The sequence below is a fragment of the Calypte anna genome, chromosome 3 (genome assembly GCF_003957555.1).
Source record: "Calypte anna isolate BGI_N300 chromosome 3, bCalAnn1_v1.p, whole genome shotgun sequence".
NCBI lineage: Eukaryota > Metazoa > Chordata > Aves > Apodiformes > Trochilidae > Calypte > Calypte anna.
The window spans coordinates 95,169,910-95,314,088 of record NC_044246.1 but is presented as its reverse complement, the minus strand read 5'-3'; positions in this window follow the sequence as shown (position 1 = coordinate 95,314,088).

Below are 144,179 nucleotides of genomic sequence, written 5' to 3'. Positions count from 1 at the left end.
ATATCTGCAAACCTCAGTTATTTCAAGGTTTCTCAGACATCACCCAGCATCCATTTACATGCAACCAAATCCTGCCCTAGGCGTGTGTTTCCATCATACCAAGGGGAGCTGTTGGAGAGCTTGTACCTAGCTGTAAGCATTTACTTTGATGGAAACAACTTTGCAAGGTAAACAGATTTAAAACAAACCAATCCTAGAGATTTAAATGCATTTGCATTTGTTATTTGATGTAATAAATGAGCACACATAAAAGTGTTTTCCAGATGTATTTGGAGAATACTGTGCTGGCTGCGTGCAAATGTGAGCTGTCAGCTGCAGAGACTGCAGGTTATTTGTATTTAGTTTTCACAAATTAGCCTACTTCCTGGTGCAATCTAGCCCTCTCAAATATTTGAAAGGTTTTAATTCAGTCATTTGACTTCCAAGTGAACAAGTAAGGTTTGCCACTGAATGCAGACCCGTTTTTTAGGCTTGGTGTACACACCTCATCATGAGCAGAAATTTCAGTTCTAGCATTATGTTTGGGCTGTCATTCTTCAGTTCTTTTCACTGTAGCATTACCCAGGAGTTACATGAATATATTAACTCTTCCAGCAAAATGTGTTTAAATAACTAAGACAACACCTAATTTGAACAGAGTAGGTAGGGACATTTTCAAGTTACAAAGAGCTCAGACTGCCTACAAGACAAGCTGTACCTTTGGCTTCACATGTCATATTTGACTGAATAATCTATGTTCTTATTTCTTGTAATGGAAAGCAGGTCCCACCACATGAACATGGACCTCCCTTCAGGTAGCTGTGCTGGGGAAGAACACATTCAGCACTCCTCTCTTCTGACAAGCGGGACAGATGTAGGGATCATCCTGAACTCAAGCTTCATGTGCTTTTCCATCATTTTTCAAAATTTCCTTTGAATGAGCTGACAAGGCGTGATCTATTTTAAACATTGCTTCAGAAGATTAAATTATTTTTGCTCTAAATGAAATCAATAAGCAGTATTAAATAGAAGAAAAGGTTTAAGCGAGCCAAAAAAAATCCACTGAACCTCAATATTTATCATACATGTCAGGGCTGGTATGACAACTTTTATTAGCTAATTAAAAGCCTCTTTCTGTAAAACAGACAACTTATTAAACCAGCAAAACCTTCTCACCCTGAGGTCCTTCAAAGGCATGAGTACTATCAGGTGCAGGTGTCTCCTCCTTTATTCCAGGCTTCCCTTTCCCCTCTGGGGTCCCTATTCTTCAGAGTCCTTGGTGCTGTTTTCCCTGGCTCCTCCTATGTGTCAGGAAGCCCTCCGAAGCCAGGACTGTATAGCCCTCCAGGTCAGGTGCTGGTAAAACCCCAATTTGGGTCTTTATCAGCTGTGCAGTTACAGGTTCCTTCATGCTGGTACTGTATGGCTGAGCTCCCTGGGGTCTGGGCAGTGTAAATTGATTCTTCTGCCTTCCCTTACAGAGATAACCTTTCCTTTTCTCCTTGTCTTATTGGCAAAGATCTTGGAGTGGACTGGATTTTCCTAACAGGGAAGCATTTTTAAGTTAAAAACTGATGCAGCTCTCCTTTGCCAGCTTTTTTTCCTATAATGTGCTCTTTGCTGTCTCCTTGCCTCACCATTATAATTCTGATGATGTTGGTTCTTTCATTTGCTGTATTGAATATTTTCTGAAGTAAATAAGAACATTGCTTACATCTGTGGATAATGCTGGTCCCATACGTATAGTACTGGGAAGTGTTGCCTAGCAAATTCTGCAAATCTTGATGAAATATGTTAGTTCCTTTTCGTAGCTTATATCTGTTACTTCTCACGGTATTTGATACATTTCACATGCTTTTGTGATCCTGATTTTAAAGGGAACACAAATTGTGGTCAAGTGGACACATGGACTAAGTTCTTTCTTTGGGACTTTTGTTGCTGGACATGGGATTCATCTGATTAAAGGCATAGATCATTGCTGCCTCCATCTCAGCAGTGATGGGTGGTTACTGGTACTACTGGGCTCCCTGTGCAGTGGGAGGAGTGAGGTGGGCAGCCCTAGAGAGGGATGCAGCCTGTCCCAAAAGCAGGCTCCTGACAGATGGACCACACCTGAGAAGTGCTGTAGTTCCAGCTATCTCCACACAGGACCTTGAAATGACTGGCTCAGAGGCTGATTGCTGTCATAAAGGGTGTATAAATTGAGGGGTGAATTCCATCAAGGAAATGTACAGGTAGTCTCTTTTTTAATACCTTTGTCCATATAGTTAAACAGGTCCTGAAGGTATGAATATTTTAGTTGTATTTTCCCATCATTGCTTGAGATGCTTTTAAAATCAACATCTGTGCATAAAGGCATCAGAAATAACTGATTTTTCATTAGTGTAAGTATGCAACTGAGCACACTGTTCTCATATGTCGAATTCTACAGAAGCTGAAAATAGTATCATAACATTGCATTAGCCTTGAGTTGTGTGTCCTGCATGTACACACCTTTTTTTTTTTCTTTTTTGTAGCAGAAAAAATCTTCTTTAGAGTAGTCACACAGAGAAGCAGGATTGGGGTTCATGATTATTTTTTTTTTTAAAAACACAACACAGTAAATACAATTTTGCCTGATTGCCTGAGATGCTTAGTGATTCTCTTCCTTGCTGAGCAACAGAAGATTAAAGCACAGGAAAAAAGCTGGTTTGGAGCTTATTTAGAACATGCCAATAATAGCAGTTGTTGGCAATGATTTTATTCCTTATGAGTACACGACATGCTCCTTCTCTCTTGAGGCAGAAGCTTTAAATGTTAGTAGCCAGGAAGAGTCAGCATTCTAATTGCTGCCTGTAGTTAAGTACATAAAAATATCAGGAGCATAAAATATTTTGGAAAAAAACCCAAACCAAACCCAAACAACAACAACAAAAAACAAAAAACAAAAAAAAACAAAACAAAAAAAGAAAATAGAAGATGGGTAGAGAAATGGGGTGTGGCTAAGAATTAAGGATATAAGGCTGAGACAAAAGTGTCTACTTGGAATATGTGCGGATGCCTTTGCCTCAGGTATTAGTGAGAGAAGTTGAGCAGCCACAGAAGAGACATGTTTGTGTTTCCTTACCAGCTCCATATGAACTGGGGAGTTTGATTCTTACTTGGCCTTTTTAACGTGAAGATTTTTTATTTCTAGATAGCTATGATGCTGGTTTCAAAAGGCTAAAAACTGGAAAACCCTACAGTGACCTGGAAATGCCAGCTCCGTCCTCAGTGCTCTTGGAACATCAGTATCCTCCTGCCTTTTGGCAGCTGATCTGCTGTTGGTTTCAGAAGTGGCAACACAGTACTGTGCTGCTTTTAACCTACTCCAGAGTTAAAATTACAAAACAAATGAAAATTAAGAAGAAGCTTGTTCTTTTAAAATAGCAATTCTTGTACATTTTAATTCTAGCTGAACTTATATTGGCTTTTTTGCTAATTAAATCTGCCATTGACCATTAAAATGTTAAAACTGCCATCGAAACTGCATTAGTCAGTGTTATACTTCCATTATTTTGCTAACATAAAATTGTCAGTATATGTTATACACATACCCATCAAATTTGTCAGTAGCAGACATATCAGAAAATTTTCAAGGTTTTTAAAAATTATTTTAATTAAGTGTATCTCTTATTGTTGGGACTTAAAGCTAGTGATGTTTTATTTTACCAAGCTGCACAAACTTTTTTTTAGAAGCCCTAAAAAGTTTCTCTCAAACTGAATCAGTGTTGGAAGGTTTCAGCTGGGAATGCTTGGAATGACTCAGAGTAAGACTTAATCTTTTTATATCTAAAAGTAAAAGAATATGCAAAACATTCTATATTTGGATACTTGTAATACCTTAAAAAGCTCTACTAGGTACCAGCATTACTCCATATGAAACTTCTCTAAGTCATATAGTCCTGCTGAGTTCCTCAACTGGAACATGTTCACACGTAAATGTAGAGTCTTCTCTGTTGCTCTGTAAGCATGAAATAAACTGAGTTGTTTTTTTTCTCTATTCCAAAGGATTTACAGTAAATCCCTAAATATTTTTCTTATTGAAAGTTCAGCATTTTTTTTTCTTCAGAGAGCCTACATGCTTTGTGTTTAGGCTCCATGGGCAGGTTATATTTTTTGTGTCCAACTGACTTGTGAACTTTTTTTTCTTGCTTTAGATTATTTAATAAGTTAAGCCTAGTTCTGCAAGGCACTAAGGTAAAAGAAGATAACTGTAATACAGATATGACTGCTCTCCCTGCAATCCTCATCAACACCATCATGATCAGTTGTATTCTAATACTGTAGAGACATGTAAACCATTTAAATTTTTTATTCATAAAAGAAGTAGCTTATAGATCAACTATACATAGTTGTTAATTTCTACAAATCAGAATTAAGCATAGATAAATAACCCTTTTTAGAGAAGTTGTACATAAACTTTTTTCTTCTGCCTACCTGTAGTCTGTGGTCATTGTCACCAGGCAGTAAATTCTTCAGCTAAAAACATTTCACTGCATTTTTCAGTAAAGTTCGTGTTCAAGGAGCGTTGGTGTGTTCTGCTAAGCTACCACATGTCACTGTGGAGAGCACCATTGGTTTTGTTTCTGGCAGGCTCCTTTTCACTTCTTTGTGAGCATTAATCATTACTTCTGAAAATTTTGTTCTTCAAGTCTTATTGCTGTAATCAGCTCTACCATGTACCAGCAAATTCCTGGGGTGCCATTTTTATCAGAATCTAAATGATAATCTATTGATATTCAGTTAAGGATTAAGATACCTGAATGTAGTTGTCTGCTCATATATGATCCATCTGCATCAACTCAGAGATCCAATGCCTTTTCAGAAGCCCTGGGTATCCGTGTGCTCTCAGCTACCATACTAAAGGACTCCAGTCCTTCTTAGCTCCTCTGTAATGTCTCCCAGCTTTAGCAGAGCTCTTAAGTAAACTGGCAGCCCCAGACGTCATTAAACACCTTTATTTATACATTAACTCAATTCCTACATGCCTAGGATCCCACTATTGTGCATGCATTTCTACTCAGTACAGTGAAGGCACCCGAGAAATTCAGCCAATTGGCCACTATGTGTGCAGTAAACTTAAGCACCTTGTGGTCTTTAATGTGCTTGAGGTTATCTAAGACATCTGCATTCATGGACTAGGGCATATGTTGACAGACCTACAGAGGGTGTATGTTCTTTAGGAATCGCAGCTGTTCTCTAGGCCTGGTACCTGAGAGCACCCACAGTGCCACCAGGCACTTGGATGTGGGCAACTGAGCCTTAATTTACCATCTATGCACCGTTGTCTGTGATAGAGGTGTAGGCACTTTGGTAACTGTAAACTCCCTCAATTTGAGCATTGTAGATATAAGAACTAAAGTCCACCTTGCTGAGGTCCTGGATATTATTTTCATGTAATTTTCTTGTTTGGTAATTTGCCTGTGGTAACACAAGTCTAAATTATCACATACATATGAGAAACTAGCAGTCCATCAACTGAGCAGTCCCATTCCCATAAACTTACCTTCTCTGCTCTTTGGCTAATAAATCTTATTCAAGATTTTCGCTCGAAATCCAAAGAATACTCTTTTGTATATCTGTGCCTGATTAAATCTTTGAACAAGTATCACAAATTTTAATGAACCAACATTCAAGTACCCAGGACCATGTTTGTCAAGTCATGTGTACAAGTTTTTTATTGGGTCTGTTACTGACCTTCTGCTGAAATGTTGTTTTAATTTAATGAAGTTCAGATTCTTGAAGTGTGGGAATCTGATGTCTATGGCAACCTTTGCATCAGAGTACAGCGAGGCAGCATTAACACAAGTCAGAGCCAAAGTCAAATTATGTAAAAACCACAATAACAATACCAAATAATATTTGTTTTCCAAATATTAATGAACATCACAAGAGAGTTAAGTGTGAATTCCTAGCTTATGCCCATGTCTGTGAGAATGAGAATAAATAAGAATGTATAAACTCTTCCTAAGACCTTGGCAAAACAACGTCTACTCTAGCTAGATAGTAGTTCTGTATTCAGAGGGGAGCTGGGATGCTGTGCTGGCTGAGAGGGTGTTGCTATCTAAAACAGCAAGTGAAGGGGTATTTTTGCAACCAAAAATAATGTAAATAGGAACTCAATGCACACTCCTTATTTGCATTTATCACAATGCATGTAATTCATATAGTGCAGATGTCTCCATCTGACCACATTGCCTTTCCATTTCTTTACAGTCACTGGAGATGTAGTCAGTGTGAAATGCAGTTAATCTCATTCTAACATAGGTGCCTGACCAAACCAGACTGACTGCAAAGGATGCATGGGGGTGACTAGTTCAGATGTAGGAGAACTGCATCTCATCCTACCTGTTCCGTGGGCAAAACTGCTATGATTTTGTCTTTAAAAATACACGTTTAAATTTACTGAGCCACAGTTAGCACACCAGATGTAGAAGTGTCTCAGAATAAGTCTGTTCTAAGCATTTACCACAGACTGTCATATCAGAATTTTAATTTAATTAAAAATACCAAATAATTGTTTCATCATTTTACACAACATGCATACCCATTATGTCTGTGTGGGTCATCTGGAGCAGCAAGCAAGGTGATGAACGAGGTTTTGCAGTGGCAGGTTGAGGAAGGTTTTGGGGACTTCTACATTCTTCCTAAACGTGATATTTTGGAGCTCTGTTCATGTTCCCCACACATCTAATGCGATGCTACATTCTCTTGCATAACCATGCTTATCCCCAGCTTGCACTTCAGGAAGTTATGGTCTTCTGTGGGTTCTGTATCTTACCTGCCACTGTGCAGGTGACTCAGTTACTGGTTCTTGAGTGTCTAGAATGGCACTTGGCATCATATATGGACAGTTGATAAGACATGCATCAAGAATAAGGTCTGGACATTTACTTTTCTCATGTAGGAGGGTGCCAGTATGCTAAGTAATGTTTTCATGGTCAATTAATTTAGTCAGCTAATTATTTAATGTAATAAAACATGCATACTCAGGAGAGGAGGAGGGAGTCGTACACTTTTCACCTTCCTGACTGCCTAGGCATCTAAACTTGGCATCCACAGAGTGAAAAGTTAGGTTTTGTCCCCAAAAGTGTCTCAGACAGCACTGGGCAGCTACATTTGAGCATCTGTATTAATTCCTAGATCTCACCTGGAAAGGGCTTTCTAGCATGTCCGTACACACAAATGTGAAAAAAATATGTCTGGACCTCTCACATGCAAAGTTATCCTCGTCTAAAAGAAAAACATGTTTTAGAAAAAAAATATTCAGTTTGACACTGAGAATTCTGAGCAATCACAGGTCATTTGCACCAGAACTGCACATGGTTCCTGACCTGAGCTCTCATCCTAATTCTCTCGTTTCTTTCACAGTCATGACTGATTTTCCTTCTGGGAAAAAACATCAGTCTTTTAACATAAATTCTATAGCAATAGCTGAATATTGACATTGATCATCACAAATTAATCAAAGAATTATTTTAGTGGATTTTGACAACTTTTAAAAGTCTTGGAGATTGCTTCATGTTGTAAGAAAGCAGATCTTTGGGGGTGATAGCAGTTTTCATCTTTTACTGGCATAGGATGTCTCAGTAATAAGCAATACAGCACAAATCCCTCACTTCCAAACAAATAAACAACAATAATACCCACCCTGCAAAACGAAACAAAGCAAAACAAAACAAAACAAAAACTGTGAAGCAACTTAAAGCACCAAGAAATTTTCTGTAAGATTTTAGTAAATTTCTATGCATGGGACCTGCATCATTGTCACTAAAACCCACGGGTAGCTTGATGGTGAATTTTGTATGGATTAAAAAAAATATTATCCGTATGCTGATCACACTGCTAGGAAATTGTTTAAAATTCAGTATTCAAATGTGAAATGATTTAAATACAAAGAAGAAACAGCATGTTATTAATTCACATTAACGTAGATCATAGAATGCCAGGTTGGAAGGGGCCTCAAGAATCTTCTGGTCCAACCTTTCTAAGTAGGAACTCAGTTTAGCTAAATATTTAAGCCCTATATTTGCTGTGAAACCTCAGCAAATTGTGTTGCTTTGTGGGCTATCCATAACACTTGCAAAAAGTATTAAGTGATTCATGTGTTTTTCCTAAGGAATAGATATTCTAAGTCAGCTAGTGAAGCCACAGAACTGTGACATCCTGAAACCTGCCCAAGTCCTGTAGCTAAAAGGCATGTGTTTAGTATCCTATATTTTAACATTTTAATGCTTAAACTTAGTGAAGGTTCAGTTGTAAGCTCTGTTAATTGGGAAGGACAAGGCCATTTACTACCAATCTGGATTTAGTACCAGCTCCAGAGCCCTTACTCTTGCTATTGAAAATGCCAGGCAAGGAAAAGGGCAGCTGTGCCAGCAGCCTGCCAGTCAGGGACTCCACAGGAAAGGCAAATTCTGAACGGTGGGAGCTACAGAAAGAATAATGTGAGTCATGCTGAGAATCTGTTTGAATCTGAGAGGAGGAGCAGACAAATGTGTATTTGCTTTACCTTGTTCCTAATGCACAGCAGCCTTATATTCACCATCTGTGGCAGGGGCGGCATAAATGGCAAAACTAAATGGCAGGGCAGGAAAGCAAACTATAAGAGAATCTCTCCTCATCCAGAAGCTGTGAGGCTGCATCATGGCAGTGCTCTGCACAGCCCAGTAAGCCCTGCAGTCTCTGAACAAATGTGTTAAACTGCAGGTTTTAAGGATTTTTCTTGCCACTTTTGCTGATGAGCGTAAGAGCTTGTCCATGGTGTATCTAGGGAAAATGGCAACTCGTGCATATTCAGAAATTACACAACTGTCATTTAAGAGATAACTACAAGAAATTAATATTTCAAAATGAGTGTGTAGAAAGAAACTTTCTGTTACACTTAACACCACCCTGAAATTTATTCTAAAACTTTTGTGTCTCATCAAGGAGTTACGTAAACTCATCAAGACTTGTAACAACTGCATATAGACCTATCTTTCTGGAATAATGTATCTTCTGAATTCAGGCATTTGGATTTTCATATGGAGAAATCTTTTGTCACTTTTTTTGTCTTGTATTTGTGAAGAATTTGTTTGATGAGAGAGTGAACAGATTGGAGTGGTGGCATATTCTAATGCTCTTGCTTAGTAAAGATGCAAGTAAATAACTAAACAGAGTTGTCTGGTGTGTGCAATCTGTAGCAGTTCAATAGCTTCTGATGCCATTAGTGTGTTGACACAATGCTGCAGTGGTATTACTCATAAATGCAAAGGGGATTTATGTTCAAAGCCACAATCCTGGTATCAGTTTCAGCAGGAGTCTTAGTCCATATATGAATGTGGTTTGTTATTTCATCTCTTAAAATCTGTCAAGCACTGTTGTCTCTCTTCAATAAACATTTTTAGATCAGTCCTATTAAATGTTCCAGTGTGCCTTTATGTGATTGCTTTTGAATCAAGCTGTTCCAGTCCTAAATGGAAAATGAAAAGCAGGCTCGTAGCGTGACCTCTTAACTTGCTATTCAGATTTTCCATCTAAATTTACATCAGTATAGAAAGAATGTAAAATGCAGATTTTGAAATTCAGAATGGATACAAATGTGGTAAGAAATTGAGAATTGTGAATAGCGATTGTAAAAATCAAGAACTGCTGAAAGAAATCTATATTATATGATAGAGAAGCAGTGTAAGATACGAATGGATGATTAAAAGAGCTTGATGCAACACTAAACTTCTTCAAATGAGAGCTTATATTGTCTAAAAAACCTCTCATTGTATGGCTTGTGGCTCTGTTCCTCCTCCTGCAGTTCTCCAGTTTTCCTTGTTACATTTTATCATACTCTAGTCACACTCAGCCATTTGTATTCCCCTGCTCTTATCTCCATGTCCTTGCTTCTCAGTCCTCATGGCTGAGCCATACCTACTCTTCTGGGAACTTTTCTGTGAGCAATGTTTTTCAAAGAGCCTGTCTATCCTCCCCGAGTCCCTGTGATTGGAAACACAGCTCTCCTAGCCCCTGAGGACTTGTATTTCAGTTGTTTACAACCATCTGTTCTCAGCATAAACTCAGAAGATGGCATGTGAGAAGCTGGCTTGAGAAGAGAGTCAGGAGCCAGAAGAGCAGTGTATATGGCTGCGTTCAGAATAGCTCACCAGGCTGGCCTACACTTTCAAACATGCAAGTGATTTTGTTCATGTAATTGCTTTATTGATTTCTGTGTTTGCTGATCAAAAAAAAAAAAAAAATTACTTTCCTGAACATAAGAGAAAAATGAAATCTTAGCATCTGTTTCACAGGGGGATCAGATGCAACATCTATTCAGGAGGATCTCAAATCACTGATTGTTGAAAGCCAGGAGTTATGTATCCAAAAAAGGGTCATTCTCTTTCTTCTGTGCTCTAAAGTGTCTCCTACTAACCGTGGGTGAAAGCAGGATGCTAGTGTTACATGTGCTGCCGGTGTGAGCCATTCTTAGTATCTTAAGGATGTTGGAATTTGGCCAAATCCTGTGTTGATAAATTCTTTATATTTGCATTTAAGAAATTAAAATACTTGACATAAATTGAGTTTCTCTCCTAGTGTCTGGGATTGCCTTGAAAGATATATAGGGACTTAACGGAAGTTAATTCTGGTCTTTAGGAATGACTTCCATAAAAGAGTATCAGCTTCCCAGCCAATAGCTTTGAAAACAGCTCATCAAGAAGGAAAGCAAATTATCAAATCTGCTTTAATTAACATATCCCATGTAAGCCTTTGGCTATCAGACTTCGGCTGTAAAAATCTGTAATTACATTGTTATCCCTTTACAGATTAAAAGGTTATCCCTGCTTTGAGCTTTTCAGGTTGTTTTATTGGAGTGTAGATTTGATTTCTCTGTTAAATTTTAGAGATTGAAGTAATGTCTTTTTTTCTTTGCCCTTGTGAACAATGAAATATTTCTTGCTTGCAGTTTCAACCCTGTCTTGCATTTTGCACTAAGAATTTCTTGAATCTCTCCTGAATAGTTGTGTATGTGTTGTATTCTCCTGAACAGGGACCTAGATTTTGGATATGTTCCTGTTTCATTTATCTTGTTCTCTGATGTAATTTAATGTTCTCTTGTGTGTATACTTAGTGAAGTATGGCTGCTACTGCCCTTAGCAACACTGAAGTTTCCTTAACATGACTTTACAAGGTGACAAATATTTGTTGCACTGAATGGATGAAACAGGGGTCCTTCTTAGTCAGTCACTGTGTAATTTAAGTTTGTATCCTAATGCATATTTATAAGTGCCCAAATAAAGGCATTTCATGTTCCCTGGCTTTCCAAGACTTCACAACCTAAAATGTTTTATTCTCATTTACTTTTATAGATCCTTTTGGATTAAAAAAAAATATGTTTAATAAACTTTGCATCAGTAGCACACTTATAGCTACCACACGCCTGTCACTCATGTTTATGAATGACTTTTATCTAACAGGAGGAAGAGGCATTTATTCTTGTTAGACCAGCAGTGGGGAGAAGATGGGTAATAACTGGGAATGCTGGCAGGGCCCTCCACAGTATCTGCACACAAGTACTTGGGTGACTGAGAGACAGTGTAGCTACATGACATAGTTTTGCTGTATTTCTCTTGCCCTTATTTATTTATGTTGCATTAGTGAGTATGTTGGAAGGTTCTGACTGCACTTGTTTCTCACCATCTGCATAACACTGTCTAAAACACTTACAGAGAAGTGCAGTGTCTTGTCTGAGGTCATAAACCAAGTGTCTTCTCCACAAGACACCACCAAGGCAGACAAGGTAGTGCAGCTCTGCCCATCATGTGGTTTGGGAAGCACACAGGATTTGGAGGAGCTGCAGCCAGGAATCTGGAAGGGATGGTGCTCTGCTTCCTCATGGCCAGAGGAGCAGCAAATCCACCAGCGACATCCCTGTTAACTGTGTTTAAGCTGTTTAACTGTGGTAGTGACATGCTGGAACAGGCTGCTCAATCAACAGGAATTTAATTAAAAATAACTTAGGAATACAGCAGTAAGTATGCATAGCCACCTCTTACACTTATGTTATAGGACATGGTCTAGAAAGAACATGAATCTGTGGCTTAAGGAGTAGAGCACAGATTAATACAATTTAAGGCTAAAAGTGAATCTCTGAACTTGCCTTCTGAATGTTGTTGGTGAGAGACCAATGATCCTCAACCCAGGTTCATCTCAAGACTGCCTGATGTTGCTCACAGCAGCTTGAAATTGAAAAGTCGACCATTGCACCTGACAGAGCAAAATAAAGTGTTTTCCAGAACTGTTTACCAGTGATTGCTGTTCATCCATCAGCAAAGACCGGGAGCTTCTTCCCCTGAAATTTTGTCCAGTAGTTCCTGCTTCAAGTCATCAACTCTTTGAAAGAAAAAATAAGTTGATGTTCTACAGAGAAAAAAAAAGGGTACAGAAGTCGACAGAAAATGAGGGAAAACAGACAAGAATAAAAAACAAACCAAAATAGAAGATTTGTTTTCCAACAAAAAGATTAAACAAGACAATAGCAAGTAGTCGTACAGAGAAGACAATACTGTTATGAGCAGATAGTCAGATGAATTTCCATTTCTAAGTTGACCATGTGGCTGGTGTTGATTAGGCAGATTCAGTAAATCACCAGTTGGCACAATTTACTCACCTGTTCTACACACCCTTCTTCTTTCCATACATGAACTATCATTACAGGCAGTGCAACAGGTACAGCGGTGTTCTGCTTATCTTTTCTATACATTAACACACATTGAAGAGTGCCCAGAGGACAACTCATGAATGTAATATTTTTAACTGCTTTTAGCTTGTCCTTGTCCTGCAGCCTGAGAAAAGAGATGAGTTTTACAGCACACTTGGAAGGTTAACAAACCTAAGATTTCAAAAACCCTGGGGTTAAGTGAATCCCAAACTGAACCCCCAACACAAAAAAAACCCCCAAACCCTTCTCATTTATAACAGAAAACCATACTCAAGCATCCCTGTGGATCTTGGCTGCAGTAAGATTTCAGATGGATAGAAGCAATTTCTTGGGTAATATTGTCCCAAATCACACAAGGCATTGAAGGTCGCAGCCAGCATTAGGCTCCCACCTGGAAACCTATTGTATTTTTGTTATGGTGTAGAAGAGATTCAGGTGCTTCCTTTTTCTTTATTAGAAATTTTGAATGTAGGACACAAGACTTACTGTAAACTCTTAAATGAAATGTGCCTATTTGCTTGTTTCAGGAGGTGTTTGTGTAAGAGTTTCTTCTCCTGGGGAAGCAGTATATCAGGCAGGGTATTGGGAAGGCATAAAAGATTGCCAGGTCTTCATCATCCTCTTCACTCTGGGATGTCATTTCAACTGATGATTTGCAGTCCCATTTCTACCTTCCCTCTTCTGCCTTTCCTGTTTTATCCCACACCTTTGGCTGTGGATCTCAAAGAGGGACAGATGCTACAGCTTCTCCTGTTTGCTTAGATGAAGGGGTCTCAGTTTAAGGTGATAACCTCAGCTCAGTGACGAAGATATTGAGTAATGCATTTTCTGTTGAATTTGAAATTTCAAGTGTAGCATATTTTGGACACAACCTAAGGTTCTCCAAGGTCAGCAGACAGTATTCCACTGGTTAGGATGTGGTCCAGACCCATCAGCTACAATGGGTGTAGCTATGTTTTATTAAGCAGATAATTACAGGTTAAGTATGCACTATTAAATGAAAACTAAATAGGCTAACTTATTCTCTGGGGTCAATCTGTTGTTTTCAGTGGAGTTATACCAATAACTGATTTGACCCAATATTTTGTTTATAGGAGAGCTTATGAAATGTTAATTACATTGGTCAAATTAATGAAAACCAAACATACCTCATCTTTGTTTGTATGGTTAAGAGATGTAATTATGAATACTGGAACTGACAGCTATGCCTAATGTGGAATACTGAGCTCTAACTAAAAATGTATAAGTGAAACACTTTGTTGGGAGTACATACTGTACAGAAACTGGAACATATTTTTGGACAGCATTCCTGGCTTTGCAAATCAGATGCTAAGATTCAGCAAAGATTACTCTTGAAGCAAGAGAAACACTTTAGCAGAAGAAAATTGTAATAAGGGTGTTAGTAATGTATTACATTGCCCTGTGAATGAAGCTTCTACTGAAATAATTAAAAAATTAACAAAGATATTTAAACCATCTCTAATTAAATTTTTTAAAAGCGATCTACTGGTTGCTTATTTTACTATATCTATGATATAATATATGATATAATATATAAAATTGTCCATGTTGACTTTGGAACTGTAACTATGACTGATTTTCCTTTTTATTGCCCAGGTTGGCTAAAGCCAAATTCTGACACAGTGTCCTGATAAAAACCTATAGAAGAGGAGATCCAACACAGAAACAGAATTTAACATCTTACATAACCAAGCCACATTATCTACATTCCTGTCTCTTTTAAAACTGTTTTGTCAAGACCCAGTGAGAACATGGTATATGATACATTACATGCACAAGCACTATGTGGTAATTTAACAAAATATTTTCAAATAAATAATGATAAGCATTTCAAAGGAATTCTTTCAATAAAGCATTTTTTCAAACTGACAGTGCTTGATTGCAGGTTTAAATTTAGCTGCTTTTGAAATTATTAGAAAATACTAAGCAATAGTTATTTACATGAAGATCTAGATAGAAAACCTGAAGCAGAATGCCAAAAATGAGAATGTTTATTCTCTTTCAGTCCTTCTGTGCTCATGAAAATGTGAGCAATAGCATTTACCAGGAGCAGAGATGCTGCACTAGTTTTTACCATCCAACTGAATAATTGTGGTTTATGCTGCTGTATGGCTTTGCTGTAAAACTCCCTACCACACTCACCAGAACTGCCAGCAAAGATTAATTGTGTGACTGCTCTTCTGGCTAGTGTCCATTACACAGCAACCACACATTTCTCTACATAGATTCTCATACACCCCTGATAGGTAAGCAGTGATTATATTCACCCCCCAAGCCTCCTACTTTCTCATATACACCTTTAGCTCACTGTCAAAAACATCTCTGGAGTTCAAGTGATTTATTTTTGCTCAGGAGGTATTCAGAAACAACTGGGAGTCCTTTGTTTTTATTAACAATTTTTCTTAATAACCAATGTGTGTGTGTAAGATTAAAATATTAAGCCTTTGTCTCTTGTGTGAGCAAGTTACAGTTCTGGAGCATTGTTATCTATAAATAGACTCTTGAAGCATTAATAATATTAACAAAATATTAATAATAATAATAATAGTAGTAATAGTTAATTTTTAATTATTTCAGCTGAAACTTTGACAGGACAATGGAATACATGAATAACACCTATAATATCTTTATTATACTAGTATTACATTATAAGTACCATCCCTATGAAAACTAGTTCAAGGCCTGTATTACCAGAACAGATAATGGTTTGTGATTTTAAAAAAAAGATACAGGCAAACATATATAGACAGAGCAGTAGCAATGAGAGGTTTGCATAGGTTTGTATAGTTTACGTGAATTTTCTGGCCATGAGTCCTTGCTTAAGATTGGTGACACAGTTATGGAATTAATAGTATCACTGTCCCATTTCTGGTCCCCCTGGAATGAGTCCTCCAGGTGTCAGGTCTGCTGCCTGATCCTGTGTCTGAATGTAAGCTCAGCCTTTAGCCTACATTCCCACCAGAATCTAGGTGTCATTCCAGCTCTTACTTGAGTTACTCAGATTTTATTCAAGGTTTCTGTTTGAAGGCTCCTACTTTTTAATTTTGCTGTGTTCTATCTACTCTGTAAGCACTGTTAGCCAGTAAGACAAAATATTAGAGGAAAGTATTTTAAAGCCACAGCTAATGTACCTGTTTTATCTATTTGTACAATATTTTATGCTGCACTGTGCAAACAAGTCAGTGACTTCTTTTGAGGGATAAAGGCAATTCCTTTTAAGGAATGGAATTATTTTTAGTGTATCAGTTCCAAACATTTTAAGGTATTTCTCAGTGATTTTGCTTTCTCCACTTCCCTCTCTGCCCTTTCTGCCTCTTTCCCCAGCCACGGGTCCCTTTGGAGCTAATCAAGGAGCTGGCATTTGTGTTTGCCTCTCAGCTCTTCTACTTTCCTGGCACCTTCCCCATCCCACACCTCTGTCCTTGCCTCCTTACCACCTGTTCCTTCTGGGGCCCAGACTGGGAAACTCCATGTACCACTTTTTTCCTAGCACAGCTGGGCCTAAATTCAGTTAAGTGGGGTTTTTTTCTTGCAAAAGCCCTTGTTCTGTTCCAAACATCTTTGTTCTTAGTTGACTGGTCAGCCCAAGACTGCACTGCTAAGGTGATGGCCCAGTGGTTTGCATTTTGCACCCATTTAGCATCAAAGCCTTTTGGCTGCTGCTTGGTGTCTGTGGGACAGTTATATGGAAGTATTTATGATCCTCAGCCTGACTCAGCAACTTAAGCTGTGCTTTGAGCAGGGGTCAGCATCTACCTTGGACTGTGCCTGCACCTGCCTCTGATGAGTCTCCATCACAACACAGGCCAGGCCTATTTTGTTGGGAATTTTCAATGTTATTTCATTACTGAACCACATGATCCAAAGATAAGTGATAACCAGTTGTTGCACTATTGCAAGAGTCCATTTCCAACTGTTCTGACTCAAAAATTGATTCATTTTAGAATTTCACTATGGGCCACAGGTTCTTTCCACCAGCCCAGGAAGGGTGGATGCAGCATTTTTTGTTTGTTTGTTTCTTTTTTAGTTCTTCTAAATTTGTTAGGCTTTTTCTTAATTTCTACAAGAAACTGATGCAAGCAGAATCTTTCAGTTGTCAAGTCACAGGCCTAGGGTACAACAGAACAAGCTTCAACTGCTCTAGCAAATAAAAGTTATAATGTGATTTCCAAGCAGACTGGCACTGCAGTGCTTAAAATCCCTTTCAGCAATGATATTAAAGTCTCAGGGGTGCCATCACATTGTAAAAGTGCTGGTAAAAGGATAAAATTACTTGGTGTTTTGTTCTCTATTCTTTGTTCCTTGCAGCTCCTGGTAGCTTGTGGAAATTAATAGGCTGGAATTGAGAGTATTGCTCTTTATTCTTTCAGTTCAGAGAGATTCATGTCCTTTCTTTCCCAAATCTCTTTGAAGAAAGAGGAAAGGCAGAAAAAACCCCACACTTTAGTAGGTTGGCCAGATTCAAATGCCAGCCACTGTTGGCCTTTCATTGGTGTTCAGCAGTCATTGCGAGATGGTTTTGGGAGCCCCTCCAACACATGAATTTGCAATCTGCTGATACATATGCCATGAAGTTGAAATTGTTTTTTGTTTATGATGAACCTCTCAGAGCATCATTAGGTTTACTGCACTGATTCAGGCCTCTGGACTGGTCCCCCTTACATTTCATCAGTCTTCAGTAACAGAGATGAGGCAGCACTGCTGTTTACCAAACTGTTTCTACAGATGAACTTGTTGTATGTATATGTGAAATATTTTGTTACCCATGATTACAGTATAAAAAATTACTGTATAGAAGCTTGCCATTCCATCCAAAACAGATTCAAATGTAAATACTACTTGTATATACTCACACTGTAATGTTACTAAAATGAATCATTTCCAAACCATACCCATGGTATGGTCTCCTTAGTGTCCAGAAGATAAAGACTCTAAAATGCTTATTAAAACTCCAATTGCTTTTAGAGTTCTGAAACTCATATTAGTTGGTCCATTTTTTTCTCTGAAAAGAAAAATATTGTAAAGAATTTTGCATTTCAAAAACACCTTCCTCAGCTTTGCTGCTCTTTCATTGAAAATGCGGGGCAGCTTTGTGTTCTTTTATGGAGTCTGTTAAAATTAGGGTGGTTTTAGGGTGGATACCATACCTGTTCAGCCTGAAATCTACACAAGAAAAGGTCTCTCATTTTCCCTTTCTCATTTTTTTGAAGACTTACATGCATTTGCTTTCCTGAATAAAAGGACCCAGGTATGAGCTGGTCCCAGGTATGAGCTGGCAATTGTACTGTATCAGTAATAGGTAATTAAAGGTTTCCTTATAATGATCTACATATAAAACAGCATCTTTAAAATCTTTACAAATAACCATCAAGTAAATTAATAGTGAACCCTAAACAAAACAGGCATTTTAAAGTTTTGTTCCAGACCTGAGACACAGGTGCTGAGACAATAGATACAGATTTATAGCTACAGGCATGAGCATCTTCACTGATCCATAGGTATCTTCCACAGTGAAAGTAAATAGCTGCCCTAATTATCTTGAACATTTGTGCAATTCCAATAAACAAGGAAAACCTCAGCTTGTAAATTCTCATATTCTCCAAGCATCTCATCTATGGATAAGATTGTGTTCAAAAAGAGTAATTATACTAGTGGAAAGGCAAGATTGCCACGACCTGACAATGTAGAAATACACTGTACTTATTTATTATTTTCATTGTTATGGAAATCTGTTCTACAGCAAATAAGTTTGTTGTAGAGAAACATTTTCATATAAAACAATCCAGCTTAATCATCTGCAGCGGTATTGGAAGCTCAAGGGATCTCAATTGTGAGCAATAAAAATGTGCCTTAAAGTTTCCAAGATGCTTACGAGTTCTTTTTCTAAGTTCTTCATCAATAAATCAATTGCAGTGTAAGATGGTTACCTAAGTGAGAAAGTAATGGCTCAGTCTCACTGTATTTCTAAGAAAATTATTGTTTTTTCAACAATTATCAGTTTACAGCATGTTTGTTTTGAACTCCAGAATGCTCTTACTCTCGAATTCAGATTTGCTACCAAATACTTCATTAGCCTTTGGTACATGCACGTGGATAAACAGACAGATTGCTGTATAAAAAGAATTGAAAAATTCTTCTGCTTTCCAGACATGGAGGCATGTATTTCCAGCCCCTGTGTTACCACAAGTTATCAAGCTGAAGAAGAAAACTTTAATTCACAATGGTAAATATTGCTCTTCTCTGTTTATACAGAGATAAATGTCCTTTCTGATACATATTAACAAAAAACACCCAGAAAGGATCTTTGATTTGTAGTTACACTTCTGCTTCCATATACGTCACACTCAGTATAAATTTGAGGGATCGCAAGGGCCAAGCCAGACTTCGTGATTTCCGGATTTCCTGATTTTCCTGCTTCCCTTCACCCGGCATCCTGGAAGGATCCCGTCCATTCATCTGCCTGTGGTCCTGATCCGTGCCAGCCCATATCTGTGTGTTCCTGCCTCCAATTCCCAACTGCTGCCGACTCCAGGATTCCAGCCTGGACTTTCCCAGGGCTGCCCTGCAGCCTCGGTGGTGACGTGAGAGTTATTGGGAGAAAGGGGGAAGGAATGTGGTATCCATTTTCCTGTATATTTGTATATATTTAGTAATTTTTCCTATTTATCATTACTGTTTCATTAAAGTTGTGTAGTTTAGTTTCCAACCCATAAGTCTCTCTCCCTTATTCTCTCTCCTTTCTTTATCAGGGACGAGAGATAGATTAATAGAGAGTGTCTGTTACTCGGTTTAGTTGCCGAGCCAGTGTTAAACCGTGACAAAAGCAAAGCATCTCATCTGCAAATGGGGTTTAACAACTACTAGATGTAATGTGTTAGCTTGAAGTAATATGAGAACATCAAGTTGGTGCATGTTTTGGAGTTCACATCTTAGATGCATTGGTTGTCTTCAAGTTACTATAAGTCCTTTGTCTTCAAGGAAAACTTTAACCAAATAACCAACCAACCTTTATTTTCCTAAATCAGCAAAGGGGTCTAGCACCAAGCAAAGAACATACACAGGACTGAATGATGCAGAAGCTTTGAAACAGCAACTGTTCAGAGGAATTCAGTTACTCTTGGCAGTTTTAAGAAATAAGGAATTTCAAGATTAAGAACTGGCCATGCATATGCCTATGAGAAAGAATTCTTTATAATCCTGTTGAATGTTCCAATTTCTTGATCCAAAGATTAATAAGTTAATAGCTGAGAGAAAATTAGCCTTATTATTTGTTACACAAAGGAACTGTGTGCTATTCAGAGGGCTTAAATTAGTCTGCTCACTTTAAGGAATCTTTACCATTGAATCACTTTGAGAGAAGCATTGGTTTTTGGTCCTGTCTATGGGATGCAGAGTCCTCAGTCCTGAGATGAAGCCCACAGAAACTATATATCACCTGGAGGAAGAGAAGAATGTTTCAGGATTGAATGTTAAGTAGCTAGAATGTTGCACCAGACAGCTCAGTGTGTAGCCATGTAGAACTAGCCAAAAGGGATGCATGGTGTCCTAAATAGATGTGACCTACATTTAAGACCTCTGCAAGATTTAGATACATATGGCAGGGACCTCCCTCTGCTCCGGATTAGAAAATATTAATGCCTGGTAAGCATGTTTGATTACATTCTTTCTTGATTTTATTCTGAGGTTTTATTGAGGGACAACCCCATTGTCCTGCTGTGTTTTTTTCATCCTGTTCTGAATCCTGATGCATTCACAAGAGGCATCATCTTGTCCTTAGTTTCCCTTCCTGAAAAGAATTGGTGATTGGTCTCAGCTACTTTCTGTGCTGAGGGTCAGGTGAGGAGCTGGGGAGTGCTACTAAATAAATTTAACTAAACTAACATAGTTAATGCGATCCTATCCAAATAAATGAAATTTACAATTTAAATAAGTAATAATTTAAACAATATTTATAATAACATTTAGAAATATTAACGAGGAATTACTAATTTTGGTAACATTGATTCTTGTACTGTTTACAATCATGTCTCCAGAGATGAAAGGAAAGACTTTTCCACCAGGACGTGGGGAGCAGGGAAGGTGGTTCTCATCCTGCACCCCCGTTGCTGTAGGAGGCTGCAGGAGGAGGCTGCTGTGGTTTGGAGCTGGAGGTGCCGGGAGCTGGGTTTCCTCACTCCTTTGCACACAAGCAGCGTGGAGAGAGTGTGAAATGCTGGCTGCTAGGCTGAAGGAGTGAGATGCTGCACCCCTGTGGAAGCCAGGTGCCAAAAGAGCTGCCGTGCCTCTGACCTCCTCTCCACCTCCCCCTTCTTCTTGTCAGGCCCTCTTTCTCTGCTCTTAGATTCATTTCCTGCAGCGCTTTGACCTAAAATCCTGTATTTCAGCCCAGCAGAATGGTGGCTGGTGGCCTGGAGCAGGGCCAGGTGAGGGGCTGGTGGCTGCCATCCTGCCAGAGGGGCTGACCCCCCCCCCCGTCCTTGCCTCAGCAATGCAAGTTTAGGGGCAGGCTGTGTTCACCCTACTAATGGTTTCTCCTCAAGTTTCAAGCTGTCTTTGAGTTCGTCTTGTGGGCTTCCTACCCCACCACTTACAGATATGGGTCTGTGAGCAGCACTGCTGGTTAATGCTGTTTTCATTATTATTTGCCCTTTGGGTGGATACACTGCTACCAGACATCAGATCCTATGATATGTGTGTTTGGCATTGTCACTTTGAGGCCAAATTCTGAGAAAGCCTAATCGTGATTTCATCCTGTAATTCTGAACTCTCTTTTGCATGTAAGACCATCCTGGTAGCTGAGGTAAGCTGGTGCCTTTTTTCTGTGAATCGACATAGGGTGAAGCAGTGAGAAAATAAAACACTTAGCAAGAATGCAGACCACACTGGACAGAGTAAAGCTGATGGGAAGCAGGGAAGAGTTCTCCAACATGAGACAAGCTGACATGGTATCTACAGGCAACATTGATAAGGCTGAGTGAAGATGAGCTGTAATTCAGTGTTCATTGCTGACAGGCAAGTCAAACTAACATTTTATTTCTAAAGGCTAAGGGAAAATATTTTACCGGTTTTTGAATAGGAATTAACTTGTTTTCATTTTATTTTATTTTGCTAAAGTAAAAATGTCCTGTTTCTACTGTAAATCAAACCAAAGAGCCTAGTTCAGATTTAAATGACAATATATCTTACACAAGAGTTGTTGGCAGGGTCTGCACTGCTGTGTGCAGCTCTCAGCAGCAGAACAAGACTAACGTTGCTGCACAGCCACAGCACTTGCCTGTAGAAGCATGTCCTGGTACCTGCTCTGATGAAGCCCTGAATTTCTGGGGGGACAGAACTTAGATGCCTCTTTTATTAAGAGGTGAACCCATCCCTCAGGGTGTCCATAGCACAACAGGGAGTTGTTCCAGGTTCTCAGCTGCTGTATCTGCCTTTGGGGTAGTGTGGCTGAACAGATGATTTAGTTTACTTTATTGCAGGGGTTTACTGAGCTTTTCTGTTCTTTCCTGTGGGGATTTCAGGTGATACCTGAGCATTGTCCAGGCCCTGTGGTACCCATCTGCATTATGCACTGTAAGCCAGGGGAATACTGTCCCAAGGAAATTGAGACACAGAAGCCTGGCAAGGGTTTTGGGCTCTCTAAGATTCTGATGGCAATTACATACTAGTGTACCCAGGTTTAGCACTGCAGTGGGTTTGGAGTGTTTTCGGGTACTCCCAGTTAGTAGATTTACAGCTCTATCCATAGTATAGCCCTGTCTTAAAGGATGTATGTAAAGAGCTAAATCTTCAGAGAACTGTAGAGAGAAGATAGGTGTACAAATCTAAAAAAGTGCCAAAAGAGAATTGCTGTTGGTAAGGCTTCACCTCGTCCTAAGTATTGGAGTGGCCATATTTATAGGGAGAACTCTTGGGAATATTATCTGGAACCCATGTCTTGCCACTACCAAGAAGTATCTCTCTGGGCATTTTTGGAAAGAAAGGACATATTTCTGCAGTTTTTAAAAGGAAAAAAATGTATTTCCTAATGCAGCCCCAGGGCTCACACTTAAGAGCTTCAATCCCCAAATAAGTTCCCTCCCACTGTTTACTGGAAAGCTCCTGAACTCCAGAGAAAAATAAGTAGTAAAATTCCACCATCTCAATAATCTCCTGTAGGTTGCTTTAATGCACTTCCTCATATAGGACCCATCCTTAGGTACCTCAGATTTCTTTGGATAAGAAGCCATTGTAGTGAATCTGGGATGTTGTTTATTTAAGATGTCTGAACTTTCACTTGGAGGTAGAGGTACTGCATTGCTTAGCATTGTGGAATAAAGCCAAATCCTGAATTCCTTGAATGCTGTACAAATAATGACAGCTTATATCCAAGCTAGCTTTCTGTGCTGTGTAAGGCTTTGTCTCTGTCATTTCAGGTCCAGGTTATTAGTTTTTTCTTCCTTTCTCCTTTTCTCTCATCTCTTTTCAGACAGTTGAGCAAATAGCTGCCAATCTGTCAACATCCTGTTCCCTGTGGCTGTGTAGGGAACCCCTCCGGGCCACTTCTGTAAAGCTTCTGGAGGGAATAATCAGATTTTGCCATGAAATTCAACCTCTGTTGTTTCATCAGTTAGTATACCAAGGACAGGGTGTGAGTACATAATGCAATGAGCCTGAATTATGGAAGATGAACAAATTCAAGCTGATCAGCTGAGTTGCCATGTTGTTTGAAGTGCCTCTTGGATATGCCCAGCACTTCAACACATTAATTTAACAACAGCACTGTCCTCCAGACATGATCTCTACTCAAGCACAGGTCAGCTCTGTGGAACACACACATATGAGGTCAGCTCTGTCAGTATAATCTCTTTCAGATATCTCAGATATACTGCAAATCCACACAGTTGGTTTCTGTTTCCCAGGTTCTAAACAAAAATTAACCTTCCCAAAAGATATTTCATATGTTTTTTTTATTGCATTTTTAAATTTATTTGACCTGGGAGGTACTGGATATTAGTTAGGACTATTATTTAAACTAACTTTTCTTAGCTGTTGACATTTCCTTTTTTTCCTATAGTAGTTATCACATTTCTTGGCTTGCATAATTAGGGTTCATCAGTCATGGGTTGCATGTTTCAGTCAGTAAACTTCTGATTACCTGTACTGCTATGCTGATTACCCTAAACAAGCTCAGCTCTTTCTTTAATCTAATTGCTTAAATGTTTCCATCCTACTTGGTGAATATATGACTAGGTGATTCAATTACAGATTGCCTGTTTTCCTGAATCTTGCATATGAAGACCAATGTTTATGGCACACTGGCAAAGTTTTCTATAGTATAGTTGTTAAAATGCAGCATGTGTCCATATGCTTGCTTGTTTCACGCTACATTGCTGGCTTAATTAAATTAGAAGCTGCTTAGGACCATGACTTAATTTTTGCTTTACGTGAACACCACAGAACTTAAACCCTGTTCCCATTTTTCCTCTTCTTCTCCTTTTGAAGTGGGGTTTCCTGCATTTTTATTGTATTTTATTGTATTGTATTTATTCCTCTTTTTGAGGAAGCAGGAGGAAACTCGTTCTGAAGCAGGAGGATGTGAACCACAGGTTCAGCCACTGCAGGTCTGTGTCAGGCTCAGGCACGGTGGGGTCAGCTCAGCTCCATCCTCAGCTCCTAGACCAGCAGTCCGAGTTTCTGGAGAAGTCAGTATGCTCCTAGGACTGCATTTTGTGTTTCTGGAATAGTCAGATGGCTGAGGGTACAGTTTGGTGCTTGGGCCTCGGCAGCTGGTGTAGTCCATGAGCGATACCGCTTCTGGGCTGGGAAACCCAGAGGAGGTCCTGCCTCCGGCGCCCTGCTTGTTGCTGCCCTCGCAGTGGCACTCCCGAAGCCTCCCCAAACTCCCTCCTTGCCCCTCTGCCACACAGCGACAGTCAAACCGCTGCAGTCCTGTGCCGTGCGGCCGCCGTGGGCTGGTGCTGTGGTTCGGCTGAGGCGGACAGCACCTCTTCCGCTGCGCATAAGTTGTCAGGCAGCGGGAGGGGACCGGTCCGTGCCGGGCCTCGCTGGCAGGGACCCCGCCCTCAGCGGCCTTTCCAGAAGGTGCTGTGGCTGCTTGACTGCAATGAAGTTTTAATGGCTGACGCTTCGCTTTGTAACTAGCGACGCCGCAGCGCTGCGAAAGCCGGAGGCCATGAGCTGGGGGGCCGGGCGCGGCGCCAGAGCGGGGCAGCCGGAGAGCGGTTGAAGGGCAGCGTGTAAGACGGCGAGGGGAGCAGCGGGGCGGGGAGCAGAGCAGCGGGCGGGCAGCAGCGGGCGGGGAGCGGCGGTGCGAGCGCTGTAGCGGTGCCGCGGTGCCCCCTAGTGCTGGCAGCCTTAGAGGCAGCACCGCCGCGGGGACGCTGCCCGCGGGAGCCCCGGCACCACCAGGGAAGGCACAGAGCGGCTTCTGTCTGTCTCACCCTGCCCTAGTAGGAAACTGCCTAGAAAAGAAGGTATGAGTATGAGTCTGTGCCTGTAGGCTTCGGGGTGTGTGTGTGTGTGTATATATATATATTTTCTTTTTTCTTTTTAATGCAGTGAACAATTACACAGAATGATAATTTTCTACTGTAATTTCCCCCCTCTCCCCCTTGAACTTGCAACTCAAGAAATAAAGATAAAATCTCTAAGCCTTAAATCTATTTTAAGTGTTCATGTGCTTTTGTGATTTGATTTTATTATACTGAAATAATAAACATGTTACTGTAATTCAGAATATGCTTGAATTGAAATGTGTTTGTTTTGTGTGGGTTTTTTTTTTTTCTTTTACTTTGTTGATAATTAATTAAGTAACAATGCTACAAGTAGGAGAGCAGGACCTGAAGTACAAATTTGGGTAATGGTATCTAAAGATAGAGTGAATTACAAACTACATGAGCTGTAAAGAAAGTTAAGTATTATACAGTGTACATACAAAATGCATACTGTACTGGATCTTGTGCAGCTGTATAGTTTCCATTTTCTTTGTGTGGTTGTTCATTGTTGGTTAATATTTTTGCAGTCTTGGAATATTATTAAAGGTATATCTAAAAATGTGGATGAAAAGTTCATCCTTCAATTCTCATCATAATATCATTTACAAATCCTGTTTAAGCTGCCTGCTTTCTAGGCATTCATTTTGGTTTTTAATTATACACAGTAATCATACAATGTTGAAAAATAAACAGTGCAAGTGAAAAGGTGATGGATGCAGTACAAAATGCAATTTAAGGTAGTTACCTCATGCACTTTAATAACACATTCAGCATACTTACCTGCTTTGCAGGTAAACTATTGGCCATTAGAATGAGCAGGTGACTTCTCATTGCAGTGATAGACACAATTACATTACTAGAGAGGCTTCATTCACAGCCTGTGCCCCATAGGGAAGATACATGTCATCAGATATAAAGTAACCCAGTAAGGAATGCATTATGAATGATTCATAAAGAACATTAACTTTTCCAAACCTACCAATTTAAGTATATTTGGCTTAATATAAGATAGCTATAATCTTGAAAGCTATCTTCTTTATTCCACTGTTTTGTTTTCTAGTATTTCTTTTGTAGCCACTCTTGTTGATGTAGATAAAAATTTTCAGTGCTCTTTTCTTAGGTGCTTACCTACTAAGTACCAAGTGCTGTAGTTTCTCTGGAGCAGAGCAGCTGCAAATATGTAACAATCTCTAAAACCACGCACTCAGTTCTCTTTTGGCAGATAGGTGATGTGGCACCAGTGTACAGCAGCCTTTGGACTGCATTTTCTTCTCTTTTACCTTTCAGTTTGGAATTATCTTCATCATCAGATACTTTATAACCATAGCTGTAGCAACATACTTGACAAAATATCTGCACCCACTTATGCTGATGTGCTCACTATTTCCAGAACCCACTGCTGTAGCGGGAGGAGCCATTCTTGCTCCTGAAGCTCAATGAGCTGCTGGTCTCTTCCAGGACTCCAGCCACCACACAGCGCTTCCAGGGTAGAAGTGTAGTGGGAAGAGCCTTTCTTGCTCCAGAGGCTCCACGAGCTGCTGGCCTCTCCATGCCTCGCACCAGAGTGAGCTGAGGTCTTCTCTGTGGGTGTGTGTCCCACCTTTATTGGCCCCCTGGCCTTGCTCATGCCCAATAGGGGCCTGTCCTAATCAGGCACAGGTGGACTCACACCCACTCACTGGCAATTCGAGGCACCTGGTTGACAATGTCTCTCTACACACTGCTAACAAAGATAAGTTATAAACCTCAGTCTTTTGTCAACTTGGGATCCAATCTGTGCTTTCTGAGGGCTTCAGTAGAGCTTAAGCAACTCAAAGGTTTAGCTCTTGCCCTAAAACCATCTTGCACCAAAGCCAGTGATTCTGAAACTTCTGTGTCCATGACTGCATGTACTGGCAGAACAGGCTTTGGGGAATTTCCCCATAAATGTTAGTTCCTTTTCTAGGCTACTGCTAAGGACAAGGAAGGGCAATTGATGTGGGGGAAGGGAAGGATAGATTGCTTTTGGAAAAATTCTACATAAAATAATTTTAAAAAGCAATGAAAAACAGGAAAATACTGTAACATTGTGCTTCTCTAGAAAGACCCAAACTAAAACCTGGACAGGGAACATGTATTATATTTGTGTCTGAGTATGGTACTGAACGATCAAATGGTATTGTATGGTATTGCAATCAAATTAATTTCCTTTGCAAGAATAATCTTTGTGTTGCAGAGGAAGGTTACAGGCACAACAGATTTAGTGGAATCTGTGTTTTCTTTTAAAAAGAAATTAAAAGTGAGCACAAAGTACTGTTTGCAGATCAGTAATTGCCTTGTGTCAGATTGCCAGCCAGGTTGAACTGCTCAACAAACACCAAAGAGGGAGCTGAGAGCTGCCTTCATCTCTGCCCTATGGCTTGACTACAGCATGAAGTTTGGGCTTGAAAAAAGTGTTTTTGCTGGGAGGTAGTTAAATGAGTCCAACCATCCTGAGATGAAGTCAGAGTGGGAAAACAGTATAGGTTTTTCTCTAAGGGAGAAACATCTTGAGGACAGTATCACATCTCTGGTATGGTTAGCCTTGTTGAGGTTTCCTCATGATGCAGCTAAAGTGCTTTTTATTCAGCGTAGATTTGTGCAGGTACAGCTTATGTGTTCGTTACCTTCCAAGGTCAAATCACACCTTTTCTGACAAGGGGAGTAAAAAGTTACAGAAACAGTTCCACAAGAGCTGATACTGTCATTTGAGGTGGAGCATGGGTATGTGTCTCATTTTGGTTAAGCTGCTCAACTGTGATAATCTAAATTGCAGGCAGAAGCAACTGGTTTCCAGGTCTATGGATATGTATATTATATATGCTCATGTCCAATACAACGAGCTTTTTACCTCTAGTGTGCATGCTGTAAACTTCAATGACAAATCTGTTTATTTGCTTCTCCTCTTGTATTCAAATCCAGTAACACAGAAATTCAGCACAGATCCAAATTATAGAGAAAACTAAGCCCATTAGTCACCTGTTCCTTTTGAAAGTAAAAACAAATAGCAATCAAGCTTGGAATTACTCAAACAAAAGCTGCAGCTAATGTAACACTGATAAAAAACCAAGCAGAAATGTTGATATTCCCTAAGCTGGTCATCTGAGAAAGATTTAGCAGAGGTGGGAAAAACACAGCAAAGATGAAAGAGGATAGAGAAAAATCTGGAACAGCTTCTATATAGTTACATAGCCATAGGCTCGGAAATTAACAGCTGGGAGAGGGCTGAAAGTCACAACTGATCCCATGAAGGTGAGGGAGGAAAATCTTTCTTCCTGTGTGCTAACAAGGGATCATCAGCTAAAACTGAGAGCTGGCAGGTTCCCGGCATGAAAAAGGGCAGGGAGGGCTCTGCCTGCAGTGCATGGATATGATGTGATACTCCTTGATGCAGCATCCTCCAGGTGCCAATGGTCAAAACTGGTGGAGGGTGATGTGTTCAGGACTCACTCCAGCTGTCAGCATTTTCTGGCTGCTCTTGAGATGCTCGAGGGAGCCCCTGATACCTGGCTGGGACTGGTATGGGCTCTGCAGTGGAGCTGTGCCTGTCCAGGAAGGGAGCTGGAGGTTCGTGGACTGTCCTTGGGCACCCCACATTGAGAGCCTAGGGATGGCATGGATGCTCCCAGCAAGGGGTGAGCTGAGTATCAGGGCTTGGGTGGCTCTGATGAGATGTGGCAGGTCAGCTTAGCTGCAAAATCGCTCATCAGGAAGGGGCAATGCTTGTTTTGCTTGAACAGGGGTAGCTGATAGAGTGAGAGAATTTAAATGGCCTCAAGATGAAGCAAGACACATACTAAAAGGACACTGCTTGTGACACATACTAAAAGAAAGCTATTGAGTTTTGTGTCAAGTAGTTGCAGTGAAACAAGCAGAAACAGAGAAGCCACAGGTTTTTATTTCTAAAAATCTATTGAATTGCCAGGTTGTGTAAATTCTCTTAAACATTTTATGTAGGATGAGCCAGCTTTGTGGGCTTGGAGAAGATTTTTTTTCATTGTTCATAGCAATTTCAGTACTACTAAGGTCACTTTCTAGGTGGTGGCACCCGTGGTGAAGTTCAACTGGGGGAAAAAAAAACAAAGTTGTGTTGGGGAACTACAGGGAAAGGAAAATACATTATTTCCTAGCAACAAGCTTGGGGCAAGCCAGTGCAGGGATCGAGCCTCTCCACTGGCACAGCAGGACATGAAGCAAGGGGGCTGGAAGGACCTAGGCAAGGTGAGGGAGAGCAGTTCTAGTTCTCTGAAGCCCACTGAAAGTCTCAGGTGTGACCCATGCCAGTGGCAAAAGTAAACAAAGTTGAGTCACATGAACTGATCTGAGGGCCTTCTGACAGTCACAGAAGCTGAACATGCTCTCTGAAGGGCTCCTGTTCCTTGCAAGCTCAGATGTGGGGAACTGGGCTCTAATTTGTGTCCTGGATTTTAATATAGCACATTTTGGCTTGCAGAAGTATTCCCGGAGCTGTATAATCACAGAGTCACACAAAATCAGCCAGGTTGGAAAGGACCTCTGAGACCATCAAATCCAACCCTTCATCCACTTCCACCATGGTTACCAGACCATGGCACTCAGTGCCACATCAGTCTCTTCTTAAAAACCTCAAGGGACGGAGAATCCACCACCTCCCTGGGCAGCCCATTCCAATGCCTGATCACCCTCTCTGTAAAGAATTTTTTCCTAATATCCAACCTACACCTTCTCTGGCAGAGCTTAAGACCATGCCCTCTTGTCTTACTGGTAGCTACCTGGGAGAAGAGACAGACCCCCCCCTGTATATACATATACATATATATCTATATTATATATGTATATTATATATACATATACATATATATAATATATACATATTTATACTATATATAATATATAATATATTATATATTATATATTATATATAATATATATTATATACAAAAATATATAAAAATATATATTATAAATATATAAATATCTATACATATAATATATATAATATATAATATATAATATATTAATCATATATATTATAATTATAATATATAATACATATACTATATATATTATATATATTATTATGGATATACATTATAATATATATAATATTATATATAATAATATATATAGTATATTATATAATTAATATATATAATATATATTATAATATATTATAATATATTAATATACATAATAATATACATAATAATATTATATATAATATATTATATATTATTATATATTATATATTATAATGTATATCCATAATAATATATATTATATATATTATATATTATATATATTATATAGATATAATATATTATATAGATATTATATGTATATATAATATATATAAGGGCTCTTGTTTTCTTTGCTATTATGTCTTTTAGCTGTACCCACAGAGGAGAGTATGGATAGATTCCATGCAATCTCCCTGCATCAGCTGTAGCCCTGTGCCCTGGAAGAGTAAAAGTTAGGGTGGTTGGCACACAAAAGCAATGCCTCTGCATGCTTGCCTTGCTGTTTCTTAACTGTTGCAGTTATAATGTTTTCTGTTTACTCTGGCCAAATCAGAACTTTCCATCAGAAAACCAGAAATGCATTGACCTTTAATGGTTTGCTACAGCTGCTCTTACTCCTTCTGAGCTGCAAATCCTCTCTTATTGCTATTACTTTATATTTACTGTGGATTTCATGAAGTGCTTTTTGAGGGCTGCACAGACTGTGAACTCCTGTGGTTTGACTGTTGCACAACTTTCTGATGTAAAGCCCTGCACAGGCTATAACTAATACATGCTGATGCTAGTATTATTTTAATGCATTTAAAATAGGTTGATGTGAGCAATTCTGGCAATAGGGGAGTTTGAATGACCCTCTGCTTAGTCTAGTTAATGCATTATAAAGCAGTCCATAATTTGGATTATATGTACAATGACCCTGCTTTGCAATCTTTGTTGTGCTCCAGAGTTTGATAAACTGTCTTGTAATAAGCTTAAATTTTCTTTTACGAGTAACCAGTTGGTATACTATGTGAAACTGCTGTGATAGAAATTTTTATTTTTTCTAAATAAACATGAAAGACATGATCTCAAGCAAATGCCAAAGACAAAATAATGCATGAAAGACAAAAGTTTACAAGTGATAGCTTCCTTGTAAACACTTAAAAGAAGTGTAGCCTTTTTTGGGTAAATTTCCAGCCAAGTTTTAATAGCAAAGTGACTTGCTGGATTTGTCATAAATGGTTAGACTGCACCATGTGCTTAAATAATGTAATTATCTCAAATATTGTGATGCTTTCCTGACAGAATTTGATAGCATGTTTCCAGAGCTAGAATCATCGAATCACTTAGGTTGGAAAAGAACTTTAAAGATCATAGAGTCCAACCATTCACATAACACTGTCAACACCAACACTAATCCATGTCCCTGAAGGGTAGCTTTGCCTCATTAAACCCTAGCTTGGTGTCCTGGTTTGGGCCAGGATAAAGGTAATTTTCTGTCTTGTATTTTTGCTTTCAGCTAAGTCTCTTGTAAGTAGCTGCACTTGCTGAAATTAACAGCAAGTTTCTCAGACAGTGTCTGCTTCTAGGACTGATAACCTTAATGTTTATAGCTACTGCTAGAGACTGGTATGCAGAACTGTGACACTTGGTAGCGTGGAATTTTTGCAGCACAGTTTAGTGAGTTCAGCTATCTACAGCTAGTAGGCTGTGTAAGAGTGTACATCTATACAAGATGTAAATGTACATCTACACTTGCTAAGGTACCTGTCGCAGAATTCATCACTACTTCTCATCTAGTTCTGTGTGATCTGTCTTCCCCCCAGCTATTATCCAGTCGATGAATGTATGATATCATGTGGACTGCATGTTATTTTCTTAAGCTTTAAATAAGGAAATCAGTTCTGAGTGGGATTTACCATTGCAGATTTAATCCGAAGTATGTATAAATACACTACTTAGGGTTTTTCTTCTTTCTGTTTTATGTGTGTTACATATATATGGGGCAAGATTTGCAAGTACAGTTTGATCACTATTGGTAAGTGGTGCCATTTACTCTTTTTTTATAGAATACTGCATTATAGCACACTAGAAACGCTAAATAATTTGTTTGTAGACAAAGGCACAGCAGACAATGAGACCAGGCTGTATCATCAGAATCTAGATGAAATCAAGCAAGGAGTGTACTTATCCTAACCACTGAATAAGCAAAAACTCTCATGGAGATTAAAAAAACTCTTCAACAATAATGGAAAAAATCTAACCCACTGAGCAAGTCTAATGGGAATGGAAAAAAAGGTCCTGGCTAGTTTAATTCATTTGCTGAAGGGACACTCAGCCTTGTGTGCTGATGGAGGCAGGCTCTTAGGGGAAGTGAGAACAGCTGCTGCGTCATTTTGATTCCTGGGGCTGCTGGGTTTGATTTCTGCACTACACTTTTCCTTCCTCTGTTTGTATTGTGAGCAGCAATCCCCACAAAATACACTCCAGCTGTGCTTTTCAAAGACAGTTCCTTTCTATCAAAGCTCAAATTGCTCTGTACCTCAAGAAGATGTGATAGAAATAGGAATTTATTTTGCAGCAGCTGAGGTCTCCCACCTAAATCATGGAATTTTTAAAATACACACTCATTTACCTGTGGGGTTCATTCTGAGAAACCATTTTTCAACTAGAACTGCAGAAAAAAAGCACACCAGAGACCAGACCTCATTTTTAGTGATAAAACAGCTGCAGCACCCCCAGTTAGATGGAGCTGTGTTCAGTTCCCTCTCCTGTCTCCTGGGACTTAGCCTCCCATCTTCCAGCAAGGGGTCTGAGTGTTTTAGTCCTTTCTTTTGGAGGAAGTCCTTTGGAATGTTTCCTTTTCTGAAAATAATTAAATCTTAATGGAGCTATATAGAGAAAATAGATTCTAAAGGTTGATATTGGGAATACTTGTCTTAGCAATGGAATGCCTGTGCTGTCTCTGTGATTGTGAGTGCTTAGTGTTCCATGCTCACTGGAACACTCTATACCCACTACGAGGAGAATTAATTTTCAACTATCTCGTTCTATGTAAAACATGCACGCACACAAAACAAAAACCAGACCAAACAAAAAAAAAACAAACCTCCCCCCAAATTGTTTTGAGAAAAAGAATAGTTGGCTGTGCAAAATGGAAGACCTGTAGTAAGGGGGATCAAGCAGTGAATAACAGCATTTGCCTCAATGACAGGAGATGCTCGTTGGTTGAATCTAGTCAGCTATGACAACAACTTAAATCCTGTTTTCTCACCTTATGTCAGAGTCTGAAGCATTCCAGCTTTATTTTGTGGGAAAGAGCTGCCATAGGAAACTATATATGGAAGAAAGTTCCAACTGGCAAAGTATAGCAGCCTGAAATTGAGTGCCTAAGAGAACTAGGCTTCAGGTCACGTTGCTCCCTCAATTATTTCCATTGCTAAGGCAATGCCCCTGTTCACTGCAGCTGTGATTCCCAGTTTTTGCACCCGTTTTCATGTGTTATATAGAGAAGATGCACTCCGAGGTCCCAGGAGTTTACCTGGCTGCAGTAGATAACTGATGGAGTATTGAGACTTATAGCACCAGAGCCCATAAATCACTACCCCATATGACTAAAACATAGCACTCAGTGGGCAGCAAATATACAATATCACAGTTATGCAAAATACAGAGATGCTTATCAGGGAAATTTTTCTAAAACTGTGCATGATCCACATCCACTGAGGGACACTAGAGGCAGAGGCAGCAAAATGGCACAAGCATGGTGGTGGCTCTGACCTGGAATCTGAGGCAAACCAGGGAAGAGAGGAGAGAGAACATCTCTTGTTCCCACAGAGCTGGCACCAAGTGGCTGAGTTTGGCTGTGTTGACCTTAGAGTGGTGCCTTTCTAATGGCCATGATCAAAGCTGATCATAGTTATAGTCTTGCTTTTCAACTTGGACAACTGCATTTCAGTGCAGACTACCTGAGAATTCATATGGCTGTTAGGAAGCAATCTCTGACAGATTCTTTTGCATAAATAATCTGTTTTGCATCTCGCAGGGGTTGCTGGGTACATGTCATTCCTTCTTGTACTCCCACATCAAGTAGACTTGAAAGTATCTTCATTATTCTATACTGTTCATTACAATTTATGCTCTTCTGACCATTGCTTATGTGCTGCAGTTTGTTTTGGACATATTTCCCCCCATAAAATAAACTGAGGACCTTCTGGAAAATATTTAATTAGTTAGAAATTCAGGTTAATTATTAAGAAAGCACAGTTCACGTAGGTGACTTGACACATCTCTCATTCCTGCCTGAGATTTCACATTTCTTGTGTTTGCACACCATTCAACTGTTCTGTCAATAGACAGAATGGTGTTGGGTGTTGGGGTTTTTTTGTTTGATTGGTTTGGTTTTGGGGTTTTTTTGTGATAGTTCCTTTTAAAGATGACCACTAAAACCTTGGACAGGCTTAATGAATATACCTTATATTGTCCATGCTTTCAAAGCAAAATTTTGTCCCAGATGGGAACTGGTGCTTCTATTGGTGCACTATTGGTGCTTCACACTTTGCCCTGCTTCATGGAAGCTCATTTTCTCAGTAGCTTGAAGCAGTCTTTCCATTCCAAATTTATCTAAGACATGTCATGATTTAATGGTGGTAGATCTGTTCAGAGTGAATGAGTGAAAGGTTTTAGAGGCTGGTCTTGAATTACCACATTATCAGATCATGGAATGTCAAGAAAAAGCCCAATTTGACTGCCTGAAATGCCTCATGCTGGAAAAAAAATAATTCCCTTTTCTGAAGGAATTTTATTGGAAATGGAAATGAACTGATTAGGAATCATCTTTTCCTTTGAAAATGGGCTAAGCATTGTAAACCCTGCAAATTTTCCAGCATATTCTGCTATATCTTTTTGAGTTCTGCCAAAACTTGGCAAATGAAGAAAATATAAAGTGTGATATATTATTTTTAGCTTTTATGAAAATAAGAATGAAAATAGGTTTCTTAAAACTTGGAATACCATGATAAAACAGTCTTCATCTTGTACAGAAACATTTTAATGGAATACAGAAACAAGAGTTATTTCCCTATTTTATGTCATAATGGAGATAAATTAAGAAACTGATTAAAGTGTGGCTAACTTGGCCACCATTTGGGAGTTTCTGAGGAACAAAGCCTTTATTCACTCATTTTAAAAAGTGACATAAAATATAGGAGGGTATTTTAAGCAAATGTGTTCTGAGGTAATGAATTGAATCAAATGAGTCTCTTAATTTGCTCCTTTATTTTCATTATAATTCACAATTCATATTCTGGTTCAAGCAGAGATGGCTTTTGCAATTTTTTATTCTCTGAGAATACTGGTAAAACTGACCATAAATTGGAATTTGTACAATGAACTGTCATTGAAATTTAGCTTTCTTCAGAGATGTGGAATAAGAATTATGCTACATGTAAGTCATATTAAGGCCACTGTGGAGAACAAGATTGTACAACTCTAAGATAATGTGTAATTGATTTTATCTTCAAAATGTATACTAGCATTGTTCTTTGTATACGATGAATGGATCTGACACAAAATACTGCATTTAAAATATGAATCATTGTCCTTTGATTTCTTCCTTGTCATTAGGATAAAATCTAAATTGTTTCTATTATTTTTTCCTACCGTGACTCTAGTTAGTTTTCTTCATAATTTTCTCCCATTGCATTTATGGTTATTTAGTAGGTGTAGTAGCAGTTGTATTACCAGCAGCACTTCACACTGAGAAACCTACCTGGAAATGTGCACATTCTGCTTGACCTGGGCAGGCAGGTACCAATGAAGCAGTCACAAATTCTTTGTTATCTTTGAATAATAATTACAATAACTACAGCTGTATTTAGAAGAAAATGGCAAAATGATAACAAATATTGGCATTCTCTGTGGAGGAAAGGTGCACAGGAACAGCAGATATGGGAACAACCTTGATTCTTCAGGGAACTCCCCTGAAGACAGACAGCTTTTATGTGAAAGCTCTGTGCCTTCCTTGGATGATGGAAATCCTCTAAGCTTTTCCAGGTTGTCAGTTCTGAGTAATTTTTCCCCCCAAGTATTATGGAGAAAACAGTTAAGGTGGCTTCTGAACCACTAGTGTGAATCCTGGAGAGTTAACATTTCTTGAAATGAAGTACTTAAAAAAATAAAGTTGTTGGGCAGTTCAAATGTCAAAAAAGAAAAAAATAAAAGGAAAAAAAAAGGGACGTATAAATGCCCCCTTGTGTGAATCTGGATTCCAGTATGAAGCTGGAACACTTGGAAGAGCCAACAGAAAATACAAGTTAACAAATATAAACAATTCCAGTCAGTACGTTTTGATGGCAGGGAAGACTTGTCAAGTGAACCCTTTATCTTTCTTTGACAGAACTATAGATTGGTTGAGAGAAACAACTGTGTGGATACAGAAGCAATTTCATTTCTCCAAAGTATTTGTCTTGGGATCAGAGAGTATTTTGATTAAAATGTACAGGAATAAGCAACTGACTCATTTACAGGTTTGACCATGTCTCTTCCTTGAGAGAATCTGCAGAGCTTGGCTATTGACTGATAGCTGCTCAGTACTATTTTTCACTGAGCTGTATGAAAACACGTCTGGTAATGTGTGAGGGAGGCACATAGATGCTATGCGGTGATGTGAATTGTTCTCTAAATTGCTTCTGTTGAAATTTTGGTTTAGTCAATCTAAGTGAAGATGAGATGAAAGGTTGTCCCAGGCTGGCAGGACCGCGGTCAGAGTGAGTGGCATTTCCCAGGGAATGGTCCTTGATTGGCATTTCACAGCAGACATGGAGGTGGTGGAAGGAGATCCCAGGTGTCCCAGTTTAGGCCCAGCTGGTAACAACCAGACCTCTGATCACTCCTCTTCCCACCGCCATGGAACAGGGGTGAGGAAAGCCACCTAAAGGCTCGTTAATCAAGACAAGGACAGGCAGGTTTTCACTCCCCACTTACGGTAACAAGCAAAACAGACAGCCTCAGGAAGAAAAAAAAAAACTAATTTAATATATCAGGAGAAAGAGAAAACATGAGAAGTTCTTAATACCTTTCCCCCTCCCTCCTTAGTTTCACTCCTGCCCCCTCCTCCTCCTCCTCAGCAGCATGGAGGACAGGATGTGAGGCTTTAGGATCAGTTCCCCACATGGTGTTTCTGCTGCTCCTTCCTCCTCAGGGGGAGGACTCCTCACATTCTTCCCCTGGCTCCAACGTGGTGTCCCTCCAACAGGAACCCCTCTGTCATGATACCCTCCCATGAGGTGCAGTCCCTCAGGAACTACTCCAGCCTGGGCTGCCCACAGAGTCACGTCTGCTTCAGAAACAGTCACCTCCTCTGGCACAGGGTCATCCATGGCTGCAGATCCACATATGCCCCACTCCATGAGCTTGAACAGGCTGTGACTACACATCTTCCCCCGTGTGACACTCCCTGGCACGTCTGCCCACTATGCTCCTTCAGGAGCTACAAAATCCATGTCTGCCACACCTGTGATCCTTGCAGATGGATCCACTGTGCCCCTTCAGGGACCGCACCACTGTGCTTCTCCATGGGTTTCAGGACAGCTGCCGTCTCTCCATAAACTGCAGGGAAATCTCTCCTTGGGCAGTTCCTCTCACTCCTTCCTCACTGACCTTGGTGTCCTTTGCTCTGGCATTGCTGTCACCTCCTCTCCTCTCCTCTCCTCTCCTCTCCTCTCCTCTCCTCTCCTCTCCTCTCCTCTCCTCTCCTCTCCTCTCCTCTCCTCTCCTCTCCTCTCCTCTCCTCTCCTCTCCTCTCCTCTCCTCTCCTCTCCTCTCCTCTCCTCTCCTCTCCTCTCCTCTCCTCTCCTCTCCTCTCCTCTCCTCTCCTCTCCCTCAGAATTAGAACTGGTGGAGCTTCTATCAGCTTCTCACAAGAACCAGCTATGTGACCCCCTTGCTTCCAAAACATCTCTACACTAACCCAAGACAGCAGGGTATCATCTGCAGGAGCAGAGGCACAGAGCTCTGTGAGGGGCATGGAGGGAGCAACATCTGTTCCTGTGGAAGGGGAGGTGGAGAGTCTCCAGATCACTGAACAAAAATTCTTGAGCAGAGGGAAGGGGTCTGACAGGAGCATGGTTTTCTGCCTTGCAGGCAAAGGCACAGCAAGACCTATGTCTGGAGCTTATGTTACATTAACATGAGCTTTGGTGTTGGACTTGGGGATTTAACCACAACTCTTGATGTAGAACTTGCAATGTGAACATCAGCTCAGGTGGAAATGGGTGAAACAACAGGATAAAGAAGATAATAAGGCTAAGGTTAGCCATCACATTCACTGCTCTTCATTTCCGAAGTCACAGTACTGTGACTTTTATGACAATGAGAGAATCAGAATCCTGCCTAGATGTAGCGATACAGCATCTCCGCCAGTGCCTATGTAGGCTCACAATAGCCGGCTGTCTGCCCCTGAGCTGCTCGTGGTCGGGACCGGAGGGGTGGACAGATGCTGCACTGCCTCTGCCCTGTTGTGTACCGCACGATCATGGGGCACCCGGCGTAGACGACCTGATTCTGGGTCAGGGTTTCATACATAGCAGAGCAGCTCCCTCACTGCGATCTATTGAGAATCAGCCCTCGACACAAACTTTTGTTGTTTGGGACCAGATGGGATCCACCCAAGGGTGATAAGGGAGCTGGCAGAAGAGCTCGCCAAGCCTCTCTCTATCATCTACCAACAGTCCTGGGTCACTGGGGACATCCCGGATGACTGGAAGTTGGCGAATGTCACGCCAATCCACAAAAAGGGCCGGATATGGGAAGCTACAGGCCTGTCAGCCTGGCAGGGTTATGGAGCAGATCGTCCTCAGTGCAATCACACAGCACCTACAGGATGGACAAGGGATTAGACCCAGTCAGCATGGGTTTAGGAAGGGTAGGTTCTGTCTGACCAACCTGATCTCCTTTTATGATCAGGTAAGCCGCCTGGTAGATGAGAGGAAGGCTGTGGATGTGGTCTACCTGGACTTAAGCAAGGCCTTTGACACCATCTCCCACAGCATTCTCCTGAAAAAGCTGTCAGCCCACAGCTTGGACAGGGGCACTCTGTGCTGGGTTAGGAACTGGCTGGAGGGCCGGGCCCAGAGAATGGTGCTGAACGGGGCTGCATCCAGTTGGTGGCCGGTCACTAGTGGTGTACCCCAGGGATCAGTGTTGGGCCCAGTTCTGTTTAATATCTTTATTGGTGATCTAGTTGAGGAGATTGAGTCCATCATCAGCAAATTTGCAGATGACACTAAGATGGGGGAGAGTGTCAATCAGCTGGAAGGCAGGAGGGCTCTGCAGAGGGACCTGGACTGACTGGAGAGTTGGGCTGATTCCAACAGGGTGAGGTTCCACACGGCCAAGTGCCGGGTCCTGCACTTTGGCCACAACAACCCCATGCAGCGCTACAGGCTGGGGACAGAGTGGCTGGAGAGCAGCCAGGCAGAAACCTGGGAGTTTGGATTGACAGGAAGCTGAACATGAGCCAGCAGTGTGCCCAGGTGGCCAAGAAAGCCAATGGCATCCTGGCCTGTATCCGGAACAGCGTGGCCAGCAGGTCCAAGGAAGTGATTCTGCCCCTGTACTCAGCTCTGGTGAGGCCACACCTCGAGTACTGTGTCCAGTTCTGGGCCCTTCAATTCAGGAAGGAGACTGACGTGCTGAAGCGGGTCCAAAGGAGGACAACTAGGCTGGTGAAGAGACTCAAGCACAAGTCCTATGAGGTGAGGCTGAGGAAGCTGGGGGTGTTCAGCCTGGAGAAGAGGAGGCTCAGGGGAGACCTCATCACTCTCTACAACTCCCTGAAAGGAGGGTGTAGCCAGGGGGGTTTGGTCTCTTTTCCCAGGCAACTCTCAGCAAGAAAAGAGGGCATGGTCTCAAGTTGTGCCAGGGGAGGTTTAGGTTGGATATTAGAAAGAATTTCTTTACGGAGAGGGTGATCAAGCATTGGAATGGGCTGCCCAGGGAAGTAGTGGATTCTCCGTCCCTGGAGATATTTAAAAAGAGACTGGATGTGGCACTCAGTGCCATGGTCTGGTAACCACAGCAGTAGTGAATCAAGGGTTGGACTTGATGATCTCTGAGGTCCCTTCCAACCCAGCTGATTTTATGATTCTATGATTTCCTTCTAAATGTACATGTTATATCTGTACACATATCTGTCCAAGAGGTGCATTTTTGCCTCTCAGGTGAGATGTGTAGCATTTTCAGTGACAGTGTTACTACTCTAACTCACAACCTAGAGTGAATTTTAAAATAGATGTAAACCTGGCTTTCTCTCTCAATGGAGTAATACAAAGTGCAGTCCAAGCCCCCTGAGATCATTGTAATTTGCTGTTTCAAAGCCTGCAGAAGAGCCCAGGAAAATATAAAACAGATTGTGCTGAAGTCTATTGAAAAAAACCAATAATGAGATGTATACAATTATATGCATTTGAGATACAGCATGTTGAAAGCATACTCTAAATCTCTAGCAGCATTCTTTCAAATGTAAAAATATTCATATGAATGCTTTCTTGAAAAAACAATTAAACCTGACAGTGAAGGGTGGCAATGGAATTCTAAAAAATTCACATTCATGTGTGCATGCGTAGGCTAAATAAATGTGTGTAAATATATTGATAAATGTAAATGTTATAATAAAAAAAATCTTCCATGCCATTCATGATATAGTATAAAAGAAGAAAAATACAAAACTGACTGGCAAGTGACTGGAGTATTTAAACCAGCAGAAATAAGCAATTTGTTTTCAAAATTCAGGATGAAGAGAAGTCTGAAATGAAGGGTATATATAAAAAAATAGAGTTAACCTATCTTCAGTGAAAGAATTTTAATTTATTTTTGCTGCAGAGTACACTGCTGTGGAACCTGCGTAGTCAGCCTTTGCAGTGAATGGAGAGAACAGGCTTTCAGAGATGGCTCATATGTCTGCCATAGAAACCCATCTGGATCTCTCTCTTAGGGTGCCTGCTTCTTTCTGTTGCCTACAGAGAGCAGGCATATGAATCACAGGAGTCCCACCCTCTCCATCCACAGCACCTATATGGTTGTAGTGGTTTGGCCTTTTGCTGCTCCCAGACTCTGTGGCAACTCTCTGAGGCTGTTTGGGGTCTGCCATCTGCCCCAGCAGGCTCTGGCCCACAGCCTGGTCTCACATCGGGTCGATGCTATGAGATGAGCTCACCCATCACAGTCCTTGGCCCTGAGCTCTTGGGTTGTGGCAGTGCTGGTTGTCTGCTTTTAGTTTTTCCTTGGGGGTACAGTCACTTGTTTCTAAAAAATCTGTTGTGCGTCAGGGGATCTAACATCATCGTCACTAGTGGAGGAGTCCAGGGTTATATTCTGGCATTTTGCAGTGAGCAAATGGACTCTGTTGGTACTGTGAGGTGGCTGCCTGTTAGTTCTTTCTGTTGCAAAAGTGCAGATCTGTAAAAGGCTCAAGTATCTTCAGTGAAGGATTCATGAAGGCTTCAGTGGTCATCTGAGAGGCTGCATAATATGCAGAGTTGTGAGCATGGAGTAGTGAAACAAGGAGAAGGTGTTGGTGAACACCAGGTGGCTTTTTGCTGAATGCCATGCAGGCTGAAATACAAGAATTCATGTTCATCCATACCAGTTATTTTATTTTATTGTCATTCTGCATCCACATTTTGCAGTTTTTGAGGTAGGAAGGAATTGGTCTGGTAGAGATACATAGCTACAGTGAGCTACTGATCATAAAGGTGGAGTGTTTACCTGGGAGAGGAGGTTCTGGTATGGTTTCAGAGTATTAGTGGGAGCCTCTCCTCTGCAGGATGACTCCAGTGGTGTTGGACTGCTGTTATTGTAGCAGTGGAATCCACTGCTGTTCTCATCTCCCCTTATCACCATTCCTCTAGAAGATCTTTGTCTTCCAGGACTCCCTGACTTCTGTCCAAACCCATGGATGCCCTGGTCTGACCCTTGGCATCAATGAGGGAAGTGGTTGAGTCACCATCCTTAGAGATATTTAAAAGATGTGTCAATGTGGTGCTTAGGGACATGGTTTAGTGTTGGACTTGGCAGTGCTAGGTTAGTAGTTTCAGCTCAATGATCTGAAGGGTCTCTTCCAGTCTAAGTGATTCTTGATAGATTATTGAAGTGATTATATGATAACTCAAGGACTCCGGAGGATATGAGTACCAAGGCTGAGGGCCAAGTTCCATGATGCCATGTTAAAACTGTGTTCACCCATCAAACAGCTTGTGCAGTTTCATAATTTTTCCCCATACCGCCTATTTTGGACTGACATTTTGTTCTTCAGGGACTGTGACAGTTAGAAACAGGTGGGCTTCTGGAGAAGGCATGATTACATTAATCAGACTTATTTCTTAGGCAAAATACAAGAGGGGAGAACATGCAAACCACCCCTCATATATCAGTATCTCCTTTCCTTGAAACAAAACAAATTATGCAAGGTTGCAATAAAAAACATAAACAAAGACACAAGCTCACTCATGAAATAAAACAGAAATGTATGAGTTCCCTTAGGCAGATCCCCAAACTGTCATATTTAATATCTACTGTTAGGTCAGGGAGAGAAGTGAGATAGGTGGAACAATATTACACAGTATCACATAAACACATCTTAATCGACGTGGATGGTAAGCACAGGTAGAGTATGCAGGATGCGCTGCTCAAAGTCTGTATGCCAAAGCAGGATAATGAAGATTGATTCCACTCTTAATTTTTATATGTTTTGCATCAATATCACTAATAGTTCGTTTCAGTTTTGTCAGTACATTGGCACTATGTTGCATGGTGAGTTGCTCTTTAGAAATATTTACAGCAACTGCTGTGCACTTGATATACCTGTGTCAGAGGTCTCTGGTTTTGCTGAATGAAACATTGCTAGGGCTTTTACTCATTGACTCTTCCCTCATCGCCTCCAACATTCTTTTATTAGTTTTTCTTTCATCTTTGTGCTTGCATGCCTTCCTATAAAAATATTTATATTTTAAAGTAAATCTTGCACTTGGAGTTAATTAAGAAATGGTGTCAGCAGAGGTAAAAGTTGTCACCAGAATCCAGTCTCCTGCAGCTTGACTGCCATAGGTAATGTTGAGGCATTTATGAAAAATAAAAGTAAAGGCAAAATAGGCAGGTTCTGAATGTGAGGTATGTTTCCTGTGACAGTAGTCAAGTTTCAGTGATTCCTACATCTGCTGCACTAAAGGATTAATTATGCTGATATCCCTCTCCCCTTTTTTTTTGTGCATTACTACAGCGTTCATCAAAAAGCGGCATTGTACATGCAGCTCATGAATGAATCTGTGCATTTCAGTCACCCCCTCACTCCCTGCATCAAAATGTGAGCTGCTCTCCATCTGGAGTAAGGAGTAGAATATCTTGATGTTTGGCTGGCAGCTGTGAAATACATCCCTCCATCTTTCCCATTTAGTTTGCAATCTCCCTGTAAATTTTGGTGTTCGCTCCAATTATACGGCACCTTGGACACCAGGGTGAGGGCAGGTTGGTGACAGCTGCTGTAGAAAACCCTAATGTAGATGGATCATTCTGCGCCATTCACTCCAATTTCTTGGGTTTGTTTGCTTTGATTTGACCTTCTTTTTCAAACTGTGTGTGGTTTCTTTCTTCTTTTCCCAGGGATACAGAAACTTCCATACAGGATCAAACCAGAGATCCTGCTAATATGATTTCCTGTCTATATCAGGTTCTTCAAAAGAAAATACAACTCCCACTTATCTGACTTGTAATTAAAGAGGACTTAGTGGAAGAAATTTCTGAGACTAATAACAGCTCCATTTGATTTCAAATAAAGAGAATATAAATTTGATATGAAGAGGACACATACTTGTAGGTCAGTGCCACATATTCTTTATATTTTGCAAGGAAGTAGCTACAAAAAATGTATTCAGATAAATGGGTAGTGTTTCTTTTCAAAATGGTTTTGTTTTCTTCCTTTGCAAGTCAATAAATGTAGTGCCACCATATTTGCTATATTTTTTCAATCCCTCTTCAGCTTCTGAAGCATAGAAATGATCTTTCATTGCCATTTTTATTTTGAGGGAAGTGAGCTGCTTGAGCAGCACCAATACATGTAGATGGTTTATCTTCTATCAGTATCATTTTGCTTTGAGCACAGTTGCAGAAAATAAACCATCTTCTGGTTAGGAAACATTGTGATTGCCAAGCATGTGCTACATACACTTTTTGCTATCTACTTAAAATCAGATAAGATAAAAGATTGGAAAGAGCTCAACTGAGAACTACTGTGCACAAACAAGTGACCTATATGTCTACCTGGACTTCAGCAAGGCCTTGGACACCGTCTCCCACAGCATCCTCCTGAAAAAACTATCAGCCCGTGGCTTGGACATGTGCTGAGTTAAGAACTGTGCTGGGTTAAGAACTGGCTGGAGGGCCGGGCCCAGAGAGCGGTGTTGAATGGGGCTGCATCCAGTTGGCAGCCAGTCACTAGTGGTGTCCCCCAGGGATCAGTGTTGGGCCCAGTTCTGTTCAATGTCTTCATTGATGATTTAGATGAGGGGATTGAGTCCATCATCAGCAAATTCGCAGACGACACTAAGCTGGGGGGAAGTGTCGATCAACTGGAAGGCAGGAGGGCTCTGCAGAGGGACCTGGACAGACTGGAGAGTTGGGCTGATTCCAATGGGATGAGGTTCCACACGGCCAAGTGCCGGGTCCTGCACTTTGGCCACAACAACCCCATGCAGCGCTACAGGCTGGGGACAGAGTGGCTGGAGAGCAGCCAGGCAGAAAGGGACCTGGGAGTCTGGATTGACAGGAAGCTGAACATGAGCCAGCAGTGTGCCCAGGTGGCCAAGAAAGCCAATGGCATCCTGGCCTGTATCCGGAACAGCGTGGCCAGCAGGTCCAGGGAAGGGATTCTGCCCCTGTACTCAGCCCTGGTGAGGCCACACCTTGAGTACTGTGTCCAGTTCTGGGCCCCCCAGTTCAGGAAGGATATCGAGGTCCTGGAGCAGGTCCAAAGGAGGGCAACCAGGCTGGTGAAGGGACTCGAGCACAGACCCTATGAGGAGAGGCTGAGAGAGCTGGGGGTGTTCAGCCTGGAGAAGAGGAGGCTTAGGGAGACCTCATCTCTGTCTACAACTACCTGAAAGGAGGTTGTAATCGGGTGGACATTGGTCTCTTTTGCCAGACTACTTTCAACAAGACAAGAGGGCATGGTCTTAAGTTGTTCCAGGGGAAGTTTAGGTTAGATATTAGAAAGAATTTCTTTACGGAGAGAGTGATCAGGCATTGGAATGGGCTGCCCAGGGAAGTAGTGGATTCTCCGTCCCTGGAGATATTTAAAAAGAGACTGGATGTGGCACTCAGTGCCATGGTCTAGCAACCGCAACGGTGGTTCAAGGGTTGGACTTGATGATCTCTGAGGTCCCTTCCAACCCAGCCAATTCCATGATTCTATGATTCTATTCTATGACCTGATCAGAAAACCTACCAGAGGCCAGGATTCACCACTGTTGCCTCCACCTGTCTTTAGATGACACTTCCTCTGCTGCTTTTAGTCTCTTTGTTCTTTCCCATTGTCATCCTCCTTGGGCTGAACATTGCACCTCCATTAACTCTCTGTGGACAGCTGACCACTTCTCTCTTGATTTTCTTGTGTGCTTCCTTCCTTCCCCCAGGTGTTTTCTTGTCTGGCATGCAGTGTAACTGCAGTCTTCCTTCAGTCAACTTTTACTCTTGCATTTTAGCTGCTTTTTTCCATCCATGCCCCTCTCTTGCTGAAGCACTACCCTGTTACTCATTCTGTCCCATACACTTCCCTCTTCACACTCACTACTGCAGCTGGTAGCATTATTTGATACAAATAAAATAACTGATTGACTGATTAGCTCTTTTCTTGCTATGTGAAGCAGTTATATAAACTGATTCTATTTGTTGTCAATTTATGCAAAAGCCTTTGCTGAGTAGTTGAGATACATATTTTCTAGTCTGTGGGTGCTTCACAAAACTGCTTACTTTGATTATTAGCTTTTCAGTGTGTGATTAGTCATCTAAATCACAGGGTATCAGTATTGCCAGCTTTAAACATTACAAAAGCATGAGTCAGCCTCAAAAAATCATGGGATTGTTTAAAAATTGTGTGGATTTTTTTCCTATTAAAAATACTTTTGCAGTTTGTTTTTTACTTGGCTTCTGAGCCTTCAGGTTTTGTTTGCCTCACATTTTCAGTCTTTTCTTTGCAAGTGTGTGTTAGAACATTTTTAAGTAAAGGAAGTTATGCTTATTTTTCAGTCACATGATTTAATGATCTGGATCCTCAAGAAGAAATTATAGGGAAAGTAAAAAAAAAATACAAGTGTTGTCAGTGCTCTGCTATACTTTCTGTTATCTTGATGAAGGATTGAAAATTTTAACACAAAAAAGAAAAAAATGCAAAAAACAAAAAATAGAGATAGCAACTTTCCCTATATATTTAAATTCAAACAATTTAAACTCTTCACACTAAAAGGTTTTAGGCTCCAGTTTTGTAAGGATGTGCCTGCAGTCTTTGGGGAAAAAATACTGCATATAGGCGGCTAACTAAATATGAGCAATAAATAAGCCACAAAAAAATCTGCCACACTTGAGGAGCTGCCCACCAGCCTTTCATATGAATGCAGCTGTTTGTGTGCAAATAGAATCTTTGCAGCAATGGGCTGCCATCCTTGAACAGTTAAATGTCTCAAACATCTTTGTGCTTTAATGTACCCAAAGAATTCTCCTAGATCAGACAGACCAACCTGTGACCCCTGTGCTACCTGCCTGGGCAGCTCACACCATTATCTCCCCATGGGCTCCTTTCAATAGTGGTCTGGGATTCAGCTGTGTACCAGACACATCCAGCTTGCTCCAAACCACATCTCTTGCACTTGTGATCCTCTAGAAAGAAATTACTTCTGCTGGCACCTGAACCAGCTCTCTGGCTTGTGTCTCACTTTGGTTTGAAGGCACCAGGCAGAATTTTTCTGGATTTTTTGGTCTGAGGGCACCAGAGAGACCTTGTTTAGGTATCAGGTTTTGAAGGCACTGGACAGAGGACTTCTGGATGTGAAGCTGCTTTTTTCCTTTCTTCTGCACCCCAATGTGGAGGCAGGGTTGTGGAGCAAAGAGACGACTCAATATGAGTTAGCAACAATGCTCGATTTTATTAAGCAAAGTGTTACATTTATATGGTCTTGGTGTCTTCGTGGCTCATGTTGACTGGCTGCGTGTTGCTGTCCACACACCTGTTGTCGCGTTGCAAGAGGGTGCTGCTTATCGTCTTTGTCCTGCTTTGCTGATCACAGGCATCCTGTTTACAACTTTTTATCTGCCGTAACTTTCTTCTTCCCAGGGGCTCAGAACTGGTTAAATACAACTGTTTATGTGCTGTCTATGTGATGCTTTCCCATCCTATTATTCTTCTTTTCTGCTGCCAACTCCCTTATCTTTTGCACATAGCTGATCTTTTAATAACCTTGCAGCTGGGCCTCAAGGCCCTTAGCTCACTCTGGCTAAAGCTAAATAGTCAGGATTGCTCACATGTTCGTTTTCTTCCAAAAACTCCCAACACCCCAACACTTCTCTAAACTACTGATGCCACTTTGTTTACCAGCACCCCAGCTGGGTAGTAGTGCAGGAGCATAAAAAGGCAGTCAGCTCCGAGCAAGCCCTTTGAATGTGACTGTGAGGCAGCTGTTAGATCCAAACTCTTGTTAAACTTTTTGTGTTTCTCATTACAAATCACAAGGGTCTCTTGTCTAGGAGAAAGTATGTCTATGCAAAGTCACCATTACACCCAGTAAAAGTAGCAGAAATTTGCCTGAAGGCAATGTAAATGTCATGTTTAACTTGTCTTACATTCCATGTAAGCAATACCAGGTGGAGCTTGAGTAAAGGCACAAAACTCGAGATGAACAGTTTAAATCCCATGAAAGAATTCATCTTCCTTATTGCTTGCTACCCAGAACCTCCTGCTATCAATACAGCTTTCTTTAGAGGATAGACCACTGAAGATTTTTAAAGAATTATTGTCACCTTTGAAATACCTAGTTGCTATGCTTCCTTAAATTTTGCTCCATCCCTCTTAAGCTTTTTTTTTTTCCCCCATCTTTTGTTTAAAACAGGAATTATGAGCAGGTCCTCAGATATTCTCTAAGATATTGCAGCACTGAGTACCCAGCCAGCAGAGAAACCAAAATTAGACAAGAGAGACAAGCCTTCATGATACCTGCATCTAAAAGCATTCCAATACAAATAAAATGATTGAAGTCATATTGTGATGGATGTAAGGAAACATGACAGTAGTATTTTTTGGCATACCGGTGTCACAGAAAATTAAAATTTCAATTTGTTTTGTTTTGTTTGGTTTTTGGGTTTGGGGTTTTTTTGTTAAAAATGAAAATTCCAAGGATTTGTTCCTAACCTGAACAATGATATGTTGTTCAGGTTATGATATCAGGATATCAGGATATGATAGCCAGGGGGGTTAGCAGCAGCTTCTGAGCATTCTCTCTCCTCTGTTCTCCAGCAGATTTTTGCTCTTCATGACATTGGATTTTATTTTGCAGAGACATCAATAGTCCCTGTAGGTAATTCTAGAAAGAACTCACCTCCCAAGACCTCTTTTTAACTGCTGCTACTGCAAGACTCATCTGTATGCCTCCTGTATGCTCATCTGCTCATCTTTTCTAATACTTTTATGTTCTTCTGTTAATGGCATTTGTGTCAGAGCAAGTTGTGGACCTCCCAGTTCTCATCACCACCAAGACATGCAGCCTAACTTTTCCACAAGTTAAGCATTCATTAAGGTGGCTTAAACAAGCTGCTCTGAAGCTTGGGCGAGTTCAAAGTTCAAAGCCACTTTTCTGTTGGGCAGAAGCTGATACTCAAGCATCACAGGCAGGGAGATACCTCCAGGTGGCTCAATTCTTGGTAGCAGTCTTTCAAGGGCAGCAGGTGATGACCTTTCCTTTGTGACTCTTAAGACACCTTTAAGGAAAGATGGAAGCCAGTACCAGGACTTGAGGCTGTGCTTATGTGGCAAAGCCACCACTGTTTTGGAACTGTGGTTTCCTGATAGGCTCCAGAATTTGCCTTCTTTTCCGGCTGTGTCTATACCCTGAGTTTGTCCTCAGATCTTGCTTTGTTGCTTGATCTGCTCATCATCCAGCAACGTCTGTCAATTTTATAGCGCTCCATGGGCAGACCCAACCTGCATTTTCACCTGCCTCTGGATGTGCTCTGTTTTGACAGAGCTCAGTGCCTCTTGGCACCTCTTGCATTGCTTTTTGGTGTGAAAGCCAGGGATTCACCCTGCTGCTTCATGTCTTCTCACCATGTTACAGGGAGAAGGGGCAGGCTGGCTGTCACTGTGCTTCTCTAAAGCTGTCCTCAGGGCTGTGGCTGGAAGCAAAGAGCTGCCCAAGCCCTGTATCCCAAATACTGCTGGCAAAGTGGTGCTTCAGCTGAGCTAGCTATGGATGAGCCACAACAAATAACATAAAGTGGTCTTTCTCCCTCTGTCTGATATCAGCTTTGTTTTTCACTTTGCATCACAATTTATTCCTAACTGCTCTGCCTGGAACTAGATATCTCCTCTGGGCTCCTTGATCGCGGTTGCAAATGCTGTTGTACAGAAGCCTCCCAGCCACCCCATTCATTTCTTCTCTGTTTTATCTCAGCAGCATTTCTGTCTTGCATCATTTTTGTCTGCGTGTGACTTGCATGAGTCACTTTTTGAGTTCAAGCAGCAGCCACTATCACAAACAAGTCATCAAAGTACCCATTTCCAGCCAGTATGCTGGAATGGAAGGGTGAAAGATGTTACACGTGTAAAAGCATAAGGGTCAGTGTGTTTAAAGTGTCAGTGTTGGAAGTGTCAGTACAGATTCATATAATTTACCTTTGAAATCATTGTGAAGTGTGTGTTGGTAGGGACTGCAAAGGATGCTGAAAGTAAATACATAAGAGCCACTTTGGGCACATCTGAACTGGGGGATTTTGGAGCATTTCCTAGTCCCTTCAACTGAGTGCTCAAGCCAGACTGTCACTGTTGGACAGAAACCTAAACACATATTTGGAGAGCCATCATGTGTTCCTTTCTGCTCTCCCATCTGAAGCATGGGATCAGGACTTCTGTAATAGCTTCAGAGCATATTTGAGAAAGAAGAAAAAAAGAAAAAAAAAAGAGTGTAGCAAAGGAGAGGCCTTCTCTGTTCTCTGGATAATGCACATTAATAGTGCAGCTGCCAGCAGCGCTTTGGGTCAGACTAGATCTTAACTACAAAACATTGTTAAAGATGCTTTAAAGAAGTGTTGCTCATTTCCTCTTCCAGGCAACTATCTGACTAATAAAAAAGGAAAAGATTTTTAAAAGTGAGCCTGTGTATTTCTGGATTTAATGATGTATTTTTACTGTCCTTTGCCATCCTACATGGAACGCTGTAGAGAAACCGGCACCACTTACATTATGTTTTTGTAACTACAGCCCTGGGTTTCTGGAAATCAAAGAAGCTTCGAGAAAGAACAGAGATGCTGCAATACATGATTAGACTGAGAATGAAGAGCTTTAATGCTTTTGTTGTGTATGTATATGTAATGGCTTATTTCAAGGCATGAGAGTGTCTTGTAAATCACTGAACATGTGAAAAATAGCACACTGGGGTAAGGTCACAATGATAATCTCTAACAACAGACCAAGAGAACAAGTATATTCATTTTAACATTATAATACTTACAAGTAATGAACAAGAAGATTTCTTGAGGCCAAAGTACAGGCAGCAGAATGTTTCTTCGTTGCCAGAATTTAACATTCTGTGAATTTATCTGCAAATGAGTCCATATGCTACAACATCTAACATTAAAATGAAGAGCAAACTGCCAAAAGAAAAATGATCTTTGTGTGCAGTGTAAGAACAAGAGCAGCTATGGAGCAGATGAATTTAGAAAAATATAAGGTAAGTGCAGCCAGAGCAATGCACTTAAGACCCTTGGGTCCATACCCAATAGGATCTGAAGTCTGGTTCCTGTCTCTGGGAGCTGAACTCACAGGATATATTAAACCCTGGCTTATTCTGGGCTAGCTTCCATCCCTAGCAGCTGAGGAGGTCTAATTTTCAGCTACTGGAGGTATGACCATGAGTCTTAATAAGTCTTGTAACTGCTATGGGTCATTTTAGAGAAGAAAAACTCAGTGCTGTATTTCTTTTGAAATTAATCTCTCCAGGAGAAGGAAGATTCTGCTGTCTGTTTAGAGCCCTCTGCTGGGAGCCAAGGCAGGTGGTTCTAATCCTTGCTTCCAGGACTGCCTTGTGTATTTTATTTAGATAGTTACTGAACAAAAACTGGAAGCCATCCAGGAAATTCACTGCCTCAAATTTCTCTCTGAAGAAGAAGGTAGGGAACTGCTTTACCAAGTCATGCTTGATCCTTCGCCTGACTTTTGCTTCATGACTGTCACACCTGTGTGAGTGTCTTCGATGTGTAATAATTGTTCACTGTCTGGCCTGGGAGATAAATGACAGAAATGCTACCAGAAAAAGCAGATTTCATATACACAAACATTTTCAGTGATACAGCAGTTTTATAATGTCACACATTTTTCATAAACAGCACATGAATTCTATTGGTAGTCTCATAAGATACCCACTTCACCAGACATAATTTCTGATCTTCTTTTATGCTCATGGAGCATAGGAGAGTTTTTCACTTGAAAGAATCATTCACACAGAGTAGATTGACTGTTCTGGGCTGTTGAAAAAATTCAAATATGTTCTAAGGAAAGATTACAGCCTTAGTACTGGGTGAAGATAATTCACTGGATATTTGATCTTTAGCTTGATTTTTTAAAAAATGCTTTTTTATTGGTTATATCAGTACTCTCAGAAATGACCTTTGTACCCATCAAAGTGTAGCTGTGTAAGGACACTGATATAGGTTTCTCCCAGCAGTGTTTGATGATGCCACCTCAGGTTCTTACTTTTTATGGCACTAAGCAAAAAGCTTCAGCTTAAAACTCTCCTGACTCTGCTTATCTCCAGTTCTTGCAAAGTAACTATTTACATCTTCTTGGTTTTAAGTTAAAGCTCTTAAATTTTCTTTCAAGAGAAGTATGGTTGTGATCTGCCGTAACTTGGCTCTGCAAGTGAGTCCCCTCTTGAGCCTCTGCCTGCTTAGTGCCTTCACCTTTCCTCTAGGGCTGTCCTGTCAAAGGACTCACTTTTGCTTAAAGACTGAACAAAAGGGTTTACTCTTGAAATTGGTGCTTGCTTATCCTGGAATGAGGTCAGAGAATAACAACCTCATCCCTCTCAAGCCTGAGATCTGCTCAGCTGCACTTCCCTCATCCTGGCTGTGTTGTCCTGTTCTATGAGGCCAGCAGAAGCTCATTTACTTATCTTTTTAATTTATTTTTGGATTTGTTTTCTTCCAGTTCAGTGAACTGAATGGGCTGAACATCATAGAATCATAGAATCTTTTTTTTTGGAAAAGACCTTTAAGACCATTAAGTCCAACCATTAACCTAGCACTGCCAAGTCCATCACTGTGTTCAGTACTTATACGGCCTGCCAGGCTGGGTAAGCAGCCAAATGGGCGTAAGAGAAGGTGTCTGGGCATCAGGTAGGAGGAGCAGGACAGCCTTTTCTGCCAGCAGCAGCACTGGCTCATTTCATCTCTTTTAGTGACTTCCCAAGTACCCTGTGCTGCAGATTGGAGCAGCTCAGCAGCTACTAGTTGTACTAGTTAGTTGTTGGTGTGGTAGCTGCATCCCCACTGCAGATGCAACTTCTGTGACAAGGAGAGTGCAGGCAGCAAGGGGCAGGAACCACACAGCCCTCTCAATGCAGACCATCCCCAATGCTGTGCCTGGGAACCTGCCTTTGTTTTCTTTTATCCCATATAACCAGTTCACAGGGATGAACAAGTTATTTTTATAGATTTTCCAAAACCAGCATAAACTCCCAATTTTATTTCACCCCAGATGCTATTTTGGATGAAACCAGTTTTGGAGGTGGAGATTGAGCATGTGAAAAAAGAAGTGAAGTTATAATGCAATCAATAAAGTTATTATAGCATTTGCTGCTGTGAAAACTAGAATGCTATCTAATCAGTTAAAAAACATGGGAAGAATAAGGAGTTACTGTTTTGTCTATTTACACTACTATTTTTAGGCTTTATTGAACTACATAGGTAGGATACCATGTAGAATGTAAAACTTTATATGGAAATGCGTAAGATAATTATATGTTTGGGAGAAGCATGAACTGATAATGTCCTTCTAAAGTATCAGAAAGCATGACAAATTCCGACATCTTAAGCTGTGCATTCACATTTTTTGTTCTTGTTTACCTGATAACCCATCCATGAAGCAAGCACTACTAATCTGTTGTAGAACTAGAAGATCAAAAGGTTGTTATTCCTCGCTGTTACTGTAACAATTGTCAGCAGTAATGTGCTAATACTTTGAAAGATTAATGGATAAATTTAAACTATAGCCAGATTATTATTTTTGTGGTCTTGTCATCCTATGATACTTTGGTAATGATTGTTTTACTAATGTCATAGAGTTAAGTTTGACCATTGAGTTATTTGAACCTTACAGATTTTCATGCTTCTTTGTGCTTGTGGTGCTGGGTGAAGTATCAGGGAGCAAAGCTTTACCCAGATCCCAGGTATGATGCTCTACATTTTAGTTTTCATTCTGCAATAGCTCATTAGAGTGTAGGGCTGAATTCTCATCGTATTTGCGTTAGTGGACATCAAAAATCCAGTAAATATAGCTGAGATAAGTTTAGAAATTATAAATAAAAAAAGTATAATCTTTCTGCCCTGCCCTCCCCCCAGTGCATTTAAGGAAAATTTTAGATTTTACTAACATTGTATGAAGTGAAAACTACAAATGTGTACAGAAACATACACTGTATTTTACCCTAGGAAATGCCTCTCCTCTTACTGCAAACCCACCTGCTCCAGTGTAGCTGAGTCAGCAGAACTGATGTTGCTGTTGATACAGCTCTGGAAGTGCAAAGCATCCTCATGGGACTGCTTCTGCTTAAGTGAATATTCACCTCATCCTTTTCTCAAAGAAGCATCTGAAAGATAAATTTTACCCTTAGACTCTAAAATACAAAAATATTGACAAAATCTTTTAGAACTTTCATTTACTTACGTGAGGAAAAAGAAAAGGGTGATCATAATTCATAATAGTGCTGCATATATATGTATATGGCATTAATAATTAGAGATCAAAAGTATATTCTCCTAATTACCTTCTGCAAAGACGTTGAAATTTGTTGAGCCACTGAAGTCGGCTGGCACCTTCAGTGTCATATGTCAAGCATATAAACTGCATATAAACTGGTGAGGGCATCATAGCTATGTGTCTCTGTGGAATGCAAACAATTGTTTATGTTTTGCATTATGTAATTATGTGTTAAATTTTTTACCTGACATACTAATACATTGGTTTTGAAGTTGTCACCCAAAGATGTACATGGCAAATATTGCTAGATCCCCTAAATTAAATATTTATTCATGTAGTATTAGATTTAGGAAAAACATCTGTGCTGAACCCCCCCCAAAATGCTAGAGCATATACTTCATAGTTAAGAGTGTGTTTAACTGTGGACATAGTGTGGAATCAGGGCTTGAATCAGTGACTTGTGAATGGATATTAATCACAGCAATATAATAGACTGTAATGAGCTTCTCCGTGCTGAGTCAGAGAGCAAACACACATGACCCCTGAAATATTTATTGTTTTATTCTGAGGCTAATTAATAGTGTTCTGTTAGATGCTTCCTCCTATCACATGTTAATTTTTGTGTATCTTACTCTGTGGTCCCATTATTGTGCAAATAATGGCAGACTGGGTCAATGGGAGGAAGGTCTTCAAACATATTTTCATCAGTAATACAGTGTAGAAAAAATTAATTGAAAATTAGTGCCTTGCATGATCACAAACATAATTTTGGCATTGCTCCTGCCTTCTTTATTTTAGATATGAAAAAATATGGACAGCAAATAGCAGGTCATCTTTTAAAGGTAGGAAATAATGGTATTTAAAGGAGCATACTTTCTTGAAGCTGTAGTTTATTTAACACTTTTTTCCACATTTGCATTTATATGAATTTCCACATTGCATCACATAACAATAATATATCTGTTCTAGCTCATAGATCACAGTATCTCCTGTTGGTGTTGTAATGAGATAGTTCAACAAAATGAATTGCCATTAGTGCTGTGAGGTACTATAAAATAATCACAGGAAAATGAAAAAGGATTTAAAAATTTCATGGGTGATATTTTGAAACATCCAAAAATTCCTAGCATGTGACTGCAAACTATTTTCTGTGCTATCTGTATTGATTGCAACAAACACTCAGCCTCCTATAAAGCTTACTCCAGGCACTCTAAGCTGCAAATTGGCTGCTTTGTGGCTTTTTGTATGCTTGAATAGTAAGACCTGATCTAAGGCCCTCTGAAATTCAGTCGGCTGTTACACTAGTTCTTTCTTAAACCTCCAGTCCAGGTATGTACCACCCACTTACAACACCGGTGGACAACATTTTGAAAATTTTTATTTCATTATTAGCTGGGAATATAGCAAGATTTTTAGTACTAGTCATGCATTCAGGAAGTGCAAAACCACTTCAATTGCGCAGTAGGATTTCCTTAATTCTTTTTCAGAGTATATGTGTAAATAAACAGACCACTTAGAGACACTTTGGAATTTTGTCTGGTATCAGAATAACATTTTTGGTAGCTTTCTAGCTACCATTTTGGCTAGAGTAAGCAATATGACAAGTGAGTGGCTGAGTCCTTTAATCTTTCCTCAGGACAGTGCAATTGGGACAGGCTCAAACAACTGCATTGCTAATTCTAGATTCTGCTTTGAAGAGGCAGAGCTTAGTCCTTGGAAAAAACAAATTGCTGATGTTTACCAGTGATGAGGTAACATGAGTGCTGACGTGTCTGAAGGAGGGATGACCCCTGAGAATAATTAAAATGCTGAAACAGGAATGGAGATGGCTTGTCTGCTAGTGAGGTGCTCATTCTTTGATATTTTCAGCAGACTAGGCTTGTCAGGCAGACTGATTATATAACTCAGCATCGTGTGACTTAACCTTTTTGTTCTCAGGAGGTGGCATTTCCTTGAAAGCTACATGAAAGAAAGAATTAAAAATAAGCAGGATGAAAACCACCTATTTTCAGCTGGATAGCCAAGGCAGCAAGAAAAACATCCCTCTAAAATGACATTTATTTTAAGTTCGTAGGTAAGAAAGCACATATATAAAAAAATCTGTCATTCCACATCATAGATTTTTTAAAAAATGAAAATATTTCCCTAGGCTTCCACCAATTCTTGTACTTATTAACCTGATGGCAAATGAAGGCTCTAGAAGTGTCACAAAAGAAAAGTAAAATATTTATACAGATAGAAAAACTAAAAAACTCTCTGCAGGCCCATTGCCCCTTTCAAGCCTTATAAAGACCCCCAACATACAGAGCTGAAGAAAAGGGTAATTGTTTCTTTTTAGGGGAGTACTTAGCAGGCTGTTCTGGGGTGGAGCTGGCAGGAGTACATGTACATTTTTTTTTTTTCCCCGTGTCCTCTTACTGTGAAATCATAGGTCTCTTTGTGATCTGAGTAACATTTTTGCTACTTGTGTGAAATCAAGAAAATCTTCATGAAAGCAAAGACATGCCATCTCACAATAACTGATCATGTCAGTCTTTTAAAAGACAAGAGTCTGGCATCTTTATTTGGCAGATGTTTGACTAGCAGATGTTTGACTTGCAGCTTGAGCTCCCATACTGCAGTTAAGTTGTGCCTCTGTTGCCTGTTTCTGGAGAGGTGAGGCAGCACTGTTACCTCTGGTGCTGTTTGAGTCAATCTCTAAGAGCATATCAGGACTTTGTTCAATGCTGTCTTCATTACTGCTCTTGGGGATTCCCCAGTCTCTCCAAACTCCTTCCAGAGAAGTGGAGGATCATCAGCTTGTAAAAGAATAGGCACTTCTAAGCACATTTTTTGGCTGTATTTTTATCTTTATAGGCATAAAAAAATACCCTTTCTGTGTATGCGTCTTTGGATCATCTCTTAATATGCAAACCTTAAGCTGATTAAAGCTAGAGCAACTTGTGGAAGCTACATGGTTTTAGCAGTATGGTCTCATCAGCTCACAGATGAAAACTGCTCTGCCTCTCTTCCCATTTTACTTTCTGAAAAACTGCACAAATTATGCAGTCTTTTTCCTCAGGAATCCTTGCCAGAAGCGTAACTGTTCAACTGGAATGGAAAAAAATTATAACCTTATTTCATCCTACCTTCAGCAAAATCTCCCCAAATGACTGAGGCTCTCAATAAGCTATCATATTGTTCAATATTGAATTAAACACGGGTAATAAAGACAAATTTCTGTCTTAAAGGGAAAGCTATTATTTCCATAAGAATGAATGCTCATTGGGAAAGGAGGTGCAGTAGTCAATTTGTGTTCTGAAATCTATATCCCTTTCTGCTACCAAACATTGCCAAGGGCATGAATAAGGTGCAGGAATCCTTCTGTATTCGCCAAGCATGAAAGATTTGTTTAGGCTAAATCTATGAAATAAATGTTCCAAAAATAACCCTTCCTTCTCTGGAATGACCCTTCCATTAGGAGCTGTTGTCCATCAGGACTGAAATGTCTCAGTTCTGTGTATACATGAATTCTGTAGCGTGCTGCTACTTCAGTTTGTGTATTGGGCCCAAAGATGACAAAATGGACATGACGTCCATGAAACAACAAAGCAAGTGTTGGGAAAACTGTGCCTGGTTCCCAGTTTTCAGGGCATCTTCCACTTCGCCAGAGGAAGTAGCTTAATGAATTCACAGACATCTGATTCATCTCTGCAGTTGGCCCATTGAGGACAGAGTGCTGCTTATGTTTAAGACTCTGAACTTCTACAAAGTGATGAAAATGTAGAAGTTACCTTTGATGTGCTGCACCAGATAGTTTTAACAGATAGACTCAGGTCCTATATACAGTGGGGACCTCTGTTTCTCCCACCTGTATAGGTGACTTCTGGTTTTCTTAGCAATTAATAAAATTGAAATTCGATACACCAAACAGCTTCTAAAAGCAACCATATGTCATAGTTAAATTACTAATAAATTACAAAGTATTGAGTTATCTCCTTGCTAGTTCAAGTCATGATTCACAACTTCTGGTACATGAGTTATTCTTTGATTCACATTAGGAAGGCTCTTTGATACCAGGATCATAAAAGCAGGTAAGCAGGTAGAATGTTTCCTTTTCTATTTTTGTTATGATAACTTTTGAACTTAAAACATCTTCCCTCACCTCACTCATAATTTTGAACTGAATTTCTTGCTATATCTCTGTGACTCCTACACAGTAGGATAAAGGAGGCCATTGGGAGAGTTTTGTTGCCAAGTCCCAGTACAAACCCATAAACTTTAATTTTTAATGAAGATAAGTTTATTTCTAACAAAGATGCAGGGAAGCACTACTACTATATTTTATGTCATTAACGGATTTGCTTCTGCAGTGCAAATACAGATGCCAAACTCTTTAAGATCTGTGTGCTTCACACACAAATACAGTTCCAGAGCAGCAAGGAGAAATAGCACTTGAGGTTCCCTGGCATTTTCCTTATATATATTATCTGAATCATCTATACTTTTGAATCACATAATTTATTGACATTGTGCATTAAAAAGACTTCTTGTGACAAATCACAATGGAAACATACTCCACACCATCTTCCTAGACTAAAACCTGAGAGACCAAGCCACAGTTAGCTTTTTTTCAGTGGTGTGAGATGGAAGCAATGAGACATTTCACCTCTCCTCTAACAAAATCTCTGAGGGGTCTGTTACTGGCCAGTGAGGCACCAAGGGCACGGTGTGTAGTGAAATGAGGCAACCAGGTGCCACTAATTCCCAGGGAGTGGCATGAGCTTGTGAGCCCACCTGTGCCTAAATAGGGTGGGCCCCCATTGTGCATGAGCAGGATTAGGGGGCCAATAAAAGCTCATAGTACTCCCTGGGAATTAGTGGCACCTGGTTGCCTCATTTCACTACGACGGTGCACATTGGTTCCACCAAGTCTAGCTCCCTCCCTCATGTCCAGGAGTCTCCCACTTCTCCAGCAGTGGTTTTGGTGTGTTCAGTGGTGGCTGCTCCTGAAAGAGAAGGATGTTTTTGTTTCCTTAGAGTAGGTCTGCTGCAGGCAGTCACAGCCTCACTCATCTCTGCCTGGTGTGGGTTCAGCCCTGAGCCCCACAAAAAGAGCAGCCTGGCATCTAGAGGGTACAGGCTGAGCTGTGAGGAGCATGATGGCTTCCACTCCAGAGAAGTACCTGAGAAGATGAGAAAACTCAGTGACAGCAGCAGAGGTGTCTGCAGCACCCATGTGTGACTCCAGCAAGTGCTGAATGCTGGGAGGTGACCAAGACCTATCTGCCAAAGGGTGTCCAATTCTCCCACCCGGAAACATTTATCATGCTTTGCTTTTGCTTTTTGTGTTCACTTTTGTCTGAGCCACTCCAGTGTGGACCCTCAGGGTTCTGCAGTTCTGAATAACACCAGGGAACCCTTTTCCTCAGGAGGGCTGCTTTCATGTGTGCAACCATATCGTTTGTCCCTACCACTGTAGTACCATAACCTCCAAGTAGGAGACTTCGCAGTCTGGGCATCATGACTCACATGCATACTTCGTATTTAAAAAGATTAGTGCAGGGATGAAAAGGAACTATTTTTAACATTTTGTATGTTAGAGAATGAAAATGAAGGTTTGTTCCACTCAGATATATATAAGCTATAGAATTTTTATTTGCCCAAACCAGAATCAGATGCTTAAAGAGAAATAAATCATAACAATGCAATCAAAGATTTCTTTTCATAAGTGACTTCTTGTGTCAAATTACTCTTAATTAAATAATTGCAGCTCTGAGGTGACTACTTTTTAAATTCCAAGGGAATAGCTGTCTTTACAGTATCACAGAATTGTCACAGTTAGAAAAGACCTCGAAGATCTGGCTTCTAAAACTGCCATGTTTCTATAAAGCTTTTAGGTTTTGCAGGTGGAAGTAAATGTGCTCATTATTGAAGTTGAAGATTCATTAGTAGAAATAGAAATTACAGATGTCAATTCTAAATATATTTGAAGGAGGATAGAAGAACTGTTGCATTTTAATCTTATATTTTACTGTGGTATCTGACTGTATTAGGAATTTAAATCTAATATATGGAAACTATGGAATAATTTAGGTTTGAAAAGATTTTTGAGAGGTCACAAGTCCAATCCACTGCTCAGAACAGGACTGCTTTCAAAGGCAGAGCAGCTTTCTCAGGGCTTTGTCCAGCTGAGGTTTGAAAAACTTCAAGGATGTAGAGTCCATAAAATAACCCCAAACACTCTGGGATATTTTTTTTCTTTTTGTCCAGTAAAAATTCCCTGTGATGCAACTTGAAACTGCTGCCTTTTATCCCTTCACTGGGCACCCATGAGGAGACTCTGGCTTTGTCTTCCCCATAATGCTTTCAGTGCAATGCTTTATCCTTCTCTTTTCTGCCACCTCCTGCCCTGAGAAGGTGACCACTTTCCAGAAATGTCAGAAAGAGGACTCACAGTCATCAACTTGGGATTCCTTGGATGCATTCCACAAAGCCCCATGGACATGCTATGTCCGGTTTGTTTTAGTGATTTTTAAAGTGATTTTCTTGATTGTCCTGGATTTGCAGGGGTTGGGTGAACCTCTGCAATTGCTGTAGGGGATTCAGGACCTGGCAAGCAGCAAACTGCTGAGACAGCTGGACTAGCCCCTGGAAATTACTACCTACTACCCTCCACCATTGGGAGTGGTCGTTGTCAGCCTCCAATTGGAGTATTTGTCTCTGGCCATCAGAGACTTCAGCACAAGATGAGGCTGAGGCTCTTGCCCCTGCAGTGTGTCTGTGGAGAAATGTGACCAAATTTTGGAGTAGCAGTGGCCTGGTACAGTTATTTCTTCCCAATGATCCACACCAGAGATAAGATATCTCTCATCTAGGTTTTTGCCTTTAGGTAGGAGATGGTACTGCTGGTCATGGTGGTAACAGGCATAAGAAATGTTTGTGGTTTCTAGTTTACGCCAAAACATGTTTGTCAGGTCCAATTGCAGGACCAGGTGAATTTGTTTACATTGGCTGTTTTATGTGAAGTGCACTGACTGTACATCTGATGAGCTGGTTAGGAATATTTCATCTGAAGGAAAGTAGAGTTAATTTGGCCCTGGAGTTTATCTTCCCTTTTTGTTGCTTTTGGAAAAAGAAATTACAGCATCCATTGGAAAGTCTTGGTGTCTTCCTCCCAGCTATAGTACTTGGGAAGGTGTAACATAATCTCTTTGATTCAGATAACTTTGACATTGCTTATTCCAGATTTTTGAAGGCCTAGCTTTAGACAATGGTGCAATTATTTGAAAAACAAACTGAAGTTCCAAATAGACTTGTATTTATCATGCTGTGTTCAGTCTGAGACATCTGAAACGAGTAGATTCTCTTCTAAGTGGAGCCAATTACGGTAATTCAACCTGGAGGTCACAAATACACAGATCACTATAGCAAGGTTTTGTTCTGTCAGTAGGGAGAGTAAACTTCTGAAAAACGAAAGATACAAAGGAATTTTTGTAGTTTCCGATGTTGTGTTCTCAAAGCATTCAAATACTGAAGAGGAAGTCAGAAAGAAATGGATTTCTGGGTGTTGCTAGTACCATCATTTTTTTTTCTTTGTGTTATGAATTAGGGAAAAGGCTGTTTTCAGGTATCCTTTTGGATCACTTCAGAACTAGATGTACTTCTAATTTCCGAGTACTTTTTCTTTTTTTTTTTTTTCCCCACAGGCTTGCCTAATTACTCTATTTAGTCTGCATTTTATATTCTTATGAAAGCTGTGTGAAGGGATTATACTTTAGATGATAACTTTTAAAATATTCATGTTTACAAGTACTTGTTAATCATAGAACAATTATAATTAGTTCATGCTAATGTAGATTCATGCTAACATGAATCTGAAGTGTGTCATAGTGATAATCATGTTTTCTTTCCTGGCTGGGCCATCAAAAAATTATCAAACCCATGTTTCAGCTTAATTTAGCATGGTGACTTGTATAAAAGGAATAATAAAGCCAAACCTGTGGAGTTGAGCTATGCTATCTGGGGTCCTTTTAACATTATACTTTTTTTTCTAGGATTGCTTTCCCTTATTTGGTTTTGATTCAGACATACAAAATATATTATGCAGTCAGTGAGTTCCTCATTACTTAAGTGACTGTCACTTTTAGTTGAAAACTCTGCTAGAGAAACATTGTTTCTGGTTTTGGTGTCAATACTTCCTTTAATCATTGAAAGGGCTTTAGATAATTTCCTTTTTTTTTGTGATGTTATACAGACAGAAAGAACACATATTACTATGGGTGTTGTAATGACTTCAGAGTATTTCTGAGATTTATCTTCCTTAACCCAACATTTTATCCTTTTATTCAAAATCCTTTTATTCAAAAAGAAACTATGCATATTTAAATATGATTTGATATGGGATGATAAAAAGATTGATATGATATCATAGTATGTGATAAAAGGTAAATAGGATCATCTTTCTTCAGTGTAAGCTGTCCTTTCAACAAAATCATCACGTTTTATTTATGTTATTGCTATCTAATTGGGAATGGTGGACTGAGGTAGAGGATGGTAAGAGAAGAAAATGCTTCTATTAATCCCCCCAGAAAGCAGATAAATCATTGGCAAGCTCTGTTTTGACATTAAATTAGCATGAAGGTTCACCGGTGTATATGTGAAATTGGATCTTGGACAACAGCTATCTAATAAAATCTACAATATATATAATTGGACAGGTCTGGGCCATCTCATCAGAATACAATAAAATAAACTGATAAGATGGGCTTCTTGCTCTCAGTGCCGTGGGTGGCAGAGAGTTTGGCAGAGGCTGCCTTTGCAGCAGGGTGCAGCTCATCAGGAGCTACAGGGGAAGGTTGGCTCCTTGGGAGGGCAGGGGAACTGACAGCTTGCAGGGAGTGATTGAAAGGTCTTGCAAAATCTCTACTATTTTCAGCAGTACCAGATACACAAAAAAAGTGAGTCTTAGTATTTTCTACCTGCGATAGCCTTGCCATGCTAAGCAGGGTTCTCGTTTCTCTGGCAGGGAACACATGCTGGTCTGGGTAAGCCCTGGAAGGGCAGGTCCCTCAGGTCCTGCTGCTCTCTTCCCCCAAAGACAGGTATTTCAAGGTCTGGGTTTATGAGTAGCTTGGAAGTGTTGCTGATGCTGGAGTGGGATGTATGAATAAAAGCTTCAAGTGGGACACAGAAGAGACCCACTGGTAATCTTAGGTTGCTTTTGAGTTCTTACAGGAACTGAAATGAAAACAGCTATTTGTTGATATATCAACAAATATATCAACATTTGTTGATATATCCCTAGATATCCCTTAAAACATATAACCAAATTTAATTATGTTTTTGAGAGTGAAATGAGGTTCTACCTGCAGGCAGAACCAACTGCATATTATTAGGAAGCTGAAGGCCATAGCTTGGTGTGGCATTACAGCACCTGGCTGCATGAACCTGTGTGCTCTTAAAGAAGAAATATGGTAATGCCATAATGATAAACATTTGATTTAAGATGGTTCATATCATGCAACACCTTGTGAATGACAAACCTTGCCTACTTTTCACATCTCAGCTGAAGACAGGTACCTTTACAGACCCATTAGCTCATTGGTACCTGAGAACTGCCCAATCCTGATTTATGCAGCTGTTAGGAAAGTAGGAGTGCTTAGCATGGAGGAACACACATCTAAGGGGTGCCCACCTTTTCAAAAGGACTGACACAACATGTGAAAGACAATAAGGTAGGACCACACCCAATGGATCACACAAAAATATCTAACCTCTTTGCTCTCCAGTACTGTCCTGCTTCCATAGAAGATGCAAAGCACACCTGACAGGATGACTCTGCCCAAAGATCATTTCTTTTTCACCAATGATGCATAAGTAAAGCTCAAATTCTGGAGTATCTTTGCTCTGGAATTTTACAAATTGATGTGTATTTTCCCATTGTGTGTTTAACACATTTTTTAAATGCATATTACCATATTCGTGAAAGCAAAAGTCTTCACATGCTAATTGTAATAGTTTTCTGTGGGAGGGAGCTTAGGAGGATAGGGAACTACTTCAGAGGCAGTCCTTGATGTGATTGAACAGGGGCAGAAGGACCACAAACATGGCCTGTGTGGCTGGCATGGCCAGAGGAGGGCATTCTGACTCACAGACTTAATATCACTGTATTTCTAGGATGTGAAAAGCAGAGACAAATACTGTATCTCATCTTGTGACCTGAAATGCAAGTTGGGGCTCCCTTCTTTTGGCAAATTACAATCCACAGTATAAATCTTCATTAGCTTCTGCCATGAATTTTATATGTAGAGCATTTGGACTCCTGAGTTGGATGTTCTGTTTTGGACCTGTGAAACATTAATTTTAAATTGACTTACTCTTCAGCAGAAAAAAATGTAAATGGAGATGGGAAAATATGTCCATCTTTTCTTAGCCATATTAGCAGTCCAATTATAGGTGGAGTAGAAAGCAAAACATTTTTATCATTAAGTACTATAGAGAGGCCTGAACATCATCATCCAGTGGATCCTTTTAAGTGAGTAGATGTCAGTTACACAGAAGCATTTTCCTATGCTAGATCTATTTTGCTTTGCATGCTTCTGCTTCTCTGGCTTTCTTTTTAAAATTGTTAGAGGTTAGTACTTCCCAAATTAAAATGATTTTTAAGGAATTTTAATTCTTGTTAAACCACTCAAAAAAGTATTGCAGCTGAACACTCAGAGGACTCTGATATTTTATTTTTATGAAATGAAAGTTTCAGAGCAAACCTATAAAAATATTAGTTGTACTAAACTGTAAACAGCTCTCTGACTACTGTATACTGCTCTGAGTTTTTTACAGATCTATATTACATATAGCTACAAGTAAAAATCTTAAGGCTAGTTATAGCAGCTATAGATTACTGTATGTCTAAGCACAGCAAGGTTTAGTGAAAACAGATGAAGATAGGTCCTGATCAATGTCCACCAAAACCAATTAGATTTTTTCAACTTGGCACTATGAGCAAAGGCTCTGTTCCTGCTACATATGACCACCTAACTATGTACTCTGGACCAGACCTAATTTGGCTATTGCTAGGGAAGCACCTTGATGTTAAGGACATATCACTTGCTGTATTCTTTATTCTGTTTCTGCATCTATGCTTCCAGTTTTAATTTAGTATTGCAATGTCTTAGCTCCCAGCAGAGAGCTTATGAAACAACTGAAGGTTAAATCATCAGTGTAATATAATTGAAACCTCTTTCTCTTCTGCCAAGGAAAAAGATGAATTTTCTAAAACAATATTCTGTTCTCTCTGTGTTTTTTTCCCTGCGTGTGAATCCCTTCAGTTGCTGCTATGTTTTGATTTTTACAGCAGAAATCACTCCAGGTGATTTGGGTGAAGAATGCACACTCAAATTGCAGGACAAGTTTCAAACAACAACAAATTTAAAAAATTTAATTTAGAGATTATCTACGAAATTAAAGAAAAAACTCTTGAGGCAGAGCATTTTAAGGAATTAACAGGAGATTACAGCATGCAAATGAATGAAAGGAAACCAGCAGAGGAAAGCAGGGACATATAGAGGGAAAGGTGACAGTTCTGGTGAGGAATTCTCCTGTCATTTTCCCCAGGGAGGAGAGAAACTAAGTGGGGGGGAAAGTGGGAGGAGAGCAGTGTGAAGAGGCTCTTGGATACCATGGAGATGGGTACAGTGTAAAAATCTGTATACTATAGATAAGTAAGTGGGAGGCTGATATCAAACTCCTACCAGCCAGAAACTGCCTTTGTACAGGGTAAACATGTGAAAGGGCTGGGGAGAAGGAAGTGTTGTTTTAGCCTCTGCCATTCTGTTTGCCTACTTAACACTTAAGAGAGTGAAGGAAGGGGAAAGTAAATGTTGTTCTAGCTTGTGCTTTTTAATATGAATATTCTTTTATATATACCCAGTCCACCAGGAAGGGAAAATTATGTTCTGGGATTTTTTTCCCCCCCCATCAAAATTGTCTTGCCACTCGGGGCCTGCTTTTTCTGTCTTAATGTCAGTCTAATTTCATTAACTGTGATCTCATAATAAATTCAAAATGCTTCTCCATGGTTCATGAATGGAGGGAAGAAAATGTGACAAAACTAAATGTTACTTTTATGTCAGAGTAAGACAGTGGTTTTTAAAAATTGTATATGGGTTAAACTGCTTTGAAAGACCCTCTACGTCATTATTTCTTTGTTCTCTGCTCCTGTTTTTCATGTTTTTATGCCTATAAGACTGTGTTGTTATTTATATCCATGGCCATAAGGAAAATGCCATAATTTGTACATATGACGTTGTACTCCTAAGAATGACTGGATTTTTTAATTTTAAAATTGAAGAAACACTGTAGAATTATGAGTGTGATTTCAGATGTTATTCATGCTGTTGATTCTTCTTAAAATACAAGCTGCCTCATGCCTGTGAATCAGGGTAAGGCAAGCTGATAATTTTGTTCAAGTCCTGCTTTGTTCCCTTAAATAGTCCTCCCTGAAGCAAGCAGGGTTGTTTTGAGACTACAGCAAGGGAGGATGTCTACTTAAGGGAGCAATTTACTTATTGAAAGGTCTTGTGTAGACCAAAAGAGGACAGTACTTAGCTTGTACAGCTGAACATGCAGAAATTCAGGAAGTATGAGATAACCACACAGGTTTCCTGATAAGGTGTTGGGGGGGGTTTACTAAGATGTTACCGGTTCTGTATAAATATAAGGAAGAATTTTTTCACTGTGAGGGTGACAGAGCACTGGAACAGGCTGCCCAGGGACACTGTGGAGTCTCCTTCCCTGCAGACATTCAGAGCCCACCTGGACACATTCCTGTGTGACTGCTGTAGGTGACCCTGCTCTGGCAGGAGGGGGTTGGACTAGGTGATCTTTCGAGGTCCCTTCCAGCCCCCAGCACTCTGTGATTCTTTGCTCTCTGGGGATCTGACCCGACTGCCTTGTGCCAAACATCTGCCACTTAAACCCATTTGGTTTCCTTTTTATCCCCAAGCTTAACTTTAGAATTATACCAGAACAAGTGAATCAGTTTTGTAAGAGCTTGCATTTAAATGCTGTGCCTCCAGTAGGGTTTAAAGGAGCTGGGGGGGAACTGTCCTTCCTCCCCACTGCTTTTTGTCCAGGGCAGCTTTCTGACCACAGGCTGACTCTCCAAGTTATAAAGACAATAAAGGCAGAGTTTTGCAGTGTCCCTGCCTCTGCATTCAGGAGGAAGTATGGTGAAGCAGGTTTCTTAATACTTTAATTTGTTATGCTGGAGGACAGAAAAGCCAAGGTGTTCATCCCCCTGGGGTTAGTGGAGCGTGTATTGGGAAAATCCCACAGGGAGGGATGAGAAGGTACAGTGCTGCTGCAGGGGCATTACGTGTCTGGCTCTTTATGGTCTCATCCCTAGCTATTAACCTTGGCCAAAGAGCAGTGGCAGTCTTTGTGAAAAATAAATATGTCTCTATTCCCTAAAGTATTTTCCTTCCTGAATTTCTAAAACTTAATGCAAGCTGTGGTGTTGCTTGGGGTCTTCTCAGAGGTTAGAAGCTCAGTATTTGCAAGCAGAAGTTACGCTGACCCCCTGTCTGTAGAAAGTAACTGAATTTTTTTTTTCAAATCAGACTTTAAAGGGTTCTGCAAGAGAAAATCTAAAGAAGCCCTCTCAGAGAATGATTTTTAACTGTTTGGTTTTTGTGTTTTTAAATCAGAAATTGTAAAGGCAAAGCATTAAATTTTAAGCTAAGGTTTTGGGTGCTGCAAATACAGGTTGCTGCTGGTAGGTCCACCAAAGCTGGTTGCACCAAAACCAGGTGACATCAATATATAAATCTGTGAAGAAGGGTGAGGCCTTGCCTGTAGGAAAGGGGCAGTGGTGGTAAGAGGCTTCAGCAGCACTTCTTGTGTGATCCACAAACTTAGGGTCTTCTTTGTACCCATTCTCTTGAGTTTCCTACTCAAGCTTCTGGGTTTTTGTGTTTTCTGGAACTGGGTGTGTGAGAAAGGAAATGTTGTGCTTTGGAATTTGATTCTGAGTGATTTATGGTAGATCACAGAACTCCAGGTAAATGTGCAAAATCAGAAACAGAATTGTAATTGAGTGATTAGGTACTGTCTTTTTAAGTTGAGCATGTGTATTTATGTTCTTCGTTTACTCAACTTTTTAATATCATAGTCTCTAGGTGAAAGTAACTTTACAAGCAGTACTGTACTTACTGTATAGTAAGTACAGGCAGTACTTACTTACAGAAAGTAAGATTCTTTTCCTTGTGCAGTTCCTAATGAGTGGGGTTGCCACTTGCACTGCATGATAGCTAATTTGGATGCAGTCTGAGAGCACAAATCTTGATCAGATATGTGCTCCAGCAATCATCAGCTCTTCTTCAAATGATGTTAAAATATATGTTATATTAACATCTGTTTCTGTGTTGCAACAGGTTCTGCCTGGCATACTGCAGAAGCATTGCTGTATTCTACCTGACAGGAACACAGGTAAGATTTTTTTCACAATGATTTAATATTTTAATATGATTTAGAGAAATGCAAACATAAATCAGAAAATATAGAGAAGTCATTTGCTATTTATGGTCATTTAAGTTATTATCTAGGGAGTGACAACTTGGATGTTTTATTTTAGTTACCTGCTTTTGTGTGAAGATTTTGGATGTGCTATTAATTTTCTGGAGCTACCTCTGTTGTAGGAACTTCTATCAGGTCTTGCTTATAAAGGTGTATGTACAAACTTATAAAATGTCTCTACTGTTAATTATAAAGTCACCATTTTGGCAAGAAAAGGGGTGTGATACTGGAGTCTGGTTTCAAGGCCAGGTTGGATGGGGCCTTGAACAGCCTTGTCTATTGGGAGGTGTCCCTGCCCAGGGAAGGGGATTGGAACTAGATGGTCTTTAAGGTCCCTTCCAACCCCAGTCATTCTATTTGGTCTGCAGTCTTGTCAAGTTGATTCAAAAGGTACTAATCAATATGTCTTATGTGTAACTCTGATTGCAGAGATTACATAGAAAATTGCTATATGCTTAATTTTCAGAGACTGGAGGAGTAGGCAGAAGGAGTATTAATACTGTGGCTCTAGTAGGAGGAGAACTAAAGTAATATGTTTGTGATTTGAACAAATCAGTTGTTGAGAATGATAACATGGATGAGAAAAAAGCAGTGATTTGCTTTTACATTCTTTCATTACAGGAAAACAATTTCTTTTTTTTATAAGTTTAAAATCCTTTTATAATTTTATAAATTAGATGAAAATGCAACATATGCAATTGTGAGTTTGATTTAGTAGAGTAATTTCGAAGCAATAGGGGAAAAACATAGTTTTCTTTTGCTATCTTGTTAGTAGAATATATGTGATTGCTTGCAGCTCCTAAAGCTTTACTCCCGCATCTCCAATATCTACTATTAAAATAAAACAGCTTATTCCTTGCCTTGCTATTACTTGTATTTCAGGCACAGTTTGTACTAAGGGCAATTGCATAAAGTACTTGACAGTTGTGTGGAGCTGTAGTGTGACTTGTGGTTATCTACAACTGCACAAATGAAATTTAAAATCTCATTTACATTTTCATCTGTGAACATGGGAGATGCACCCATGTTAATAATACACCCCTTCTAGCAAGAATTTTAAAGCTTGTAATTAGTGAACAGATTGCAGACCAACTTTGGCCTTCATGTTTATTTCAAGCTTTCCTGAAAACTAGATTAAGGAGTTAGGATATAATGACCCCAACTCAGCCTGTGTGCTCCTGTGCTAATATCTTGTGCCAATGATATTTTTTCTTTTTGTATTGTAAGCATTTGATCCAGACTTCCTTTGAAGACCAAACTCTTCTTGACTTGTAAATGGTTATCAAAGGCAGTGTTATGTGGAGTTGTGCAGTAAAACTCTGACCCTTAATCTGAAGAGTGTGAAATAGGCTTTTATTAGCAATATCAAGAAAGCCATTTATCCAAAATCACAGTCACCTTCAAAAGTGCCTTCATTTTGGCAGAAGGAAAGGGAGGAGATTGCAAATGTAAAATCTGGTTTTGAAAATTTTGAACTAAGCTCTCTGAAGAGGAAATTTTGGTATGCAAAAATTACGGTACAACTCGAGGACACTTAGGTATGAAAATAACTGTAGCTTCTATGGCTTCTGTGTGACTGCAGTATTTTTTATGCCTACACATTACATAGTTGGGATTTGTGAGCAGGTGTAAAGTAAATGTTGTCTGTATTCCATTTTCCCAATTACCCTCAGCTGTGGTGTTTAAGTACTTGGCAGAGGGAAGGAGAAAAAAATCAGACAGGACGTGGGGGACTTAACAGCTTTCAAGAAAAAAATGACTGAATTTTTGAGTCTGAATCATTGGTTCTATTAGAGATAGGTTAACCATGTTCTTGTTTGTTTGTCTAAATTAACTAGTCGAAATTAAGAAGACATAAAATTTGTGTAAGTGCAGAATGTGCTCTTTGCATTAAAATGTATACATCATGTATAATCTTGTACAGCTCCATTCTCAGTAGGTGACCCCAGAGAAATTGCCTGATTGCAAGCTGTAGGACTATATGTGCAGACTTAGGTGGTGTTCCTAATAAAAAGGAGAGGATACAGAGATCTGGACTAGGGGGAAGGATAACAGAAGAAGGGAAGATACATAAAATGAGACCTCAGAAAGATTAGGGAAGATGCAGTAGTGAGTAGGGATGGGTGAAAGGGAGAGATGCTGTAGTAGTTTCCCCACTTGTTTACATCCATTCAACAGTTTAGGTGTGGCCTATTTGTGGGCTCGAGCTCCTCGTTCAAGAGTGCCCCCATGAGCATCCTCTTCCCTGCTGTTAGCACAGGAGCTGCACCCCACAGAAAGAAACAAGCCCTGAGCAGCACTGGTCCCATCATTCCCAACTCCTCCTTTCATCTGGCTGCCCTTCAAGCCTAGCCTAACCTTAATTCTTGGGGAATATATGCAATAAGCCTTAAAAGTAGTATGGCTCCAGGTTGCTTGTATCCTAGAAAACTTCATGTCCCACTCACTGTTCCTTCCTACACAGTGTTAGAGTTTGAAGTGGCAACACTTAACTGCGTCAGTATTGATATCCTGTGTTTGTAAACTGGAAAGAGAGCTATGCATGGAAGGAAAGGCACATGGGAGTGATCAACACCTTCCCCTGGTGACCGTGTGTTTAGCACTTCAACTATGAACTTTTATTCTCAGTGTTTATAACTTGGCTATAAAAACATCTCCTGCAGAGCCTCTCAAAAGGAAGGATAAAAAAAAGCTATTCAGCCATTCCATGGCAATACAGTTTTGAAAGAAGGAATGTATTTAACAAGATTATGTATTTCAAAGGTAAAAGTATGATTAATTTTTCAAATATGTAAAACGTATAAAATATCAGTCTCAAAATAAAACTCAATACTGACAGTTGGTTGCTTGCATTGAGCTTTTCTAATAGACAGTGATGTTTCATTTCTTAAGTGTTAATTTATTTATGGCTTTCCATGAATCATAAATATCTTTTCATCACTAAGCTGAAAGGTTCACATAGCATGCACTGGCTGACACATGTTCATAATCGTGCTACCTGGTATCCAGAACCAGTATTTGTCACAAACGCTGTGTCTCGAGAAATAGAAGACCCCAAACCAGATGCTTTTAATGTGCACTTTGTTCCTGTATACAGTAAGCATTCTCTAAGAGCTGCATTGACATTCCTTCTTGATTTCTTTCCATCTCCCATAACTTAACCAGCCCATAGCAACTGGGATCCATTAGCAGTTACAAAGTTAATTGGAAAAAAACTAGTTACATGCTCTTACAGGTGTTACTAACAAGATCATAAGGGGAAACAGTATGAAGGTACTAATGACCTGGCAGGGAGCAGCTTGCTTATTTTCTTGAATTACAACCCTTTCTCTCTCAAGCTCCAGCTGGGAGAAATAGCCCACCCCTTTTGATTGATCTCCACCACCCTCTGTGTACACATAAGGTCAGCTCTAATTCCCATTATAAATATTTCCCAGCCAACAGGAACTCTTCAACCAAGTCAGAAATCTTTCTGTGCCCTCACTTCTTTAACCCTTAAACAGATATTGAGGCTGTCTTTTCCCCCTCTGTAGTTATGATAATAGTTTTGATCTGCTCACACAGTATGAGCAGTACACTCAGTTTCTACCAAAATTAAGAGAGCCATTAAATACGACATTTTTTGGAACTCCTTAAAAAATAAAAACTTGAGGGACAGAAATGCAGCTTTGAAGGCAAGAAGTCAATTTACCCTGATGTGGGTCGATTTTTATTTAAATTTATATATTTAAAAAATTTATTTCTACTTCCAGTCTTCCTTGAAATTGAACTCTTCAGGCAGTACATACGAGTTGTTTAGCTATGAATAATTTCATGCAAATAAAAAGAGAAAATCTATTTGTAAGCTTCTGTTTTTGTGTATGCTGGTTTAGGCAGTCTTATACCAGATAAGTGAGTTGTTTGGAATTTGATTCTTGTTTATCCCAGAGCTCCCTGTATTGTGATCTAGCACAGTAAACGATGCTCAAGGTGAGCACAAATATACTTGGTGCAGTAAAATGTGTGTTATGAATGGGACTCATTAACAGAAGGCACTCTGTGTTTTTTACCACTGTTGCAGCTGTTAAATAGAAATTGTTGCACTGCAGAGATGCTGATAGCTACGTGCCTTGTCTGCCACCGTTGTGCTCTTCATACACAGTTATTAGTTTCCTGTCATGCAAGGAAATTGCACAAACAGCTTCATACTATCCTTTTCTGTCACAGCCATGAGTTTAATACATTGTGGCCTGCAAATTGAGGCTCATTTTTTTTCACTGAAGATCCCAAAGGAAGGAACAAATCAATAGTCACTAGCAGCTTCTTGGGTTGATTTGTTCTTTGATGCTTTAAGCTTGAATTTCCCCTATTACAGTGAAGGAGAACATAGCTAAAATAAAAAGTATCCCCACCTATCTGGCTGACTTGATTCTGATAAATAGCTCTTTAAACTATACTTTAGGAAAAAAGAAAAAGATTTATGCTGTCTCAAGTTTCTTCATTATCCATTTTCAGGTCAGCACTTGTGTGCTGATATTGAACTTGCACAAGTTGTTAAATCCTTTGTTATAATAATTCTCTATTGTCTGCTGCATTGGCTAAAATTACATTGAAAAAACAGTGTGACCAATGTTCTGCTCTCTTCAAAGAATGAATAGTATTTGCTTGAGAGAGTGTAATTGCTTCATATACAAAAGCAGGAGTTTAATAACCAGTCTTTTCACTGGGTAAAGTATAGCCCAAGACACTAATGTTTCATCCTTTGCTTGTTTTCTTGTCTCCTGTTACTTGAAAAGCAAATATTGAACAGGAGAAAAAGCTAAGATGGTATTAAATGAATTCCTGCTCTAAACTTTACTAAAGCTAACACTGACTTTTTTTTTTTTTTTTTTCAACTAAATCTACAATGCTACAATGGTGTTGCCTCAGGAGTTTTTAAAATAGAAGGAGTATGAATTGATGCTCAATACTGATGTGTTTCATATCTACTTAACTTTTTTTGAATATGTATCTTCATTCAATTTGCAACAGACATTTGTAAGAAGAGCCATCCAGGTGATTGGGCTTGCAAAGTCTGTGTATGAACTGTAAAGCAACCAGTTTGATTTCACAGAAGTAATTACAGGACAATATTCAGAAGCCAAAGCACTGTTACAAAGGCAGCTTGCCATATTCACTGGCATGTCATCTTCCATCTGAACATTTTGAAATAATTGATTGTGCTGAATTTTTGCCTTGTGCCATTGATATAAAGAAATTTTATGACTCAGTTTTATAGAAGAGAAAGACAGATTATCAGCTGGTGCAATACAAGAATATTCACTAGGGTTATATATCATCCTCTTTAGAAGTTCTCTGCTTAAATTGAGATTTTCCTTTTACATTCAAGATGTAGCTATAGATTTTTAGACAGATCCTGCAGATTTCACCTGCTGTCTGCTTGCTGAGTTCAACATGAGCGCTCTCATTCAGATGTTCAGCTGCAGGCTGCCTGCTGGTACTTTCCAGCCTTGTTTCCATGGAAATGGGAATTAGAGGGGTGAAAGTAAAGCAAGAGTAAGTATTTTCTTAATCTTCTAGTTAATCTGGAAGTTCTTATACCTTGGTATCAAGGTTATTTTGCTTTCAGTTGGCTAGGCATATGTTGCCAACTTTTTGCAAAATAGAAAATAAATAGAACCTCTCATTAGAGCTGTTATGAACAATACCTGCTACCATAACTCTGCAGAGGTGTTGAAGAACAAATAAAGAATGAAGAAGGGAGAACTGAAGGATAAACTGAGGAAAAGGGTGTGAGGCCATCTCCAGTGGCAGAGGTGATAACCTGTGATAGAATTTCTTGTCAGAGATAGCTTGCAAAAATTGGCAGTAATTAACTGAATAATACCATATGAACTTGAGGGAGGAAAACATCCAGTTAGGAGGTCTAATTTAAATGCTTCAGACTGAAGGCAAAACATAGGATATTGTCTAATGCATTCAGGACATAATGTAGAGCTCTCGTGTTTCCCTAGTGATTCCTGCTCTCTTTTCCTTCACATTACTGTCACTACCATCTCAGGACTGTGGAGCAGTTGCTGTGCAGATGGGTCTGTGGTGAGGTAAAATTCATACAAAATTCAAGCTGCATGTTCTTACAGACACTATTCTGCCATTCCCCTGTGGCTGAACCCTAGCCATGGCTTTGTGTTGGCCTATCCTTGGGAACAGGAGGTCTGAGATCTCTGGGCCAGACCTCATCTTTTATTTTGGTTAGAAGTGACCAATCAAGTTAGCATGGACTTAGGAACATGCCCTAAGAAGGATAAGCTCTCTCCCGACAGATGCTTCTGTAGCTTTTCTAGACCTTCTATTCAGCTCCCCCCCACCTCACCATTGAAGACTTTTCCTACTACAAAACCTGAGCCTTCCTGGCTCAGGTCAAACTTACTAACTTGTGCATACAGTTGGTGCCTCCTGTGTCTCAGCTCCTTGCAGATACCTTTTATGTACCTGAAGACTTTTTATTTTGTCCTCCTTCTTGCTAGATTTTTGTTAACTAGGTTAACAAATTCCATTTCTCTTTTGTGTATGTTGCACTAACATATTTTGATTGTAACTCATTGAAATGTGAGCCTTTTTTCACCCCCAATATTTGGTTAGAAGAGAATGCATGGTGCAGCAGTGACCAGATGTGACAATTTCCAAAACATGCCATCATCTTTGATAAGCTAGTGTCTAGTGTTCCATTTTTGGACTCTAGAAAATATCATGTACTTTAGACTGTCACCTTTCTTCTTCCAGAAGAGTTGGTTGACTTGGGTAAATTTGTTAACTCTGACAATAGACTTGAAAAAGAAAGTCTTTTTGTTTACTTGCTTTTCTTTTGCACAAGTAAAGTTCTGGAATGGTGATCTGATAGTAAGAATGAATTAAATTTAAATAGTCACAAACCAGGAGATTAAAGATACCAAAATCTGTTATTTAAATATTCCTAGGTGGATTTTTACTTCTTGATTTCCTGATTCTCTTCCCCTCACCACAGCCTACAAGATGAATAGAAACCTATTACCCGAACTTCAATTTTCATCAGTGTTTTTCTCCAGCTTTTTTCTTATCTACAGAAGATCAGCAGCACCAGGAGCAGAGTCATAAGGGACCAGGGCATTGCTTCCACCTCTCCCAGGGATTCAGAATCTGCATAAGGCACAACTGGCACTGAAAAGCAGGTAGTTTGCAGTGATGTTCAGACAAAACCTACAGGCTCTGGGAGAAATTTTCTTCTAAAGTTAGTTTGCATTCTTTAGATCATTTTAGATTTCTTTGTACTGCTCGATGTCTATATAGAATAAGGAGCTATACACTTGTAGTCTCAAACTAGCCAGAAGATTACCTTGGTTTATTGGATTTGTGTCTACCTTGGGCTGTCCATCTTAATCCACTGAAATCTGGTCTCTCTGTGGTGCCAAAATATAAGCAGTTTGGTGTAGACTCAGACTTCCATAGTTTCAGAAGTTCCATGAATCAAGCTGGTCCTGCTCAGTCAGATCTTCTACACAGAGTAGATGGGGACAAAGTGCCTGTGGTGCATGAAAAGAATCTGCTAGGGAAAACAGTTTGGGTTTTTCCTGCCTCGGGCAAAGACAAACCCATTCATGGGGTTGGTTTCGTTCAAGGGCCTGGACGCACTTGGTGGTGTGATGGATGATGGAGAAGTACAATGTGTACCACAAAGGAATCTAGATTGGGACCATAAAAGTGAACTGTTTGTAGCTAGATGGCCCCATGGCACTTCAGATCATCAAGACAGAAAATTACCTTTATCCTGGCCCAAACCAGGACAATTATCTCAGGATCAATAGGTCCTCAGACTTCAGTATCAGGACATCCAGGCACAGAGCCAATTAACATGTATTACACCCTTAAAATAACTGGACAGGCAAGGAGACTCTGTATATATATATAAGCATAAGACCCTTCTAAGACTCTAGCTGGTGGAGATCTCTGTGCCATACTGCTTATGGAGTAAAAAGTATGGTCATAGCACTGTGAGCTGCTGCTTGTCTTCGCACAGTGTCCTAGTTGGCTGCTAACAGAATGCAAAGTCATTTTTGGAGTTCAAGGCCCTCCACTACAACTGCCTTCCCCTGAGAGATGTTTTTGCCCTCTTACTAGTGTTATGGGAATACACATTTGTGCTTCATCCAAAATTATTTAGTCTTAAGAACAAAAAACTGAGCAAGTGATTTCACAGACGTTTAGGTGTCATGTCAAGTGTTCCAAGATCAATAAAACATGTTTCCTTGAAACTCAAGTGCTGTCTAGCTCCTGTGCTCTCAGGACTGGATAGAAACCATTAGCTGTAAAATAGCACTTTCACAATGATCTCGCCCACATATGTGTGGGTAGAGAAGGGGCTGCAGAAGGGGCTCTAACTCAGTGAAGCTTAATTCCAGAGGCATAAATGTGAGTGAGCATGTGTGTTTGCAGCCTCTGTGCCTCACATCATAAGGGCCCTGGTGGCTGAAGTTGTGTAGGAAGGAAATTCTCTCCAGAAAACAACATCTCTTTCAAGAAAGCTCACTTGACCTTTATTTCTGAAATGTTTTGTAAAGCGTTCCCAGTGCTTACAGCTCAGCTACTCAAGGAAGAGAGGCGTGTACATCAACGCCAGCAGGAGCTGCAGGCAGCTCTTGTAACTGGGCATGTTAGTAATGTGACTCAGTATTGCCAAATGAAAGTGGTATGTAGAACGACTGATTTCTATATGCCAGGGTTTGGGATTTTTATCGCTTAGTGCTTTAACCTATTTGTGAAGTGGTTGCATAAATCATGTACATAAATCATGTGGCCTGAGGAGGTGTGTATGTGTGTGTGAGTGTACTGTACACAGATACTGTCTTGTGGAGGAACATTGTTTTGAAGTCCACTGTCAAAATGTATGTCTTGGCCAGCAAAGTTTGGTGTGTGGGTAGACTTAAAGAGCATGTAATTGAGCAGAGAAATTAAAAAACAGACATTTCTACTCAGACAATGAGTAAGGTAAAATGTTAGTGCTGTTTTCTAGAACAACTAGCAGTCAAAGGCAAAGAGCACAGGGAATTCATATAGGTCTCAAAGGAAAATTGCAGTAATGCTGGAGGAATCTTGGGTTCATTTTCTTCACATGAGTACAGTAGACCCCACTGGTATTTCATTACTACTAGAGGAATTCTATTGTGGGCCAGAAGAAGTTGTTCCCTCACCTTTTAAAGGTCTCCAAGGGTGACTGCACAATTATTTGTGTTCCTTGTTTCAGTAGTGTCTTGCCTCTCTCTTGATAATTTGAGGAAACTCAAACACAAGGAAAGATCTCTTGGCTGGTATGCATTAATCATACATAATTCAGTTGTGCAAAATACAGAATAAATAGGTATTTTTTATTTGCTACCAATTTCTTAAGATGTTGTTTTTATTCCACTTTTCCTTACATTAAAATTCAACTGTGTAAGTAGATTGTTACCCTAAAAATATATCCTTTCATGATCTAGGAAGATTCACAGTCCTGAAAGGAGTAAGCAAGAGGGACAGCATCAGAAGTGACCATCCCATTCATTTCACTTGTTTTGTAATCCCCAGTTATGTGGAAGCTCTTCAAGGCTTTGAAGAACAAATGATTTTTTTCAGGGCATGTGGAAATGGATAGAATCATAGAATCACAGAAGGGCTAGGGTTGGAGGGATCTTAAAGACCCTAGGATCTTAAAGATCTAGTTCCAATCCCCTGCATCAGCAGGGACACCTCCCACTAGACCAGGTTGCTCAAGGCCCCATCCAACCTGGCCTTGAACACTTCCAGGGAGGGGGCAGCTACCACCTGTTCCACCTTTTCACCACCTTCACAGGAAATAATTTTTTCCTAATGTCTAACCTAAATATCCCCTCTTCAAGTTTTAAACTATTTCCCCTTGTCCTCTTGCTACACACCTGCGCAAGAAGCCCAACCCCACCTTTCCTGTAGGTCCCTTCAGATATTGGAAGGTTGCTGTAAGGTCACTTCAGAGCCTTCTCTTCTCCAGGCTGAACAACCCCAACTTCTTCAGCCTGGCTTCACAGGGGAGGTGCTCCAGCCCTCTGATCATTTTAATGGCTCTCCTCTGGACATGTTCCAGGAGCTCTGTGTCCTTCATGTGCTGGGGACTCCAGAACTGGACACAGTATTCCAGGTGGGCTCTCACCAGAGCAGAGTAGAGGATGAGAATCACCTCCCGTGATGGGCTGCCTGTGCTTCTTTTGATGCAGCCCAGGACCCAGTTGGCTTTCTGGGCTTCAAGCTCACAGTGATGGATCATGTAAAATTTCTGTTCCACGATCCAAGTCCTTTTCCTCAGGGCTGTCCTCAATCCTTTCTCATCCCAACATGTATTAATGAATGGCACATCAGGACCTTGCACTTGGACTTGTTGAACTTCATGCAGTTTGCACAAGCCCTCTTCTCTAGCCTGTCAAAGTTCCTCTGGATACCATCCCTTCCTTTCAGCTTGTTGACTTCACCACACAGTTTGATGCCATTAGCAAACTTGCTGAGGGTGCATTTGATTCTGCTGCCCATGTTGCTGACAAAGATTTTAAACAGCACTGGTCTGAGTACTGACCATTGAGGAACACCACTTGTCACACATCTCCATTTGGACACTGAGGCACTGATCAGAACTCTGTGTTGTTCAGCCAGTTCCTTATGCAATGAGTGGTCAATCCATTGAATCCATATTGTTTCAGTTTATACCTTAAAAGTTTTTCTTGCTTAAGAAAAAAAACCAACCTAAGTTAGAAAAAAGGACTAGAATTCACATTGCTAGCTTATAAAATGAAGCCTATTTCAAGAAACTCTTGTTTGATTTGTACTTCTCCATCTCTGCCACCCTTTTTTACTGGAAGAGTGGGAGAACTTGTGGCATTAGGTTCTGAGTCTGAACTGCTCACCGTGTTAGACAGGTTTTGTTTTCCTAGGATGCTTGATCAATGTTTGCCCTATTTTGGGGCTGTTTTGTCATGCTGTGTAATTGTGGAGTTGTGTTTTAGTCCCCGGGACAGAAAAACATTTGAAAAAGATGTGGCATACTAGCCACTCCATCACTGAAACCATGAGAGCTTTCTTTCCTTTCAGCTGTGCGTTTTCTAGAAAAGGACTTCATACTTTCGTTGGCTTCTTCCAAATGTACCTTTTTTCTTTCAGCTGATTTTACTTATGTACAGTTTTTCCTGGTCTTATTTCTCTTGTATTAGCTGCAGAGGTGGAAGTACTGAAACATACATTTTGTTATCAAAACATCTGGGCTATTAATGCTTTCCTTTTAAAGATAATCTACAGTGATATTCTATATGCCTACAAAGATTTTTTTGTGCTAGAATGATTCTCTTTGAAGTCATGCTGTATGATGTAGTTCTTCTGCCTTTTGGGATACTATAACATATTAGGCACTATAACTAACAGCTGTTAATGTTGTGCACAACAGGGCAGTAACTTAACCACTTCTCTCCTTCTGTCATGATGGGAAATATCAAACACTTCTGCACCAGTAATGCACATGATCCCCAGAGCTGTTAGTGGTGCTTATTGTGGAAGGATATTACCAGAGGCAGTACTGCACCCTCCACACTTGAGATAAAATGGGAGCAAATGCTTCCACACATGCAGTTTAGTCATCTCAGTATGACTCTGCATTGGGTAAATCACCAGCTGTGTCTCTAGAGAATCTCTCCCAAGCTACCAGTCAAGAGGAGTGATGCTGTTAGGCAGGGAAAAGCAGAGGAAGAGCCTAGGAGCAGCAAAAAGCAACCTGTTAGCTTCTCTTTCTTGGGGCAAAGATCATTGGGGCAGAAAAGGATTCACCATAAAGGCAGGTGATATTTAAGTGTATCTCCGTGAAAGGAATTCTACAAGATTAGATACCCTATTAAATGGATTTTATTAAAATATGTTGTATGGCTAGACTTAGGTAGTTAAAGGCTTGAGTGAGGAATTGTGAATTTTCAGCTGATCGAGTCTGCTATCCTAGGGTCTCCCTGGTCTTATCAGCTTAAAGCCAGGCAAGAAGTGAGGGGTAAGAGTACAGTACCAGAAAAACTACAAGAAGCAGAACTCCCAATGGTGCTCATCTGACAGTAAGCCCCAGGATGATTCATCTGAAGATTTTCAGTGGTATATATAGGAAACCTTACCAAAGAATAATGATGGCATGACATAAAACATGGAGGCATTTGCAGTCTTTCTCACCTTATATAATGGCTTCTTGAATGTCCTTTATAAACTGAGGACTGATCCTCTGCACTGTACCATTAAAGCTTCTTGTGAGCCAGAAACCTCCATACTGAACATGGGCTGAACAATGCTGGAGGCTTCAGTTGACAGAAGTTTAATTCATGAACCACCTTCACAAATATATTTGGAAATAGTGAGTCACAGGAATCAGCCCACAAGGCATAAGAAATTACATCATGGTTAAGCTGTAGGTGATTATAAATGTAAGGGGTAAGATACCACATAAGCTTTGTGGAAAGGGAAGTTTATTTTGAAAATGCTTCAGTACTTTTTGCTCCTCTGCTCATTCGGAGGGCAGTTGGAGGAAGCAATATGGAATTGGAAAGCCTGAAGAGGAAGGACCAGCATGGTGTGGACTGTGACTAATGCAAGTGTTCTTTCTTTTGTTGCTATAAAGATCTAGAGATCTTGTACAGTCATGAGCACCTCTGCATCAGGACTACTGATCCATGTTTCATATACCTCAGTCTAGGTCTTGCTGATGTATTCTGTTTGCAATAAGTATTTGATGTACTAAGAATATGATCATTCTTTTAAAAAGATCATTAGAATTTGTTGCTGAAATTTTCTGACTCCATCCACTGTTTCTATGGAAACTGTAATAGTAAGAAGACACAGTAAACAAATGTATTGTATTATAAGCCTCCTCTTTAGCAGGACATTCATTAATATCCGTCCAAATTAGTCTGGTGGCAGGTATCGTGCATTTGACTGTACAAGCTGAAAAGCATCTTTTTCGTTTTCACTCAAGACTTAGTTTCTAGCTTCATGGCTTTTGTCTTTAATAATTTTCCTAATCCAGTGATGGGGTGGTTTGTGCCAGTTGTTAGTACATTTCTGCTGGTTATACTTGTTTAGCTCAGAGGAGAGTAACGAGTGTTTATTAATGTTTAAAAAATGCATCTGAAACAGAAAAATCTCGAAATGCAGAAACATACTTGCTGCTAGCTAATATGGAAAATAAAAGCTTATTTTACCTATAGTTCTTTTGAACGTGCTTATATGGTTTGATCTTCCATGAGCATGGCTGGAAAAGCATAGCCTGCTGTCTAAGAATAAGGAATATGCCTGTCGTGGAACAAATCACATCTCACAAAGTGGCGTGTCATCTCCTGGAGTGATCCACAATTGCAGTACTTGAAGTATGTTGTGCAGTGACAAGAAATCTGTACTTTTTGGACTGCCAAAGGCTGCAAAGATGATGAGGAGACTGACCTCCACCTGCCCCTGCTCTGCCTGCTGGGGCTGGCAGGATGCAGGCAGAAGAACACAGCACATCCCCTCTGTCCTCCAAGCACGTGCACCAAACTGGAGACTTGGAGTTCAGGAGGGCAACTTCATACTCACTGGAATTCCCCCATGGCTACTGATCTTGCCTTCTGTTTTAGAAATTAAGCTTTCTTTTGTGAATCCAGTGTCAAAATTACTTAGTGCTTCTGAGAAAGTTGACAGGCTCTCAAAGATTAAAATTCTGGATAAATTGTTCAGGAGTCTTAGTGGATGATAGCCTGTGCTGCACTTTTTGAGCGGTTTATGTATGGGAAGGCAAAATGTCAAACTGATAATAGTCACATTTAGGATGGGGGAAGCCTGTTTAGTTTCGGTGTGGTGAAGACATTACTGGCACTCAAGTTAGTGGGAATTTACTCTGAACTCTTCCTATGGGCTGCAGGATGGCAATGAGGCAGTCACCTTCACTTTACTTCGCTTACAGAGAACTGTCATGCAATAAGCAAGGCACTTTTTTTTTTCTTTGCTATGGATAATTTATGCTAGTTATTTATTTTATTCAGGACCAGCTCTGCCAAGTATTTATCAAAATGAGTTCATAACATTAGTTAATGATAGTTGCTTTTAAAAACGCTCCAGAGATATCGATGGGGGGGCTAATGAAGGAAAGAAGTTGGTCTGGAAATAGAAACAGCATTGCTTGAAGCCTTGCTGTTCTTCTATTGGTAGTGCTGAGGAAAAGCAAAAGCCCAGTTTGTAGGTTTTTCTTTTGAGATTCTTTAATGTTATTTTGAATATCATTGTTGCTACAGGGAATGAGATGATCTGTCTGATTCAGAAACATTTTGGATATAAAAGGCAACAAATGGGGCTCCTCAAAGGCACAGAATGCTTTGTTGTCCAGTAGGAATTAGGTTGTTGGATGCTGCTTAAGTAATTTACTTCTCTGCTTGCAAACACAGCTGTCTTGGTATCATTCAATTGAGAGAGCTTCTTTAGTTGGGCCATAAGATTTGACAGGAACCTTTCAGATAGATTCTACCACTTCAGGGAGACTTCTTTCTGAGGGAGCCTCCTATGCTGCCACAGGTTCTTCATCAATATGTACTCCAATGTGCTAATGAAAGCACATTACCCTGCATAGGCAGAGAAGATGGTTTTGAAGAAGATAATAGTTGTTTTGTTTTTTTTTTTGGGTGGGACCGATTGCCATCTGTCAACATGATTTTCTTTCCATTTCTTGTTGTGTTAACTAGAAACAAAATATTTTCCATTGTGCATCACTCACCATATAAAAAGGGATTATAATAAAGAGACTTCACCAAGGCCTTTAGTGACAGGACAAGGGGCAGTGGTTTTAAACCAGAAAAAGGGTAATGTTGATTGGACATAAGGAAGAAATTTTTTACAATGAAAGTGATAAGACACTAGAATGTGGATGCCCCCTCCCTGGAAGTGTTCAAGGCCAGGTTAGATGGGGCTTTGAGCAACCTGGTCTTGTGGAAAGTGTCTCTGCCCATGCAGAAGGGTTGCAAATAGATGATCTTTAAGGTTCCTTCTAAACGAATCATTCTATGTTTTTCTTTTGGTTGGGCTTCATGTTACTGGAATTAAAATTCAAGAAATGGTGAACTGTGAGATAGGTTTGTTTGCTTTTCCTTTTAATTGGCATGAGATTCACTTTCATATCAAAAGGCAAACTTTGGCCTTAAGGTGGACATCTTCAGAATATCAACCTTGTAGCAGATATTACTCTGTTGGAAATCAATATAACTAATAGTTACTGGGGTGCATTCTTTGTTTTCTGCTAAAGCTGTTCTCTGACTTGTTTTCTCAAGTAATTTATGTGGAGGGAGGCTGTAGTCCTGTAGTTATCTTTATTCTTTTGAAACTCAACTATTTAAGTCCTTGTGAAAGACCTTCTATACCATTTCATTATTTTTATTTTGTTGAGTTGAAACTCAACAACATCACAGATATACTCTTATGTTTTGTGTTTTCCTTCTCCTTAGGGCTTTTCATAACTTCTCATAGTCAATAATTCAAATCTTACCCCTTGCTCATTATTATTTTCACCTTTTTTTTTCTTTTATTTGTCAGCGTTATCACTTTATTACTTTGTTAGATATTTTTCTGTTTTCCAGGCCTAATGTTTTGCAGTCCTCCATAGGATTTTATGTGCATATTATTGTGTCTCTAGTTTTGCAGCCTTTTTTTTTTTTTCTCTTCATAACTGACGCAAGTTTTTCTTTTTCTCTCTCTTTTTAAAATTTTTTTAAAATCCTTTAAGAGACACTTCCTATACTGATGTTTACTGTACTTATACTTGAGTAATGTAGTGTTTTGGGCTAGCATATTCTTAGCTATTTGACATTGTGTAATGCTTGGCTGATTTCTCTGAAAAAAATCTTTTAACATATTGTCATGCAAGTTATTGACAAATTACTCTCAACAGTAAACTGCAGAGCATCCTTAACTGTCACTGGCATATTTGCTTGGCATTTTAGAAGACATATGGCTTCCTACAAAACTGTGTCATTATTTAGCTTGAATTTTGTTGCCGTCCTCCTGGATCTTTTAACTAAGGTATAAATATTGTACCATAAATATTGTATTTCCCATTCAAGGAATCTGATTTAGCCAAGGCTTCACCTTCAGCAGTCTAGGAGAACCTGAGAAGTTTAGCTTTCAGTACAAATATTTTGGTGTTTTATTCCTTTCTGCTTCCTCCTGGCATTAGGCACATGTTCACAGGTCATTATTTCTTGAATTTTGTCTCTCAAGCCCTAATGAGTAGCATGGGTGGGGAATTCCAAGAATCAGCTTATTTTGCAACTGAAACAAAGATATGGGGATTTTTATTTTTTTTTTGTCGTTTGGTATTTTTCTGGTTTTTCTTGAGGGTGAGGAATAAAGTTAAAGATGAAGTTTACATCCATTCTTTTAACTTCCCAGTCTTCTATATTTGCACCCTAGCCAGCCAGGGTAAAGGCAGGACCATCATATACCACAGTGATGCTGTTCTTAAGATTGTGTTTCCAGAGTCACACAAGCAGCACATCTTCTCTAATATATGTGAGTCCTATTGTGAGGTTTTGTTTGGTTTTTTTTTCAGGAATCTTAGTTCTTTCTAAGTATCCTGGATTGCCATTTCCTGCATTCTTAGATGATGATAAGACTTGTCCATAATTTGGGCTCTCTGGTCCAGTTGAGTAGTAACTCTGTCCTCATGATCATGTTCTCTACTGAAATGTTTGATATCTTCCTTGTGGATGGTAACTGTTAACATATAACACAATCTTCCTACACACATAATTTAACATGGAATTGATGACTAATTGGCTATATAGTTTAATGCCATAATGTAATGCCACTTTTGACCTTCTTGAGAATATGATGTATGCAAGATTGCTGCCTAATGGGATATTGTTTAATCCAGTACAAAACTAACTTCTTCACTGTAACTGCATCAATCTGATTTGATGGCCACAGTTTTTCTAATTACTTTTCCACTTTAACTCACTCAGATAATCACAAAAAACCTCTAGGTGTGGAGGAGGATCTGAACAGATGATATAGTCTCTCCTTGTCCAGTGCAAGCTCTGTTCATGCAGCCAGGAGGTCATTCCTGATGGTTGTGCAGCCTATGAAAGGTTCCCAACTTTCTCAAACACTTTCTATGTCTGAGGCATCTTACTGCTATATCTTGTGCAAAATATTTTAAACTGAATGTATTGTGTTGGACCTTTAAATTTAACTATTCTTTTTCATTCTGCCATGGAGAGTAGATGATTGCTATCTCTTTATATAATGGCATTTTATGTACCTGGAAACTATTGCCCTTCATTTGACATTTCTCTTTTACAGGAAAAAAAATTGGAAGTAGTTTCTTGGCCTTTGACCAATTTTTCTAAACCTCTTTGGAAAAAGTAAATCTTGCCTTGTCTTCTTGCCTTCAAAGTCCTTTCCTCAAGTGTGATGTGAGTGCATTGAAATACCCTCTTTCACAAGTAAGGCCAAAAGTCAAAGTTCATGGACAACATGAGTGTTTGTCACGTGGCTATTTTTTAAGCCAAAAGTATTCTTTTTTAGTTTTTATTTAGAATTTATTAAACATTGAATCCTGCTTATGATACTGGTTTAACAGCAGATGACACAGGCCAACACAGAAACCTCAAAGAATTAATGTTTCTTAAGCTATATGAATTGGAAGCATAACAAGGAATAGTATAAAAACTGAATTTTAAAAAGTCAGTTTATATATGCAGTTATGGACTCTGACAGTTAAGTAGGAATTAGGGCATGATAACTTGTATATCATAAATAATTTTTTTCTCATAGTCTCATTTTCCCCAGCCCTCCATCTGTGTCAAAACAAGGATTAAAAAAAGGTATTCTTGTTCCTTTGTATCTCCTTATCCATAGTATCTAATTGATTGAATTGAATTAATTTAGAAGGGATATTTGCAGAAGGGCAAGAAAAACATTTAGCCTCTTCTCATTAATTTCATCCTTGGAAATTTAACATGAAAGCTTCATTTATGTTTAAGTTAATAACTTTAGCATGCAAAGATAATACAGAAAATTCATCAGTCAATGAGTAAATGATAGTAAAAAATCATTTGACTGACTAGAGTTACCCTTGACTATTTCTGCATTTTATACTGGCATATTTTTATAAAACAACTACCATCTCAGTGATAATGCTTGTTTTTGTTATTTAAGTGTTTTTAATGGAATATATTCATATTCATATTCAGATTACACACTGAGAAGTAAATCTGTAGGAGTTTAATGACTCTGTTTTCATATGTTATACAAAATATACGAATTCGGTTAGGCATATTCCTGCAGTGATGATTTTGAACATTAAGTATTTTATGCAAATGAATTAAAGGGCATATATATGCATGTAGTAAAGGCTGCATAATTGCCTTCCATTAAAATTGTTGTGGGGTTTTTTTGTTTTTTTGGGGGGGGAGGGAGAGAGGAGGGGACTGTGATTTTTTGGGTTTTGGTTCGTTTTTTTTTTCCCCTGCAGATTTCTTAATATTAAAACTTAATCAGCTTCCTTTCAGCCTGTGCATGCTAGCTAGATTTTTTGAAATGAAGGAGATTGAAGAAACTGTGCCTGAGTTATAACTTCTTAAGAACTTTGGAAGCTTTTAGTTACAATTTTATTTTTTAATCTTTATTCTCTATTGAATTTTAGGTCTGACTGTTGTTTTGCAATCCAAAAATAGCTTTATCTTCTGTCTGGGATGGAACTGGCTCCTCAGCTTTCTGTCGTCACAGATAGGAAAATTTCTGTAGGCCTGACTCCTTCCTTGATGAGAACTTGATAGAACAAAGCACTTAGAAATTTATTTCCACAAGGGCAATAGGGAAAAATATAATTGGTAGAACAAAGTATTTTAGATAAATTAATAACAAAAAAATTTTAGCAGAGGAATAAACCCATTGTAGTTGCAGAAGGTCACATTAGTGATCATAAAAGAAAAATTAGAGGATTAAAAATATTTCTATTTTGTATTTGGCATTTCAGATTTTCTCTTTGCCACTCCATCTGCACCAATGTTTGGGGTTTTTTTTCCATTTTTACTGGGGGTAATTATCTGCAAATACTTTGAGTGTGAGTGTTTCAGTGTAAAACGTGCTGTCAGTAAGACCACTGCTTAGACCTCATCTGTTCCTCTTTAAAAGGTTGTGATTTAGAGAATCAAATTGATTGGAGTTTGTGTAAAATGCAGATGTCTGTGGAGAAATGGAGACTGAACTAGATGATTTAATGATCCTTTCCAGCACTTTGAGAAACAATGAACTGTATGTGAGTTGCTTTTCTGGTAATTAAGGGCTTCAGAAGCAGGTCAAAATGCTTTCTTCATCACACCCTGTTACGTGTACAATGTAGCTTGCATATTCTCACAAAAATTACACCTAAATTACTATCTTGTTCCCAGCAGTCTGTAACTTCAGAGCTTTTAACTTTTTTCTTAATGTTATCATGGATGGATCTTTCTGTCTCTGAAGTGGTCATTAGTCATGCAGATGAATAAGCTGAAGAGCAATTTCATAGCAGTACCTCTGAATGAATCTGGATGTTAAGTGCAATACAGAATAACAGGGTGTCAAGCCGTGCCTTGCCAAGAAGTGCACTCATCCACTAGAGCCATCCTTGTGTTCCAGTGATCCTGTATCACAAAATACTCAAACTTCTCTCCTCTAGATTTGCCAAAAGTAAATATGTGTGCTGTGTCCTATAGAGTCTAATTGCTGATTTCAAAGTCAAAGTTTAAACGTTTGTAAACATTACACAATGATGATGTGTGTGATGAGTGCAACTTGCATGAGATCAAATGCTGAGGTGGGGTGCTCGAAACACTGAAAAATGTTTCCTGAGCAGAGTAGTGCAAGATTTTTGCTGTTGCATTTGCAAATTCTGTGACTGTTACATTGAGACTTGTGCCCATCTTGAAACAATGTTCCCAGATAAAGAAGGGCTCAAGTTGTTTCCTAGTAGATGAATTCGGGTTTAAGGGAAACCCTAATTTTTTTGAAGTATTTTTACTACATAAGTACCTTGCCTGCACAGAGTAATTTTTTTTTAAAGCAAGCAAACAAACAAAAGCAACTCAGAACACCCAACCTATATTATCATATAGATGTATTTTAGTTGCATTTAGCTCTATTTATAGGTATACATATTATATATTCTTGTACATCAGAAACATGTAAATTAATCATATGTGATAGCAAAATATCTCTCTTAAATAAATAATTGTATAACTAGAATTTGAAGAAGCAATGCTTCTGCAATTATTTCCCAGGAACAATCTATGCAACTGAGTAAAGCAGTACTGATTTTAATTGAGTTTCTGACAGGTTATGAGTCCTGTGCAGGAAAACATTTCAGGATTGATTTTCAGATCTTAATTTTTCTCTGGGGTTACATTTGTGATCTCCACCTGGGTGTGGATGAGGAGCTGAACAAAACCTTATGGTTCAAGGTTAAAGGGAAGCCAGAGTCAGGAGACAGCTCATGGAGGTCTGCTGCAGGCCACCTGACCAGGATGACCAAGTGGATGAAGCCCTCGATAGACAAATAGGAGCAGGTTTGCACTCACAAGCTCTGGTCCTCATGGGGGATTTCAACCACCCTGATATCTGGTGGAGGAACAACTCAGCAAGGCACCAGCATCCAGGAAGCTGGATTATGCATTGATTACAGTCTCCTCCTCCAAACTGTAGAGGAACCAACAAGGAAAGGTGCTATGCTGAACCTTGTTCTCATCAACAGAAACAGGCTTGTGGATAATGTAAAGTTTAATGGCAGACTTGGCTGCAGCAACCATGAGATGGTAGAATTCAGTGACCTTAGGGAAGCAAGGAAAGTGCAAAGCAAGATCACCACCCTCAATTTCAAGAGAGACTTTGATCTCTTCAAAGATCTGCTTGGTTGAATACCATAAGACAATGCCCTGGAGTGGGGAGGAGCCCAGGAAAGCTGGTCCATATTCAAAGATCACTTCCTCCATGTCCAAGAGCAATGTGTCCCAACAAAGAGAAAGGCAGACAGGAATGCCAGGAGGCCTTTGTGGAGGAGCAAGGAGCTCCTGGACACCGTAGAATAAGGCCTTACAAAGTTTCTACAGGTTTGTCAGCAATAAGAGGAAGACTAGGGAAAATGTGGTCCCTCTCCAGAAGGAAACTGGAGAGCTGGTCATGCTGGACATGGAAAAGGCTCAGGTGTTCAAGGACTATTTTGCCTCAGTCTTCACTGGCAAGGGCTCTCATCACACCACCCAAGTTGCAGAAGGGAAAGGCAGGAACTGGGAAAAGGATGATCTACCCACTGTAGGAGCAGAACAAGTCTGAGACCTCCTAAGGAACCTGAAGATGCACAAGTCCATGGGACCTGACAGGATTCATCTGCAACTCCTGAAAGAAATAGTGGATGAACCTGCAGAACCCCTGTCCATCATATTTGAAAAGCTGTGACAGTCTGGTGAAGCTCCACTGACTGGAAGAGGGGAAACATAACCCCCATTTTCACAAAGGGAAATAGGGAAGATCCAGGGAATTACAGGCCAGTCAGTCTCACCTCTGTGCCCAGCAAGATCATGGAGCAAATCCTAAAATCTCTGCTAAGGCACATGGAAAACAAAGAGGTGATTGGTGACAGCCAGAATGACTTTACTAAGAGCAAACCATGCCTGACAAATTTGGAGGTTGTTTATGACGGGGTCATGCTGTTGGTGGACAAAAGGAGAGCAACTGACATCATCTACATGGACTTGTGCAGAGCATCCAACACTCTCCTGCATGACATTCTGGTATCTTGGGTCTTTAAGGTATCTTAAGGTATCTTTAAAGTTAAGGTCTCTTCACACCCTAACCATTCTATGATTCAATCTCACATTTGAGAGCAATATTTGGGAAATGAGGACACTGTCTTCTGTCAAGCGGAAGTTATTTTATTACACTTCATTGGTATGATTGTGTTTTGTAAGCTTAATGGTAGCTAATTCCCAAAAGTTTAGTCTTTCCATCAAATTCTAGTTTTAGCAAGCACACCCATGGTACAAAACTAGTAACTTCTACAGTTGGATGGATTGGAAAGTAAGTTCCTAATGCTCCTAGCCTCTAAGTACTTTGCAGATTATTTATTTGCCATACAAATATGAAGACCAATTCTTCATATAAGAAATTATAGAAGAACTATATGTTGATAAGCATGTTGTTTAAAAGTGAATCTGCCCTTGTAGTCTGAAAGCATGGGCAAGGAAGGGTTCAAGTATCATGTATTGCAAAAAGATCAATCCAAGACTAGTGCAAACCAAGATTGTTGACAACCTCTTAACTGAATTTTATAACTGGAATAATAATGTGTGCTTCAGAGAGTGGAAATCTTAAACATTATTAAAAACTAAAAGCAATTACTGTGACTCAGAAAAAAATAAATACAATAATTGAAACTAGAAAAGACTATAATGAGATTATAATGGTACAATAATAATAAAAACAAATAATAACCAAAGGAAGATTACACTATCAAATATGTAAAGCTCCTGACAATAGTTCGTGAAAGAAAGGGCAAGATGGATGGGGAACATTTTGAAAACCTGATGAGGTGGTAATTATCTGTGAGCTGTGCTGCAGTGGCACTACAGTAGTAGGAACCTGCTTGGAGAAAAGGGCCAAACCTGAGCTGGCTGTGTATGTGTGCCAGGAGCATAGCAAGGGAAGGGCACTTGGGACATGCAGCCCAGTTTTGTTTTTTTTCTTTTTTGGAAAGCTGGAAGGACGACATGACTTGAATTACTCATGTTCAGTCATAAATTTCCCATAGTACCACTTATGGCCTGTGATACTATTTCAGCAGTGATACTAGAATCCAAAAGTGAGAAACTGAGTAAGAGAGATCAAAATATTGTTTTTCTTAGTACTGTTGTAGCTGTTTCTTCACAGTGGTCACATATATATCTGAGGTCTTCATACTTACACCAATAAAAAGTCAAATAAAGCTGATAGACTTATTCTTCTTGAGAATAGAGGCTATATTATTCTAAAGAAGTTTTTGATCTGGTAGCTTTGTTAATGCCATACTCTCTGTAGTAGTCTTTGGCCATTTTCTTGGCTCAAGCACTTTTTGTGTGTTATTAACTGGAGTTGTTCAAGTGCTTTCATCTTCCTTAATATGTGATCACCCCTAGCAAACACCCCACAGTGCCATCCTGGCACCACCATAATGCCTCTCCTGGGACTGGTGGGAACATGGTGTGTGGAGAGGGGATGGATGCTGAATCACCCACATCTTCTATTCTGATTCAAAATAATTACAGAGATTTACAGCTTGCTGTCACTTACAAGAATTTTGCTTAAATGTTAGAATGACAGTAGTAAGACACTGGCAGCATCCCTAAGAATAGCTGAGGACAGACTAGCAGGACTGGGAAAGGGGAGGGTTAGATCCCTGCCAAGGCAGAGGTGTCCCATGCCTCAGTGATCATTGTTGCATGTTGTCCAGAGTTCCCAATTCTGCCAGCTTGTTCTTCAACTTCTGCTAAATTACCTTAATTAAAACAGAATACACATTTTATAGTGGGGCTATATGTAGCTGCTTCTGTATTCTAAGGAAAATGGCAAAAGAGCACATAGACAAGGAGTTTGGAGAAACTGAGAAGGCAGTAATTTACACTCATAGATTTGTTGCTGTAAAGGGGAAGATAACTCTGTCAGCTCGGTCATTGACATTTGGGTTATTTTTACCATTACTGTGTGATCACTGAGCAGCTTAGTGATGATGTTTTTGACATGGAGGATACTATAGCATACCTCTAAAATCACCTATGACCAATATTTTTGACATGAAATACAGAGCTATGCTGTTAGGTCAAGAGACCTTTCTATGCAGAAGGGATTTTCATTCAGCTTTTTGACATTTTTGTGTATAAACTGTTTTCTCTAGATTGCAATTTACAGAAACATAGATTATCATTTACAAAAATTTACTGAGATATTGTTTTGAATGAAGATACAAAGAGGAAGGAAGTGTACAAAATCTTTCAATGAAATATTCATATAAGAATACTTTTCTTAAAATCTCTAGTATTATTTCTCTTATAGCTGAGAAGGAAAAGAGCCTATTATTGTCATTCCAATTAAGATATTATACACATTTTTTATTATAATACCTTATATTTTTAATATTGCAAGTTGAATAGAAATATTTAACTTTAAATCTGTTATGTCGGATCTGTGCCCAAAAGCCCAATCCATGTAAGAAAAATATCAAATGCAAATTTTGTTCAGAGCAATACTGAAGTCTGAGGAAAAGGCATTTACTATTTTCCAGGTTCACAAATCTCTGAAAGTCAAAATGAAAAAAGGATGCCACCTGCAAGCAAGAGAGGCTGAAGTTTTATTTTCAATCACAGCAGCTACTTTACCCCATTGCACCCATTTATTATATATGTACACAGTTACACCGAAGGAAACCTCTGCAAGGAGGTCAGGGTGGGTATCAGTGGCACAGAAGGAAATATTCTCTTTAATTAAAATGTGGCCCTGTGCAAAACAGGAGCCCCATGGAGAATGGGAGTACAGTGAGATTATAATTAGCATGGCTTTACTCAGTTAAAGTGAGTATCAAGCACATCAAGCACAGGAAAATTATATATAACTAACTGAACTCAGCATCTTGAAATAGGGTTATTAAATCAACTTTAGTCTCTGGGAATCTGATGTATAGCTGTAGTTCAGTTTCTCCCACCACCCCTACCAGAGACCAGTAGTCTATATTTTTTTTCCAAAATATCTATTCTGGATGCTATTCTTGAAAGCAAAAAAGTGCCCTTGTATTATATTTGACTATCATGTTTGCAGACTTTTATTCCTAAAACAAGAAGAAATTCACTTCCATATCTATTGGTTCAAGCAGCGCTTCCCTTACAGAACAGAGTAATATAGGTTGGAAAAGACCTCTAATGTCATCCTTATGTCCAATCATTAACCACACACTGCCAAGCCCACCACTAAACCAACTCTTGAAGCACCATATCTACCTGTTTTTTACATCCCTCCAGGGATGGTGACTCAATCACTTCCCTGGGCAGCCCATTCCAGTGCCTGTCAACCCTTTTTGTGAAGAAATTTTCACTACTATCCAATCTGATCTGTCTGGAGAAACTTGAAGGCATTTCCTCTTGTTCTGTCACTTTTTACCACCTTGCTACAACCTGCTTTCCAGTAGTTGTGGAGAGTAATAAAGTCTCCCCTCAGCCTCTGTTTCTGCAGAGCAACCACAGTTCCTTCAGCTGCTCCTCATAAGACTTGTGCTCCAGACCCTTCACAAGCTTCATTGCTCTTCTCTGGACATGCTCAAGCATCTCAGTGTCTTTCTTGTAGTGGGGGCCCAACACTGAAGACAGTATTCAAGGTGTGGCCTCACCAGTTCCCATCTCTGCCCTGCTGCTCTATGTTACTGTCAGATGGAAGTTCTGACTTGATCCGAGTTCTATGCCATCTTGGGAAGTGCTTGCAAGGAGATTCTGAATTGCTGTCTTCATTGACTGGAGAAGTTTGGGTCTTTAGGCATCCTCTTGCTGAAGTATGATGAGGTCTTCATGTTGGTCCAAGCACAGTGCTGAAGGATACAAGAGCTTTAGTGGCCAGAGCATTGGTTTTGGCCACCTCTTCCCTGAAGTAAAGCCATGAGAACAAATATTTCTTCTAATTGTTAATCAAATAACTTTTTTAGCTGTCTGTAGTTCTGTGTAGACAAGTTATTATTTTCTTGCATGTAAGGCTTCAATGTAATTCCATTAAATTCAGTGGTGCTAACCACAGCTCCATTACCCTTCAGTTAGGGCTCCTCTAGTGCTCTGCTGGAAATCTGAATTAGTGATAAATGGGTAAGCAGCATGTTCACACTCAGGACAGTGCATAACAGGAAAATCAGTGATGAGGCCCAGAGCACAATCTAAAGGAAGCTGATAATCATCAAGAGTACTTTATTAGTAAAAATAGATCAAATTTGTGAGAATAACACCTGGTCACCATGCATTAACTGCCTACAATATAGAAGCAAACTGATGTTAGTTCTACACACATGATGATTGCATGTCCTTTCAGCCTGGAAGCTCTTCAGAACATCACTGACCAGTTACACTTTGCAGTGGATCAAAAACACCTGTCCTGAAATAAAGCATCCCAGAGCATAGTAGCACTCAATCTACCCTGAATTAGCTAATGTCATTTTGCACAAACTCCCTGTAAGCTAGAATGGATCAAAATGTTAGCATGAGCTTGTGGACTTAACACATCCACACATGAGCTGTCATCATCAAGGAATTTTTTTCAATAACAAAACTAACAGAAGCCTTTTGTTTCAGACCATGTCTTTGCACACAGCTGTGTGGTGTAGAATGAGGGGTAACAGTTCTAAGATGAGCTGAAAGAGGGTGAATTTAGATTAGATACTAGGAAGAAATTCTGTACTCTGAGGGTAGTGTGATACTGGATTATGTTACCCAGGGTCGTGGATGCTTCCTCCCTGGAAGTGCTGCATGGGGCTTTAATCAGCCTGGGCTAGTGGTAGGTGTCTGTGCTCATGCAGGAGGACTGAAACTAGATGATCTTTAGGGTCCATTCCAACCCAAACCATTCAGTGATACTATGATATTGCACAATTAATTTGGTGCACCGAACAAGATAGCCACAAGATAAATACTGTGAATCATTGCTCTTGGCTCATATACCTATTTTGAGATTTATTATTCCTAATTTGGACCAAAAAGTGCACTTCTCAACATGTGTCTGCTCCCCCTGCACAAATGAAGAATTTATTAATAGCAGGTTTTTATGTCTCTCCATAATGCTTGTTTTCCTAGAAAGATCTCTTTCGTTGTCTCTTTCTAGTTTACCAATAGATGGTGTAGAAAGTGCTGATAATTCTTTAAAGATTCATTCAGATTATAGCTTTATTTTATATTAATTCTGGCCTGGAGTAAGTTATGTAATATGGTAGAAGGTTTTTAATTGGTAAATAAAATAAAAATATAGTTGAGTACCTTCACTAAACAAGGCCTTTTGCAAAAAGACTTCCTTTTACCTCAGCCATCCTAGCATTAAAGAAATTTTTTTGGAACACACTATTGTACACAGCTGTTTGGTGGGAGGAAGTGGGGGTGTCTTCAGTGAAACACATAAGTTTTGCATGCAAAGACTATTTTCGATGTGCATTAATATTCAGTTTTGTTGAAGTTAAAGTGAATCAAGAAGAAACAAGTGTTGTGATGAACAGATTCTTGACAGTTCTCAATTCACTGACAGTGATTTCATGACTAAATGTCCTTGTTTAGTCCTTTAGTAGGTAGCCTCCACAACTAGTGGCAATGTGTGCCTCTCAGAGAATAAAATGAAACCACATGTGATACAGGGTTTTTCTTTTTTCCTTTCCAGTATTAAATATATATTATATATATGAAATCATAAGCTTTATTATTCCTGAATCCCTCTTTCATGAAATGTGAAATTAGATTTGTTTGGATTTATCTGCTTGTCATTCTTAAGCCTTATGACACAGGAACTAAAAGTTGAATAGAAACGTTATTTTTATTAATTTAGTATTTTAGTAATGTAGTCTTCTGTGTATAAAAAGAAAAAAGATTACAGAACAGGGTTCAAAATGAGCAAATAATAAAATGTGCTTTCTCATTAGAGGTAAACCACTGTGTAGCTTAGTAATTGTAACTGTCAACTGTCTTGCTCTTATTTGCTTCTCTTCTCTGTATCCCGTCAAGGATTGTAATTTTCTGATTGTAATTTTATTGATCACTGAATGGTGATCTTTTAATGTCACTGGAATGTGAGCATTATGGAAACAGACCTAGAAAAATTATGTCTTAAGCATTTCAGCTAGATTTTACAGTCTCTTTTCTGTCTCTTTTTTTTTTTTCCCTCCCAGAGTTACAAACCATTTGGTAAACATAGGCTTCAAAGTTCAATTAAAACAGAAACATTCTTAGTTTTCAATTTTCCTCAAGTGCTGAAAAGTGAGGGAAGACTCAAACACAAAATGTGGGCTCTGTTGTGGGTTCTCCCCTCTGTCCCCTGCTTAAAGGGGAAGGGAGAAGAAACCTCACCAAGCTTCATCTACAGGAACAGAGTTCAATCATAACTAGCAACAAAACCATATTCAAACAAGTCATCAGACCCCACGTGGTAAGGGCACATGGTAGGGAAATGGGATTTTTAATGCAACATGCTTCATTTTTGTTGGAGTGATGTTCCAAGCATCAGAACAATCTCTGAGCTAAGCCATCTCCTTTGCAGGCAGCCACATAGGGTTGGCAAAGGCTACAAGACCCTTCCTAAAGTTAGAAGAGCTGAATGGTTCACTTGAACTGTTGATGGTTGAGGTTCCCATGTAGCTAATGCCAACTCAGTGAACCTCTCACTACACAGACATCTTGTGATGCTGTGCTCATCATCCTTGTAATGGGAAATGAGGAGCTGTCAGGGGAAGAGCTTGGTGCAAGTGCAGCCTTCCTGTGGGCAGGGGGGTCCACAAAGATTTCTTCCTCATTCATTTGCAATCAAAACCTTACAAATTGCTCTGTTTAAGGGCAGAGAAGACATCTTATCAGGGACTGGGGTATCTTCTCCAAGCCTGTGGAAGTACCATTTGACCAGAAGAATGTAATTTTGATTCATGGTATAGGCAAAAGGATTTCAGTCTTACCAGGGAAACAAGCCAGGAGACTTGCAAAACAAGAGTGTGCTTTCTAGCCAGAACCCCCTCTGTAGGCACTCTGAAAGTACTCCTTTGTCTAGGCATTTTAAAAGTTGTTTGTTTGTTTGTTTGATCTCTTATGATAACTTATAATGCAATAGCAATAATAAGCAAGAATTGTCAATAAAGTCCCTATTCATTACACACAGGATTGACTGTGATGTGAAGTCTCTCCTTCAGAAAGTTATTGGAGCTCCCCACCCCGCTTCTCCTTGAGCAGGACACCAAGAATGATGTTTGCCTCCACTGTAAATAATAATAGACCTGGTGGGAATCATCTGAGCCTGCATTTCCTTTCTCTTAAAAAAAAGAAATAACAGTTAACTGAAGTCAGTTTGTCTTAGAAGAGAGGCCAGGTTGCTCATGGTCATGACTGCTTACACTTCAGTCTCTTCTGCTGCTTATAGCTTGGGTTTGCTGTTTTTTTTGCACATTTTGCCACTCTCCCAAGAGCCTTGTTTAGCATTTTATACCAGACTGATGAATAAACAGTTAATGTCTGTCATTTTCACCCACCCATTTTCACCCATATGACTCTAAAGAAAATACCTGCTCTGAAACTAAAGAAAATTGGGAACTAGAAAACAAGTCAGTCTTTTAACTGAGCAAGGAGCTGCAGTCATACGCTTAAGGACAGATTTTAACACCAGTCTTGAACCAAAGTTTTTTTTTGTATTTTGACATCTTCCTGAAACATAATGGACAAGGAACATAAAATACATCTGCTAAAAGAGGACTTCACTGCTGGGGAACTTGTTCAGTCCTCCTGGCTGTTACCTGATATTCCCACACATCATAGCTCATGGTTGCTGAGTGAGTTATTTCACAAAACAGATTTAAAAGTTTCTCCTTACGCAATTTCCCTTTTAATTCAGAACCACCGAATTCGTCTTTTTCAATTATATTTTTCAAACAAGGTCTTAAGGGCTTTCTTTTTTTATTTTTATTTTTTAAATAAACTAAAGTTTTGCTTTTATGGTACATTTTAGCTTCAAATAAATCAATCTGGACTTTTGAGAGGCATTTGGCAGTCAGGGTAAAATATGGATATTTTGAGGCTTAAAGACATAAAAATATCAGTACTGCTGTTGATCATGAACCTGGAAGGTCTATTGCAATTGCCTTGCTTGATCTTTTACATGATGGAGTCCCTGGGGTTTCCTTCAAATAATCCTTGTTTGAAATGGAGGAGGGAAAAAAAATCTGATTATGATTTTAAAATTCAGTAGTTTTAATAAGAACTGTCTCTTTATCTTTGTGTTCCTAATGCACATCTGAGCCACTTACTTAACAGTTTTTTTCTTCAGTGATATTTCAATCTCCAGTAAAACTTTGTGATAATTTTATTGCAAGAGCATATAAATAAGACCTATTGTCTTTATGGGACTTTATATTAATCAAGCTGAATTTATTTCTTTTTTTCCTAATGTAGTTGTTCCATAGTGTTCATCCTGGTAGCTGTTACTGCATTTGTCTTTATATCTTTCTCTGTGTTTGGATTTCTTGAGAATGTCTTTGTTTGAAGTAACAAAATTTTTATTTTTTCAGAAAAAGTGCAAGGCTCAAATAATTTAATTCTTGACAATACTTTCACATCTTTTGTACTGAAAAGTGTGAAGCCATTATATTTACCATACAGTATGCAATTGTAGGCAGGTTTATTGGCTGTTGTGATATTTTTCCTTTTTTTTTTTTTTTTCCATCCGTCCCACTTTGGAATTGATACTGTACCCAGGACTCCATTGAAGTAGCCCAAATAAAAATTCAATGTTTTCTAAATAAAATAGTCTATAATTGTTTTCCTCAGTAAGGACTTTTTCCACTTCCACTCTAATAAGCATTCTTCTGTGATTCAACTCTCTACCCACTCACTTTTTCTCTCTAAAAAATTGGCTGTCCCAATTACCATTGGGAATTTTCAGTCTCTCATTAAATTTGGAGCAGTGGGCAATTTACTCAGGTGGTTATCAGTGTAACATTATAGAAAATGACCTTTAGAAAGTATATCTTACAAATTTGGATACTCTGTCCTATCAAACATATTCTTAGTGTTTTGTTAGATTACAGTTCTCTTTAAAAAAAAAAGAAGTGACTTGTAGACAGCACTGGCATACATTAAAAAGCACAAAAATAAATTTCTGTGTCATTTGTGTTTAATTTGAAGTGTCATCACTTGCATGTCAGGCAAATCTGAAACTCCACCCCCCATGCCCCTCTTCTTTCCCTTTTGGACAAATTTAAGTCACAGATAGAGCTGACTGAGGGTGTGGGACATTACAGCATTGTTCCGCAGATGAAAGCCACATCCTGGCTTTTTATTCCTTCCCCACACAGATTATCATCTCCCATAGCTTGCAGAGAGGAATTGTCTGCAGACGGAGGTTCACCTTAGGAGTTGTGACTCAGAGCGTGCCCGTGGGCTGTGGGAGCAGAGCTGAGGTGTCCGTGGGTGCTGCAGGGAGCGGAGGTGGGTGCTGCGGCCGTCTCCCCGCCCGTCTGCAAGGCTCCACGGGCTCTGCTTGTGCCTGGGGATGCAGTGGCTCCAGCAGCTTCCAGGGAAACCTTTTCCAGAAATCCCTGGAGTTTTAATGCATCATTCTGTCAAAAAGTGTACTTAGATTAGTGCCAATACGTGGAGTAGAAAAGCTGCAAGGACAAAAATGAGTTTTATGCTGGTGTAGCGGGGTTTGGCACAGCAAGATTGTCAGGAAGTGGGTGCTAAGCTGCTGGGTGTGACACTGCCTGCACTTGCGAGGAGCTGATAAATTGTAATTAACCTAATACAAATGGGCTAAATACAAATTTAATTTTTAGTTCAGCAAATTTAGATGTGTGGTACAACCAAGATTTAAAGCAACTGTTTTTTCTTTGTATTCAGATCACGAATGTTTGGGTTTTTTTTTCTTTCTTCCCTGTTCCCAATGTTAAAAATGCACATGATCCTTAAGAATTTCAAAACTTGAAGCCTGTCCCTTAGACTCAAAACCCTAAAGAAGCTCAGACGTGGGGCTTTTTACGAATAATCCAGGCCAGTCAAAGCTGTCCAATGATGTGCCATTTGGACGCTCTGTATCCAGATTCTGCTTCATACAAGGTGAATAGCTAGTTGGATAGTTAGGTTTTAACTTCTGGGAGAGAGCATTTATGGGCTCTTCTCTAGCATTCATGTAAATTGGGTGTATGCCCTGGGTCATAAGATCCAGTGTGCTTTGTATTTCTTTCTTAGGCATTAACGTGTTCTGAGGATGTAAATATCTTTTTCATATTGTGTTACATTGCGTTATGTAGTGCAATGTTATTTAGCACTGCTAGCCAGGGAGGAAGAGCTGACATCCTATTCTGTGTGAATTTTCTTTGAATTCCTTTAATATCATCATGTGTTCCTTCAGATAGGTCTCTCTCCTATATCTGTATCAAAAGTACAAAAGTATTTGTGCCATGGAGGTAGGACTTACGAGTACATTATAAGAGGAGTAACTTAACATTGTTATTGTTACAGCAGTTCTGCTTCAATTTTGATGATGAAATCTGAGTTAGTTTCTTGCAGGAAAAGAATACCAGTTTCATGAAATAAGAATTAATAATAAAGATGCATATATTTCTTCCCTCTGTGTATTAAAAGCATTTAAAAAATTACTATGCCAAAATGTAGCATGATAGTTCTACCCTTTCGTGTTTCCTGACTAAACATCCAGGAACAAGATTTGACATTGAAGCAGTATTTAATGCTCTTTCTTTCACAGTTACTGAATTACAAAAATTTTCAGCAAAATGGACCTCAGGTGAGAGGCAAAAATCAAGAGTAACTAAGTGGAAATTAAAAACCAAAAGAGAGAACTCCTTCAATGACTAGTTGCCTAAAGAGAAGTGTATTCCCTATGCTGTCTTCTGGATTGAAAAATTTAAAAGCAGAACCACAGAATACTAACTCAGACAATACTGTAATTTCTTAAATATTTTAGGATTATGCTTTGAGCAGTTGTTTCCAAGCAGCACACCTGGCAGTGTTGCACTGTTTCATATGACTATAAAATACATACTCTTTTTGCCTGAATAGTGAAGTTGTTAAAACCTTTGAAGACACCTATGTTGAGCAGTGGGTTGTTTGGTGTCACTGTTTGAACAGGAGGAGCTAAAGAAGTAGGGCTTTTGGACTCTGAGGGGGGCAGAATGCTAAGGGTGGGATCTATAAAAAATCAGAAAGTCAGCAGCAGCTCCTTCTGCTTTTTCCTCCTGCTTCCTGCTGGCTGTGCTGCTGTTCCTTACAGCCAGCTCTCCATGTGATATCTCTTGGGTTGTATGTATATATATATATATATATATATGTATATATCCATATATTTGTATATATTTGGTTTCTTTGTTACTTTACCCTTTATGTTATTACCTTTCCCTTGTGTTAGTGAAATCGATATCCAATTGTTTTCAGTTTCCAACTTAAAGTCTCCAGTCTCTATTCCCCTTTTATCTTCTCTTTGGGGGGGAAGGGAGGAATAGGGAGGAATTCTGCCCTAGGTTTGTAGTCTGTCCAATCTAAGCTGTGACAACTGGTAAAAGCCAGAGGTTGTTGTCTGATTGTTTTGGCTCCTCCCTGTAAGATTCAACTGGGAACACTGGTCATAAAAAACTCACATTGAAATGGGAAAAAAAAAAGGTAAGATTAGGAAACAGTATGCTTTAAATATCTTACAGCACCTAAAATTACCAATTAGTTATTTAAAAAAACAAAGATAATGTGTTCAATACAGCACGATTTTGAGGATGTGCCTCTATCCTAATTCAGAGACGTGAAATACTGAGTGCATAAAAAGAGATGAATCGAAGAAGGGTCTGGAGGGAATTTTACAGATGTCCTACTCATGAAAACTTCACAAAAAGCTTCTGAAGCTGCCCACAGATTTCAAGCTGTGAGAAATCTGAAATGCCATGGATGACTATGAAGCTACATAAAAGTGCTGAGGTTAATGGACTGCATGGTAGGTTTTGTGAATATCACTTAACTGCACTGCTTTTACAGAGCAGAGTTTTCCTCTTCTAATAATGTTAATTATGAAGTATGTATATTCTGGGACAGCATAATAGATGCTGTTGTTCCATTTGTGAAAACACTTAAAGTTTATCAGTGCTGGTGAGAGACAGCATACTGCATAATTGTCCTGTACTTGCTTAATTTTTTATTGTGCATAATACGTCACTACTTCAGATACACCTTTTTGCATGCTGGTAGAACCATCACAGCTTTCTTCTTCACACTGGAATACACAGTAAAACATAGTCCCCACTTTTACTAAAGTGAAGAATGGAAAGTACACCTCATCCAATACCTTATTTTAGAAAACAAGATGAAGGCTTTCTCCAACTTAGCGAGTATTCTTCCTGAAGAACATCAGTCTGATCTTTGATATCTGAACATTTCTAATTACCATTTTTTTCCAACAGGTCTGCTATCTTTTATCCCCTGCAGAACTAATTTGGGCTAAATCAAGACATATACAAACTTGACCACGTCATAAAATAAGTGTCATGGGCATAAGAGCTGGTAGATGGCAACAGCTAGGGACAGTAGAGTTGTGCATTCAAAACAATCTTAGCTCCTACCTCTTCCCTTCTTTTCTGGGAAACGTAGATAAATAACTTCCAGTTTTGTCCTAGGTATGCAAATATGTATGTCACAATAAAGGCCACAGAAAATTTGTATTTGTCAGTTTTGGTATTTTGTTCTTGCTGTTATCAGCAGATGAAGCCAGCAGACAGGGACCACTTTCACTTTCAAACATCACAAAGCACTTTTCAAAAATGATAAGATTTCATCAAGCATTTGTTGCCTCAATGCTGAGAGTTGATACTCTGTGATTTGAATTATTTCAAGAACTTTACTTGTGCCCCCTCACCCCTTTATGATTGATGATGATTGTGTGGGATGTCTCCCCACACCATAACTCACTCTCAACTGACTAAAATGTTTGGGATTGAGAAGAGTATTTCATTTACTATAATGACAGTGGAGTTTATAATAGAATAGACATTGATTACACCTCACTATTTCAGGACCTGAAGACCCCCTTTTTTTGTAATATGTTGATCCTACCATATTCTAGGAGACTCAAAACTTAAGTATATATTCTAAAAGTCATGTCATTTGTGATACAATCAGCCATTACTGAAATACTGCAAATAAAACATTCCCTGTCTCTGCCTTACAACCAGGAAAATTTTGATTTGGAGACAAGTGCTTAAAGATGTGTTCTGCTGTTCATTGCTCTGAAGTACTAAGTTAGAGAAAGCCCTATAATGTTCTGCTTCCTCATGCCCATCCCTAACGAATTGTTTTGTAGAAGGTTTAAATTAATATTATTACAACAATAAAATTCTCAGATATTGTTCATCTCCTTCTCAGTTGCTGTCTGTCCTGTCCCATGGGTACTTCTGAACTGGATAACAGATAAAATTCTGTCCCCACACTGATGTGGCAAAAAAGGACACACCAGTTACATATGTTAACAGATTGGTTGAAAGACACACCTCATAACAATGGTGGATATAGAAAAAGTTAAAATATTAGTTCAGGGGAAAACATGGAAGCTATTGTTAAGTATGCCTAAAGCACTGCAAATGAGGGACAATCCCATTGGGTGTTTCATATGGTTGTTCTCAGTGAATGTGTTGTTTTGGCTTCCCTTGAATTATCTGTCTGCAAAGGAGAAAAACAACTAAAATGCAAGTTTTGTTTTCAGAACTGAGAAATATATTTGAGCCTTTTGCACAGATACCTTTTGAAATGTCACAGTAAGCCAGGCTTCTATTATGTCTTGGAGTCAGTCTTCTGTGTCCCATCTCTGAATTTGAGTTAGAAGTGTATCTTGCTTAGTATAGTCTGAAAATGGTCTTATTGCTCATGATCTATGTAAGATTAATGCAGTCCCTGGAAAATGCCATTGTAATCACTAGAAATCTGTTCAATTTTACTATTTTCAGAAAAAAAAAATTTTTTTCTAAGTCCAGTAAGCCTTAATCTTGCCACCTCATTTAGAAAGGTGGCCCCATTAACTTTGATGATGTGGGAAACATGAATGAAGGGCTACTGCTGCTGTCGGTGCTCTGTTGGGCAAAAGAGGGATGAGAGTCTCAAAAGTACAGGGTCAGTTTACCTTTCATCATCTTTGAAGTAGGTATGGTCTGTAAAGGGGCTTTATAGAGAAAAACATTCCCTTCAGGAATAACATTAACCCAGAGTTTTTGCATGGCTCCTTCAGATCCCAGCCCCCTGGCCTGATGCCCCCCCTACCCTGCTTGCCCTGGGCCCTTTGCCTGCTGTGGCAACACTTCACCTCGATACTTTCCTCTTGAACTCCTCAAAACTGAACAGGTGATGACAGCAGTTCATCTTTGAAGGAATGAAAGGGCAGCCATAAAAATGTGGGATTGACAACACACAGAACTCTGTGCTGTAAAATGTGTGATTGAGAAGGTCAAATATAACCTATCTCTTCCTTCCCTGTTGCCTGTACTGCATGTGTTGTCACTGCAACTCAAATGCAGAGATTACACTGTACACTGAATTCTTCACAGTCATGCTGGAGCCATTGCTAAGAGCTGAATTCTGGAAGTTTGGGGAGCTTTTCTGTATCAGTGGATTGAAGAAGGCTATGCTAGGTCCAGATGTGTTTGGTGTTTAAACTGATGCTTAGGAAAAATCCCATCAAACAAGGCAGTCCTGCTGTCTTGAGCAGGAGAAACCATTAATGTTCAGTGTGAGAGTTCAGAAATGAGCTATGTGTTATGAAAGCATACCTATTCATTTAGTAGTTTTTGAATGCTAGGAAGTTAAGTGGTGGGAAAAAGATTAAGTTCTTACTGTTATCAGCACACAAAGCGTAATGTATTATGCCATTGATTTACCCCATTCAGTGGGTTTTTGAAATTTCTATCTTAAAAGCCAGTGCGGTGGAACCATTTGGCTTAAAAGCCACCTTTTGTGGAACCATTTGTCGTAGGGGCTGTAGGCATCTGATCAGAAGAAAACCATTGAGCTCCTTCTAGTAGCTGGAAATTCTGATGTTTTCTTTTGCATTTATCTCATAAATCTTTGTCTCAGTTCTCTATGGCATTTATCCAAAGCGACCCAGGAGGCAGGAACTGGGTCTCCAAACTGGCAGCTCATTCCCTGGCATCTCTTTTCAATCAGAAGGGTATGGAATTTAATTCTGTAGTTCTTGGAAATATGTGGCCTCTCCAAGCATCCATCTCCTCTCCTATGGAACAACCATAAAAAGAACTTATTCACAATGATATTTCAGGAGTTAAGTAATTAATATTCTGAGTATCATACTGCAGGAGCACTTTGTATGATTAAGTACTGCTTTAATTAATTAGTTTAAGAATTTTGTAATGTTCTTTGTGGGCTCCTGCTGGGGTTCATTTAGGAGAATGCTGTTAGGTCTTCCCATGGGAGTATAAATGACCATGAGCCCAGAACACAACCACAGCACGTGTCTCAAGCCCTCCAAATGAGACAGGACTCATTAGCTCTTACAGAAGTTTAGTTTCTTTGTCTGTAAAAATGTTAGAACTCTGAGGAAATATTAATGCTGTTTGTCAGGACTCCGTACATGACTGTCCATGATTGAATAACTGTTTTTTTTTCCTAGCACTCCTCCTGATACTTGGGCCTAATAGACCAGATACCTGTCTAAAGTATACCTGCTATAATTCTTACTATATTGTAGACTGAAGTAAAGTTGAGCGGGATTCTATCAGGTGTTTCCAACTGCTTCATTGTAGCCATATTGGGTCCCACTTGGGAGATACCAGAGACACGGGAAGAGTCAGGCCCAGTGCCTAAGTTCCCATTTCATCTTAGAAAATTGTTGTATGTGGTTGTACTGAAAGAATGATGGCTTCATTTTCCAAGCTTCTCTTCCCCCTCAATATCACAGACAAGATATTTAGAAAGGTAGTGCTGTCTGTGGTGGCTATGATGGCTAAGATTCGTGACAAGAGTGGGTATGGATCATGGTTCTTTTACATTTCAGGAGTAAAGACAATTCTTTGCTAAACATAGTTGTTCTTCTGCAGATGAAAGCTAGAATTACAGTCTCTTTTGTGATAAATAATCCATGTTCACACCAAGATCAGATTTCAGAGGCAGCAGCCTTCAGTTATAGGGGCAAAAGTACATTTGGATAGGAAAACTAGACAATGACAAAAGTTTTGGCATGAAAATACTGTCTGCCCTATTTTTAGTACACCTTAAAGAGAATATAGGAAAGAGATATTTTTTTCTTGATACAGTACAAACATGTATTTTCCAAAACTGGTAATATTTTGCAAGGTGTTATTGTTTTGCCTCTTGAGGTCACTATGCTTACAAATGCCTCAAGTATTTGAGGAATTTTAGCCACAGGGATAGCTCCCTAATGCCTGAAGATCACTACTGTCTGGCTGTAGTTTGATTGTAATCTCTGAGCCTTAAAATTAGTCTGTTCATCTTTGCAAATGCTGGAACTCAGCAATACTTGTAACTTTTGTCCACTTTAAATTGTCTCACTTGCTCTCATCTCCAGTTGTTTGCTCTCTGCCTGCTGGTTAGCACGATGCAGCCTGATTCCACATTGTGGCTTCTAGATGCTATGGAAACAGAAATAAATATTTTTACCATTTTTTTGTATTTCATATTATGTAAGTGCACTAGTAACAATTCATGGCACAGGGAATGCAGTTACTAAATGTGCTGTGCAGAGCTTATTCTTTGTTGCTTAGCAATTAAATGTATGCACGTAGCAGCAGCTCTGACAAAAATGCTAATAAAAGGTGACAAGTTATATCTCCAGAAAAAATTGCACAATTTAGAAAAAAATCTCTGACAAGATTAAGCAGCAGCAGCAAATGGTACATACTGATAGATCCTGTCCCTCCTGAAGGGAAGATCTTCAGGTACTGGCCACTAGAGGGGCTGAGATGATGGGAATAGAAGGTATCCACATTTATAATATGGGCTACAGACACACAGTTGTGCAAACATCATGGTAAGGCTTTTTGTTGTTTTTGTTGTTGTTCCTTTATTGTTTGTACATATTTTTTCTCTGTAAAATGTCTAGAAGCCTGTTCTGTTTTCCTTGTTTCATTTTTCTCCTTTGTGTTCAGGTTTGCTGATTTTTCTCAGCATCTTTCAATCGAATTTCTGACTTTCCTAGCAGATCCTTATGTCACAGTATAAGGTTTTATTTATATAACATGATGCATCCTGTCGGGTTAATGCAAATAGATTTCTCTTTAAGAGAAAATGAGTTCTTTAAGAATACTGAACTGCTTCGTTTTGGTTTTGTCGGTTGTTTCTTTTTGGGTTTTTTTTATTTATTTTTTTAAATTTTATTTAAATTTAGAGCTAACATGAAGCAGAGGAGCAGGATTGTAAGCTGCAGTTCTCAAAAAATCCCAGCGTTAAAAGACTGCTCTCTTTTGGGGATTCATATGCTTAACCTTTCACTCCTTGTCTCTCATTTTTAGTCCTTTTCCAAATTCTGTGACACCTGAACTGTGCCCAAGGAGTGCAATACTTTTTGGACTGGTTAATGCTTACTGAAGCACTTCCTTTGCTGTGGGTAAACATAGCCCTTAAGCTTATTTTAAACCTTTTTCCAAACCCTCTTGACACATTGTTGCATGAAATTCTTTTCACTACATTAAGGGAACCATTTGCAGAGTGGACTAATTGCTCTTAAATAATTTATTAACTTCTGTGATATTTAGCAACTATTTCTAGTTATGTGCAGGATTTCAGTACTTCTTCTAGCAATTTTTTTATTTTATTTTTATTTTAGAGCTTACCCTCATTAGATTTCTGCTCACCGAAGTGCTGATTCTGCATTGGACAGTCTGCCTGCATAGTGAATTGGAGGGCCCAGTTTTGATCTATTTATATTATAGTCCATTTCAATTTAACTGAATGCAAGTACTAATTTGGCTGTACATGCTTTCAGCATTATCTCAAATTGTGCCAAATCATAAAGCAGTCCATTTGGAGTTTGGCGGGCTTTGCTGAAACTCCTGCATTTTGCTCAAATGCCTTGAGAGATGCTGCTATTTATCGAACAGATGTACCCTAACTCTTAGCTTGGTTCAACAGTCCCAATTCTCTATCCTGTGACAAAGCAAATAAGATGGACCCTGAATCAGTGCAGATCATATAGTATTCTGTGTAAATAAAATTAATCTTCTTTTAATTCATGTACTATACTTCTTAAGAAATAAATAAGAAATCATACAGTAAAAACGATGATGACAAATCAGAACATCACTTCTCTTCCCTGGGCTTCTTTGTGAGTGTATTAATAGAACAGTAATTGAGATAATTCTGCTCACAGAGCAATGCTGTCATATGATGTAAGCAGCAAAAGGCTATTCAGAGAGATTATGTGATCTACTCCACATGTTACCTTTTTTCCAAAAAGGAGTCTTTAAGCATTAGTTAAGCAGATGGGAATTATCCGCTACGGATGAAACTGTGTCTTGACCCCAAGCCAGCTTGGGTAAGGAAATGATAGTGTAAGATGGAAAGGGAGTAGAAGAGCAGCAGGTGATTGTGCTGAAATATCTTGGGTGCATTTGATTATGATCTTTTTAATGAGATGGTTTACAATTTGGTCAGGACTTTGAATCAAGCACATGGAAAAGGAAAGATTTGAGTCCCTGGAAAGATATAAAATCAAATCAAATTTCTCTGATTTCTCTATTCCTCCTACTCCAGTAAATGTTGTCGTGGCAAAATAATCTTAAAGAAAATCAGTTTGATTTGTGATATACTTTTCTCCAAAGGCTGCATTTTGAAAGCCATTTTCAAATAAGCCTGTGCTATCTGGAAGTAAAAAAATATTTATTGTTCTAGAAATATTTTATAGCATGTTTATTTTATTAGCATGTTTTTCCTTCCCACGTTACCTGTAATGACATGCAAACATGATGTGTGCATGTGTGTATACATGTGTGTCTGTGTACATGATGGAATGTGAAAAAGTAAATACTTTATAGAAATGTCTGCTTAAATGTCTGCCTGGGAATGCACGCAGTGTGTTCTTTTTAAAGTAGCCTCCTCCTGGTAGTACCTTCACTCAGATTCTCACCATTCCCATGTAGTGTGCTGCAAATACCCTGTGAGAATGACTAGCAGGGAGTATGATGTTGCATAACAGGCAGATGACTAATTTAGACCAGGAACACTGATCTACAATGACTGAAATAGTCTCAGCCTTCTTCCGATTTCGACATTTGAAATTTTGGGATTACACTCAGGGATACTTGTGTAGTCCATTCGCCGGAAGTCACTGCTCATATATTTTGCTGTTTTAGCTAAATCAAGAAAGGGGTAAGCCTCTATAAATATGACAGAAAGGGTAGGATTGAGTCATGTGTGTTCCTGACACATAGAATGTTATTTTTTTATAAATTATCTCTTCCCTATACTACTTCAGATAATACTGTAACAATGCATCTTCAAATTTCTGAACATTTTACCTTCTCCTCCATATTTTATTCACCTTTCTCAGCACTGTATCTTGACTTAAGCTTTTGTTCTCTTTTATCCAATTACATTAATTTAGGTTTTTATTCAGAGACTGCCTCCAAAGCATTTTGCAATAATGAAAGTGTGTTGTCCCTCTCTCACCTGTGTATTCAATTTCGGACCACCTAGGTGCAGACTGGGACTGTGGGCTATGTTTCAGATGTACAATACTGGTGCCACTTTTGTGGCCAGCTAGTCCACTGTTTTTTGAGACATTGGTTTATATCACTGCAAAGAGGCAGGGCTTGCTCAAGGACTGGTCTGTTCTGGGTCTTTGCCAAGGGTCAAAGCTGAGTTTTCAGGATGGAAAAGTCTGAGCATAAGTGATTGTTAATCAGTGGACCTGCTTGGAGATCAGTTCTGGTGTTTTCTTTTTATTATACCCAGCTCTTACCATGGGTGTTTATAAAAATTTGGTGCCATTGAGTAATATGGATATGTATTTGCAAACACATGTGGAAGTCCACTGGTCTCTTTCTTTGCCACCATTGAGCTTGCTTGTCACCCATGCACTTCAGTTAGAAAAGATTTTAAAAACCTTCAAATGTGCTATTATACATGTGCCACATAAATAGACATACATCTTACATTCCTTGCTACCATAAAAATGACTCATCGCTACAACTATTTTTGTTTTGAGCAACAGTGAACAGGATCTGAATTCCTGAAGTAGGAAGAAGACAGAAGAAATTATTGTAGTTTGCTAGCTTTGTTTTAAATAATTGTATAAAAATACACAATGTTTTTGAAATATATGCCCATTTAAAACACCCTCACAATTCAAACCGTAGAATTTGTTGCCTCTGCTTCTGTTTATTTAGCTTTGTATTCTTACTGAAAAAAATACACACTAAATGAGAAAGAAACAGAAAAAGAATAGGCTAAGCCAGTCATGCAATTAAACTTTACAGAAGCATTTATTTTTTGTGTTGTATTTTTCCCTCTAAATATGTTTTGCTTAAAGTAATCATCAGTTTTAGTCTTAAATTTTTCACATTATTTATACCTAATTGCAGAGGGCATCATGGTGAAAAAGATAAGCTTGTTTTAAGTCAAAATTTTCTTCCTCACTAAAATACATCACAAGAAAGTGATGGGTAAAATTTAGAACACTGTTGTATAATAAATGAGTAATCTGACAAAATTTAATGCACAGACCGCAGTCTGTCTTTGCTGTGCTGTTGCTCAGATACACAGCTTGTCTGAATCTAAATATATTGATGTATAAAAAGTGCATATTTGGTGATACATTTCCTGTGAGCATGAAAAACAGTGAACCGGAAGAATAATATTGATATAACTGGTTGCCTATTTGAATAAACTGTTACAGCTACCATGGAGTTAAGCTTTTAAAATTACATAGCAATGTTAAACATTTTGGCCTGTGACTGAGAGAAAAGGGAATTCGGAGGCATCTACTCAAAGGCCTTTTTTTTTTTTTCATTCCTGATCAGTGCAAAAGAGGAGTTGTGAGAGCAGCTTGGCACAGAGCCCAAATCGCAGCAATGGAGAGAATGAAGTTAGACTTGCATATAATTTTTAAAGTGTGTGATTTGGTGGATTGTCAGGCTCCTAAACTAAAGTATCAGCATGCGGCTGGAGATTTTTGTTCATTAATTGATAAAATAAAGTAGCTTGTTCTTTGTTTGGTAGTGAAAGCCTTCACAACAGAAAGGATTATAAGCATCCTCTTTGGTAAACTCCACTTTTAAAAAAATGTTGCTTTAACTTCGTAGTAACTGATTCTCTGTTTGCTACTGAATAAAGATGTGTTTAACAAGATGTTAGTGGGAAATATGTTGCCTGTCTATTCCTTTTGAGATATTAGTGGTAAGGAGTTAATGAACCCTTTGCCTTTGGGATCCATTCTTTTCACCAGAATGAGAGCAGCCTTCAATCTGTGGCTTTTTATGGATGCCACAAAGTCATCCTGGCAGGCTTGTTGGAGGCCATTCAAACAGAGGTAGGTCCTGAGGAAAGCTTCTTGTTCCTCTCAGCTACTCAGCCTTTGCAGAAGGTGAGGTGGCTGTGTCTTGCTCCCTCCCACCGGAAATCCTTGCCCTGGGGACAGAGGCTTGGAGTGCTGACCTGTGGCTAAATAAAGAAGAGCTGCAATTAGGCAATTTTGATAGCTGAGGGAGTATTTCCCCTCTAGGTGGAGCTGCCCACTTGCGCTACGGCAGCGTTGGCTGCAGGCTGAGAGAGCGAGGATGGCATCTTCCTCCTGGAGGGCTGGTGGGCACCCAGCAGGTGCCCAGCTCAGGCATGGCAGCGTCTGCTGTCCTCTGCCTGCCTCGCAGGGAGGGTATGGCAGACCAGGCTGCAGGACAGATGTCCCCATCTATAGCAAAGATTTTGATAGCTGCTTTTGATAGCCATCCCTGGCTTAGTTTTTCCCAAACTTTCTCTGCTCCCACTTCTTGTTCCCCTCTTACGGCTCACTTTGTCTCTTAGCATTTTCCTGTCCCACAAAAGTTGCTTTTTATTCAGTGTCTTCATTGTCTCCCTAAATCCATTTGCCAGCTGTGCTCAATATCATAATTACTCTTTTATGGCTGTGTTTTCTTTGTGCTGGGTACTCAATTGCTATGATTGTGAAGCTGCACTGTATTTGTATGTGCTTTAGGTAAACTGCAGGTAAGTCTTCTGTGTGCTTGTAGCTTTACTTGGAATGATTTCTGAAGCATAATTCATAGCTTCACAGGTCATTTAACCCCTATTTTGGATTATTTTAATCTGAAAAAATTCTGTATTTTTTAAAATATTGTCTCATTTTATGGGACAAAAATGTCCCATATTACCTTGTTTACAGATTAAGATACTCTGCCATATCTTGGAGTACTGCAGTTGAACCCCTGTATGAAGCCATAGTTGTAGCTGCCTGGTTCCCAAGAAACTGAGGCTGTGAATTTTCATGGTACTGAGTATATGTGTTCCCAAACAGACTAAAATGTGTTTCTGTGCCAGCCAGCTTGTAACATATTTTAAGTAGCATGATGTGACATTCTTAATAGTTAGTATATAGAGGTCAATTTATATTTCTGGCATTTCTCCCTGGAAATAAGACAGGAGCACAAGAAAATAGACAAGAATAACAGAAAACAGCTTAAAAGTCAGAGTAGCACTCTACCAATAAATATCAGCCTTGTGGAGTACTCATCTTCCACAGTTACCCACCCTTTATAAACTCCCACTGAACTGATACTCTGTTTTTGCTGAAATCTGGACTCAAGTACATTTAGTAAAACTTCATCAGAAGGAAAAACTTTTCCAGATTTTCATTTATATTGAAAAATTTTGAGCAGAAAATGGTTCAATACTATTCATACCACTTTCTGTGACTTAAATAGCTATTGAGTTCTCTTGAAGGCATAAAATAATTGCTCTGTGACATGTTTGTCTTTGAGCACTAGAGATATCAGGCAGTGGATTCAATGATTTTAAATCAACAGCTGCACCCTTTGAACTTCTAGGAAGTACTTTCCACCGTATTTCATCTATATATTATGCTTTAACTGCAAATTGTGCAGGAAAAAGTGACCACTACTGATTTGTTGTTCAATGTGACATTTAATGCATTGGTCGAAGTCTTTTCTTCTGAAAATGAGGTATTATAGATAGCTTTCTTTTTCAATTGACTTAAGAAAGCACATAGTCCTTGCACATTGGAAATCTGGTCTGAATATACTCTACCAACTGAAAAATCAATCTCAAGTGAAATCTGCCTATCTATCTTTTAAGAAGGATTTTATGACTTTGGGAAAGCTCCATTTCTGACTTTTGGAGGTTGTGTTTGAGTACCTGGGGCTGGCAATGCTAGAAAAGGTCAAGTGCAATTGGTTGTCAAGGGTACTATCCTGCCTCAGAGGCAGGAATAAGCCTCTGCTGGCATTGCTGCTTTCTAAGCTGTAGCTCTACTTCAGTGCATTTCCTGCTGAAAGGAAAAGTTTGGCATGTTCTACATGCAGGTCCTCTAACTAGTGATGACTGCTGCTCCTGGAAAACAGGGAAAAGGTACTCAGTGAAACCTTCTTAAAGGAGCCCCCTGAGAGTATGAAGAGTAATACGAAGAATTTTCACCTAAAGGGGTCATCAGCAAAATTAGATACAGGGAAAATGAAAGAAATAGCTGAACTTATAAAGAGTGCATTGATTTACCTGTCAGGTGACTAAAGGCAGTAAGGGCTAGGTGGGGTAAAAAGAGGAAGAACAGTTTATTTGAATGGTAGTGTGGAGGAGAGGTGCTGGTGGTACAAGCAGATTTTCAAAATAACAGGCAATAGCAGGGAACAAATCACCTGTCATGCTGGGAGAACTTAAGGACAAAGCTATTTGCAGTAGAAGAATAAAAGTAACACATGTTTTTTAGCTACTGTCGAGGTCACAGACACTGCTCTCAATTTTAAGTAACAATTTTACGGTATACCAAATGACAATGAATTCAGGAAAAAATAAGCTCTAGGCAGTTTGACATTTATGTAAGATTACTATAAGGAAGAATCATGCTGGCTACTATAGGATAAAGGAAAAAAAAAGTAGTTTTACATATAGGTATTTCTTATTGCAACAGATAGAGAATCTAGTCAGGGAAAACCAATTTTTAATTTTCTTAGAAGTGGGAAGATTTACAATAATACTAAGAGAATTCATCTGAGTTTGGCTTTCTAAATCCCCAGCTAGTGCTTCTCATTTGGCATCTGATACAGCATTTTCTGGGTTTCAGCTTTGCACTGGCCAAGAGCAGCGAGCTGCTCCGCACGCACTGCTGAAGCAGGGATCTAAGAAGCATGACCACCACACCAGTGCTACTGCAATCATCCTGATACACAGATGTGTAATAATATGCCTCAACATTGCTACAAGTCTGAACCTAGAAAAGATAAAAGCAACACAGCTAAAAGGCTTATAAACCAAAGAGATGGGTTTTTTTGTCTGAATAATTTTGGTGCATTTGGTGAATTTTAATGCTTATGGAAATGAAAGATGTTATTGGAGGCAAAGGGAGTGTAGGCAGTAACCATAGTGACTTCTACACATATCAGCTTTGCCAGTGTGCTTCAGTTCTAGTCTGCAAAATCCTAGTTATCAAAATTTGTAGGTTCTTACTGGGCAGTCTTGATGAAAGGTTGACACGGGGGACATATTCCACTTTCATAAAAGACAAAAATCAAGGGAAGGCAGGTCTTTAGACAAGTGTCTCACTGAGGTAATACCTACATTATGAAAGCATCAAAATTTATTACTGTGAATATTGATATCATCTCATGCTTTTCCTTTGTATGCTGCCAGGATTCAATAATCTGTCAGTGATAACTGTATTTTTTTCAAATCGTTCCCTGGCCTTCAGTCACTCTTAAGGAAGAGGCATCTGACAGTTGTACTGTAACATTCTTTTCAGACCTGTTACTAGGGGATTTTATTTCTTCATTGCCACTGTTAAGGAGAAGCCTTGCACACATTGTCTTTCTGCAAGTATCACAAAACTTAATAGAAATCATCTCCTGAAATAATATTTCTACTATTTTGTTTGGTGTGTCAGAAATGATGTCACTGTTTTTAGTAGTTATGCTAAACCTTCCTTTCACTGCACATTTTAACTGCCAAAGCTTATGCTAGAAGCCTCTGTATTTATTCAAGGTAAAAAAAAAATGGATTAAAAGTAATAATACGTGTCAGATTGGAAACTTTCTTGGATGGCAGCAAGGTTCTCTGAAATGAAAATGTAGGCTCATAGAGACAGAAGATCTAACAGCTATTATATGAAATTATTGTACCTTTGAGTATTGAATATTGCAATGTTGAGTATTGTATATAATTTCATTGAAGTATTCTGGCGTTACTGTCATTAAAAAAATGTAAGTTCCCTATCCCATTTTTTGAATGTTCATTTTTCTTCAAAATAGGAAGCATTACATATAGATCAGTTAGTTTGTAAAATAAAAGGCAGAGTTGCTGAGAAAGTAGGCCTCGGAAAGGTTGTGATGAGTCAACATACTTTACTGATTATTTTGATATGTGTAAATATATACAGCTGTTTACCTTTATTACTTTAAGTTAACATGTAAGATTAAAGAGAATTTGCACACAAATGTATTTTTAATACATATTGTGGCATCCAGTGTACTGGATTTCCTCCCATTACCACTGCACCCTGGTTTTATATCTAGCTATGATTTGGCACTGGAGAAAGTAATTTTAAGTATTATAGGTTTTTTCCACCTTTGAAAAAATTGCCAGTGATATTCTGATGCTTTAGAGTTTGACTTTTCAGATATGTAGGGGATGAAACCAGTATCTTGTGAGGCTGTTGCACATATCCTGTTTTGCGTAGGGTCTCAGAAGAAAACCCTTTAGGAGGGCTTTGTAAAACAGAGAGATAGTAAGAAGCAGTCCTTGCTTTCAAGCCTTCTCAGTTTATTTAAACAAGACAAAAAGTCTTTGTTTTCTTGATTGTTTCAAGTGAATGTGCCAAGGTATGGGTGTCTGAACTCAGTTTTCTTGAGATTTGTTATTCTGAGATGCTCAAAACCAGCAACGAAAAATACTGAGCCCTATGTTTTTTTCCTAAGAGCTAAATCATTCCATCTCACTTAACTAATGCATTGATTGACTTTATCGAGTCCATAATAGTTCTGAGTTTATGAGCTGTGATGCCTGGAAATGGATTAGTGCCAGTGCCTATGATGAGCTGTGGCCAGGAGATGACTGTTTTGTCTCATGGCAACATTTGAGGTTACAAAACTTGACTTTGTTTGACCTTCAGAACAAAGTTTGTCATCTTGGATCATTGCATACCAGCCAGACCAAGGACCTGAGAGTGACACCAAAGCCCACAACATGTTTGGACTTGAAGAGGTCCAAACTCTGGTACTGCAGCTGCTGCAGAGCAGCACACAGTTAGTATTGGGCTTACATAGTCATATTTGTATACTGGAGGTGCAAAGCATGTATTATGTGAAGCAGAATTTTGTCTACGCACAAAGCAATCAAGATTATATTATTATTATTATAAGCAAATGGCCCAGAAATGTTAATGAGAGCTTGTAGGCTGTTCATGTTCACATGTGTAAGGTGCCTCCTTTTGGATCACCAGCCCTGAGAAATTCTTCAGCTTGTCAAGGGAGAATGGATTTCATGATGTGAGATTTAGCCAGAACCTGATCATCCTTCGGTTATCTTCAAGTACTTCCTCTTTGTTGTATTTTTCCATACTTTATAGAATGATTTCTTACAGCAACATCTTCAGTTTTGTCCAAAGGCCTACTAGTCATCTCTTAAAGAGTCCAGGAATCCAAAATTAAATAGGAAATGTTGTCTCGCATCACTTTTTCATCTCTTTGAACTTAAAAATTGGGAAGTAGAAGCAGAATGAGAAGCCAAGGCAAAACTGGAGCTGCGTTTGTAATGGGACACGGATTAGAAAATGAAATGATAGATAAAATCCTAACATCTACCACATCAATGGTAATTCTTTTACTTAAAATAAGAGAGGCCCAGTAAGTCTACATTGCCATTCTCAGACTAATGGTTTCTTTGAAAAGTATTTGTGGGTTTGCTAAGATTAATGCCTCAGTTATAAAGTTTGTTAAAATTTAAGTACAAAGTTGAGGCACTTCTTAAGTACTTTAAGCTTACACATCTCCACAGGGAGATTTTGCTTTTCCAATAATAATTTTGAGATGCATTCTGACAATGCTACTGCAAAGAAAATGCTGGAAGCTTTGCAAAGGAAGAGAGAGTAGACTATTAAGAGCTTAAATTAAGCTATCTGGAGCTACTGGGAAGAAGAAAAAGAACTGGAAGCAACCTACTCATATTTAAACAAAGACATTAATGGTACTATTTAAAAAAAAAAGTTATTATTGATATATGATCATTCAGGATTGTTTTTCTCTTTGTTGTTATTGCCATTCTTCAACACTTGCATAGAAGGATAGCCAGAAGTTAGTGCAGCTTGCATCCAAATGAGTGAGGGATCGATGTTCACAAAGCTGTCCTGCTCATGGATGTATCTCTCACCTTGGTAATATCACAATATGCAGAATTTCTGACACCTTAACCTGCAAGAACCCTCATTTTTTGTGTCACAGATTTATGAACATACCATAACTTTGCTGGTCCATGTAAAGACCATTTTATAGCTTTGATATTCAATGAAACAAACTGTTTCCATGAATCATCTGCCTGCCAATGGGGATGTTTTGTCACAATAGCTATAATTTATATTGAATCCTGATCTGAAAGAATCAGGAATCCTGCTCTAAGAATCAGATTTATAGTCTATGAGGATAAAGCCTGCCAAGCATTTGACCTTTGTTTCTTTCTACCAGACATCCTACAGTATCTAGGCTTATGGTAAAAGAAAGCATTTATTTGCAGTTTATATTAAACAGTATTTTGCACAAATGTTTGGGCCATAAATGTTTCAACACAGCTCCCTTTCAAAGCAGTGGGAATTCCACTGAAAAGAGAATGTCTTAGTAGAAATACATTGTTTCAAAGGCAGAATGACATCAGACAGAACTTTTTATACATTTCTTCTGTTCTCACAGACAGTGGTGATTTATTTGGAAGGGTCACTAGATGTGAACCAGGGCCATCCCTTATCAATGAACAATTGTAATAACCACCCTTTGAAAAACAAAGAAAAGCCCCCCCCCTCCATAAAAATTTTAAAGATCTCTGCTTTCAATTATTTTAATATTGATATGGAAATGAAAATTATGTGTTACCCATCAGGACATGCTCCTTTTTATTTGGTAGATGTTTTTACACCTGTATTCCTAATGGACTGTGAAATTAAAATTAACAGTTGTGTTTTCACTGGGATACCAGCATTGCATCTGGTGGTATATAAATGAGCTTGTGAACAGGGCTTTTTTCTGATTGTTTTAGCCATTAAGTAATAATTTATTGTGATTATTATTGTTTAGGTATGATATTGGCAATAAATATCTCTAGCATTTTGCTGGGTATATAGGGTTTTGACAAGTAATTAAAAACTGCAGATTGTTCCTTCATCGTTTTTATTATATTATGACAAATTACTTTTGGCCTTATGAGGCTGAAAATCCCCCTTTGGAGTTTCCTATGGACTTGCTGCAAAGCAATGGTGATGAATCTCAGAGGAATTTAAGGAAGAATCTCTGCTTGAATGCAGCAATATTATGCATCTTGTAGTAATGCCTGTCGAGTGCGTCCTAGCAGGTTCAGCTCCTTAAAGATTGTAGGCACAAGTGAAAAAGAAGGAGGATGTACTTTTTAGCCCTTAATGTTTTTGACCCTGGGTGTAGAAAGCACATTAGAAAGCATAGCAGGATAAAATTTGCTTGTCCAAGACACTTCTCTAATTTTTGTGTTTGTCTGATGTGAAACTGAGTGGAGGTGCAAGTTCTTTCAAAGCTTTTCCTTATCTTAATTAGTTTACACTTTCCTTGTTAAGCAACACACACAAGTAGCAAGATTAACAGGAGTTAACAGGTCACATGAGTACCATGATTACAGGAACCTTCACATAATATGCAGCAACAGTTTCCTACTCTGTGTCTGGAAAAAGATGACATGTAAGAATTCACGTTTTATTTGTACAATCAGTTGGTTGTTTGCTGTTTAAAAGGAAAACATTGCAGGTTTTTCTAGTATAATTTTTGTTGGTGTTGTATTTCTCCAATAATTATTATGTTACAGTGACACTTACTGGAGATGGCAGGGTTTCTTGCTGCTCAAATCAGACAAGCTCATTTAACTGATGCAGTTACTTGCATTTCTTCTTTAAAGACACCATCTACTAAAGTATCAGTAGATATTTTGCAACTTTCTGTCTCCTCCAGTTCAGAATGGAGTTTCATACAGTGGTGGTTTATGACTTAGGTTTCAGTTCTAATTAGTGGAAAGTCTGGACATTTTAAAGAAGATTCAGTCTACTTATTCTCTGCCCAGGAATGTGTAGATTTATAAGCTGGCCCCAATGCCTAAAGACATTTAGTTTCCAAGTATACTAGAAAGAATAAGCCAAGTAAAAGGAAGCCCAGTAGGAATTCCATAGGCTGTCTAAGGATATTTAGGCTTATTTTTTAGAATATTAGGATTGTTCTTTATGATCCCAAATGTAAAGGAGACATGCGCCCTTGTGGCCAAGAAGGCCAATGGCATCCTGGGGTGCATTAGAAAGGGGGTGGTTAGTAGGTCAAGAGAGGTTCTCCTCCCCCTCTGCTCTGCCCTGGTGAGGCTGCATCTGGAATATTGTGTCCAGTTCTGGGCCCCTCAGTTCCAGAAGGACAGGGAACTGCTTGAGAGAGTCCAGCACAGAGCTACAAAGATGATTAAGGGAGTGGAACATCTCCCTTATGAGGAAAGACTGAGGGAGCTGGGTCTCTTCAGTTTGGGGGAGAATGAGGGGTGACCTCATTAATGTTTATAAATCTGTATAAATATGTAAGGGGCAAGTGCCAGGAGGACAGAGTGAAGCTTTTCTCAGGGGTGACTAACAATAGGATAAGGGGCAATGGTTATAAACTGGAGCATAGGCAGTTCTGTATAAATATAAGGAAGATTTTTTTCACTGTGAGGATGACAGAGCACTGGAACAGGCTGCCCAGGGAGGTTGTGGTCTCCTTCTCTGGCCCTGTTCCAGCAGGGGGTTTGGGAATGATGGTCCATTCTCTTTAGCACTATCTCTTATAAAACCTAGGTGCTGTTAAGAAAAGATTAGAACCATCAGAGCATCTTCCACTGCACCATGCTTAGCATCCTCTGTAGGGGAAAGCCATGCTGTATGCTCATCACTATGTGCCTGGTAAGCTCAAAACTCATTAAGGAAGAGTGATGATATGCTTTGTCTCAGATACTGAAAAAGGTGCTGTTTTAAGAAAATGCATGCTTTCCTACTATGTCCTTGAACAGCTTTGTATATTACCAAGAAAATCTGACAGGTGGTCTTTCCCAAGGAGGGACTGAGTTTGGTGGGGCAGTGATGAATATTCTCTTTAGCTATTTGCTGCCTTTTTTTCCCCCATGTTCCCATTTTATCATCTTGTATCTAGCCAAGAGAGAAACTTCTGCACCATCAATCTCAGTTACGCTCACACATACTTCAACTTTCTGTTTCTTGTGTTATCTTTATCTTTTGTCATGGAAACCCATGGAAAATATTTATGCCATCTGGACACCAGAGTATATACTTTTTTACTTCCACACAGTGCTGAAATGAAGGGGTTATGATCCCCAGAGACAAAGCTGCCCTTATGTCTTTGGTTAGACAGCATACCTAGGGAGATCAGCTGGTGTTATCTTGAAGATGAGCATCAGAGGGAGGGAGGAAGGGAGAGGGAAAGCACCGGCTCACGTCTAAATGGCTATTCGGTGCTCTGAAATGGTTTTCTCTATTGTTTTCAATCTCTGAGGAAGTTCTTACACTCTCTAGGGTGCTTTTAGAAAACCCATTGACTTTTCTGCTTTTACTGCATAGCTACATCTTGGAGCCATGGATGCTGTTCTCAGATTTTTTTCACCCCATCTAGATCTATGTGAGTCAGTGTGATAGTAGTCAGCTCTGAAGGGGTTTCATTTATTATTGATATTTGCACTTCTTGCCTTAGGAACCCTCTCTATGTGTAATAAATTTAGTAAAGGGTGGCTGCTGTTCCAGAAATACTATGAAGTAAGGGCAAAGTGTAACAAGGGCCCTCTGCAAAGGAGGGTTTGAATTTTGAGATGTGGAGTCTGTTGTGGTAGAACTACATCAGTTGAAATGTATAGAAAGTCCTCTCAGATTTTGTGCTTTTAAACTTTAAAGTTTTCTATCCCAAAACCCCAGCATGTCTGGAGTTCTGGTGAGTATTGTCATGTGAGCATGTGGATGCATTCTAATGTTACACCTTTGTGTCTCTGTGTTAAGAAGCTGTTTAGATACAGCTCAGTCTGTTCAAAGCAGGAGTATGTAAACCAAGATTCATGAACATCCTGTTGAAAAATTCCCTCAGGTAATTTTTTGAAACTGGGGACCTTCTTTTGAAATTCTTAGAAACTACTGCCAGGAAAAATACTAAATACAAGGCCCTTAAGCAATTTGCTTTAGCCACTAGGCAGAACCTCATCCCTTGGGGAAAGGGTGGGGAATCAAGTGAACCCCGTATCACCTTTAACTCTCCTCAGATCTCTGAATGTTACAGCAGGCAAATGGGAACTAATTTCAGCTGTGAGCATCATAACATTTCCCAAATATGTATTTTAATGGAATCATTTTTCTTAAGGAACACTGCTCTGAGAAATTAAATCCATGCAGCTAGAGCACAAAGCAAAGCACCCTTGCAGACTGGATTTCAAACAGTCTAAGGATATTTTGTTACAGAGTTCATTTTCCAAGCTACTGTGACAAGCAGTTGCTAATTCTAAAAATATTCAGTAAGAGTGGGCTAATTTGTTCATCACTGAAGCACCAGTCCTTTTTTCCTGCCTATGTGTATTTTGCATTTGTAAGGAAAGAGGATAGACAGTCTTTATTATTTGTTAAAAATAAACTGACAGCTACACTTCTTAACCGAGTGATTTTGTTCATATCTACCAGTATCTTGTGAGTGCAGAAGGCATCGGAAAAAGTGCCACTGCTCTGTGATTATGTCTTATTTGCCTTTACTACCTCTCCAGGATTTATTTTTTTCTTTCCAGTTTTAGGTGCTGCTTTTTTTTTTTTTTTTTTTTTTTTTTCTTTGAGCTCCACCAATCAGGCTTAATGCTTGATTTTCAGCCTTTTAGATAATTATGCAGGATTCAGGATATCGTATCAGCAGAAGCTGCTGTAGATTGATGGGACCCCATCAACTACCCTGCCCACTCAATATTATAAAGATTTGTGTCGTCAGTGGTCGTGACGTGTGGTAGGAAGTTGCCCATTTATGGATACTAGAGCAAATGATATCATCACAATAGGTGGCTCCTCTCTAAATAGGATCATTTGTGAAATGAGATTACAGGCATTTATCTGGGAAACAGGAGACAGAGGCACCTGCTTTATGTAATTGATATCCTGGGGAATTATTGTGTACAATAATCAAGAAAAATCTTCATTTTTAATTCTATTACGTGGGGAAAAAAAAACCCTCTTTTTTCTGCCTGCATAAAACAAGCCCCACTTCCACATGGAATAAGCTCCAGACCATGTTTTCTATTATGCTTGAATATATGGGACATGCATTGCAATCCTATGCTTGCCACACTGCTGCAGTATACTTGTTTTGCAGAGCTCTGTAGCAGGCTAGTCAAAGCTGTGACTAACCAGACCCTTGGATATGCACTCTAATCTCTGGCCTTTATTTTTACAGTGAATTTGATTTGTTCATTGATTGTGTATTTTTTCTGATTTGTGAGAAGCTTCATGCTCTGTGTTTGGATGCTGACTGCAGTACAGCAATAGTCTTTGATACGGTAAGTCAAAGATGACTCATTTCTTACTCTTGTGCCTTCAATTTATACTTTCTACGACACCATCTCATCAGGTAGAAAATTATGTGTTAATTAACATTGAAGAAGTTAATTTTCAACAGATGCTCTTTTCCCTTTCCTCCCCCCGGTACTTTGCACCACGGTTTATTTTTCCTTCTCATGAAAGCAATAGGTTTGAACTGTAAAATGCTTTTTCTCTGCTATTTTTAATAATATTGCCAACATTTTTTCCTGTTCTTTAATTTTAACAATGAAAAAGAATACAGATCACACACAGAGATTTGGAACTTAACATGTGATGCCAGAATACGATAAGTTCAGTTCAATATTAGCCTTTATTACAGTGAACACAATCGGAAAGGCAATAATCTTTTCGAGGATTTATACCTCAGATAAAGTAGAAGGGTTTCAGTTTTCCTTCGAGTATTAATACAGTCAGATGCATCCAGTTACAAGAGCCTTTATTATATGTGAAATCAGTAGAGAGAAAATGCCTTACAGAAAGACAGTTTTCTTTGTAATGCAGCGTGCAGAGGAAGATTCAGTAGTACCCCTTATCAAGTGGACTACATGAGATAAGAGCAAAAAACCTCACATATTTGCTGCACAGTGATAGGAGCCTTTACATTACAGAAATGTTGCTGACAAAAATGCTACCGAACAGAAATATTCTTTGAAGAGCTTTAAAAAAAGTGCTGTGATCACAAACGTGGTGTGCACTCTTTTGGATAGCTAACACTAATTGTACAGTATGGGTTAAGGTTTGTTGTATGAATTTTTCACAGAAATCTACCTTTAAGCAGAGGTCTGGAGGATCACTGGGTTACTGGGTCTTTACTACGATTCATACGATCTTAGCTGTAGAATTGGCAACTTTGCAGCAAGTGAACAGTGTTCAGATAGCTTGAAATGTTTGGATATGGGAAGTGTTTTCTGTATGCATTTTTTTTTCCTCTTCCATTCTTAAACTTTTCAACAGTGGAATTGTTTTGTTTCTTTTCTCCCATGAGTAATAGTCCTCCTGATTTTGGATATACCTATACAGAAAGTCAGTAAATTTATATTTGCCAGTATAGCTTTCTGATGTTCAAGTAAAATAGCTTGCTTGATGAAAGTTTATGCAGGAACAAATACAAAAAGGAAAAAAAGTGAGGTCTGCATAAAATAGGTACAGGGTACAGGCTACAGGCTACCTGTCATCAATTCAGAAGTTGGAATTACTACTGATTTTTCACTTCTGTGGAGAAGTTTAAAGGTCTGATTTCTGTAATACTGATCTGATTATTTTACAAGCAGACATTAATACCAGCTCTTGCATTTGCTCATAATTAGTTCATGGATCCATATCTGTCATGCTTCCCTGTCATTTGAGGCAACCAACATCCTTTTTATCTAAGCAACAAGTGATCAGCTTGATCATGTAATGCCCAGTATGGTACATTTTAAAATGTATCTTCTGAAATGTAAAAACAGTTAATAGTTGCTAGGTGTTTAAAGTCTGTGAGTTTAGCAAAGTTGATGACTACTGGCATCCTTTTTTTTGAATGTAACAAAATGCTAGAAGGCAGGTGAAGGTACTTCAGCACATGTGCATATTAAACAGCAGCATTCTGCCTGGCATTATCCCTTGCGTTTGCAAGAAAGCACAGAATAAAGGTTATTTTGTTCTAATAATTGCATATTAGATCTGCTTAATACATTTCATGGAAGTTACTTCACTGTAACTGCCCCTTAAAATAATCTGAAAAAGGAAGACATTTCCACAGAATGCATTTATGCATTTTAGGCAAAAGCTGAAGGGAAGTGCTATATACTGAATGTAGAGGCCGAATTACATGCTCTGTAGTTCAGCTATACAACTGTTAAGGAGCTCACCTGACCAAATTGCAAATATTGAGCAGTTTGCAGGGTGCACTTTTTCAAGAATGAACATAAAGAGATTACTGTGTAGTCACTGCTTTTTATAGTCCGCCTATGATTCTGAAATTTTATTTTTTTTCAAAAGTCATTAATAATTTCCTATTAGTTTTGCATCACTCATGATTTCCCACTAAAATCAGATTTGGCACCTCCTTTTAAAAAATAATAGAATAATTTAATAGAAAAGGTAATCATCATATTCAGAGTAATAACCATGCTGAAGGTCATATAAATAAAGGCATTCCATCCATTATGTTTAAAACAGTCCATATAGTTCTTAAATTAGTTTAACAAATATATAGAAGGAAGAATGACCCTAGCATACAGCATATAATATTCCACTTTTGCTATATCTGAAAAGTTTTAAAATTATATATCCAGGAGTCACACAACTCTTAACATAGATTCTGTCATATTAGTTATGCTCCATAAATTTTCCTTATTATTTGTTGCATTTTGTTATTGCCAATATGTTGAAAATCTCAGACATTTTTCTGAAAACTTTTCCATCTATATGCTTGGAATCTTTGTTCTTAGACACTTAGTTTTTTGCTCTTAGCTTTGTCATTGCAGTGAGTGTATAGAGTTAAAAATTTGGTTCTCTTTTTGAGGAAAAAGGCTTTAATTTATGCTAGAGTACATTAGGGATAATCACAAATAACTAGATGTCTTTACATTCAAGTTTCACAAGTGTGGTTTAACTGAGAGCAGGTAGATGTTTCTGAGGTGAGTGTAAAGGTAGTTAAGCATGCACACTAAGGAAAGAGCAGGGCATCTGCATTTCCATGTTTCCTAGTTGCTATAAAAAATAAAATCCTAGTAAATGATTTTGTAATAATAAAAAACAGCTGACTTTTTACACTAATTTTAAAAGTAAGTCCTGTTCACTGATATGAATTTAGTATAACACAGGGTCTGTAAGTGCCAGCTTCATTTTCTTTGAATACCACAGGCAAGACATTTTATCTTTTTATGTATATTTCAAAATTTCTGCCCAAGGTCAGTTCAAAGGGATGGAGTATTTAGAGAACCACATATCCTTGGCTGGAGACCCCATGGCTAAAGCAAATTGAATTACTTTTAGGTTTTCATTGTGTAATATAAAATGTTCATACCTGCAACAATGAAAGATTTGCATGAATTGGTCCAATATGAATTATATCTGTCATATAATTTAATTGTCATTGCCAGATGCACTTACAAAATTGATACTTAAAGCCTGAAAATCATACAGGACGGTGTGAATTCTGGAAAAGCACACAGAAAACAGCAAAGTAGTTGTGTTTAGCAAGCTGTTAATTCCTCTTAGTTGTACATTACCAAAGTACAAATAGGGTAACAAGTATGTTACTGTCAGACAACCTGCACAGTAGAGCATTTAGTGACAGAGGAAACCATACAGTAGTTCATAGATTTCTTTTTCTGAGCAGAAGTGAAACTGTATCAGTCACCATTAACCGCTTAAGATAAACAGTATGAAGCTGTGCAATTAATAAATGTTACTGCAGCATTTATGGTATTAATAACTACTTAAAGTATTGAAGTTTGAGACTTGAAGGTGACCATTGCCCATCAAAAGAAAGTGAGAAAGAGATCCAAAGCAGAAAATCACTTGAGCATCACACCTTTCTATGCAATTTCTGAGAAAGACATTATTTGTTACCAGGTTTAAATTTTAGCTGATCTGCATAGTAAAGTGTTGTGAAAACAGTCATGTGTACTGTCCAGAGTTCTTGCCACTCTGTCTTTTGATGCAAGAGCCACATCCTTTATAAATTTCAGTTCATTCTAGGTGACCTGCCATCATCAAATCCTTGATATCTGGGGCTTGAACACACTTCTTAGGCTGATGGCAGAACACTTACTGGCTTAAATGGGGTCATGATAAGGGTAGCCCAACATTTAATCATACAGGCCAGAAAATACCAGGTTGTTTTTTCATTTGTCAGGTTCCTGCCGGAAGAAATCCCACAGCAGCTCACAAAGAGAAAGGGCTCTTCCAGCCCTCCTGTGCTTTACCCACTGAAGGGAGGAGGGGCAAGGGCAGGCCCAGCACATCGAGATTAATCTTGCTGTAACATAGTGCAGACGATGGTGTAGGAGGTGAGCACCATGCAGTGCTCCTCAGGCCACACAGCCAGGGAGCAGTGCCCTGTCCTGTCCTGTTCTGTACTGAGCTTTGCTGAGCTAAGCTGTGCTGGGCTGTGCTGGGCTGTCCTGTGCTGAGCTGAGCTGGGCTAAGCTGAGCTGTGCTGTGCCGTGCTGGGCTGTCCTATCCTATCCTATCCTATCCTATCCTATCCTATCCTATCCTATCCTATCCTATCCTATCCTATCCTATCCTATCCTGCTCTGTCCTGTACTATGCTGTGCTGAGCTGAGCTGTGCTGTGCCGAGCTGGCCTGTGCCATGATGGCTGCCCCTGCTGCCAGGCCCCTGGTGGAGCCCTGTGCTTTTGAGTGCTGAGGATCAAAAAAGAAAACAGTTGTTGGTGATGTTAATTCAGCACACAGCCACGGTAGCTCCCTTGCTGTAGGGTCTCTGCTTGATGACAAGAAAGCTCAAACAGAGGGAGTTATCTCCTGTAGAAATTCTGCTGCAGGGCTGGAGGGGTTGGTGAGCTCAGCATGGCATAGGGCCTGGTTCAGGTGTGCTTGTTTTTGAGAAGATCATGCTGGGCCATGTTTGTTCTTAGATCTTATTCTTGATCTTCTTTGTGCTGGCTCTCTCCTTTTAGAGATGAGGCCTGCATTAGACACCCCAAAGCCTCACACCCTTCACCGTTCACATCATCTGCATGGATAGCAGAGGGCATGCCTAGGAGAGGTCACAGAATTCAGAGCTGTTCTATACATTTGTCTAGAGGTGATTTTTTAAATCCCAGTTTCCTTTGTGAATGTTTAGTGCTATAAATTCTATCAATATCTTATTAGGTGGGGTATTGTCATTGTGACAATCATTCTCGCATCTGATTTATTTTCCTTCCCCTCACCCAACTGCTGATAGAAGTAACAGACAAGAACTAAATGAAATTAAAGGCATATGTTTTCTGTTCACTCGGTGTCTTTGACAGGATTTTGTATCTATACAGCCTCATTGTTTCCTCAGTCTAACATTTAGCTTCTTCCCATTTGTGCAAGCTCAGTAGCAGCTAAAAGGAGAAAACATCTTAAACCAAGAGGAATAATACTCTGATGCCATAAAGATTGGGAGGCTACATAGTTGATTCTCATAGGGACTCTTGATTTTATTGATTATGTGGAGTCAATGGTATTTTTCTTATAAATGTGCAATCTGTATATGTCTCGATAGACTTCGTAAAAGCTTAAATTATACCTTACAACTAGACAATTAATTTATGCTATTGCTCTGAACTGCCTTTAGCATTTATCTCCCCCATATTTTAACTGAAGTTGTGGCACCATTTCATTATTCCCTAAGCAGATACATCTGAAGAGGTTTACATCCTGCCATAGACACTTGCTCTTTCCCACTCCTTGCCTGAAGTATGCCCAGTTGTGCTGACTTTGCTCCTTCTTTGGCCACACTCCAAACCACAGCTTTGACAAGACAGGCTTTTCCAAAAACATGCAGAGACAAGCTAAACAGGCCTTTAAAAAAATATTTTCTCTTTTTGTCTGCATACTTAGTTCATTTTTCTTTAAATGCGCTGTTTCAGAGTTCCAGTTTAAAACACATTGATTAATTTGTTGATTAGTGTGACTTGGGGCTACTGGGGCTTGCAACTAGGAGCAAGACTAACTTCCAGTAAAAGCCTCTTAAATCAGATCTCCAGATCTACAGAAATATGAACAAGCTTGATACATTTACCTCATCTAAATGTTTGATTCCTAAAACAGATAGAATTATTTAAAAAATTAAGATCCTCTTGTGAGGAGAGAAAAGTGAGGAGGGTACCTGAAAGATTTTTCCAATCAATTAGAATATTTCTCTTCAATATTGCTGCAAAACAGGATTGCTCAATGTTCAGTATAATTTCCATTCTAGCAGCATGTATAGAGGAAATGGAGGATAAGGACTTCATGGAACTGAGCACTGTCTGAATAAGACCTTCTTTTTACAGCAGAAAGCAAAGGTGAACCTCTGTCCTTAGTGTTCACAGTGGAGCTGTGAAAATGGATTCAGCATGGTGATGAAACAGATGAAAAGCAGGTTTGGGATGATGAGCTAAGAATACCAACAAGCCTGCTTAAATGGAATGGTTTTTGTAATATTTGATAGAGAAGTTGTATGAGATAGGACACTTCTCAGCACTAGTATGTAGCAGCTTTTGTGCAGTTGTCTGTTCTTCAATTTTCCTGCCTAGGCTTCAAGGGAAGGGCTGTGCTTTAAAATCCTATAGATCTTGGTGCAGTTCAGGCCTTTGTGGAGCTTCCTGGAAAACAGGTTGTGTGGTTCTTGCTATATCAATATCAATATCAATATCAATATCAATATCAATATCAATATCAATATTAACATTGTATCTTATCATGCAACATATCCTTAAAAAGAACACAGTAGTAGTAACTGTTTAGGTTCACTCTAACTGAAAATGGGTATGAGCTTCCCTTTGCTTTTAGTAGGCTTCGGGATGAGGCCGTATGTTAAAATTTTTCCTAACAAAGGAAACTCCCTTTCCCAGGACTGTGCATACCATTTTGTGTTTGGCCTCCCTTGAAGCAAGCTGTAGCACTACTTCGATGTATCCCTCGCGTGCCTGTTGTGTAGCGAGTGCCTGCTTCTTATCATACCTGTGTTTCCCAGAGAGAACGAAGCTGTCTAGACACTGTAATGCTTTGTATTAAACCCGTCAGTGTCTGATTTGAGCATGGGGATCTATGGATGTGACTGTGTTTCAGTAAGAAAGAACAAATATATGTTTATTATAAGGTAATTTTGAGATTAACTTCTTATTCCTCTTGTTCTCCCAGGATCTCATTTCTCCTGCACCTGACCTCATACAGGAATGCTATTACACGTGAGCAGAGGCAGGCATTTGTTTGTATGCACACACAGTCTTTTAGAGAGGAAGAAAGAGCAGCTTGTGCCTTCTTCAAAATATAGCATGGGCCACAAAAGCCAGGTAGGATGCTGAAAATGCCTGGTGCCTTCCCTCACTGGTATCATTGCCCAGCTCCATGGCCACACACAAAGTGCAGTCAGCAAAGTGTGTTCAAGCCTGACACCAGAGCTCTAGAAATGGACTTGAATTCTGATCCTAACTTTTTAAAATGTGGGTACACAGTTCTCAGACAAGCCTTTTCAGTAACTCTTTACATTTTATATAGCCAAGTCAGTAGAAGGTGGATTCTTGAGAAATATTCATTGGATAGTAATGGGATTCTGAAGTACGTTTAAAATTTCCTCTCTTAATTTATACATCAATAATTAAAAGGCTCCCCCAGACTCTTACACAGGGCTGCAATTAACCAATTCAGAAATATTTCAGTCTTCACTGCTTCATGAAATGACACTGCTTATTCTGATTTTTGCAATCCAGAAACTTTTGAGATCACCATGTGATTTTTCAGAAAAGCAACAAAACGAAACAGTTGTACTAGCTTTTTAGGAGATTAATCTGTTTGGTTCATGTATTTTGATTTTACTTACATGCTCATGCCATGAACAGCAGATAATAGAATAAGTTACTACTTGGATATTTGAGGAAAAAAATCCTTGATACCAACATTATTCCTGATTTAAAAAATAAACAAAACACCATGAATTTGCCAGGCACTGTGGCACAGTGGATATATGACTGTACTGAAAATGTTTTAAGGGTTAACAAGTCAAGCAGTCTTTTAGCAAGTCATTTCTCTGTAAAGAGGGATGGTAAGATTTTACCAGGTAACTAAAGACACTCTTCTTCAAGATAAAAGTGCAGGAGTTGCCCACTTGATATATTTTTGAAGCACTACTGACAAAAACTGATAAAAATCACATTGGATGGTGTCCATAAATGTTTCTGTCTACACTGAGGAAGGGAATCTTCACAGAAGGCCGGCCATTTCTATTAATTCTCTTCTTTCAATTTGCTGGGACTCTGAAGAAGTCCAGTGAAAGAAACTCTGCAGGCAAAAATCAGTGAAGGCACCTGGGGAACTTGGCCACTCATGTGTTCCCTTCAAATCTCTTTTTCAACCATGTATTCCATTTCCTTAGATTTTAAACCTGAAATTAGAGCAGTAGTCAAGCAAAGGCAAACTTAAAGACTTAAGAAAGAATGCAGGCTTCTATTAGCTTCCAAAAATTAAGGTTTTGAAATTGAAAATATATGGAAGATACTGCCACTGGTGAGATTTGATTTAAGGCTATTGTAAGGAAGCACTTGGAAATGCAGCTCTTTAACACATTCTACACTTGACTGTATTTTAGTTTTCAAGTACTGAGAAAACCATCTAGCATGAAAGGTGTTACATGTCTCCTACTGAATTGCACATGAGAATAAAAGAGGAGAAATCATATTAACAAGTAGCACAGAGACCTGGAAATAACTCAGATATTTCAAATTGAATTTCAAAGAGTATTGCTATGATGTTAATTTAATGGCATAATTTCTATTTTACTGATTTCAGTTTCAAATTCTAATAGCAGTTAGATATCAGGAGATCAGCCATTATAATTCTTTTCTTTAGAACTGCCAGTTTCCTGAGTACAATGGAAACATTTTTTGTCCCTATTCTTCAGAGGTAAAATAGTATATTTTTTGCTTTCTAGACTTTTCACTCATTTGGAGTGGTCATAGCAAGTGACTTTAACTGTCTGTCTTCAAATGTCTTACTTTTAAAATAGAAGCCACACTTGAATTTCTAGGTAGTGTGCCATTAGGAATCCAATTTGGGGCAGTCAGTTGGTTATGAAAAGATGGGGTTTCCCTGATATTGCAGGCTGGGAGACTGAGTAGCTCCTGATCATGTGGATGTGGCATCTGCTCCCCTGCTCCAAGGGAATTCAGACAAAGCTGATCTGCTTGAAATTTTTTTCTGAGACATTTAAAGTTGTGAACAGATCAAAACAGTATTACACATTGAATAATAGGGTCTCTTCTAAACAAAAGTAATAATTTTGTGCTTAAATTTAAGTGCTCTTATTCGTGCAGTTCTGATATGTCATGAACAGAAAAATAACAACTGCAAAAAGTATTTCTTGCCACTGTTTCCTACACAGAAGGGGACACTGTGGTTACTCTGCTAGCAGCTGTTCTCTTCAAATGAAGGATGACACTCGTACAGACAAAAGTTGTATGGAATATGAGAGGAATAAAATGAAGACATGCCCTAGGAACGAGAAACCAGGATCTACCAAACCATTAAACCTACAAATCCAAGAGATTCAGATGTCTAACTAAGTATTCTGTAAGTTGGTTTCAAAATTATGTTTGTGTGATTTTGATTTGCTTTTCAGCAACAGGCTATAGGCCATCTCGGACAGATCATGGAGTTATTTACTAGCAGGAAAAATCTGATGTCAGAGAACCCTGATGTCCACCTCGAAGACATAAATGTGGTTCTTTCTGATGAACTCATTGCCACCTAAAGCTATATCTTTGGCTCTTAGTGCCTTGTGAAAAGCAATTCTTTAAATCATAATCATAGGGTTAGGAGGTAAATTAAGAAGCCAGGAGAATCTGTTAGCTGCTCTTCATATATTCAAAACAAGGTTGACATAATATTAATGAGAATGCTCATGAAAAGTTTTAAAATACATGCTCTAAAACTCACAGAGTTTTTCTCACATATTTTAGGCCACAAAAGGGACCTGGAAAATCAGAGTTTTAACAATTTTGAATTAGATGAGGACTTTTTCTGAAGACTTTTATAGCTTTTTCTCTTTATTGAAATGAGAATAAAATAGAAAGCGTTGTTGCACTGGTAATGGCAACATTAAATGAAGAAAAGAGCTTAGTATATTGCAGGACTAAAAGATATTGGACAGATGTATTGTCGTAATAAGATATGAGTAGCATATGCTGTTGAGGGAGGAAAAAAAAAGTAAGCTCTTTGCCCAAGAAGTAAGCATAAATCTGAATTGAAACCTGAAAGATCCTTGTTTTCAGCAAGACAACATGGATTTATATAGAATAATGAGAACATGTTTATGTATCATCTTCTAGTAAAAGCTGAGATGGGTTTGGTGGAGGGATTAGTGATTTAGCATTTATTTGAAGCAGATTATCTTTTGAATCACTAAGACATTAGTTTAAATTATTCCAAGTTTTTATCACTGTAACTAAAGTTTAGTCTGGAGAGTCAGTTTGATTTCCCCATGTGTTACTTTGGACTGGATTCCTTATTCACAAAAAATTGCCCATTCCCCACCTACTCTTCTCCTGTCATTCTTTCACTTGCCAATGATGAACTACAGACGTTAAACGTGCCTCTTCCAATACCAAAATTAGTTGTCTAGGCAGTGTTGGGATCTGTTTTCCTATGCTGCTATCAAAAGCTTGCTAGATAACCTCGAGCAGGGAAGGGCTTTCACTGTTCTCCATCTGCAGAAACACCAGTTTCTGGTGTATTTTCCATATTTCACATTTTATGAAATATTTTGTTACAAAAGACAGATAAACATTAATCTCTTAACCCTGTCTGTAATTTTCACTTATAATTAAAAACCCCTACTATTTTTGTACTGCTGACTTAAAGCAGTGTTTTTTATTCAATTAACAAAATATCTGATGTGTTGCTGTGCTTAATTTCTAGAACATGTTTGTGGTGGGCAGACTTTGACCAGCTGCCAGGTGCCCACCCAGCTGCTCCCTCTTTCCTCTTTCTTAGCAGGGCAGGGTAGTAAATAAGGTGAAGAAGCCTGTGGGACAAGGTAAAGAAAGGGAGGTCATTTACCAGTTGCCACCATGGGCAAAGCAGACTCATCTTATTAGAAAATTAATTTAATCTATTGCCCATTAAAAGAAGGTTTGGATAATGAGAAGAAATGACAAATGGAAACAGCATCTTCCTGCATGGCCTCTTCCTTCTTCCCAGGCTCAGCTTCACTCCTACGTACCTGATTTCTCTGCCCACCCCACCCCAGGCAGGTGCAGAGAGATGGGGAATGGAGGTCTGGGCAGTCCATAACAATTCTTCTCTGCTGCTCCTTCTTCCTCACATGGATTCCCTGCCTGTGTGGGTCCTTCAGGATAAACTTGCTTCTGTGTGGAATCTTCACAGGCTGGAGTGTGGATGCACCATGGTCCTCTCTGTGGGCTGCAGGGGAATCTCTGCTCTGGTGTCTGTAGCACCTCCCCCCACCTCCTTCTCCTCTGACCTTGGTGCTTGTGGGACTTTTTCTCAAACTCTGGTTCTGTGCAGCTTTTTACCCTTCCTTCCATGTGTTCCCCTGAGGTGCCACCACCATGGCTGTGAGGCTCAGCCATGCCCCTTGGGGGATTGGTTGGATCCATGGGGAACCGACCCTCCTGCAGCTCCCTGCCAGCACCCAGGCACCTGCACACAGCTGAGTACTTTTTTATTTAAAGATATTTAAAATAAAGAGTTCTTAATAAATCTGATTATCACAATATAGACCAGCAATTTAAGGAAGCATAGGGAATACAGATGGTGTGTAGGTAATGATGAGTAGGCAAACCAAACTCAGTTTCAAATTCAGAAGATTCAGTAATGCAGCCTTTTCTCTGCGGTTGTATCCTGCCTTTTTCTCATGGGAGGGAAAGCATGGAGGGCAGACATGGGTAGAAAATGAAACCCTGATGTGAAATTTCAAAGCGTCTTGAATTTCTTCTGTTTAAAACTTAATCTGTTTTCTTCTGATGCCTTTGGAGGTTTTGTTGCAGTGATTTTTAAGTGTCATGGAAAATTTCCAGGTGAGGAAACCTATTTCTTAGCGAAGTATTCCGAAATAGCTATATTTAGATAAAAGTCTTGGTGTTTCAGGTCAGAAAAATACTTTTTAATGTATTATTCCCCTGTATTTTTTGGAGAAAAATCCTTGTTTGGCAGTGTAGATCAACTATTTTGAAAACATTTCAATCTGAAGAAAAATATCCTTTCAGAAGGAATATGATTCATGCCTATTTTTGATCCTTCTTTAATATGGTCAAGACCATGAGAGGTTGTACAGCATCCAGCACAGTAGAAATTAGATCAGGTCAGCATCAGAGCAGCTGGTGTGGGTCTGTGAGGTGAGGACCTCAGCCCACAAAGGGGATGAGTCTTACTTTATTTCTTCAGAGGGGACATGCCCTGGTTGCTCACAGGGAACTACTTCCAGATTGAGGAGAAATACCTCACCAGCAGACTCCTATTCTTCTTGCTTTCAGGGCACTGCAAAGGATCTTGTCCTCCAGGGGCAACCCTTTGAGGGGAACACCAGGCAGCACATCTACTCCCTTGCAAGATTTGCTTTGACCATATCCTCAGATTTGGGTTGCTCCACAATGTGTTAGTGTAGATTATCTTCCCTGTCACTTTGGCTGCAACTTGACAACAATGCTGAGTCCCTTCCCATACTGCAGATGTGTACATATAGAGAACAAAATGGTTCATGTCTTCAAAGAGGTCCCACAGCAATGGAAGAACTATGCAGTTTCTTCTGACAGTGACATTTGTGTAAGTCCACAGAAGGCTACTTGTAGCCTTGTCTAGCCTACAGATGCATAAAAATTAATATTGTGCCTATTTAAAGTATGTTTGCTATGAAAACAACCCCAAAGCAAATATCCAAGAAGACTTTATAAAGCCGAAAGAAAGTTAGATGCCAAGAAAAAGTGTGGCTGTGGCATCTTGGAACTATCCTGATGAGAATAATGTAGACAACACATGGAAGTGATATGGGTAGTTTGTACAGTTTGTAATGCAGTTAAACTGTCTGAATAGGCTCACACAGGACATAAATAGGATGTGCTCACCCTTTTTAGCAGACACAGATATCCCTTCTAAAGAACTTGTCACTATACTATTCATGGTGATTAATTGTGCTGTGGCACACAAATGCTAGGTGAAGACATGAAATGTAGTGTGCTAATTTTCAGCTAACGCCTTTTTTTTGTAGGTGCCTTGATTTATCTATATAGCATTTTCTTGATTATTGCTACTAACTAGGTAATCAGTATACAAATTTTTCTAATACCTGATTTTGCTGCAGATCTGTCATGTAGTTTCAGTGGGATTGACTACCTTTTCTTAGTGCAAATTTTTATTAGATGCAGGGTTTTGTGTATGCCTTTTCATCAAGCATGGCTCCATATTTATTACAGTGAAGAGATAATAATGAGTAATGCAAGAGAAGGAGGTCTGTACTGTGGTGCAGTGATGGCAGGGGATCAACACGTTAGCTTTGGATAGCTGTGCTCCACACCAAGGGAATGTCTGCCTTAAGCAATTCAGCTTGTGGAATAGAAGTGCTGATTGAGAGCCAAACTCTTATTTATTTACTTATTTATTTGATCTTATTCATCAGCTCTCCCTTCAGGCTTAGCCAAACACCTCAAATTACCATGGACTAGTTTTTGTTTATTTGGCTTCATCATATTCATTTAGCCAGAATGGCGCAGAAGAAGTAGGAAAATGTTAAGAATAGTAACTCCTGAAGGTTGACTAATAGCTTGTATACAGACAATTAAACTTACAAGGAGATGCACATGGTGTAGGCTTACTCTTGCCAAAGTTTCACAAGCAGGCATTTCCAGATTCTGGACAAAAAAGTTGCACCATGCTGTGTCAATCTGTCTGAGGCTGAGGCTGACTGTCTCTTGGATGCATGGTTATTCTTCAATATCAGGAGCTTTACTCAGGTAGAATTACTGTCCAACATATTGTGCATCACTGTGACTTTCTCAGAATACTTAGGGGTAAATGCAATGCCAGCAGGAAAATTAATGTGTCCCTTTCCTGCTTTATTTTATTTTAATTAAGAAAAGTGGTCAAGTTGTTCAAAGTAGCTTGCATTAAATATACAAAATGCAAACCCCCAAACAAACTCACTTTAATATGCTCACAATCAATGTGGTATATGCCAAAGTGGTAAAATAACTAAATGAAGAATATTGCACTATACTGTCCTAAACTGAGTTTCGAAGTATATTGTAAAGATGTTTATGTTTTTATTTCAAAATATTTTTATATTACATAATAATATTATAATATTAAATACATATTTTATATTTATATATGATTTTAATTTACAAATTATTTGCATCCCTGAGGAAAGGACTTGGGGGTGTGGGTGGATGAGAAGTTCAGCATGAGCCATCACTGTACACTTGCAGCCCAGAAAGCTGACCAGATCCTTGGCTGCATCAAGAGAAGCATGCCCAGCAGGTCAAGGGAAGTGATTCTCCCCCTCTACTCTGCTCTCATGAGACCCCACCTGGAGTACTGCATCCAGTTCTGGAGCCCCTGTTACAAGAAAGACATGGATGTGCTGGAGTGTGTCCAGAGAAGGGCCATGAGGATGATCAGAGGGCTGGAGCACCCCTCCTATGAAGACAGACTGAGGGAGTTGAGGTTGCTCAGTCTGGAGAGGAGATGGCTTTGAGGAGACCTTATTGTAACCTTTCAGTATCTGAAAGGGGCTACAAGAATGCTGGTGAGGGACTTTTTAGGATGTCAGGTAGTGATAGGACTAAGGGGAATATATTTAAACTAGAGATGGGAAGATTTAGACTAGATGTTAGGAAGAAGTTCTTCACCATGAGGGTGTTGAGACACTGGAACAGGTTGCCCAGAGAAGTGGTTGAAGCCTCATCCCTGCAAGTTTTTAAGGCCAGGCTGGACAGGGCTCTGGGCAAACTGAGCTAGTGGAAGGGGGGTTGGAACTAGATGATGTTAAAGGTCTCTTCCAACCCTGAAAGTTCTATGATTCTGTGATTCAAAATCATCTCTGCTTCTGAGTAAGGTGTGCTGTTGGAAAATTTAGGAAAGCACATGAACTTGAGATATTTATCTAAATTCACTATGTGAAGTCCTTGACATTGGACCATTATTGAGATTTTATGTTCATATGTAAGTTTGTACTTACATGTATTTAAATACACACACACATATATATAGGAACAAACTAATTTGAACTTGTTCCTTGCTACAGCAATCTGCCTCAGTTTTCATCTGAGCACGCCTCTGAAGTGAGCAAAGATCATTATCCTTGTTTAAGGAATTAAACAGAGGCTCTGTAACTTCCTTCATGTCCCTTAAAAAGCCTTTGGCAAAATATGAAATTAAACCCATTATTCACCAGTCTCACACTGCAGCCATAACCACTGACCTGAATGATGGACACACTGAAGTAGTCTACAGTCTTTCATAAAAGTTATGCATGATTTTTTCCCCACATCTGATAACTGTGTGTGTCAAAATTCTATGACAGCCAGCATGGCCAATATGTTTTCTCAGTAATTGTGCTAAAACTCCATATATCCTGTGCTGACTCAGCCAGCCTTGGCTACTGAGATAATGTGAGTCTCTGGAAAATTTGAGTCTGTGTGCATCTGCAGGGACAGAAGATCTGGCAGAGATCTTTGATCTCACTGTTCCTAGAAGTGAGATAAGAAAAATTCCACTGTGATCCCTCTGCAATATGCCTAACATAGTCTTGCAACCAAAGAATTTGTTAGGATTACTGGTATTTGCTGCATAAACCTGAGCCATTTAGGTCTGAGGGTAGATTTGCCTCTTGTCTGAACTAGTGAGAGTGTGTAGAAGGGTCTGTTCTAGTTTGTCCAGTGTGGAAGTCATCTTCATACATGGACGTAAGCAGGACACACTAAGTCATTACTGGTAACTTGGTGTTTATTACCAATGTTAAAATCATGCTGAAGTTCCATCACTGCATGATGCAGATATGTTCTTTTGATGCAACAGATCTAATATCAAAGAACACACACATGTGATAGGATAAAGCATTTAGTCAGAATGTTTGCATAGTCTCCTATAAAGTATCATACTTCATAAAAATAAGTGTCAAGCATGCTTCATGATTAATAAAGTCTTTATTGGGTAGGCTATAGCTAATTTTCTCCTGAGATATGTCAACATCATTCCATCTAATTTAATATCAAATTGCAGTAATAGACGATCATGGTGTACACATCAGCAACTGCGTATCAGCTGTTGTGGTGCTCTCTTTCTTTCTGAGTTTAATTTCTTAGTGTCCTTTCAGTCTGACTTTTATTGTAAGTAGCATGACTGGTAAAAATGTTAATCATTTCTCTCTCCCATTACATTGATTGGGAAATGGTTAAGGGGTACAGGAAAGAGGAAAAGAGTAAATGTAAAAATAGTTTACATTCATGTTCACATATTGTTTCCTTATGTTACTTTAGTGTGTATAAGCTATCAGGAGGCATAAAGTTGTGATTGCAGTCAAAGATGTGAAGCTGAATTATTTGAGATCTTTTGTCTTTTCCTTTTGTAGTAATAAAGAAGAGTAATAAAAAAGAGATTCCCTAAAGGAGCAACCTAGCATTATATACTTCAGAAAAACAAGTTTTTGTTGCTATCACTTACTCCTTGAGTAAATTTTACATGTGTGAAGAATAACCTTAACATCAGTAAGACTGATTGTATGGGCAAAAATGGCACATTAGAGCATAGGTATAGGATAACCATCAATGGTCATCTGGAGCCCAAAAGTCAATTACAGGGCCATTGCATTAGTTCTTGTTCCTAAGGACAAAAATAAAACCAAAGTTTTTTTTGTTTCTTATCCCCCTTAGCAAAAAAAACCCAGCAGTGTTAGCTATTTCTCATAATCTTCTGCATGCCTTTTGAGATATTTTCCGTTTTCATGCACACCTATAAAATTAAACTTTTTCTGGAGACCTGTGAAGGCAGTAATGTATTGTGCTGTGTGTGAAAGATAAGTGACTGTGAGCAAGTTCACTACTGTCAGCTCTGGTGCATAGGCTGGAGAACCAGTAGTACAAATGAATATCTATCCAGTCAAACTTCAGAGATTTTCCATCTTTTCACAAATGCTATAAAGTACAGCTGGACAAAAAATGGTCCATAATCTCTTTTATTCCTATTTTTGTGTTTTGTATCAATTTTGGCAATTGACTGTGAGATGCCATGCTCTATTAATTAAGGAATTATCTCTGTTCTTAGATGCATCCTGATGCAAGATTGTATAGAGAGTTAGAGAATCAGTCTTCACTCTGTGGCAGATCTCTAATGTGTGGATATTTATTATGTAGATCAGAACTGATAAAAAATTTGCTAAATACCTAGTTTCCAGTATGATCTCTGAATGTTTTTTGAACATGGGTGCTCTGTACAGATCTTGGTTATGTGTGACATGCGCAATAAAAAGCCCCCAAACAATTCTTTTCACTTTAACTTCCCACTTACTGACACATCTTTATAGAGCCCTTAGTTATTGTTTGCAACAGGGGAATCCTGTAGTTTTCATCCATTTCCTTAATCCCCAACTTTCTGACTAGAGAATCCTTAAAGCAGCAACTTGTGGAAGGCTTGGACCTGGCACCATGGCACACAATGCCACCAGGACAAAGCCTGATTATTCTGAAGAATCTTTTCTCTTTTGGTGACTGAGATGCACTCTCTTCATTCAGCCCTCAGAGGGGCTCCTAAAACTGCAAGTGACCTCCAGCAAAAAGTTAACAGGAGTTTGGCAGTTTGAGTTTGGTTGCACAGCACAAGCAGGGGTACAAGCCCGTCCCTCGGCTGTACCCCAGGAGATGGGAGCAGCGCAACACTGCAATGCTCTTGGGTGGGAATGGAGCTGAAATGACTTGATGGGGAAACGTGCTAAGTGGTAATTTCTCTAGTGTTTTTGTTTCAGTAGAGAAAGAGAATTATCTCCAGCTCTGGGGAGGTCCACGGATAAAGAATATCTTTAGGAGAGGAGCTGAGGGTGCTGAGGTGGGTTCAGCTGGCAGGCTGTCCCTGAGGCTGTAGTAGCCAGGTCTGGGCAGAATATCAGAGAGCAGCAACACAGCTTTGTGAAGCTACCAGCTGGCACAGGTCTCTTGGTCACATATGAAAAAAAAGCACCTGCCTATAGCTTCAGGTCTAGCATAAGGAGATGAGCCTTTTTTAATCCACCCTGTGTGGGGGTTCAACTTCTTAAAAACAGTTGCTGCAGCTGCACGCTGTGAGTCTCTGTTCATTTGAAGTAGGGATGCTGTGCAAGTTTACAGCGTCGTGTCTCATTGAAGCAACCTCTCCCTGCTGCCTTTAATTTTCTTTAGGGATGCCTTTTGCACAGGCTAAGACAGGGTTCTGCAGAGGGGCCGGTATTCCTGTGAATACAGAAGCACTGTGTCTAAAGCAAGTGTGAAAACGGTACCAAGAATTAACAGCACATTGAATAGGTTATTCAGTTCTCAATTATTCATTGAGAGCTCGCTTATATTTGTGCTTGGTGTTATATTCAGAAGTGTAACCATGTGTTTTCTACAAATTTTATGGATTAGAAAATCCTGTGATTAGCCAGTCCATAAATTAATCCTGATGTATGTTAAGTAACCCATCTAAAAAACGGATGCTTCCTGTATGGAAAATGAATAATTAATTTTGTTTTTCTGGTTAAAAAAATCCCTCAGGTGCTTTTCTGTTTTCTGCTGAAGCTGAAATTTTTTAGTCCTCTGACAATGTCTTACACCCTCCAATATGTCTTGTTTCTATGGAGACACCAATGAACTGCAGCTTGCATTCTTTTGCATATCACAATACAAGGTTGCTTCAGAAATTTCCCAGTGTTTCACTCTACTTTTTTAATTAGAAATTAATCAATAGGTTTGGTACTCTTGTCTCATATGGTCACTCATACACGCATGGGCACATATGATCCCTGTGACCGGGAGCTATCCTATAAACACAATATGCTTTTGAAGTTTTATTTTGGAGAACAGCACATTTTATCTTGAGGCTTACGAGACCATAATTCTGAGCTGTATTAAATGGCAGGGTGGGAAGATGGATAACTTGCATGCAGTAGATGAGATGGGAAGATATTATAGTACTTCTTGCTTTTTAATATAGGAAGAACATGTAGAGTTCTAGCATGACCTTAAAACATATTGTTGGGATGTTTGAACTTTATACCTCTTATTATTAACAAAATTATTTGCAAAGAGCACAAGAAAGTAGTTATGTAAATTACTTATTTTTATTTATTAAAAATGTTCTATGAAGTAAACAGTATATTTGGTTATGAAGAATCAGTGAAGCTGAAATAATGCCGGACTGAAAGTTGTGTGCTTCAGCTAGTGAGCCCTTTGGAGGCCATAACAGGCCTTTTCTTCCAGCAGGGTAGTCTGAATTATTTTTCCTCACTTAAATTTGCAGGTAAAATGGCACCATGTGATGCCGGTGCCCTGAACATTTTTGTTATCAACTCATATTATACAGAAATAAATATTCAGTAACAATCCAAAATAGCATTTGCAGAGGCCTCAAAACTGATAAATGTTTAAACCACCTAAACCACCAAGTGGCAACAGCCTACAGGTAGAATCATAGAAACATTAAGGTTGGAAAAGACATCTAAGATCATCAAGTCCAACTGTCAATGCAACATCACCATACTAACTAAATCATGTCCAGAAATGCCACATCTACATGCTTTTTTGAACACCTCCAGTGATGGTGACTACACCACTTCACTAGGCAGCCTGTTCCAATGCTTGCCCACTCTTTTAGTAATGAAATTTTTCCTAACATCCAATCTAGCCCTCCCTTGGCACACCTTGAGGACATTTGATCTTGTTCTATCACCAATTACTTGGGAGAAGAGACCAACACACACGCCTTACTACAGTCTCCTTTCAGGTGATTGTAGAGAGTGATAAAGTCTTCCCTTTGCCTCCTCTTCTTTAAACTAAACAATTCCAGTTCCCCTCTCCTTGTAAGTCATGCTCTAGACCCTGCATCAGTTCTGTTGCCCTTCTTTGGACATGCTTCAGCACATCAATGTCCTTGAAGTGAGAGGCCCAAAACTCAGAATTTGAGGTGTATCATAGAATCATAGAATTGGCTGGGTTGGTAGGGACCTCAGAGATCATTGAGTCCAACCCTTGAACCAGCGTTGCGGTTGCTAGACCATGGCACTGAGTGCCACATCCAGTCTCTTTTTAAATATCTCCAGGGATGGAGAATCCACTACTTCCCTGGGCAGCCCATTCCAATGCCGGATCACTCTCTCCGTAAAGAAATTGTTTCTAATATCTAACCTAAATTTCCCCTGGCACAACTTAAGACCATGCCCTCTTGTCTTGTTGAAAGTCGTTTGGCAAAAGAGACCAACCCCCACCTGGCTACAACCTCCTTTCAGGTAGTTGTAGAGAGTGATGAGGTGTCCCCTGAGCCTCCTCTTCTCCAGGCTGAACAGCCCCAGCTCTCTCAGTCTCTCCTCATATCCTCACCAATAACAACTACATGGGGACAATCACTCCCCTAGTCCTGCTGGACACACTATTTCTGATACAATCCATCATCCTGTTGGCTGTCTTAGCCACCTGGACACACTGCTGGCTCATGTTCATCCAGTTGTTGACCAACATCCCAATGTCCT